This window comes from Melanotaenia boesemani, chromosome 12 (genome assembly GCF_017639745.1).
Source record: "Melanotaenia boesemani isolate fMelBoe1 chromosome 12, fMelBoe1.pri, whole genome shotgun sequence".
NCBI lineage: Eukaryota > Metazoa > Chordata > Actinopteri > Atheriniformes > Melanotaeniidae > Melanotaenia > Melanotaenia boesemani.
In genome coordinates this window covers 18767113-18911291 of record NC_055693.1, presented here as the reverse complement: position 1 = coordinate 18911291, position 144179 = coordinate 18767113, and the positions used below count along the sequence as shown (strand labels likewise).

The following is a 144179-nucleotide window of genomic DNA, read 5'->3' as shown; positions in this document are numbered from 1 at the left end:
ACTGTCCAAGAACAGTGTAAATTCAGAATATATTTATTTTACACCCACAGTAAATGCTGTTTATTAATGTAACATTTGCACATTTAGAGCTATTAAACTTTAAACTTTTAAAAATAATCTTCAGTCTAATCATCTTAAAGAGAGGGAATGTGTGGAAGACTGAACAACGTTCTAATCTGCTCACGATGAACTTACTATCAACCCTTACAAATACCAACAGTTCTTTATGTCACCAAAAGAATAAGTATTATTTGGCTAGTGTGTTTGGACTCATTTTTGTGCTTCTATCAGTGGTGTAAATGTACTATATGCTGCAACTTATCTGTTGTACTTTCAGAGTCTCTAACGGAGCATTCAGTCCATTTTCCTTTGGCTGCACTGTTTGTGCTGCTTTAACTACACAACTTTTTTAGGTGACACATAAAACCTACACTGTACAGACTTTTGCTAATGTTAATGTCAGAAAATACCCATAAGTTACTATTATTTTACAGGATCTATTCTAATTTCTTTCATTAGCAGACAACTGTAAATTTGATGACAGTATATAACCATAGCACAACTTTGCTCTAATTAAATTGCCCTAAGTTCAGTTCATGTAAGTGAAAAGAAAGTCTTCACAAAACCAGTTTGATTTGAATGTCAGCTAATTTAACATGAAGGCAGGACACACTGCTTTATGCTGATACACTGTCATTAGTTAAGCCACTGCATAGAGTCTGAATTTACTTGCAAAAAAGAAGAAGAAAAAAAAACAAACTTAGAAACTTTATTTACAACTAATTTAGATTTAAAAATTCTGTTTCGTTATTAATTCACAGCATAGTTAAAACAGTCCTATACAGTAAATTCACATCCCTGAACATCCCTACCAAATAGAGTGCGATAGCCTACATCTGGTCTCTTTAATCTTCTTGCTGTTGGACTGTCATAACTTGCAGGTTACTGGCTCTGTAGATCTGTGCTTTGCTTCTACAGTCTGCATGTAGGTTCAGGGCAGGAAGGCACATTTTATATGGTTTGTGATCCTGTCCATGACTTTACTATCTTTACTGCTTTTACAGCACTGTTCATCGCCCTCTTAGGCTGTGGTTTACAGGGTGTTTTGCCTCTTCTGTCTAACATAGGTTGAATCAAGTCAACTGGACTGGGTTTCGTTACTTGAAAATGTTTTGTATCATTCAGAAGAGCTTCTTCAGTGCTGATGGAGATAGTGGGAGATTTCACCTGAGTTGCTTGTTTATGCTATTGTAGGCGGGAAACAGATGATGTCTCAGTCTCCTCCTCTGTTAAGTGAAGGTTTCGGTTTCTCTGCTTTGACATTAATGGCCTCTTTCACTTCCTGCTCAAACCACTTCTTCTCTGCCCAAGATTTTAACATTAACAAAGTTGACTCAACCTATGTTGCATATCATGACTTGGATAAATGAGAAGTTTTACATACATCTAGCCTCTTTTGCTTTTTCTTTCTGGAGGTTTGTTAGAGTTGACTGCATATCAGCTACACCACCTGTTTTGTCAACAGGTTATATTACTGGCTAGCTACACGTTCCCATTGTGTTTTGCAAATGATCCATAATTCTCCCCTTGGTTTAGCAGTGTGCCTCTGGAAATAACAAGCAATTTTTGCTTGAAGACACACATTAGTTCAGTCGCTGGAAGTTTTGTTTGCATTTAGTACTCACTGTTCTGGCTTCCATTGCTGCGTTTTTTTTTTCTGTTTTGTAAAATTCTCCAATGTTTTAGGTTTTGTTTTACAACTCAGAACAACACTAATATGTCTACAAATACAAAGATGGACACAGTAAATACTAATAAAACAAAGAGAAGTCTACTTACGAGTTCTCTCTGTTATAGATAGAATATGAGGCTGTGTATGAATGTCTCCATTTCTGTAAGATTTTAAACATAAAATTGACATATCATGATTTTTATGATCACTTTTAACGTTTTAAAAAAAACTGCATAAACAAGAATATAAAATGATAAGAGATCAATCACTGGAGACGTATCACCTTTGTGTAATTGCTTTCAAAAGCAACGTATTTATGATCACCTGACAACAAGTAATCAGTGGCATCCACTTTGGCCTGAAATGGAAATATAAAAAATCTGTATAGAATTTATCACCTTTCATATTGTCATAAACAAAACTGTGTTTGTTGGTGAAAGTTAGAAGACGCAGATATATTACAAAGGTTGAACTGCTCAAATATAGTGACTTCTCCTGTGTTTCAGGATTGTGGAGAAAGACATCCCCATCTCCTGTTTTGTGCAGATACTCCTTATCTGCAGACACAAGAGATGATAAATCACATTGTAAAAACATTTGAACACTTCATGCAAGATTGATATGTTGCTCAGAAAGCTCAATCACTGCAGCGGACGTGATACCTGATATCCAGTACAAATTGTAGGATTTCTTCCTAATGGTGTCATTGAAGTAATCTTGGAGTGTGAAAGGCCTTTTGGTTCCTCCAGATTCTGAACATATGCAGAGTTTTGTTTTACTACAAGCTACTGCTGGCAATATGACAAACTTGTAGCTGTAGAGGCATACAGGATCATTCACATTTCTTTTCTTAAATGACAAAATGTAAATAGATGCATTATAGTATTTGCCAGACACAACTATGAAAGAAGCCTGCTTGGTTTGAATTCAGGTTTTACATTCAACTTGATCAGGACAAGAGTGACAGGCTGGACTTATAACTTACTGCTGTAATAAACTGATGGGATTGTTATTAATGTGATGACGACAGCCGCCCCTACCACTCCCCACATCACCTTGCTGCAGCCCTGGGAAGAGAAAAACTTCAAAAATCTTCAGAAATCACACAGCAAGCTGACGCTGCAGCTTCAAGTTTGTCAGCTTCTTTTATCCCAACGCGGAGCGCCACACTGACTATCCACAGCTTTCTAAACATACCTTTTCTACTGTTACCAGATTTTTAGTAGGCTATTAAAACTAGTGGAAAATCGATTACTGACCATGTTGAAGTCTCCGCGAAGCTTTCAGTCTAATAATCCTTAAAAGTCGCTGACGTGTTTAAAGTCTCCGGCAGCCCGGTGAACATACTCTCGGTGCGCAACACCCGGAACAATACAAGATAAAAACTGAGCTCCGTCCTACTTCAAGCGAAGCTTCCTACATTTGTCGCTGCATTCCTACAGCGGGCGGAGATGCCTCCCTGAAGTTCACCGCGCAACTTTCCAGGAGCGCACAATTTAGTGGCATTAGGATGTATGGCCGTTTTTCTTATGTTTTAAAGCACTAATAAAACTGCTTTATCCTTCAGTTAAATCATTTTCTTGCTTATGGAGCACTGTGAAGTATTTTTTTTTATCAAATCTTAATTGAACTTGAACTGTATTATTATATTAACTTAGGATCCATACAACTTGCAGTGTTGCTCAATCGATCAGGTGATCAATAAGAAGTTGAACACAAAGATGGAAAAGCCCACATCTATAAATAGCAGCGCCAAATTGTCTCAACAGTGACTCATTGCCAGAAAACCAAGAGCACCTGTTTGCATGCGTGCGAGTTGACAGGTGGGCTCTGAGGAGGCTATCACTGGCTCACTGGCTCCCATCTCATGAGACAACACGGGTTTGAGAAGAAAACACAACTTTTCAATCATTTATTTTTATTGTTCAAGTAATTCTAATATCTTATACTATCCATTTCACCAATAATCTCTTAAGTGCATTCATAATTTGACAATCTTGCAAAATAATACTTTTACCAAGATAGGGATGAGAGAAAATAGGGGGAAAACACAAACACAAATAATTCATCACCATCAGCTGTCTCACATTTCGGGAGTGAAAGGAAGTATTACATGTGACAGTGTAGCTAATGGGTATCTGTGTGCCACTTTATGAAGAGTAGGACACAACAGGAAATAGTGCTTTAATTTTTCATTTTGACATTCACACACTTTCTTCATCATCCATGTTCTGCACCATCAGGCTGGCGTGTTCGATGTAGTCAAATGCAGGGAACTTGATGGGGAGCTCATTCCATTTGGTGAAATTGCTGTACTTTTTTCCGCTGATGTTCACCACAAAGTTTTTTACATTGAGGCAGGGGCATTCAATCCCACGGTACATCATCATTGAGCCCCATAGCTACAACAGAACATAAGAAGCTTTACACATAACAGTACAGATACGGCACACACAGCAGGTCTAATCAATGAAGCAAGGCAAGCTGAGTGACTGCAACATGAAGTTATTAAGGCCTAAATGTATGATGTTTTGCTTATTGGCAACTAGACAGTAAATAAGTGGTGGAAAAATTAGCTTAATTTAAGTACATAACCATAAAACTATTCTTGTAAGATTCATAAAATAATATCTCTCCTCTTAATTAATCATTGCTAAGAAGACTTTGATAAAGAACTGAACACACAAGTACCTGACCGCAGTCTTTGCAAGCTATCGAGCCATTGGTCTCATAATCCAGAAGTCTTTCCTGAAGAGCCGTGTTTTCTTTTTGAATAAAAAGTTTACTGTACAAAACATGGTGTAGTTAATAATCAGAGCACAAGCGCACATACTATATATATGTATATGTATATATATATATATGGAGAAAGACAAAGAGAGGGAGAGAAAGAGAGAGAGAGAGAGAGTAAGGTCAGAATCATAATCTGTACCGAAACTGTGGGGTAACGTTGACCCTGTGCATTTTTTCAATGATGTGGATTTCGTCACCGGTGCAGACAGCTTTGGTGCAGTGTCGACAGCTAAACTTCACAGCAGATGGGCTCTCATCTTTGAAGGCCTTCTGATTCTGCTTTGTCTGTCTGACCTTCTCCTCCATTATAGCCTGAATCTGAAACTCAGTGATCTAAGGCAGGAAATAAAAAGTTATACTGCAATGTGGGTTACAGATGGAAAGACAAAAATGTTTACATGCCCTTGTATACCTGTTTGTCATAGTCTGCTTGTTTTAAGGCTCTGATTTTTTTAATGGCTTTGATCATCATGCCCTCACGGTACTCATTGACACACTCCTTTTCAGCCACTCCAGAGTTCTTGACATCAACCACGATGTAAGTGCTATCCTCAGCTCTTCCTCTGCCTTGAGACTGCAGAAGAGAATGGTAGCAGTTTAGTGTACAGCATGAATCTAATCATTTATGTGGCTCCATTTTACAGATGTTCTGTTATTAGGGCCCTCCAAATGAACAGCTTACATCTGTAGTGTTGTTAGTGAAGAAAGGAAAGGTAAGTAAGTGACAGAAACAGCAAATAAAGCAAAGTATTTGCTCAACAATCAAACAGAGAAAGGCCCTCAATACTTGCTTTCACAGAAATCTGCTAACATTTCTGGACAATATTGCAATGCAGCGCCCACAGCTTTTAGACAACTTCATCCAAATAGCTTTCAACTTGGCCATTTACTTTTTGGATTCTTTAGAAATGCTTCCAGCCAAGTTTAACGTATATAAGAAACTGGTTGTTGAAAGATCAAAGAACACATATGTATTCAAGGATTTCTATATGTAAGCTCTGCTTTAACATCTGTTTCTTTAAGGCCAACCCACCAAACGGCCAGTCTGCACTGATCTGTAACTGACTGGACAATCTGATTGGACAAGGGTACCAAAATAACCACTTAGCATATTTTTCCTTTTCCTTGTGTTACACAGTAATGCTGAAGAGTACTGGGAGGGAAGACTGCACGCCTTTTAAATGTACTTAAAAGCTGAGTGGGGATCACACAGACTTTAATCTATGAACATGGAAGTGATAGTCATCACATTTCACTCGACTGACCTGAATCATAGCGATCTCGTTGGTCACAAGACCATATCGGATAACAAAGTTGCAGGCTGGGATGTCCAAACCTTCCTCTGCCACTGTAGTAGCGATCAGCAGATTGACTTCACCCGTGCTAAATTTTTTCAGCACATCCTTTTGCTCTGCCTGAGGAACAAAAATAAAACTTTTAGTCTAAGCCCTATAAGATGTGCTTAGGAAACAAGCTTATGTAACGTGCGCTCACAGCTGTCATTGGTTTAACATCACTCTGGTCTCCTCCTCCAATCACATGGGAAGGTTTCACTCCAATGTCGGCAAACTTGGGGTTTTCCTGAATCCACTGACTTAAAGTAATTGCGCTGTGACGTGTTTTGGTGAAAATGATCCCTCTTGCCTCGTCCCGGGTGCTGAACTCCTGCAGAATTCTCATTCTCAGCTTGGACAGGCTGTCGTTTTCATACTCTGGAATCTTTGCCAGCCTCTCCAGCTCCTCCTTGTTTTCTGCAGGACATAGATTTCAAAGGACTGAGATGAATCATTGTGTCAATGTTTCAGTCAGTAAATTTACAACTACAAGTAGCACCTTTAAACAAATTGAAGAGGAATCTCTCTGTAGCAGTTATTTGTATCTTCTCCTCTTCTGGGGCTGTTTTCTTCTTTATTTGCTCCTTGTAGTGGTTGTTCAGGTAAGTGAGGGCATCACACATGCGAATGGTGTTGCTGAGAAGCAGACTATCATTGTACTGGCGAAGGTACTCTGCACAAACTCGCACCACCTGATCTTCCTCTTTTGCAGCTAATGGATGGAGAAAAGTTCTATTAGGCTTATACAAATGACCCATTTGTCATCAGTAAGACAGAAAACATGGGAGACCTAACGAAGCGTATGGTAAGACCTAACAGAGGGTTAGTAACAGCACATAAGGGAGATTGTATGTTTTTTTTAATCTTAAGGCTGAGAGTTTCACAAACACATGTTCATCATGGCTACCTGTGGTCTTTTGCGAGTGTTTAAAGTGCAGTTTGTGCACGTTCTTGGAAGTTATCGCTACACGTTTGCAAGCTTTTACAAAGTTCACAGGTGGGGCTACGTTGGCATCGGTTTAAATAATGATGCGTATCAGTTGTAAACATGGAAACAAAATGACAGCATTTTCAGATTTATTTAAACCCAGTTTAAAAAAATATATATAGATTTTGTGCTTAAAAAAAAGCAGGTTCTATGTGAAAGAAATGCCCAAAAATTAAAAAAAAAACTTTGTAGATACATCTAAGGTCGTTAAATCCTTCAGTAGTACACAAGCAATTATGTGCACAATTCCAATCATGACAGAGCTGGTTTCCTATGTGAATGTGAGGTTAAGAAGCAAGTACACTCGCAAACAGTGTAACACATCGATGCCACTGAAGATGCGCAGAAATCTCTGTGCTCACCCTGCCGCTCCTTCTGAACAACCCACTGTTCATAATTCTGGGAGCCCAGGTCACAAGTGGGGCTCAACTGGGCGTGTTGATGTATAACACTCATGATTTTCTTGATCACATCACCAAAGGGATCCTGAAAAGGACATTTGTACACAAACAAAAAGAAAAACACTATTAAAAACCAACTACACATCCCAATTACAAACGAATCCAGAGTTAAGTTTGCTGTGTGACAAATCTACCTGCTTTCTGTCTTCAACCGTCAGAATAGTTTTTCTCGGGTCCTTTTTGAAATCGCCAAGGCTCATGATTTTAGAAGCATCCAAATTTGCACAAATCTATAAAAGAGATTCAGACGTTTGCAGAGTTACAAGTGATGCAGATGGTAACTCCCCACTTTCTATTAGACCAACACAGTTAAAGAAATATTGCTGTTATGTGATATGTCAGTCAAGGAGTTTTCCATAGTCTCTGTTGTTGCTGCATCAGATTCCATCAGGAAATGTTTGTGACTACATGGTTGCACAAAGAGAGCTGAGGAGAGTATTTACACGCAGGATGTGCTCTTCTGCTTTTTCCATTTTTGTGGCCTTCCCAACCCCCGGTGAGGCAGTCAGGCCCAGGATTTGAGGGAGGGACACAGGCTGCTTCTGCTCCTTGATCAGCCGTTTGTTCCTATGCTTCTGTTTCAGATATCGCATCATTATGTGATTGTAGACGCCTCCTTTCTGAGTGTGGTGGCATTCATCTATGACGATCAGTGTCAGATCTACAAAAGCAGATGACATAGCACCACAAGTGTAAATGGACATTCTTTAAATTTACAATAACAAATAAGAACAATGAATACAGATTTCACTGAGCCTGTTTACCTGTTTTGATCAAATGAAAACGTTCTTACTGAACTTTATTGTTCTGGTCAGATTCTTAGTTTTCTAAACAAAGCACTGCTAATTACTTGTTTGATCATGGTGGTTTCCCTTCACAAATGACAGCAGCTCTCTGTGACACGAAATCTTTCCAAACAAATCCACATTTTTCCAGGAATGTTTGACACAGCAGTTTAAACCACACAGTAACATCTGGTGGGCTGAAATCTCTGCCTCCAAATGAACTTCAGATGATTTGTATTCTACAAAAGTGTTAGCAGAGGGAACTGCGATTATTCAAGTTTAACCTGTGTGATTCAAACTTGTCCCTGGAGGGAAGCAGAATGTGGAGTGGCAGCTTGATGTATTGAGGGTGATAGAAACTCCCATGTGAATTTGATCAGCCACACACTGATGGCTTGAACAGACGTGTGGCCTGAAAACCAGAATGAAAAAAAAAAAAAAAGAAAAACATGCTTTGAGGCGTTTCAACAAACAGCATATGTTCCTCTGAGGTGGCTATTCCACCTTGGACTGGTAAGTGCCAAGAGGAGTGAACAGCAGAGTCGGAAGACTGACAAGATCCTGTCGGGGGAAATGCTGCTCTGAATCCTCCGGGTGGCTTTTTATTCCAGAATGTGTCAGTGTCTGCAGCGAAGTCCAGGACAGATTTTAGCTTAAAGGTTTATTTTAAAAAAAATGCAGGGATGTGACAATAATTTTTACTTCTGAATGGATATTTGTTTTCCCAGAGAGGCATCTGAACATTTCAGAGCTCTTTGCCATTCTCTTAGCTTACAAAAAAACATGGCTGCAGCAATAATGTGTAATAAAGCACATTTTCAAAGGGAAGATGTTATTAAACAGTATATTATCCTGCACTGAGGGGCTAAATTATGTCCACACAAAGTGGCATATCAATGCATTCTAACACTTTTATGTAAAATGTCATAAATTTGAGGCTATGAAAACTGTTTAATGCTTGACTGCTGGTTTCCTAACGGTAGAACGTCAATCATCTTGTGAAGCATCTCAATGTTGGAAATTATATCATGTATATTATCCGAGGAGGCTAAATTAAGAGGTGTTACTGTCTTTATCCTTTTTGTTAATTATTTTTAAACCCACCTCAATAGGATTTGATGTAAATGTTAAATATTTGTGCAACATCTTAAAGCATTTGTTGAAAAAAGTTGTCACTTTTCAACCAATTCTGACTTTATTTTGTGTGAAGACCATAGTTGTTTCCAGTGAAAAATGGCTTGTGTGTATGAATAAGTCAACTGAAATCTAATGCCTGTGGTAAGACTTTTTTCTTTCAAAGTCATGTTAGAAAAAAAAAACCATACCGCTCAAGTTCACTCCTTCATCGTCTCCATCGTTAGCCCTCTCCAAGTAGTTTTCCAGAATCTGGGCTGTGCAAATGATGATGTCATTTTTCTTCACAATCTTGGCAAAGGAGATTTTAAGCTGGGAGTCTCCGCTGACTCTTTCCACTTTATAAGTGGGCTTCAGAAAGGGCAGGAACTCTTTGGAGTAATGTTGCTCAACAAGAGGAATCTGCAGGGCACCAGAGCACATTATGCTTTCAGGATTATTTAAGGCAAAAGAAAAGGCTGCATTGTTTCTATTACTACACAGCTCCTGATGATTTAAGGTTTTTTTTTGTTTGCCACCATGTGAACAACCAACAAAGCTAAATAGTCTCAGGACTTTATTTACTTTAAGACAGGGAGCTTCAAATTAGCTGTGCAATGACGTGGAGCATTTTCTTGCTCCTTGTTTACAGAAGGAGTAGACAACTTTTTTTAGTAGACACACATAACCATGTTATTGTTCTGTTTTCCTCAGGGATGAAAAATGCCCCACTACTGTGGTTTTAAGTCATATGTGCTCAGTTTCAAAAGGAAGTTTTTTTTTATTTTTTTCCCCCCGGTTCAGAGCAGATCTAATTTGCCCCAAACAGCAGACAGTGCAGGGGAATATCTAAACCCTGTGTCATGGAATTTGTGGTGGGCTGACCTACATGTGCAAATTAACTGGGTGTTTTCTTTGGATCTGAAATGAACAGAAGAGGGTTAGCATAATAGTAAAAGCTCATAAGTCAGATACACCAGACACAATTGTTGTACCTTGTTCACCAGGATGACCACCTTTCCCGGTTTTCCCTCCTCTCTCCTGCTATCCAGATGTTTCTTGGTAATATAAACTGCAACTCTGGTTTTACCGCTTCCTGTCGGGAGGCATATGATGATGTTTTTCCCCTCCAAGGCAGGTCTGGCGACATCCATCTGATATTCCCGAAGAACAATTTCAGCCAGTTCCGGATCTCTGGCTGCTGCTGCCATGTCGCTTCCAGCTGCAGAGTGAAGCAGAGGTTTAGAGACTAAACTTGTCTCCATGTCAGCAAACCACAGTTACACACTGCCAAGAAGACGGTTTGTCTTTGTTTGTGGGTCTAATATAGTAAGAGAATGCCAGGCTGCTTTAAAAAAAGCAAAAATGAAACCTACAGTACAAAAATTTACTGTATAATGAAATGTATTAAGTCAAGTTTAAACACATTTTTCTACTACTGATTTGTATCCATGATAAAATGAGCACCACAGGAAACATATGGGCTTTTCTTTTTACAGGCTGCATGTTTATAAATGATTAAGAGTCCATCATGTTATAGCGAGTCACTTTACTAATGCTTTCCTTATGTCTTTTAAGCAGCAGAACTGTGTCTCGCTTCCTTATTTGCAAGCACACCCGACTTGATATGATCAATGTTACTCAGATCTGACGTTGCAGGAAGGATGGGACTCTTTCACTCTTTCTAGGCTGAGGAAATATTAAAGACTAGGATGCAATGCAATCCAAATGCAGTCCCCTGCAACTCCTTCCACGCTCAGATCCACATTTCCTCTTAGTTATGAGTTCAAAACCCCTTGAAAGTGTTGTTTTTTTGTGCAGACATCATTTAATTTTCCTCCCAGACTTGATGTGCCAGAGGTTAAACTGCAAAATCAAGTAAGGCATTTAAGTATACAAGTCTGTACTGATGAAGAGATAGGGCTGTAACAACAGTTAGGAAAGTGGGGCCCCATGAACTTTTACCAGCAGACTGTAGTATAATTGGGAAGGCAAACAGTTCATTTAAATACGACTCCATTTTGTACAAGCCTCACTTTGTAGGCTTATATATAAAATCCACTCTGTTTTGCAACAAAGTCCTGCAATATTTGAACTGATCAAATTACTTAAATTAATTTTTCAACATTCAAACATTCAAATGAACGTGATCAATAATTTTTAAACATGTGAATGTGTTTCTACAGATTGTTTTCAAATATGTACAGTATTCAAATATGCTGTTAAGTAAAAAAACACTTAATATGTTAGATATTCAGCTTTTTGTATGTCAGAATGTACCTAAAACGCACTATAACCTTCATAGGTGATCTTAATTTGACTTTCTCTAAACTTTTAAATGCACATGTACAACTGTACAAATGTTTAAGGACTTATTGCATGGCATGCTGTTCTCTAACAAAGTCACAAACAACAACAGAACAAAAGAAGTGTCTTAACCAGTGAATGTTCTGGTTCAATAACAGCTTGTATTCAAACAGTCCTCTTTATCATGCCATAGCAGCAGATTGTCTGGTCGGTTTGACACTTTAAGTCTAATCTTATGGGGATAATACAGTAATTCTGTTGACGTTAAGACAGTGATCTTGCAAAGACAGATGAGGTTGATGCATGCCCGTATAAATGTCAAGAGTGAGTTTCTAAATGTTTCAGCTTTGGAAAAAAAATCTACAACAGTATAAGCCCGGGGGTGTGGAGGGAGGCTACCTGAGTGAAAATATTCGGTTACAGTTGGCTAATACAGAGTCAGCATGTGGTTTTCATTAGAAGCACCACAATGCTCCGTCCTCTACAACAGCTCAGCGATTCCACACGCTTCACATATGGAAGCTATTTATTTGTGTGAAGCCACCGGGATGGGAAAAGTTCCACCTAGTCTCATGCTACCTTTAGGATACTGAGGGAGCGAATTGCAGATCAAATATGCATTTTTGTATTTATGGCTTGATGTTTGTGCATGGTCTAATGTGACAGAGCAAGAGCACAGTACTTAAAGTCACTGGCATACTTGAAATAACAGCATCAGCAGGGTGAGTCAGTGAGAATGAGTCCCACCTGGCTTTGAGGGCTCCGTGCTGTGTGACTGCTCAGGGCTTCCATACAGGTCTAAAAAGATATCAAAGTTCATACTCATAAAGGACAAGAGAGACAACTTTCTTTCTTTTTCTTTCTTTCGGGAAAAATACTTCAATGCAAAACAAAGTTTCATATAACTAAACAAAAGCAAAAAGCTTTTTTCGTGACATTTTGTTGTGTTGCTTTTTATGGTTGCTTTTATTTTAAGATGTTTTGTTTTCTAATGTTATTTTTAAATTAACCCTTTTCACTGACAAATTATTAGGAAACAGTGCCAGATGTTTTTACATACAATACTTTACTTTTAAGTGATTTTTTTATTTCTTGATCATATTTTAATATTTTCAATAAAATATGGGATCTACTTATAATTATACTCCTTATTTTACATATTGTCTTAAAAATATTTATAAAATACTATTTTCACATTTCTATAATATGTATAATATGAATACTGCATAAAATATTGCTGTTTCATTTTCTGTTTTAGCTTAGGTAAAAGGAAATTTGATCATTACAATGTCTGTGTTCACACACACACACGTGCACACACACAGACTATAAATATATATATATATGTATATATGTGTGTGTGTGTGTGTGTGTATTTATGCTGCAGTGAGTGGCAATGTGGTTGACTTACATAGACACCATCTATTACAGGCAGGTTTGTGCAAATTTTCATGTTTTTGATCTAATTAGCTCCAATGCATTAAACCAGAATTCTCTTCACACTTGTTGCTGCATCAGCATTAATACACTTGTATGTTTTTGGTAAATATTGAATAGATTTGCTCTGTTAAACCTGTTGATTCATCCTGAGGCTCCTCTGTGTCAGTGATTTCCATAGACTTCAGGCTCTCACATATTTCAGCCGCTGCTTCTGGTTGTTTGTCACCTGGCTCTAAAAGGAAATAAAAAAAACAACATTACTATAGAAAAATAATGAGCTACAGTAAACTAATAAGACAGGTGCTTTGAAGGTATTAAAGACAATTATAAATAAAAGCTAATAATTACGAACAGGTTCTGAGATACAAATCAGAGCAGGACCATTTTCTAACTAAGTAGTTAAAGGGTTGTGGAAGGGATTTATACTTCAGATATGTAGGGTCTAGAAATAAATATATTATATATATATAACTGATTATAACAACTAAATTGATCGTGATTCATTTATAAGCTTTAATTAAACTGATTTAAATTGTGAATAATTTGACAGTCCTGATTTTTTCCTGAGCATTTGCATGGGTTTTGATAGACAAAGAGAAATGTTGGTTCTTTTTCTTCTTTCTTTAGTGCCAGTCAGAAAACGTCTCTTCATTTTAATAAACTTGCTCTCTTCTGTTTACATGAAACGCACCACTGCAGCAGGACAAGGCATGGAGGAAGAGGCAATGGGCTACAAGCCTCTGCATGTGGTTTCTCTGTGTTCAGAGCCAGTTAGCAAGAACTTTGGAAAAAATATGTATACGTATGTGTGTGTGTATTTATGCTGCAGTGAGTGGCAATGTGAATGACTTACATATAGACACCACCTATTACAGGCAGGTTTGACAATGTGCAAATTTTTCTGTTTTTGATCTAATTAACTCCAATGCATTAAACCAGAATTCTCTTCACACTTGTTGCTGCATCAGCATCAATACACTTGTATGTTTTTGGTAAATATTGAATAGATTTGCTCTGTTAAACCTGTTGATTCATCCTGAGGCTCCTCTGTTGCAGTGATTTCCATAGACTTCAGGCTCTCACATATTTCAGCCGCTGCTTCTGGTTGTTTGTCACCTGGCTCTAAAAGGAAATAAAAAAAACAACATTATTATAGAAAAATAATGAGCTACAGTAAACTAATAAGACAGGGGATTTAAGGGAATTAAAGACAATTATAAATAATTGCTAATAAAGTTGGATTAAAGGTGCTGGAAGCCAACTGATGTGCAAATGCTTTGTACAATCTCTCTTAACCACGCTGACACATCTCTGCACATATCATAGCTTTTCCTGTAATGGGTGTGTGTGTGTATGTGTGTGCTTCAGTAGCATCAGAAGTTATAGTCACCTACCCTGTGTCTCAGTAGGTGATCCTCCAGTTAGCTCATACAGATCTTTGTGTTCAGTGTCTCTCAGAACTTCGAGAAATGTCGAAAACCATCCTGGTGGACGCTTCACGATTCTGCTGAGAAGTTCAACTGCCCCAATTCCGTTTCCATTGTTTTTCGTTTTAGCTAAAATCTAAAATGTGAATACAATAGCTGCTATTCAATCTGTTACATAATCAGACTGAGGCGCAGTCACCGAAACTGCACCCAGATCATTGAATTTAGTCTGCCATCTTGTGGTCCAACAGCCCTGTACTAGAATCTGGAAAAGTTGTACATTAAAGGTTACACCATTACAAAGCTAAATAAATAGCATTTGATCCCTTATATTATATGTTTTAACAATACTTTAACTCATTGAGGTCTGTGTTAAACATTCAGGTTATATGTCTGACAGGATACTCTTTCACATTATGTGACAGCCCAGCCCCACATCTGTGCAGGTAGGGTACTTACTTGCTCTTTGTCGTCAGTAGTGAGGAGCTCCTTAGAGTAGCACTCGATACACACTTCCTTTGTCTTCATATTCGCAAGACTGGGAGCCAATAAATCAATAAGCCGGACACAGTAGTCATTCTCTGCCTCCACTTCGGGGCTTGGAGCGTTTACTAAGTAGTCCGCTGCATGTTCACTGCCACCATGTATCAAGGCATCCACGAAGGCCCTAAACCAGCCTACAGTATGTTGTTCATTTATGACTATGTCTAAAAGGAAATTTGCAGCTATTACGTTCCCATCGGTTCCCACTTTCTGTCTGATCTGCTCCTTCTTTGCTGGTTCAATAAAGTGTAAATAGTTCACAACCTGCTCCACAGTAATAAATTCTTGCAGCCGCGGCCTTAAGCAATCAATGAGGTTTTTGTGTATTTCGTCGGTATTGGACGCCATTTGGACTCACCGAACCGATAATAAAACTCAGCTGTAACCACCCTCGCCCTTAAATGACGATTCACTGCGACCAGGACGATATCATAGAAAGAAAACTCTTTCACTTTCGTTTCTCCCAAAACAAGCTGCAATACTTACAATGGCCACTAGATGTAGCTATTGGAACGATGAAATGCAGCACCTTCCTCTTCAAACATGTATTGCACGCTCCTATTTGATTAACAGTATAGTAACAATAGATTAAGTTTAGTTTAAGTTTCTTTTAAAAGGTTTATGATATATAAAACAGTAGCTAGTGAATGAATCAGTTTTTATATCGATATAATACAGTAGGATTATTTTGGACCTGGATTTAAATAGGCCCAATTCAAACAGAAATCATGCATCATCTTTGATACTGTACTTACTTTTAAGCATGTTTCGAAGCAAATTGTGTTGGTTTCTTTTCCCAATAAAAGAAAATATTTTATCTACCAAATATATATTCCTGCTTAATTTAATGTCAACAACATGGACATATCGAAGTTGGGGGTTGGACTAAACTCAAGGTAATGTCTCTCTGTCTATCTATATGTAATTTTGAAAAATGTGAAGTGAGTGACACAACTGCAGCTTTGCATTTTCATTTATTGCTTCTACAGCTTCAAAACAATCATATTCACTACTCTGTTTTACCATAGAATTTCTCAAATAGCTCTTTCAGTAAAAAAACAAAAAACAAACAAAAAACAGTTATATTTACATCTTGAATTAAGATGTATTTACTACAACCATCTAACATTATGTTGCTTTTATTTACATTGCCCAGAACTATATGGGGATTAACATGATTTTCTAATGTGTGTTTAGTTCAATATAAAGATGCTGCCTTAGCATTTGGATTGGTTTTATAGGCACACGACCCTCTTTGGGCCTGCTTATGCACAAGCACTACCATAAATCTCCTCTCCCAACGTAACTCTTTACATGCCCTGTAAAAAAACAAGTATGCTGACATCATTTGATATATTAATGTGCTACTTTGGGCTCATAAACAGTGCAAGACAGTAAATATATAGATATTAAAAGACACACAAAAAACAAAACAAACAAAAAAAACCCTCATGCATTGATGTGTAGTAATGCCTACATCATACTTGCGTGTCAGAGGCCAAGCTCTGGGATAACAGCAGAAAATCCTCAAATCTGCATGTCATATTTGCCCACACAAGCATGTATGGTGTGTTCTGTTGGCTTAGTGCTGTACAGTAGGTGCATATCAGTGACTGCAATAATAATGCACATTATTTAAAGAAAAAAAACAAAAACAAACAAGCAAAAACAAAACAAAAAAACATTGTATACTTTGTTTTATATATTGCAGTGCAATTGTCCAAAAACCCCTGAGTCATACTTCAGAGAAGACAGGCATACAACTAAGAATAATAAAACTGTTCTCATAGCTTTGTGATAATTTTGGATTAAACTAATAGCTGTGGTCTACAGTAGTAGCGGTTTAAAAGTTCCCATCCAAGCTGAAAGCCAGCCGAATACCTGCCGGCTTCCAGCCCAGTTCCATTCCAGTTCCAGCCAGCTGCCTTCCAACTTCCAGCCGCCAGAGAGGCCCCCTCCTTCTCCTGGGAGTGTCGATGTTTTAATCAAACTCCACCCATTCCTTGTAATATAGGGTAGACCCAGAAGATGGCGCTTCTCTCACAGACTTCTCATCGCCCGTAGTCTGTCAGATTTTATCTGAATTTACACTGACCGGCAGAGGCGCCACTCAAAGCACCTCTGATGGCCAGTCACAATTCATAAAAATGCATAAAACTTAATACATAATCATCGTTTGACGTGGAATGTGAAATTGTAACATGCTTGTGCGCTGCCAATTGTTTTATTCAGAAATGAATGCTAGTAGGTTAATAAAACCTTTCAAATACTGGATCACAGCCCCTAGCTCTATTCTCAATAGGATGTATTTATCATACTGATTAATCTTTTAATATTAGCATTATTAACATAGACAAATCAGATTTGGATCAAGCAACACAGAATCTGTTTGAGGTAGCTAGGAAGGGTTATTTTATTCTCATATTATTTATTTCACCTCCATAAGAAGACAGGGCGACAGATAAAAGCCCCACGCAGGATCGGAGATAATTTCTTCCACTTCAATGTGTCTAATCGCGGGGGGACATCCAACACTCGCTGTGCTGCGACTTCCTGCTCGCCGGGAATCCCGATTACGTCACCCCTCCAGGTGGGCTATTCCCCGACACGCTCTGATTACCATTCCAAAAGGTACTGTATGCAGCCCCCAACTTGAACATGCGCCTTCTTCAACATTCGCACTTGCTCCAGAAAATTACCATCTCTTAGGCTCCTCCACCACCACTTTGACTGTGGATTGATACGTAAATGAGCCGCAATGAGGCAGCTGAACAAGTGACCCAGTTTTGTGATTGTTGCACATTGGGTAAGAGTGGTCAAACGAGTCCAGTTTGTGTTGTCATGCTACCAGAAATTCAGTAGGCTAGTCGGTCCTAATGCAGTGAATTTCCATGTTAATGTTGCCAAATTCAATAGCATAGCAAGAGATGAAAAAAGAAACAACGATATTTCTTCAACATGTTAACCAAAATATTTACCTCTTAAAGCATAAACCAAGTATTTACAACAAGCAGTGTGCTTTTTAACGTTAACGTGTGCCATAGCCTACTGCACCGCTGTTCCTCCTTTCGAGTCTTCTTTTTTATTATATTGTTGTTTTATCATCTGAATATACTACAACAACACAGAGAAAATATATGAAAGTTTATTTTACGCTGGTATTTGCGCAGCAGAGTTTTCTGCCACCGGATTTGTAGTCCAGGAACGGAGAACACAGCTGCTGCCAGGAAAGGTGGATTACATTTTGTTAAAGCACAGCAATCTCCGAGTAGCCTATTATAAATACCCTCTCAGTGGCAAAATAAAACACACTGGTCTGGTTTAGTCTTCACTCTGAAATGGTTCAGTCAGAGGAATATAAAGCTGTTTTAAAAATGTTGAGCAAGCTTAAAATAAACATTCATAGGCTATCTATGTGTTTTAGATTAACACAATGATAAAACAACAATAGTGTAGAATTAGTACAAACAATGTTTATGTTCTTATATTGCTTAGTATTTGGGTTGTCAGTTATATTTCATAGTACAGAAAGACCGTTTGTGTTTTAGTAGTACAGCTTTACCTGTAAGCGGAACTTTGTAGGAGTTGTTTAGTGTTCCGGGGGGAATTGTTTGTGTGTGATCGCTCGCTGGCCCTGGTGTGGACGTAAAACGTTCGTCTGCACTGGTGCTAGAGCGTTCAACAGTCTGTGATTGTCCCGCAGATTGTAAAGTGTTGTCATCTCCAGTACAAGGAAGCTAAACGTTATATTCCTGGTCCGGAGTGTCTTTCATCTACACACAGCATCCAAAATATATCCTGTTAGCAAAAGCTAACAATTGGTGTCAGAAGTGGCTTCACAGTCAGGATTCAAGACGGAAAAGAACAGCCTCTTCACGTCGGACTAATCACTGGAGCAAATCCAAGGTAGTGAATCGCAATCAAACTGCAGTTAAGAAGAAAAAAATAAATAATCAAAAAGGTGCAGCCTTAGTCCTGTGGGCTACCCTCAGCGGCTAGCAACAAGTGCAAGCTACAGGACGGATGAACAGCTACACGCTGTGCAAGTGGCAAGCTGCCAAGCAAATCTACACTGCAAAAAGTGAGGAGCATGAGAAGATTTGACTGCACTGTAAAAGAAAGAAAAAAGGACTAACAAATAAACTTAATCAAAGACCATTTCAAGACAGTACATTTTGCCACAGCGGCTGGACAGTAAATAAAGTAAAAAAAAAAAAAAAAAAAAAAAGGAAAAATGGATGAGAATGAGGAATTACTGGGAGCTACAGCCGCATCCTTAGATCCAGGGCCTCCACCTTGGCTGCAGATGTTATTGGACCATCAGACCCAGCAGTTTAAACAGCTGCTGACACCAGTTCTCCAACATGTAACAACAGAGCAAGTAGGAGCAAATAAAGCCACATCCGCTCACCCAAGCAGCCAAGCCCCAGATGCTGCTGTTCTCCCCCACCCAACTCCTCAAGAACTGACAGAACAAACGAGCAACAGGTCAGATCCACCATTTGCAGCAGAATTAGAAGTAATTCGACAGAGGTCACGTAATTCAGGTCCTTATGCTTCAGCTACACACAACCCAGCTGTACGTCGCAGAGATGAACAAGTGCCCCAGCGCTCTGTCCCAGCCCGCACAGTTTCACATGACACTTATGACACTCATAACTACATTGGAAACCATCCTGACAGAGTGCAGCAACCTCCCTGCGAAGTCTCCAAAATCAAGCTTGCAACTTATGATGGCAAAGAGGACTGGGACTCATTTCTACTGCCCTTTGAGCGTCAGGCACGGAAGTGTGGTTGGACGGGGTTGCAGCGGGTGGATAAACTTCATGAGTGCCTACGGGGAGTTGCCATCCGTTATGTTTGCTCCCTACCCGAACACATTCGTGAAGACTACACTCTCCTTAAGGAGCAGCTCACTCAACGGTTTGGAGTAAAAGAACCACCCACAACTGTTCGCAGGAAACTGGGAGAGGTGCGCCAGGGGAAAGAGTCACCAGCAGAATTTGCAGAGGAAGTGCGACGACTAGTGAGTCTGGCATATCCTGGAACAGATTTGGCGCTACAGGATCAGCTTGCCACTGATGCCTTCTTAAAAGGACTAAAGAACCAAAAAGTAGCCTATGAGGTTATGAATCGAGACCCACAATCCCTGGCGGAGGCACAAAAGCTAGCAGAAGCTCATGAGCACAATTTCAAAGCAACTTTGGGCCGAGAGACTGAAACAAGAGCAGGAAGGGCAAGACGTATTTCCTGGGCAGATGAAGAAGAAAGCTTAACTGAGGACTTTTGTCCTGTTTCCCGACGCTTACAAGGCCCAAAGTATGTAACAGAGGAGCAGTTTAAAGTGCTCATCGACAGAGTGGAGCAGTTACATCTGAAGCTGGAACGTCTCCAGCCTGTGGTGAGGGACTGTGGAGGTGTGGCATCTGCATATGCTGGCAGAACGCAGGAACAAGAGCCTGATAGGAGATTGTCACTCCACCTACCTGCTCAAAATCCCAAAGTGCGACCACCTAGCCCAAGTCAGCTAGCCAAAATCACCTGTTTCCGCTGTGGAGAAGCAGGTCACATCGTCAGAGAGTGTTCAAGGTCGCCTAGTCCAACTCGCCAGAGGGCCATTCCCCGAACTACATCTGAAGCTGTCAAGAAGCCAGCAAACAAGGAGGAAAATCCTTTAAGCCCTCAGCTTGGACGCACTTCCAAAAGAGGTCCTAGTTTACAAATCGAAATGACAGTGAATGGCCTACCTGTTCAGGCAGTTGTTGACACTGGCGCAGAAGCCACAGTGATATCTGAAGAGGTTTACAACATGCTTCCAATGGAGGCACGGAAACCTCTTAATGAGACGTCTCTCCGTAATGCCGGAGTTGGGAGTACAATGTCTGCTTTGGGTGAACTGGAAGTGACACTGGAAATTGGGAGCCGCAAGTTCAAATGGAAAGTCTTTGTTGGTCAAATACATGACTCTCTCCTCCTTGGCCTCGATGCAATGCAAGCAGCTGAGATGACAGTTTTTGCTGGTCGCCAGGTGTTTGTAGGCAAAGAGCCAGTGCCCGCTCGTGTCGTTAAAGGAGGTGGTGAGGATTACTCTGTGGCACGTGTGCTTTTGGAAAGCAACATTACCCTGCCCCCTGAAAGTGAGTGTCTTGTGTGGGGTAGAGTTGATAAACCAAAACCCGGTCTCCCAGCTGTCCTGGAGCCATTAAACATAACTGAGGAGGTCTCATCAGGAAGTGTTGCCACCTACATGAACTCCAGAGTGCCAGTGAGGCTCTGTAATCTTTCAAGCACCAAAGCGTCCCTGCCCTGTGGGGTATGTGTTGGCATTTTGGTTGAGACTTTCCCAGATGATCTCTTTGTCATGTATTCCTCTGAAAACAACGAGCAAAAAAGCATGACAGATGAGGAAAGCAATAAAACAGCTGCTACAAAAATTGGGCGCGTGACAAGAAATGCAGTAGATTTACCAAACCACCTGCAAGCCCTGTACACATCAGCTAGCGAGGCTCTTAATGAAGATCAGCAAGCAGGACTGATCGAGTTGCTTATAAAGTACCAATCTCTTTTTGCAGCCAATGATACAGACCTGGGCCACCTCTCTGCTATTAGTCACAAGATTGACACTGGAGATGCTAGGCCAGTACGTCAGCCGGTCCGACGGACACCTCTTGGGTTTCAAGATGAGGATGAAAAGCACCTTAAAGAAATGCTGGAATCAGGAGTTGTTGTGCCGTCATCCTCTGAGTGGGCGTCACCGGTCGTTCTCGTTCGTAAAAAAGATGGTGGTGTGCGATGGTGCGTGGACTATCGGCGTCTGAATGCTATTACACTAAAGGATGCATATCCGCTGCCCAAAATAGATGAGTGTCTTGACGTCTTGGGGGAGTCCACTGTCTTCTCCACTTTGGATCTCCAGTGTGGATACTGGCAGATTGCTGTGGACCCTAAAGATCGCAGCAAAACAGCATTCATCACCCGCTATGGCCTCTATGAATACACCAGGATGCCATTTGGCCTCTGCAACGCACCTGGTACATTCCAGAGAGCCATGGAACTGGTCCTTCGAGGTTTTCAGTGGAAGACACTTCTCATCTACTTGGATGACATTATCATCCTGGGAAGAGGGGTCGAGCAGAATCTGCAGCACCTGGCTGAGGTTTTTGAACGTCTCCACAGTTATGGGCTGAAGCTGAAGCCAAAAAAATGTCAGCTGTTGAAAGACAAGGTCCTTTTTCTGGGACATGTGGTCAGTGGAGAGGGGATAAGCCCTAATCCAGAACTGATAAGAGATGTACAGGAGTGGCAGCCCCCCACAAATAAACAACAGCTGCAGGCTTTCCTGGGACTATGCAATTACTATCGCCGCTTTGTACCAGCCTTTGCTGAGCTTGCTGCTCCTCCTAACGGCCTCCTTAAGAAGACAGCAGAATTCTTTTGGGGCGAACCACAACAGGCAGCTTTTGTGAAACTCAAAGAGAGACTGGTTACTGCCCCTATTCTTGCTTACCCAGCAGCTGCAGGCAAATACATCCTGGACACTGATGCTTCCAGTCACAGCATTGGCGCAGTACTGTCACAAGTCCAATGGGGGGAGGAAAGAGTTATCTCTTTTGCTAGTAATCACCTCACTCCTGCACAGCAGAGATACTGTGTAACGAGACGAGAACTGCTGGCCATTGTCAGATACACAAGACAGTTTCGTCACTTTCTCCTTGGAAAAAAGTTCCTCCTCCGAACAGACCACTGCAGTCTTGCTTGGCTCTTCCGTTTCAAACATCCAGAGGGCCAGTTAGCTCGTTGGCTTGAAGAATTGAGCCAATATGACTTTGATATTGAGCATCGCTCAGGCCAAAGGCATTTAAATGCAGATGCACTGTCAAGGAGAGATGTTGAAGGCCTAGGACGCTGTGACTGCTACCAAGCAGGCAAGCAAGTAACAGATCTCCCATGCAAAGGGTGCTCACATTGTCAAAACCTGCATGAGCGATGGGCCCGATTCGAAGAAGATGTGGATGATGTTGTGCCACTGGTCATCAGACAGATCTCTGTGCAGGAGGTTGAAAACAATGGGGAGGGACAGCAGCAAATGGAAGTTGATCCTCCCAGTTGCAAAATAAACTGGTTGCAACCCCTGAGTCACCAACAGTTGGTGACAGCCCAAAAGGAGGACCCAGTACTCTCTATTTTACATGGCTGGAAAGAATCGGGAAATCTTCCAAGCAAAGAGCAAGTTGCAATCGAATGTCCAGCAGTGAGGAAGTACTGGCTCTGCTGGCCCCAAATAGAGCTTCATGAAGGGGTTCTATATTACCGCTGGGAGAGTGTTGACGGCTGCGGTCCTTCCTTGTTGTTGATGGTTCCTGCTTCGCTGCAGGAAGAGGTCATGCAAGCTTGTCATGACCCCCCACACTCTGGGCATTTTGGAGAAGCAAAGACCCTTCAACGTCTACGACAAGCTTATCACTGGTACAGCATGGGAAGTGATCTTCATAGGTACATTTTAAAATGTCCCCCATGCAAAGCCCGGAAATCAAGCAGTCCCATGCAAAGGGCCAAACTTCAAACTTACCAGGCTGGAGCACCAATGGACCGGTTGCACTTGGATGTATTGGGCCCTTTTCCCACCTCATCTACTGGAAACAAGTACATCTTGGTCATCATGGACCAGTTTACTAGGTGGGTGGAGGCATTTCCAGTCCAAGACCAAAGTGCAGAAACAACGGCCAAAACACTGGTCAACGACTTCATCTCACGTTTTGGAGCCCCCTTGGAGCTTCACACAGACCAAGGTCGTAACTTCGAAAGTGCACTGTTCAAAGAGGTCTGTCGGCTGTTTCAGATCTCCAAGACCCGCACTACACCATACCATCCTGCTTCAAATGGACAGGCGGAGCGATTTAATCGCACACTTCTTCAGATGATCCGCTGCTATGTCGACCAAGATCAGAAGAACTGGGATGAACATCTACCCCTACTAACAGCAGCGTATCGTAGTGCCCAAAATTCTAGTACTGGTTTCTCACCCAACATGTTAATGCTGGGAAGAGAGGCGCATCAGCCACAGGATATTTGGCTTGGAGTGGCAGAACAGAAACACAGTGGGAAAGAGCCTCCAGAGTATGTGCACAATCTTGAAGAGAACCTATGTAAGGTCCATGAGGTGGCTCGACAGCATCTCCGTACTGCTCTACTCAGGCAGAAGAAGACTCACGACTTAAGAGCTCAACAGCACAACTACAATGTAGGAGACCTTGTGTACATAAGAGACAACACAAAAAAGAAGGGGTTTAGTCCTAAGTTGCAAGCCCCCTGGAAAGGGCCATGTATAGTGAAGGCCCGTTGTGGACCTGTACTGTATGAGCTCTTGACTCAACGTGGAAAGAAAGTCATGCACCACGATCAGATAAAACCTTACACCAGTGATGTGATCCCCACATGGATAAGGCGACAAAGACATCTAGCTCTGCCAGAGAACCAGGATGCAGTCTTTGAGCCCGAGGAAACTATGGTTGTCCATAAGACATTGTCTGCTGACGATATCAGTGACAATGGATCAAAGTTACCAGGATTTGTGCAACGGGACAGAAAAAACAAACGTCAAGTTGCAGCACGTAGACGGAGACTCTCCACTCGGCATCAGCAGCAGATGGAACCACATACTTCATCTGATGAGGAGATGCGACGATCAACGGTGCGAAAAACTCTTCGAGGACGGAAGATACGAACCCCAGCTCGATATCAGGATGGTTGGACTGAATGACTCTTTAAAATAATTAGGACAACTAAATAGTAATGTCAAGTTGTAGGCAGTTAAGTTCAGGTAGTTCCTGTTAGGTTATTGTGGGTAAACTTTGACCCTTCATTTGGTATGACGCCGAAGAGACTCGGTGTGGTTTAAAAGGGGGGGTAGTGTAGAATTAGTACAAACAATGTTTATGTTCTTATATTGCTTAGTATTTGGGTTGTCAGTTATATTTCATAGTACAGAAAGACCGTTTGTGTTTTAGTAGTACAGCTTTACCTGTAAGCGGAACTTTGTAGGAGTTGTTTAGTGTTCCGGGGGGAATTGTTTGTGTGTGATCGCTCGCTGGCCCTGGTGTGGACGTAAAACGTTCGTCTGCACTGGTGCTAGAGCGTTCAACAGTCTGTGATTGTCCCGCAGATTGTAAAGTGTTGTCATCTCCAGTAAAAGGAAGCTAAACGTTATATTCCTGGTCCGGAGTGTCTTTCATCTACACACAGCATCCAAAATATATCCTGTTAGCAAAAGCTAACAATAGGCTATAATAATGGAAAAGAAGCGGTGCAGCATGGCAATGATGCGTTAATGGCTCGGGTCGCGGGTTAAACATCAGTCTGGTTCGGATTTAAATGGAATAAATACATTGGTGACGAGTCGGGTTCGGGAGTCATTCTAACGGGTTAGAGCAGGTATGCGTAGCAAAACGGAACCGTGCAGGACTCTGCTCTAAGCAGTTCGGACTTGGTTGACCTGGAACCATTTGACAATAAAATCTGGAGCCATCCTGCAACGCGCTCGCTTAGGCGTCCAGTTAAACCGTGTTTATTCAACCAGTCCCTACTTCATTGCATTCATTCTTTCCTCATAGCCTACGTGCACATTTTTTTCAAGATTGTTTATGTCAGTTTTGTTTTGGAAAATGAAAAAGGAGTCTTTGCGCAGAACTTATAACATTATTCTAATCTTGCCACTTGCCTATTTTATTATTGTGTATTTTTGTAATAACATGTAAATTCACTGCATAGGAACCAACTAGTCTACTGAATTTTGTGTGACAACACTAACAGAACTGTTTTGACAATGCAACAATTACAAAACTGCGGCTCATTTACTTATCAATCCATAGTCAAAGTGGTGGTGGAGGAGCCTTGGAGATGGTAATTTTATGGAGCAAGTGCGAATGTTGAGGAATTTAGCCTTTGTTCAAGTTGTGGGCTGCATATATGCAGCCCACAACTTGGTATACCTTTCAGAATGATAATAAACAGAACAAGACACACCAAACCAGGAGCTAAGACCACGAAGTTCAGCATCATGCTCATCTATCTTTGGCGTTTTTACACCAACATTTTTATACACTGGATAATGATAATAATTATCGATTAAAGTCACGGATAAAACTGCTGTTGTTAAAACACACCCATCTCTTACAAAATCTAAAATGTAAAACAAAAAAAACAACAAACAAAAAATCTGGATCACTGTAGAAATATCTTTATTCATTGCTGATCATCTGGCCATGGAAGCGTTTTTATTTGGAATTGGGAACAAATATTTTCCACCCTGTTATATTCTGTTCCACTCTGTTATGTTCCATTCCACCCTGTTAGTAAGGTGTTTTTTAATTTTTTTTTTTTTTTACTAAAAACATTGAGGACTGTGAACCTTGTTGCACCATATTAGGAAGTGAGGAACATTAAATTGATTTTGCTTTTCTGTTCCCAGGTCAAAAGGAATGTAATTATCTCTCATTTGAAATACTTGATTATGCTTTCCTTCTTGCCTTTGTGGAAACAGAAACGTGATAATCTCTCACTTGAAAGCAAGCTGGGCGTACAATAGTGTGATGACGATGAAAACTCACATGACCAATGCTCAATAAAGGGTACATGAAAATGTGAGAAATGGTCAAAAGCACAAATACCGTTTGTGGTGAGTGAAACTATACAGCACAGTCCCTAGCTCTTTTCAAGCACACTCCTCCCCCCAAGGAGTATGCTTGAACAGCTAACGGCAGGTAATGGCTGTGTTTACAAATGTAAAGGTGCTAATTGTTGGCCATTGAATTGTTAATTTCAAACCGGGCAGCCTTTTGGTTGTACTCTGGGCATGGTAGAGGGATAAGAAATCTCTGGGTTTTCTAGTGTTAAACACTGGAAGCGCCGCCAGCGGTCTTTTGATGACCGCCAGTCATGCTATCATGCTTATAGTGTATTAAAAACTAAACGGCTGAACCTGGTATTTTAGGACTTTTATTATATAGTTGTTGTCTATAGTTTTACCTGCTTACTTGTTTGGAAAAGTAAACACATCAATATTTACGAGCAGTTTAGCACGTCTAAACTTCCACAGAGCCGCTCAGGGAGACTCTTTCTCAGCCAAACTGTCGTATATCACGGCTATGGAGTTGTAATAAATGGCCGCCCTACTCTGCTTCTGATTGGCTGTAAGATCACAAACCCTGTGTGCTGATAGGCTGCTGGTTCCTGTCATTCCTACCAGCCTTTGCGCATGTGCCTGCTTCAGACAGCGGGCAGGCAGCTGTCCCACCGCTGAGACAAAGTTGTATGACGTTTTATCACGTTTTATCACTAGATCGCTATGAATAAAATCCAGGGACACTTCATTTCACAGTATAAACCATTTATTTACTTATCTACTTAGGATAATAGCACTTTGAGGCCTAATTCAGAATATAGGTTGGGCTGGGTCCGGACTTTTGTGATCCCTGCTTTACACATTATCAGTATTATGTTATTTTTACCTGCCGATATTACGTTATGATTTTGTCAATATTCAGTTATGCAGCAGCTGTATCAACCCCCACTGTGAATAACTTACGTTGCAGTCAAATGACCGCTGGCGGCGCTCCTCGGGATGTTTAGAAAGCTCGCTGCTAGTGACATTCACCACTTACCCGACTTGAGGAGGTTGTGCTTTGCCTCATAACACCATTAGCTACACATGTCGGCTTTTTTGATACATTTATTTGACGCCATTTTCAAATCAAATCATTTTTTAAATGTTGGCAAAAATGCAACAAATGAGCGACACAGCTCATTATAAACTGTTTAGAGAGCAGCAAGATCAAATCACTGCTCCTCCCCGTGGACAAAAGAGGGATTGCAGCTGTTTTTTTACTTGGGCTGCTTAGGGGCAGAGCCTCGCTGATGACGTCATTGCGGGGGATTACATTACCCCCACAGACCTGTGAAGGATCGGCCAAGGATCAGTCAAGGACCAGTCAAGGACCAGTCAAGAACCAGTCAAGGACCCATCATGGAAACAGGGGAACTTTTAAACCGCTACTACTGTATGTGTATGTTACCCACGCAGGCTTTAGAATTTTAACAGAGTTCATCAGTGATCCATGTTGACAAAATCATGCAAGCTCTTCTGCCACCAGGAGAGAAAATTCACACCAGGCCTTTCTACAGCCTTGTCAGTGTTTGTCAGGTGTTATGCAACATTTTGAGGAACTGGATGAAGAATAGCTGTGTCATCGTTTCCTTGATTTAACAAAGTCACCTCCTCATACTTCAGGTACTTCTGTATGATGCCACTGAGGACACAAAGCAGTGCAGGGCCCTAGTTTTGGCTCACATCTTTCTTGTAAAATCTCAGATGGTACAGGTCAACAGCCTGAACAAACTTCTGTTCGCACCAGTTGCTGTCCAGCTGCACCTTAAAAACAGTGACAGGGTGTGAGCATCCTACACTTAAAATTTCGAGTCAAAGCTTCCATTTCACCTTCCTTGTTGCTCTGGAGTATAGCAAACTGACCGATCAACTGTGTTGCACTTTGGCAGTGAGTAATGCAGTAGCCGCTCCTTATTGACACTCAGCAGCAGGAGGGATAACCTTTCTGTCGTTTTTATACTACAGGCACAAATTGATGGTGGTGTATGGGTAAAATATGTCTGCAGTCATGTGGTACCCCCCTTTTATTACATTTTGTACACAAACATCATATGGGGTAAAAAAATTGGACTAAGCAGTATGAATAAAAATGTTTATATAGTGGTGGTTTGATGGTCAACACCCGTTCCCTTGTTCATCAGCAGACTTTTGTATTTCCTTTGGGTCTGACTCTGTACTTAAATGAGGTTATGTGACTACTCGTGTGGTGCTGCCACTACACTTACTTTCCCCATCTACTAGACCTGAAAGGATTGATTTTTTCAGTCTACTTTGACTGTAAGATCTTGTATTTTGGGTAACATGGTGGACACTTGCCAAATACCCCCTTTCTACCATATCCCTTAACTAGGGAGTCATTTTTGGGATCTCCTGGCTTGTCCAGCCACATTACATCTGTTGTGTAGACTATTGTGTTGTGGTGTTCAGGGCCTGGTAGTTGGAGAGTCAAGTGACACACACACACACACAAATATAAGAAAAGAAAAAATTTGCTGTGATGCACTGATGTCTGAAGTGTTGTTCAATAAGACCTGTTCTAAGTGAGGTAGGTCAGTCAGCTCTTTCTGTTTAGGAAGGGAAGGTTGAGACATGTCTGATTGTCAAGGTAACGTCTTCTTTCCTGGGTTGGTGACTGAAGTTGTCAATGGAGACATATGGATGCACTGGTGGGAGGATCACATTTCATGACAGGTTATGTGGGCAGGTTCTTCTGGCTGACTCTAATCTATTCCAGTGTGATCGACTGAGTGGGAACATAAAAAGCTGAAGTACAAGTGGCCGATGGTGAAGCATAAAGCTGCTCTGTTGTTGTGGTGTTAATTCTGTTAGAACCAAAACCAGCCCTCAAACCAGCATCCTTTGCTTACAAACTGTACACATGCTGGCTAAGGGAGAGCTGTCCTCATTCAGCAATGATCTTCACTGAGTTGAATAGGTTTAGAGTGATTTAGCTGGGTATCTGCATGTAAATCCATAGGCTGAAAATGACTGATAATATTAATAAATTTAATCTGTTTCTTATTTGCACAAAGCACAATTAATGAAAATCTCAATTCTATTAAAAAGCCACTGTAAATTAACTATACAGATGGCTGCACCAGCATGCTGATAAAAACAAGAAAGTGCTACTTTGTAATTACAGCATTATAACCCTGATATTTGATTACATTGCTGTTGAGAGGTTTACAGCCTTGGAAACTCTGGGTCTGAGACAGGTCTGTGGTGTCCAGTGGTGTTGTGGTTGGGCTCAGAAAGTGACGTAGAAGCAGAAGAGATTTCAGGTTGAAGCGGGATCAGTGATGCCTGCTGATGTGTTGTAATCTGTTGTCGATGTTGCTGCGGCTCCGTGTGTCTCTGTTCAAAAAATCTTGTAAGGCTGTCTTCCATGGGAGCATTCACAATTGCCAAGCTAGACACAGAGTCTTTGGATTCCTGAATGCTGCTTTCCAATTTCCGCCTGGGTTCCTGAGAAGTAAAATGTTACAATAAATATAAACTACTACATGTAAAATTAAGTCTAACAGTTAAAAAAGGTGTCACAATGCCACACAATCATTTGTACACATTACATATGTAGAAATGTTGTTCGTACTTGAGTTCCTGTGTGGCGTAAAAAATGGCTTGCAGTCAGAGCAACTGGCTGAACCTTCACAGCAGGCCTGTGATAGTCTGGACTGGCAGTCACAGTGCTGTAGGCAGGGGGTCCTGGAGTTGGCTGTCTCTGCAGCATCCGCAGGATGGTCTGAATATCTGATGTCAACTGCGACTCCAGCCTCAAAAGGATCAAAACACTAAGTTAAAAAGACAGTCAGGCAGTGTTTAATCCCAGACAGGAGGAGATGAATGCTTAATTCTGATGAGCACAACCCTGGCTGAGTCTGATAATGGCTGAAAAAATAATCGGCTGTACTTCACGGAGCAGTAGGTGGAGCTTCTGCTCCTTAGTGGAGCACAAATGAAGAGACAGCGAGGGTGTGGAAACACATTCTGCAAGAGCAATAGACAGAAGACACTGCTCTAACCAGCAGTGATAATTAGGTCTGTGTGGGAGGTGTGAGCTCAGCATTTACTGTGGAAATTACTTTTCATACTTGTTTAATCAATCTAATTATAACCAGATATCACCCAAAGTCTGTATTTAGGGTGTCAGGCAAAATTTGTTAATGGAAAAAAAAACAAAAAACAAAATACAAACTATTAATCTTTTGACTAATGTACCTTCACCAAAGCAGTCATATTTTTACTTTAAGTGTAAAACAAACAAACAAATAAAAAAGACAAAAGCAAAAACAAAACAAAAACCACCAAAACAACAACAGAAAGGTCAAGTATAGCGCAGTGGAAAAAAATATTTTGTCTTACTTGTGCTTAATAAAATGACCTATCCTAATTTTTAGGCCCTCTGATGCTCTTTTATTCTATGTCTGAATTCCAGTGAGAATAAAAAGTTTGTATGTAAAACAATGCTTTAAACATATTTTTTCCATTGGTGCCAATTTTCAAAGAAGCATTTTAGTACTTAGTTTTTGTTCCATCTCATTCTCTTTGATATGCTGTGGTTACACAGAGGTACTGTATATCCTTTGTCCAGTAGATCCAGCCTCCCACTCAGAGTCCCACAACAGCTTCTGCCAGCTAGTTCCCTTCATCCACCTACTTGTGAACATTCGGTGTCGCTTTTGTGTACTTTTAACTGCGTGGGAGGTGAGAACTTTAAGAAATGAAACACCATTAAGAGAAAATATGCATAACAAGTGACTGAAAACCTGAAGATAAATATGTAAAATTAATCATAAATTTAACAGGAGACTTTTCCTCTGCTTTTTGTTCCTCCTCCCTGTACTAGATTCAAGTATGTATCATTGTTACTGTTTGAGTAAACGCTTTGTTTTTACTGTTTGGTTGACAATATTTTTTTTTCATTTTTGTTCTGAATTTCTTGAAAATATATTTTTGAAATTTGATCAAATGCAAAGCAGCTGGATCAGTTCTATCAAAGTGGATTCAGGGTCATGTAGTGGCTCAGTTATCTTTTTATGTGTCTTTATATACTGCCTTGCTAAGAAAAAAAGGTTGCCACCTGGATTTAACTAAGCCAATAGGTCGGAGCCTCTTATTGGATAATTACTGCATAGGTGATTATCTTTCAGCTGGCAACAAGGTATTTAACCCCAACTGATGAAATGTGTAGCTTCTCATTTCTTCAGCAACTATTTAGAAAGACACATCCTGTGGTCATGGAGAAGATGTTAGTATGTTTGATAAGAATCACATCATAATTGCAAGGATAGTGGGAAAACAACAGTAGAATTCAAGGCTATGTTTAATCGTGAAAGTAAGAGCATTTCCACATGCACAATGTGAAGGTAACTAAAGAGCTGTGTAGCCATAAGAAACCATTAATCAATGAGGCTAACTGGAGGATAAGGTTTCAGTTTGCTAGGGAACATAAAGATTGGACTCTGGAACAATGGAGGAAGGTCATGTGGTCTGATGAGCCCAGATCCACCCTGATCCAGTGATTGGAGAATCAGAGTAAGAAAAGAGGCAGACGAAGTGATACAGCCATCTTGCCTAGTGCCTACATTACAAGTCAGTGGGGGCAGTCTACAATCTGGGGTTGCTGCAGTTGGTCAGGTCTATGTTCAGCAAAATTATGTGTTCAAAGAATGAGGTCAGCAGATACCTGAATATACTGAATGACCAAGGGCCTTATTTATAAAACTGCGTAGCAAAGCAAACTACAGGTGGCGTCTGCTGCGCAAAAAGGAAGTGCTGTGCACTTCTACTTTCAGATTTATCAAAGCATGCCTACGCACGTCCTACACCTGTTTCCGTCTATAAATCAGAATCAACTCTAAAGAGGGTGCGCGTGAGGGAACATCTTCCCACGCCCACATGGTGGCTATAAATGGTCAGGTGGACGCCTATAATACATATTCATCACATTATTTGCATGATGGCTTAGAAGAGAAAAAGAGTTAAGAAGTAGAATTTTTTCAGGGTGTGAGACTGAGATCCTGATGGACAACGCTGACAAATGTAAAAATGTTTAGTTGGTGCGCACGGCGTGGGCATCATTTGTGTCAGAAAGGCAGAATAGTGATAGCAGGAGGCTGATCCTGTCATCATAGTGTCAGAAGGCAAGACATGCCTGAGGTGTCGCAACATACGGCTGGACGGTAAAGCATCTGTCTGCCATGCGGGAGACTGAAGTTCGATTCCTCGAGTGGTGAATCGATTTGGAGAGAAGTATCTGCCAAATGACAGTAAGGATGTTGGTAATTTGTTTTAATGTATAAAATAAATGTGTACAGATATATCTGAGATTGGTAGCAGTTTATTTAGTGTTAAATAATATTTCTTTCTAGTTGCTGGGTGCTCCAGCTGATTGGTCAGTGCAGAGGGACACAATCACCGCTATTAACCACGTGGACAAGGAGTTGCGCGAAATAAAGACCGTCTTGACAGAAATTGGGACAACAATTAAAAAAAAAGTTGCTCTGGAGGTAGGAACATTTTCCTGTCAAGTTTGGTTTTTATAAATCCCAAAAGTTGACTATATTTGGCATACGCCGGTTTTTGTACCTAGGCCAGCTTTATAAATGAGGACCCAGGTTATTCCAGCAATGGATTTATTCTTCCCTGATGGCAAGGGCATATTCCAAGGTGATAATGCCAGGATTCATCGGACTCAGATTGTGAAAAGGATAATTCAGGGAGCATGAGACATCATTTTCACACATGGATTGGGCACCACAGAGTCCAGACCTGAACCCATTGAGAATCTTTGGGACTTCGCTGGACAAGGCTTTGCGTAGTGGCCAGACTCTCACATCATCAACACAAGAGCTTAGTGAAAAATGAATGCAACACCGGATGTAAAAAATCATGCGACATTGCAGAAGCTTATTGAAACAATGCCACAGCAAATGTGTGCCATTATCAAAGCTAAAGGTGGTCCAACGAAATATTAGTGTGACCTTTTTGTTTTGTGGTGACTTTTAATTTTTTTGGTCAGGCAGTATATAAAAACAACATGAATATTTATGATTACAGGTGAATCATAAGTTTTATATATACTTAATGCGTTTAGATGTATTCTCAAAGTTGTCAAAATCTGATGAGTTTACTGTGTATATATATATATATATATATATATACTAAAAAACGTTTAACTTCAAATGCTAAAGTTTAGCTCCTACAACTGGTTGAGTGGATTTGCATTTAATTGGAATCATAGAGTCTAGAAACATCACTGTATATTCATAATAACTGACAAATTTAAGTAGGTCTATATTGTTACTACAAATCTAAATTTCTTGACATCCTGTCTTCTGAATAAATAAGTGAATGAATACATAAATTAATCTTAAAAAAAATCCAATATGCTCTACAGAGCTGATTTATTTTCAGCACATCCACTGACTGGTGACTCATACAAGCTTCCTTGCAACCTACAACTGATTGATAGGTTCAGCCTCCTATTTTTTAAGAATGTTGAAAGTCATTTAAAATCTACCAGCCCACAGCTTTAAAATAACATCAACCAAAGGTGCCACAGGTACAAGATATAACAAGTTTCAGACAAGTCAGGTGAGTTTCATCTGAGAATGTGTAACAACGACATTGGTCCGCGGTAACATGATGGCAGACAGGCAGACACCAATAATATATTTCTACATTTTTAATCCTAACAATATGATTTAAATACCTAAACCTAACTAATGAAGTTTAACATCAAACTTGAAAAGCGTCAGACGACCAGATAACACCCTATCGATCGGACTGAAACTCCAGCTGAGTGAAATTCCATGAATGCTACTAACCTTCCAGTCCAACCTCCAACTAGTGTTTTCGGAAATCTTTAGAGTGGTAAACATTCATTTTGTGTCAGTTTCATATAATGGAAAAAGTGGCCATGCCACAATTTTTTAACTTTTGGAATTTGTAATTGGAAGTTATAAAGAGAGCCTGCAATACAAATTAAAGGCTGAATAAAAATAATTTTAAATGTTCTCATTTGCTGCGAGGGATAAAAGAAAGCTTCCCTATAAACAATCTGTCTCCTACATCAACAATGTCTTTGTCAAGTTTTTCTCCTTCAAAATAAGAGTTCCATGCAGGAATAACTTGGGTGCACTGTGTAGCTCTTTCTATCTTCCTGGTTCCTTATCCAATCATATGCGACTCCCCACGGTTGCCTAACAACAACAAGGCAGCGTTTGGTATTTTATGTCGGCAACAGCGTGCAGGTATGGAAGCCAGTAAAAGAAGCGGACCAGAAATAGTTTCAGAAAAACCTAAAAAGCCTCGATGTCAATGCTACTTATTTTGCCTTTAAGTGTTTTTATATGTTAAACAAGTAGTCTGGAATTAAATCTGTTGTCTAGCTCTAAATAAAGTGTTTTTTTTTACCAAATGTTTGATTAAAATTCACCAACATATTTGACAGTAAAAGTGAAACTGGAATGATTAACACATTTCCTTTATTTTTCAAGTTCAAATGGACAAAATTCCCTAGTTTTATGCAGATGACACCACTTCCTCAGATCAGCAGTTTAGAAGAAAAATTTAGAAGCCAGGGAGTAATTATAATTATTTTTAAGTTATGAAGGTGTTCCTAGAAGGTACATGTTAACATTTAGCATGTTTCCACTAAGACTTTAAATATTATTCCATACCATCCGGCAGTATTATCTTCACACACTATATCTGCCTAATAATAACTCCCCAATAACTGAAAACACTACAGATATAAAAGTGTAAATTACTGGTTAATTAAAGTTAATTAAAGAAATCTTCCTGTTGGCTCTTGCTACTGAAGTTTACATAATTCTAGGTGCATGTACTAGTGTACAACCAAGCCTACACAGGTAAAGACAACAGTGGCACCATCCACTTCTGTAAAAGAATTACCACACAGTATGATTTCAGTCCTATGACTATTTTCTTTAGAACAAGAGGAGTTTTAATAATCATGTCAAGGTTTTTGCTAGGATATGACCTTATCAGCAGTAAGCTACTGCCTAACAGTGAAAAAAAAGATGTAGTTAAATAATTCTAGTGTATTATACTGAAAAAAAAACATAGTATTTCTTCACTAAATATCTTTTTTATGTGATTGGGTATTTGCTATTATGAATTTAAAAAGCAATGTGAATTTTAGTCATCTCTTTGAGATAGACTTATAATACAAGTTTAATTATATGAGATAATAAGATAGATAATTATATGTATTATATTATTTATATACTTTCTAAATTAAGTATGGCAAACTGCTATATTAAGTCACTGACTGTTAATATCACATGAGCAATGTCATTAGGATCATAAAAAATATCTTACATGGAAACAAAGTCTCACTGGTACATAAACTGGTAAAGTTCAGATTCAGGAGTAAATCAAACTTCTGGATGGTAAAATTCAGACCAGCCTTCTCTTTGCTGACTAAAAATATCTACCTGTTTAAGTGCTCTTGCAGCTGACCTAAGCGTTGTTCCACCTCTCCATATGTGATTTCGCTGGCAGAATTATCGTCCTCTCTCAGGTCCTGGAACTGTGCTGACTCATCCGGGTAGTCCGTAGGCTTATTACAGGCCCATTTATCACAACGCAGATCTGGGAAACCAAACCAACACACATGATTTACATTCTCACATGTGGGTCAGAGCAACGTCATCACTACACACAAAGAAAACTAAAATAGAATGTGATTAATCTCTGCCCGAAAGCTGTGTGTAGATTCCTTGTTGTAATTTATCAAGCTTTTGTAGAAGGAGAATTATTATGGTTGTCTTTTATGTTATCTCTGTTGGGCACATGCTGGTTTTCCTCCTGCTGTTCAGTGATACAGTACATGTTGTGCCCCTTTTGTGGTCTTAAGCAGAAGTGGTTAGTTCTCCAATTTAACTATCAGATTTGGTGGTCTGTGCAGGTGCCTTTGTACTGACATGATATATTAATGAGTCTGACAGATCTTTTTTCCTACATATCTGCATATGTCCAAAACCCTGTGATTTTCCAAGTCAGGTGTTTAAGTATGGCAAGTAGACGAGGTTTTGCATTTATGCCAGGCTAGACTGCACAGTGCTTTAAGAACTATTATTCCTTGAACAAACTAAAACTACAAATAAACATTGATTTTATGGTAAGACATATTGTTTACTTGTTGCATATTTGTCTTTAAAGGTGGCTCATTCATAAAAAGGTCAGACTCATAAAACCTTCATACCTTCTGCAGCACGTGCATGAATTGTAGTTAGGTTGGAAAAAGTAGTAAAATGTGAACCATTCAATAAAAACTATGAAGTTTGCAACATTTAACTGTTACTTCCTTTATTATTTGGGAGGTTAAAAAAAATTAAAGCCTGGCCTTATGTTTTGATCCCTGCTACTTGTTCAGATAAACATTACAGGTGAAGAAGTAGCCTTTAATTATTTAATTTACATTATTACACTGGCAGAACATGTAAATAGCAATTACTGAATCATCATGCATCATTTATGAAAGAAAAGTGCCAGCATGACGACATGAACTGTGGCAAACATGAAGGTCTAATGTGAAAAATAATATGACGCTGCTTGCTCATATGTAACATATTCAGTTCCACATTTGACAAACCCAGAGTCCGGACTTGGAGACTGGAAGAACGGGTTTGTCTGATGGAGTTACAAACATGCCTATAAAGTTGAGGACCTGTCACGCAAACACCTAAATGCTACACAAAAGGTACTGCACACACACCACTTTTCCTACTGAAATGGCTTTGGGGGTATTTCCGTTTTTAATCCAGAGCATAACTATTTGATTCGAAAGCAAAATTTCTTGTTTTCACTCTCACATATCATATTGCTCTCTCTCAAAATTCTGCTCTCACACTCAAGCTTTGTCTCTTTCCCTCTCACACAGACACATTCTCTGCTCTCAAAACTTCGGCTCTTGGATATTTTTTCCTCTCTTGGGTTGCTCAATGTACTGTCTGTCAAATGTCCTTCTGCCAGTAGAGTACTAGATAAATACTGACAGCAAATTGTCACAGCCTTCTTCAGGGTGCACTTTGTTTATATTATGCTTTTCTTTGGATATATACATTTTTTTTCATTGAAAGAAAAACACAGTGACTGGCTAACTCACAGTAAAAGTTCTCATTTAAAGTAACTGTACCTATACAAACATACAGTATGCTGAATATAAAGCAAAGGAAATCATAAATTGAGACATAGATATTCTGCTTTTATTGTACTATAGAATTAACCTAAGAGAAATTAGCATGAATAAGGAGCTGATCATCATTACTATAGATTTGTTAAATAAGTATCAGAATCACAGTGTACTACTCATAGTGTAGAGTAATTGAGATGCAGTACCATGATGATGTCAGCCTCTCTCTTGGGTTGCTCTCAAACCAAAGAATTACGCTCTTGAAAAAAGAAATACTCCCAAACAGCATGAATTCAAAGCTTCTTGTTGTGTGACTGTTTCTGTTTTGTTTATAATTTGATCACAATAAAAATTAATTAAAAAAATTATTCTTATTTACAAGTGATCTGATACAACTGAATACAGTTAACCATAACCTTCTGGACTCGTCACAGGATTTATATACACTAATGGTTTTCACTTAAATCTACAGACTACATTCTTGAATCAAGACATTCTCCTCCTTTTTAACCACCAACTACTATATGTATTGAAATGACATAAATGCCATAAACATAAAAACCCACGTTGTGCAAGATTGTTGATCAAAAAGCAGTTTCAAGCCATTTGTTCTGTTTTCTAAAATGTCCCCTCTGCCAGTCACAGGCATTATTATTTTAGGATTATTCTGTGTTTTAGTAACATCTAATACAAGTTAATCTGATGTTCAAGTGTCAAAAAACTTAAAAAAAGAATTTGGGGCTAAAAAAACAGAAGTACCAATGTTAATAAATCAAATTCAAAAGATGTCCTCAAAATACAAAACAGTTTTTTAATATAACATTTCAAGTTCATTAACAGAAAAAGGTTGTTCACCTTCAAGAGATGTTCTTCTGTTCAAGCTGTCTCTGACAATAAGATCAGAATCCAGGACTGGAACACAGAGTGAGGAGGAACCTAGGACTACTGAACTTCTCTTTAGGCACGAGTTAGACCCTTTCTCTTTTTGACTGTCTTTAACTGCTTCCTTGTCTTCCCCTGGAGAATAACAATGAGCAGGAGTCAGTGAAATAACACTATACCATAGTCCATAGAGAGTACATATTCTCTGCAAGCACCACTCAGCAAACAATAACAGAGAATGTGTTTGCAACCACAAAGCATGCTGGACAATGCTGCACTGTTAATTTGTCTCTACTGACCTTTGGTTAGATCTGGTGTGAAAGAGATTCTCCTTTTCATGCTTTTTTTGCCCTCACCATCTGAATCGCATCCTTGGGTATCAGGAGGCTGTGAAAGTTTTAAAAAATGGTTAATTGCTTTGTTAATAATTGCTAAATAATTTCAGGACCTTGAATGGAAAGGCCAGCACAAATTGAAAATATAGGTTTCATTAGACTATTTTAATAATATCTACCTTGACAGACTCATCTCTAAGGTTGAAAGTAAGCTCCAGGTTGTTGAAGAAAAAGTCAGCAAACTCTGGGTACATATCAAGCACCTCAAGCAGATCTTCTCTCTGAATGGTGCTCAAGTCACAGTAACTCAGAGCTCGCACGTCAGCATTGGACTTCCCTGGCTTGGCAAAAAGATGGATCATTTCTCCAAAGATGTCATTTTTTCCTGGTAGCAAAACAAACACAAAGTCAATAAGTTTAATCATGTCAACAAGTTAATTAGCAGGAGGAAAGAATGCTGACCTTGCCTGCTTTGACTTCTACAATTAACCACGTGTATTTATGGATAAGAATTTGTGTTACATTTTCCATGGGGATATCAATCTACTCCTCAGTCTTCACTAAAGGGCAACAGACGTGTTTGTCTTTGTGGATAATGAAAATCAAACAGCTTTCCCTCTCTGTGAAGATGTTCTCCTAAGGCTTGTGCATCAGCTGCCTTTCTATCTTTGATCCATTATTTATCCTGAGGAATAACCACTAACACAAAGCAACTTTGATGTGAGGCCAGAGGAGGGTTGATAGGAACTGACACACTTTACTTGTTGTGCACTTCAAAGGAAATGTTTGTGTTGATAATGGCTATCACATAACTAAGCCCTTTATTCAGCAAACTTACATCACGTTATAAAAAATATTTTAACATTAGCTTAGTCATCATGCTGAATAAAACAGTTTCCTCTACAAGGATGATTTTGATGAGGTCTTGTTTAAAGGTCATCATAAAAAAAAACTCTTTGTTGGTGTGTGGGGTTCACGTAATGTGAACAGTGTAAGCAGGGGTTCAGAAAAAAGGGATACGATCCGTTGGCTGCCAGTGAGGCTTTCACAGCATGCACAGGACACCTTCTACCTCAGAAAAAAGCTTTACACAGAGTAATGTATCCCTCCCCCGCATTTAGCTCTCACCACAAGGATTTAGATTATCGTTAGTGTAGCAGACTCATTCCTAACCTGTGGAACAATGCAACTTGCTTTGCATGTCAGCATTATCATATGTGGGAAAAGGATTCAGCAACATAAGCTGACCACTGCCACCATGTTAGACGTGGAAGGAACAGTTTGGAAGGAAACAGCAGAAGAAACATACAAACTGTGCAAACTAAAGCAAAATGTTGCTGATTGAGCATTATGTATGTTAGTATAAATGTGTGGGCCTGCGGGGATGGCAACTTTTCAGGCATGTTTGTTAAAACGCTGTTTTGTGTGATGCAGCAACTTTTGCTATGCTTGAACCTCATTCTGTCAGGTGCAGCTCTAGAGAGCATTCATCTCATAAATTATAGCAATTTTAACCCAGGCTCTGCCTGTAGCACCTGGTTACAGTTCAACAATGAAAAAAAGGGTAAATTTACATTATTCTTTCAGGATAAATGAACTGGAGCTTACCTCACATTACTTGTGAAATGGCACTATTTGAAATATCAGCAACAGACAACCACCTTTTAACGGCCTTTGCCACTTAACAGAAATATCTCAGAAAGACAGAGCACCTCAAACCTGTCACACAAACACCCTAATTCCCTCACAGACAATAGAGGATAGAAGTCAGTGTAAAAACAATTTGTATTTTCAAGCAAAATCACATATTAATTCTTCACAGTCTCTGGATCTATACAGAATTTACATGTGAGTATTGGCATGTCTTTCTGTAAGTGCTATACGTACATCTTCACTGAGCAAGCTTACTATTTGGTTGTGCAAACTCAAACTTTATATTAAAAAGAAAAAAAAATGTAAGGACACAACTGATTGCAATTTATCACTTATTCAAGAGGCAATTATTTATTCAGGAGGCAATGGAGGTCCTACATGCAACTGAGGTTGTCACTACATCCATGAATAATTGCAGACTGTGGAAAAGGATCGAAGAAATAAACAAACAAAAAATGTAGATGTTTGAAAGTTTACTCGAACTACAACAATTTCATCTTTCATAAGAGGCTTACATCATAGTCTTTTAATCTAAGGAATTGTACCTCTGGATGTTTCAACACATCTGTAACATAATCAACAGAAGATTATATTTACCCAAGATAGCTACCACAATGTCATCTTTAAGGATCTCAATGGAGCCACGGGACAGGAAGTAGAGAGCAGTAAGAACATCCCCACCGTGGACCAGGGTATCTCCAGGAGGTGCATGAGTGGTTTTGAAGCGCATAGCCAAAGCTCTCAAGCAGCCTTTAGTAGCTCCTTGGAAAGCATTGCAGTTGTGCAGAAGATTTCTGTTGAGGTGAAGGCAAATATCTGCCTGCAGACACTCAGGAAAACCTTTCAACACCTGTGATGCAGAGAAAATATGTGAGTAAAACTGTCATAATGTTGGTTTGATGCCCTCAAAGATAGTTAGTGATTACGTTACCCACTGGATGCTGTGTCCAGCTAAGTGTTAAATCAATACACTTTTAATAAAACAAGTTGTAATTAGGCTTAACAACAGCACAGTTATCTGGATACAGAATGAAATCAAGCAAACTGTTAATATATTGACCTATTTAACTCAGTCAAAAGAAATAGTTGTACGACAGCCTGTATGTGTAACATGGGGGATGATGAGAAACCAAGTGCAAAAAATGTTTCTGTTTCTTGATTCATTAAAAATACATTAGTTCTAAGGTAAAAAAAAAAAAAAAAATATGATAAATAATTTTGGAACGTACATCAAAATTTCATGAGGGGCAAAAACACAGGTACATACAAAATACAGAAAACACAACAACAGAAAAACATGATATTTTACAAAACACAACAAAATGCAAAGCAATCGTTCAGAAAATACATCAGCTGTTTTGTAGCTAATTTTTGCTCTTTGGGCTTTTGTGTTTTTGTTGTAATGTTTTCTTATATGTCTGTGTTTCCCTACATGGCGTTTTCTGATGTGGTTTGCTTTTGGTTTTGATGTTGCCCTGTTGATTTGCTACTTTATACCTTTATGTTTTTTCTTCTAGTTGTAAATGTATTTTTTGCTTTATTGTATTTTTGTTGTCATTTTCTTTCCAAGGTTCCTGATTTTTGCATATCAAGATCACAATGCATTAACAGTGTTATGAATGATCCGATGCATTTTTAAATGTAACTATGGTCAGTTTGCAATTATCTCCAGAAAGCTCCAGATCTCAATTATTTTTCACCTGTTATAAAGGTGGCTATGCCTAAAGCTTCCAGCAGGACATCACTTTGAGTAGTGATAGTGGGAAACATGAATCGTTACTAAATTTACATTTCAGGAGACAATTTGTTATTCTAAGCAGAAAGTGTCTCTTTAAAGATATTGCTAAATTGAAAGTTTTTATTGGGGTGTGGCAATATACAGCATTTTAGAGAGAGGATGAGTTCTATCAACACCCAAAAGGTGAACCAAAAGTAACTGTGACAAAATATAAATAAATCAAGATTTGTGCACATAGAAATGAAATTTTAGAAAGCAAAGATGTTGTTCAAAAGGGCCACGGCGAATGACTTCTTAAAGAAGAGGTAACAAAGGCCAAAAACCTGGAGCAGGCCAAGATATATAAACACTTCTTAGCAGATGATGAATTCAAGTTAGAGATTTGTGGCAATAGTAGAAGAGTATGTGTAAAAACACAAACAAGAGAGAGAATGATACAACCCTGGAACAAACCCACAGTGAAACAGTGGTGGGGATATTTAAATCTGAAACTGTTTTGCATACACAGCAGTTCAACACCTGCACAAAACTGACTTTACCCTGATCATTCTTCAGAGATGTGATCTTGTTTGCATGTTTGTGAGGGAAGGATTTGTAGTGCAGCAGGAGAATGAGCCCAGAGTTCTGTAAAGAAATATTGAGAAACTAAAGAAGACCATGTGCTGGTTGTCATAGACTTTATCAATACACTTGACCTCAACAACATTAATGTTTGATGGAAGGCCAAACATTCTGGAAATCATCAAATCCTTTCCTGTAGTTGGAACACTGTGTTCCATGGGAGTCTGCCCAACCTGTCTACATGTGTTTTATGGACCTGGAGAAGACATTTGACTGTTTCCCCCGGGGTTCCTGTGCAGGATTCTCCAGGAGCGTGGAGTACCGCTCCCCCTTAGTAGAAGCTGTTCAGTCCCTGTATGCCAGAGCTTGGTCCGCATTGCTGGCAGTAAGTCGGTATTGTTTCCAGTCAGGATTGGACTCTGCAAAGGCTGCCCTTTGTCACCAATTCTGTTCATAACTTTTATGGACAGAGTTTCTAGGTGCAGCTGAGGTGTTGAGGTGATCCAGTCTGGTAGCCTCAGGATTGGTCTCTGCTTTTTTGCAGATGATGTGGTTCTGTTGGCTTCATCAGGCCAAGATCTTCAACTTTCACTGAACCGATTCACAGTTGAGTGTAAAGCGGCTGGGATGACGATCAGCTCCTCCAAACCCGAGGCCATAGTCCTCAGCTGGAAAAGGGTGGAGTGTTCTCTTCAGGTCGCAAATGGGGTCCTGCCTCAAGTGGAGGAGTTCAAGTGATTTGGGTCTGTTTTCACAAGTGAGGGAAGAATGGGGAAGGAGATTGACAGACAGGAGTGCAGATGCTACGGTGGTCTGTTGTGGTGAAAAAGGAGCTGAGCCAAAAGCCAAAGCTCTCAATTTATTGGTTGATCTATGTATGTGAATACAAGCAGCCGAACTGAGAAATAAGGGCGGCTGAGCTCTCCCTTAGAGTTATGGTAAGAAGCATGGTCATCTGGGAGGGGCTCAGAGTAGAGCTGCTGCTCCTCCACATCGAGAGGAGCCAGATGAGGTGGTTCAGACATCTGGTTGGGATGCCTCCTGGATGCATCACTAGTGAGGTATTCCAGGCATATCCTAGTGGGAGGAGACCCAGGGAAGACCCAGGACATGTTGGAGGGACTTTGACTCTCAACTGGCCTCAGAATGACTAGCCACAATTAGAATGAGGATATTATTTGTTTTAAATGACTTCTTAGATTTGTTAGACTTTCCTGTAAACATAATATTTGACTTTAATCATTTTTTGCTTTATGTATAGGACATATTTTGGGGTTTTAACACTTCAATACTATAGAAATGGGAAAAATGTGATTTTACATGACAGCTGCACAGTGAGCATAAAGAAAATGTATAGAGACAAATTAATGGTAAAGTAATGATTAATTAACTATATAAACTTAGAATTTTGGCTTAACAACATACTCTGCTGTTTCTTGAACTGAATGAAAAACAAAAATCATACATTTTAAGAATTATTCTCTGCTTAATGACCTGTACTGTTGCCTTGTCTAAGTACATGGCTACATGGCAATATTTAGTTTATTTACCTAAAGATCAGTTTGTATAGCCCAATTTGTAAATGTTAATAATTTATTTACATTTTATCTATTTTATTTTATTTGATCTGCTCTGAAATATGCATTCTGTGATGTATGACATATTTACACAGAAATCATACAGGTGTGAAAAGGTTTACTGTGTTTTCTACAATGCACTCTGGATAATGCAGTTATCTAAAATAGAGCTGAAAGAGAAGCAATAAAAAACATGTACCTCCTGTTCTTACCAATGAGTGAATGTCGGTCCATGTGAAAAGCAAACGAAAGACAGAAAGCTATTTTTAGAGTTTTACATATAAATCATTTTAATGATCATTCAGTGAAATCAGTTGTTATGTTGTTCCTAGTTACAGTGACAGATGGATGTGTTGATTTCTGTTATTTACCGTGTTCATATCAATTCCATTAGTGTAGGTCCACGAGTGCTGGAAGTACTCCTCTAGCCTTTGCCTCAGTGGATTGGGAATCTGGTGAAAGCGGATGAACTCCTTGACCCGTAACATTTGAGCATGATAGCGGGCTGTCCCTGAGTACAACCTCTGGATGATGGCAGAGACGTTTCCAAAAATACTGGCATACATGAGGGCTGAAATAAATAATAGTGAATATGAACAAATGCTGCAACAAACTGACAGTCTTTTGTGAAGAATAACCCCCTCCCATAAATAAACAAAACAAAACAAAAAAGTCTTTCAGTGAGGTGCCAAAGTAGAAAGTAATACCAAATGAAAATGCATATTATAAACAGATAAAATACTCACAGCCAATTAACATTACACATATGGAAAAGATCTTCTCTGAGTTGGTGTTTGGAGAAACATTTCCAAAGCCCACACTTGTCAGACTGCTGAAGGTGAAGTAAAGTGCTGTGACATATTTGTCCTTGATCGAGGGACCAGAGTTAGGATCACTGTAGTTGTATCGCTTTCCAATGGACACACCCAGATTGTCTAGCCAGCCAATCCTGTGCTCCAAGTAGGGCTTCTCCACATTGCCAATGGCGTACCATATACAGGCTAACCAGTGGGCAATTAGGGCAAAGATGCACATGAGCAACATCAGGACTGCAGCTCCGTACTCTGAGTAACGATCCAGCTTCCTGGCTACGCGCACCAATCGCAGCAGCCTTGCTGTCTTCAACAGGCCAATCAGAGTAGTTGTCTAAACAAAATATGCAATAAGTATATTTGTTAGTATTTGCATATATTAAACAAAATCAGGCAACACATGGTTGGACATTTCTTTACTGACCATTGAAGGCTGAACTGTAACGATACAGTTTAATATATTCAAATGTGATCGGCTGCCACTTGTTTCAACTACAGAGACGGTCGGTTTATCCTCAGCTGTAGTGGCACAAGCAGAAGTCTGCACCACTGCATGTAAAAAGAGAACTTTTAAAGTTTTTTTTTTATTTTTTTATTTATTCTGACGACACTATATGGCAAGTTACACAGTAGTAACAGCCAGACAATCCTCAGTACCATGGACTCAGAAACGTCAGTGTCAAAAGTCTTCACAATAAACATATCCACCCAAACCTTCACAGTCACAGCCAGGCAGAACAGCTGCAGCTGTGCTTAAAGCGAACAGCTGTCTGAGCCTCTTAATATGAGTAATGACCAATTAAAAATGAATAATTATGCAAAGTGTGACATCACTTTACTTTTCTGTTGTTTTAGTGGAGTTTTTTTCTCTTGGCTGGCAGGAGTAGAGGGAATGTACAAAAGATTCCATAAAAATAAATGTAAATTGCAGTTTTTATTTAGAAGCCACTCTTTAGTTGTACATGTATAAATGTGTAGCACAAACTAGCGTTCATAACCCAGTGGTGTACACCCCAGGAAGCTCGCCTCATCTTAATAAGACGTGAGCGCCCCTGAAAACATGATTTAAGTATCTTTGTAGGGTCTCCAAAATATTGACAATGAGCAGTGAAATGAAAGTTGGGATAGGCTTCAACCCTCTCATGATCTTACACTGGATAAAGTGGCTATAGAAACACTGGCTGGCTGGCTGGATGGATGAAAATAGGAAAAATACTGACCACTGATTTGCCTTTATGTGAAGTAACCACATTAATGCAAAAGCAATACTTTGTGATGTACGTAATGAATATGAACCTAATACAACTTGTATGTCTTATCAGAACATTAACATTGACTATACAGATGTTTAAAATGTATTTTTAGGATAATAAAAATCATTCTACTCATAGTCTGCATTGTGCTTATATTGCATGTAAATGTAAATTACTGTAAAAAAAGACAATTTTCTTTTTTTTTGTAAAAAAAATACAATGTAAACAACCTACAATAAAAAGTAGCAAAAACCATCACAATAAAATTCTAACAGTGTAGCATACTGTGTCCTTTATCAATAAATATCAATATTTTATTCCTCAAAAATAACTATTAAATTGAGCTAATGTCCTATTATAATATCCCAAGACTTTTCAGGTGGCGGTATTGTATCGACTTTTTAAGCAGTCACTATTACATGCAGGCAAATGAACTCAAGCATACCTACAAAATAATGAAAGACATGTGATCAAAATAATTGAAATGATAAAAAAGTATCTCTTGTATGTAAAAAAAGCTAAATAACTATAAATACATGCATATATATATATATATATATATATATATATATATATATATATATATATATATATATATATGTGTGTGTGTGTGTGTGTGTGTGTGTGTGTGTTTTGTGGTTTGCTTTGTTTTTCTCTTTGGTTGCTCCTCATCAGACTTGCAACTCTATATCCCGATCATCCTGTAACTTGGACAGTCCATGGCGTACCTAAATTCTCTCACATGACTTATATTTGCTGCTTGGTTGATTACTACAATCAGAATAAACCAGAAACTGAGCAGTTTGTTTTGTGGTAAACTGAGAAGGAAAAAATTAACATAATATGTGCAAGACCTCTCACTGATCCCCCAAACCCAGCTGAGAGTCATGGTTGTTTCTTTCATGCTTCTGTTTTTTGTATTTTGTTTTTTATTTTTTTTTAAAGGAAAATATCACGGGACATCTTTAAGCTATTTTGAAGCTCAGCCATAGTGTGGCTATTTTAAGAAAATACCTGCTCGGCCGCTTGTGTTCGTGATCCTGTTCTTTCGGTCACTACCCACAGCTCATGACCATTGGTGAGGGTAGGAATGTAGATCGACCGATAAATCGAGTCCTTTGCCTTTTGGCTCAGCTCCTTGTTCACCACGACAGACCGATGCAGAGTCCGCATCACTGCAGACGCCGCACCGATCCGCCTGTCGATCTCCCACTCTGTCCTTCCCTCACTCATGAACAAGACCCCGAGATATGTGAACTCCTCCACTTGGGGCAGGACCCTATTGCAGACCCGGAGAGAGCGCTCCACCCTTTTCCGGCTGATGACCATGGTCTCGGATTTGGTGGTGCTGATTCTCATCCCAGCCACTTCACACTCTGCTGCGAATCGCTCCAGTGAGAGCTGAAGCTCACGGCCCGACAAAGCCAACAGAACCACATCATCCGCAAAAAACAGAGACCCAATCCTGAGGCCACCGAACCAGATCCCCTCAACACCTTGGCTGCGCTTAGAAATTCTGTCCATAAAAGTTATGAACAGAATTGGTGACAAAGGGCAGCCTTGGCGGAGTCCAACCCGCACTGGTAAGGATTCTGATTTACTGCCGGAAATGCGGCCCAAACTCTGACACCGGTCGTACAGGGACCGGACAGCTCGTACAAGCGGATCCAGCACTCCATATTCCCAGAGTACCCCCCACAGGAGTCCCTGGGGGACATGGTCGAATGCCTCCTCCAAGTCCACAAAGCACATGTAGATTGGTTGGGCAAACTCCCACATCCCAACCGCACTGCTCCTCCTCAATCCGAGGTACTATCCGACGAACCCTCCTCTCCGGCACCCCTGAATAGACCTTACCGGGGAGGCTGAGGACTGTGATCCCCCTGTAATTGGAGCACACCCTCCGGTCCCCCTTTTTGAAGAGGTGGACCACCACCCCAGTCTGCCAGTGCAGGGGAACTGTCCACGAGATGCTGCACAGGCGTGTCAGCCAAGACAGCCCTACAGCATCCAGAGCCTTAAGGAACTCTGAGCAGACCTCATCCACCCTCGGGGCCTGGCCACCGAGGAGCTTTTTAACCACCTTAGCGACCTCAGCCCTAGAGATGGGAGAGCCAGCACCAGCTACCCCAGACCCTGCTTTCTCATCGGAAGACGTGTTGGTGGGATTGAGAAGGTCTTCGGAGTATTCCCTCCACCACCTCACAACGTCCCGAGTCGAGATCAGCAGCCCCCCATCCACACTGTACACAGTGTTGACGGAGCACTGCTTTCCCCTCCTGAGCCGCCGGATGGTGGACCAGAATCTCCTTGAAGCTGTCTGGAAGTCATTCTCCATGGCCTCTCCAAACTCCTCCCATGCCTGAGTTTTTGGCTTAGCAACCGCCGAAGCTGCGCTCCGTTTAGTCTGCCGATACCCATCAGCTGCCTCACGAGTCCCACAGGCCAAAAAGGTCCGATAGGACTGCTTCTTCAGCTTGACGGCATCCCTTACTGCCGGTGTCCACCAATGAGTTCGGGGGATACCGCCACAACAGGCACCGACAACCTTACGGCCATAGCTGTGGATGGCCGCCTCAACAACAGAGGCATGAAACACAGCCCACTTGGACTCAATGTCCCCGCCTTACCCGAGACATGGTTGAAGCTCTGCCAGAGATGGGAGTTGAAACTCTTTCTGACAGGGGACTCCGCCAGACATTCCCAGCAGACCCTCACAACACGCTTGGGTCTGCTAGGCCTGACCGGCATCCTCCCTCACCATCTGAGCCAACTCACCACTTGGTGGTGATCAGTTGACAACTCCAACCCTTTCTTCACTCGAGTGTCCAGAACATGTGGCCGCAAGTCCGACGATACAACTACAAAGTCAATCATTGAACTGCGGCCTAGAGTGTCCTGAAGCCAAGTGCACATGTTGGCACTCTTATGTCTGAACAAGGTGTTTGTTATGGACAGTCCATGACGAGCACAGAAATCCAGCAACAAAACACCACTCGGATTCAGGTCAGGGGGGCCGTTCCTCCCAATCACGCCCCTCCAGGTCTCGCTGTCATTGCCCACGTGAGCATTGAAGTCCCCCAGCAGAATGCGGGAGTCCCCGGAAGGGGTACTCTCCAACACCCCCTCCAAGGACTCCAAAAAGGGTGGGTACTCTGAACTGCTGTTTGTTGCATAAGCACAAACAACAGTCAGGACCTGTCCCCCCACCTGAAGGCGGAGGGAGGCTACTCTTTCATCCACTGGGGTAAACCCCAACCCCAAGGCACCAAGTCGGAGGGCAATGAGCATGCCCACACCTGCTCGGCACTTCTCAAGGACAGTGGTTCCAGAGCCCAAGCCGTGCGCCGAGTCCAACTATATCTAGCCGGAACCGCTCAACCTCGCGCACCAGCTCAGGCTCCTTCCCCACCAGAGAGGTGACATTCCACGTCCCTAGAGCTAGCTTTTGCAGGATCAGACCGCCAGGGTCCCTGCCTCCGGCAGCCGCCCAGCTCACACTGCACTCAACCCCTATGGCCCCTCCTGCAGGAGGTGAGCCCACGGGAGGGGAGGCCCATGTCACCTTTCAGGCTGAGCCTGACCAGGCCCAGTGTGCAAAGGCCCGGCCACCAAGCGCTCGCCTCCATGCCCCACCTCCACACCTGGCTCCAGAGGGGGGCCCCGGTGGCCCACGTCCGGGCCGGGAAACCCTGGTCCTTGCTTTGTCATTATCATAGGGGTGATTTGAGCCGCACTTCATCTGGTCCCTCCCCTAGACACCTGTTTGCCATGGGTGACCCTACCAGGGGCATGAGCCCCCGACAACATAGCCGCTAGGATCGTCAGGACGCACAAACTCCTCCACCACGATAAGGTGGCGGCTCAGGGATTTTAAATAATATAACATCCAATATGAATTTTAAATATGGAGCTACAACATGGGTTGTGTGTTGAAAACAAGATGTCTTGGATGTTGTAAAGGTGGCAGTTGAATGCATAAATTGAAAAATAAAAATGGTAATGATATGGCATGATTTAAAACTAACAACTCCAACAACCCTAAAAACAGGCTGGAAAGATGTTAGCCCTGGTAGCCCCATGGCTACTACATAGCGCTCTGTACAGCCCAACAGGTTATAAAATGGGTTAAAAAAAATTGGAGATTCTAGGTATGAATCCTGCATGATGGAGTGTTAATCAAGTTATTGATCATGGTGAAATCTTGGATAAATGTTAATGCTGAATAAATGTCTTTGGGTAGAATTAGACATCTACAAAACATTCATATGATGAGCTGTTGAAGAGAGCCATTTAATTTGAATCAGGTAACCTGGAGCAGGGAAACATCTAAAACCTGCAGGCTCTTGAGGACTGAAGCTGGGCACCCGGCCTTAGCCTGCAGTAGAAATTTAAAAGACCAGGAAGTATCATATCAGGGATGCACCGAAACCATATTTTTTAAAACCTGTTACAAGTACTTACATTTGAGTACTGATATGAGTACTAATAAATCCCATTAAAGTTCACTGGTAAGGAGTTTGGACCAGAATGTCAGATGCCATGACTGAGTGATTAATTGTGTGATATATGAAAAGGGTCATCCTGCGGCCATCCTCTAAATACAAGGCTGTAATGTAAATGTCACAGTCCTCATAAATAAGGAGGATAAAGTGGTTTTTGGTAAATTCGGTTCCCTGCAATGTCAAAGCACCTATATGCCAAAAATCAGCTTTTCTCACCAAAGATAATGGCAATGTTGGATTTTTAAAATGGCACGAGTAATAACTGTTTATGCATTCAAAAAAAGTAACGTGTTAATTCCACAGATTAATCTCTTTGCATTAATGAGTTCATTTTGACAGCCCTAGCTTTTTTCACATTGGTACTGGGTTTTGTAGAAACCAAGTAAGAGTACAAGCACATAGACCGATACAGGTATTGTTGTATCCCCATAAGATACTCTTTTTTTTCTCCTCCATGCTTGAGGTAATTATGCTGCTCGTTAAAATGCATCTCAAGCTTGTTTTTTAGCTGCTGAAGGTCACCAGTGAAACGTTCTCTGTTGCTTCCAGAGACAGATGTATTTATTTAGAATCATTATTTAGAATTATTAAGATTTATGTTTAATAATAGATGCTGATCATCTAACAAATTTAAATTAAAACAGGAGAATCCAACCATAACTATAATAATTTTTTAAATGCTTTAAACATTTGCTTCATATTGACATTTTATGGCTGCATTAGTTCCATTAGTGCCTCATTCCTCTCTGCTCATCTTTCATGGGAATAAGATTCCAAGGTTTAAATTTGAACAAGAAAATCACTTCTTTTGAAATAACAAGGTTGTGAATTCAAGCGGCCGAAATTAGTTTCCTCGGCAGAGTGGCTGGGCTCTCTCTTAGAGACAGGGTGAGAAACTTGGTCATCTGAGCCACTGCTCCTCTGTATTGATAAGGGCCAGATGAAGTGGCTCTGGCATCTGGTTAGGATGCCTCCTAGATGCTTCCCTGGTGGGGTATTCCAGGCATGTTCCACTGGGGGGAGGTCCTGTGGAAGACCCAGGACATGCTGGAGGGATTATGTCACTCAGCTGGCCAGGGAACACCTTGGGTTCCCCCTGGATGAGCTGGAAGAAGTGGATGGAAAAAGGGAAGTTTGAGCTTCCCTGCTAAGGCTGCTGCCCTCATAGTCTGCCCCCAGATAAGCAGGAGAGAACAGATGTATGGAAGGATACTAGAACAGTTCTTTCATGTTTCTGTTTTTGTCCCAATTATTTCTCAGAACATGATGACAGGTTTTCCCAGTATTTTTGACAATATACTGAATCTTATGGCAGGACACTAAAATCTATTTCAATGAGATCCTCTGCCCTAATCAAAGGGTTTGCTTAAGCTGTTGTAGGTTAAAACCATCTTATTAAGCTGCTAAATTAAAACCTTGTGAAACCATCTGTCACTGACTCAGTTGCTTTCATTTTCTGAATGAGAACACTGAGTGGGACTTTGCATGATATGTATGAAAGATCTAAATACCAAGTTAAGAAGCTATAAATAGAAGTTACTGATCAACATGTCTTTGCAACATATGGTAACCTATTTAAAGATGTGGAAAACAAAAGACAAAATTAAATTACTTTGTGAATTTGTCACCTTTTTCAGAGAGAGAGAAAAAAAAACAGATGTTCATTCTCTTTTTGATTTGTTGTGATTCAGTGAAGTGACTCAGCAGTGACAGCAGCAACAGGGATGGAAAAGATGATTATGGTCCATAATCAGGAGCTTTTCTGGTGTAATGGAGTGCCTACAAAGCACGATAAAGCCCTGAAGTAGACCCAGAGCCTTAGGGGATATATCCTAACACACAAACAAGCCAGCAGGCCTGGCAGCCAGCCTACCAATGGCCATCTCACATCTGCATGTAAGCTGCGCACATGTTGGTTTGCTTCTCACCAAATGCATCATTGATTGCCATTTGGTAAGCCATTAATCCGTGGAAATGGATTCTAGAATGAGGACCATTCAAAAAAAAAAAAAAAAAAAAAAAAGAAGGAAAGAGAGAAAGAAAGAAAAAAAGTAGTCCTTTCAGAGCTGACATAAAAATTCAGGCTCTAAGTAAGGGCCCTAGGGTGCAAGTCCGGTTAAGAGTGCAAGTATGCCGAAGGTAATGCACAGTAAAGCCGCAGAGGGAGAAAAGAAGAAAGAAAAAGGTTAAAAAAAACATACAGTATATGCATTAAGAACATCCTACCTCATCAGATCCTGAGCCAAAGATAAGAAGGTCAAACGGGATTGCTGCCACCATGTCAATGAGGAACCAGCCTTTGAAGTAATGGATTGCTATTTTGCCTGGATGGCTGACCACTTCCTCATTCTGGTTCACATAGGTGGTTCTGAAGTTTATGAGGATGTCAATAATGAACATAATATCCACCATTAAATCCACTACATTAAGAGGGCTGCAGGAGTATCCACATTCTCGCCTCCTCTGCTCCTCTTGGTCATTCAAAAGAAAAGCAGCAGAGTAAGGAGTGAGGATAGCGGTGTAGATAACTAGTAGCAGAATCAGCCAGTCCCAGACAGCTTTAAAAGGGCTGTAGTGGAGGATGGTGAACTTGTCAATGCGGGGTGTCTGGAGTTTGTACTCTGGCAGCACATCAGCTCCAAGTGACAGGACCTGGAAAATAAATAAATAAGTAAGTAAGTAAAACACAGAATTACAGTAGTCCACTTTGATCACATATAACTAAATTTACTCTGGGGTCAACCACCTGTTTTGGATTAATAATAAAGATTTGATTTTTGTCATCTGTTTTGATCAGTGCCAACAGTGCCTTTTTTGGTAGTGTTAAAACAATCCATTTAATGATTGGCTGTCTGAGAATTTGGTCAGAGGCAGGTTTCAAACAAGGTAACTCAGATATAAGGTGATTCAGATAGCTTGCATACTTGAAGAATTGACATGACAAATGACACCCAAAGTGTCCCCTGCAGTCAAACTGTGTTAGGTGATGGCAGCCATTCAAGTATAACATGTGAAGTGCTTATGTCCCAGCACTGAGGTTAATGCGACTGCCACTGATTTGTTCTACAGTTGCAAAAGGCACACTGCACTGCTGGAATAGAAAAAGAAAAAAACAAAAAATAACTTTAGTGGGCTGATGATAATGCAGAAATTCATGCTTCTTTTGGTGAGCAAACAAATATTTGGATTTCTCCAGGTGAATAAGCTCTGCCTGGATGATAAATTATTCAGTGTGCTCAAGAAGGCCAAACCTTCCCCTCTTTTTGGCTTAAAGGTCCCATATTATACACTTTATTCCCAATCTGAGACCATTCATTAATATCTAAATGAAATATTTCCGCCATGGTATGGACAAATCGACCCTCAGTTTGAGTGCAGCGGCTTCTCTTCACCTCCCTCTTTTTAGCAGCTTCAGAAATGTGCCGTTTATGGTGGGCGGAACCCTGGTGGAGCAGCTCAGCTGTTGGCTCCGCCCATCGCATCGCCCGTCATGAGGTGATTGACAGGTTAATATATTTTCAAGCTATCAGACTAATAAGGCCGAAACGATAAAATAACTGCCAGCTCTTACCTCTCCAGCTGTGTCACGGACAGTTGGTATTGAACCTGGCTTCAGCTTCAAACGGTTGGCGAAGCCTGCTTTCCATGCCCCCATGTTGTGGAAACAGTCCTCTTTGAAATGCTGGCCACAGACATGCAAAACCTTTGGAAGTTTTCCGGGTACATTTCCTCCAAAAATAAAATTAATCCACTCAGTCCTCGTGGGTTCAGTGGATGGAAGTAAAAAAACGTTTTCGTGTTCATTTATGCAGCCACAAACAGAACAGTGCTTCTGTCGCTTAGCCATGTCCGCTAACGAGGGTTGCCGAAGAGGGAAAAACACTGGGCGCTAGGTGATTTTTAGAGGGCGGGCTTTGAGAGCCGGTAGACGGGTCCATCGCTCTGTGGGGAGTGGTTATTGTCCCTTATGACGTCATAACGTACACGCTTTCAAACAAGCTCATTTCAGCGCTTACTTCCCTAGAGGTGGAGCAGGGGGGAGAGAGAGCGCCTGAAAGAGTTTCACACTTACGGGCAGGGCCGGTTCTAGGAATGCATACATGAGGGGGCAGGCATAAATTTGAAGGGGGCATTATGAGTACATACTTCAGCATTTTCTTGTTGTTGTTTTTTAAGTGTTTCTTTAACGGAACTGTGCTGTTAGTGGAGTCCAACTTCAAAGAAATGGATTGCACTTTGTCAGGCCTCTACTCTAAGACCTGTCCAGCTTGGGTGTCCCACCTGAAACCAAAGCTCCTGCTGGTATAGCTCTTAGAGTCACTGAGGCACGCAAACCCCCTGACCACAATAAGGTGGCAATCCCTCAGGGGGGGAACAGAAAATATCAATAACAAAATGAAGTAAGAAAAAAGAAAAGAATGATCCATTATCAAAGCTTTAACAACCAACAAAATAACAATTGCCCTATTGGACAGCCATTAGATGTCTAAGCATTTTGAATAAATTTGAAACTAATAACAATAAACTCAACTATCTGTGTGTTTGTTTCTGTCTGTATATAGACCATAATGATTAAAGAATCATAACTATCAAACACAACAATAACAGAGCAAAAAATTAAACCCCCTACCAAAATAAGGCAGTGAACCTTCAGGGGGAAATAATGATAATAATAAATGAAAATGAGTAAAAACTAAATGATCCTTCATCAAAATTTTAAGAACCAACAACATAACAATTTTCTTACCGTACAGCCATTAATGCATCTAAAATAACTTTGTTACAATAACCTCATATATGTATACAAATGTAAATAACCTACAGTATAAAAGAGGTATCCCAAACGAACAAACCCATCAAACAACCAAAACAGAGCAGAACATTAGATATCTTTATTTTTATCTATATTTTTATTTTATTTTATTACCCTTTTTTTCCAACGTGGGTTTTGTGGCCGGAGTTTTTTTTTTTTCTAACTACAACTCTCCAAGATCGGAAATGCACATTGTCGTCTGTTTAAGCTGAGGCATACATGAAGCTCTGAGCTGAACTGCTGAAAGCAGCGGGAATGTAGAGTGAAACTTTCTGTTATTTTTTTCTTCAAACTAGCATGCTGAACTAAAGGCTGGGCGGAGCTTGAGGGGTCTCATATGCGCAGCTCGTTTTCCCTCCCGAGGAGGCAGTCACATCTATGGCCCGTGCGTGATTGATCACTGCTCCTACTAACAGGCGTAGACACGTTTAAATAGAACAGAAACAAACCCCAGTTGACAGAATAGATGCAATAAATACATCTGTTCTTATAAGTATTTATTCAGTATCGCTACAACACATTTAACAGAGCTTTACTCTATAAGTTTTACCGCTGGAGCTCAGCAGCCGCTCTCTCTACGAGGGGGAGAAATATGACACCGCAAGATCAGGCTGTATGTCAACTCATTTGCATACTAAACACTGATTGGTTGTTTTCTGTGGTGGTGGGAAGGACTTGTTGAAGACAGTACAATGGATCCTGTGAAGCTCCGACACACAGAGTTCAGTACAGAGGGGAGAGAGCGTTTGGAGAGATTTGCCCATTTCGGCGCATTTGATTGAGGGGGCAGAATGTTTGTTTGAGGGGGCACTGCCCCCTCTTGCCCCTGCGTAAAGCCGGCCTTGCTTACGGGTCTCCTACACATGCGGGGGGACCAGTATGACTGTTCCAAAACCATTAAAAAGTGAATTTTGCATAATATGGGACCTTTAATAACCTGTGGCAGACAAAGACAGGACTCTCTCAGTGCAGAAAAAAAAGTATAGGAGTGAGGATGAGGGCAATGGGTTTTTCTTTTCTTTTCAGCACATTCCCCATCTTCAATGCATGAATTATAGATTTTGCCATGCCAACAGTCAGGAAGTAGATGCAGCGTTCATATGTCAGCTGCGTCTCCAAACTTCAAACCAAAGTCTGAAGGATGGGAGAGCATTTAATCAAGAAGACACTTCTTCATTTATGAATGAGAAAGCTGCTGTATCTTCAATGAAGCATAAAAATAAGATTTCTGTTCTTCCCTTTGCTTGGGCTGCTGCTCACATTGCCTGGATGGCTAGCACCTTGACTTCTGTAGTCCAGTGTCTTGATTTATTTATAGTTTATATCATACTTTTTACACATTGACATAATCGTCCACATTGTCAAGCTTTAGAATCAAGTGTTATCACAGCACATTCATTTCTTTCATATGGGCCAGTACATACTAGGCTGCTATCATCGTTCACATCCATGAAGCTAGCACTATTATGAAGCCTTTACCCTAACAGGAGAAGCAATGTAGTTGCAGAAAATGTAGTTTACGTACAAAAAAAAACATAAACAGGTACAAAAAACAGTTGAATGGAGAAATATAGAACATCTATCAGTTTATGACACCATCCCCACAACCCTTTATTGGGAAGGATGTAGCAGAAGTTATTTTCTGCAGCTTGAATTAACAGATATTCTTTAACATGTAAAACACAGACTGTAGACTATCAATCTTCAGTCTCATGCAGGTTTCTATTTCCCTGCTTCAACTAACCTGGCCCAAATTAATGGGTTATTAACAGGCTTGTGTGGAACTTGATGACAAGCTATTGAGTCGATCAATTTCAGTTAAATCAGGCATTACTTTCGGAGTAAATTTTCAAACTGTTGTGTTTTCTGCAGTTTGAGAATTTACTCATGGTGGTGGGAAGCAGTGCTGCAAGTTGCCCATTTTTTCTCATATGCCTTCTATACAGGCAATCAATAGCTGTTGAAGTGTAACAGAAACCACTAAGGAGAACTGGTTTTCCAAAATAAATAATAATTTGGCTGTGTTTTTTTTTAACTATCCAAAAAACACACCAGCCAAATATAAAGTACAGTGGGTGAATGGCTGTAGAAAGGAGCAATGAACACACTAACAAACACATGCAGATACTCCTGGATATATTATTGAGATTGATGCAGTGATAAAAGCATGATCCCTTTGCCAGCTTTCCCCATACAAACACTGCCAATTTGTGCTCTTTGAAATACAGAACCAAGGATTATTAGTAATCAGTCTCCAGTTGAGTTAAAGGTGGCTGAGGAAATTGGCACTTTGCCACAGTATAGCCCATAATATACTATAATATCAAACAAAGATGAACTTTGTGACTCACCTGTGTAACCTTTTCTGTGACATTGTGAGTTCTGTCTTTGACCTTTGGTGCTATGATGGTTTTCTCAGATGTTGGGGGAGAATGAGTCTTGTTATCGGTCCTGTCTGAGAAGTTGAGTGCAATCAGAGGGATCTTGTTGATGGTACTATACTTGTTGATGTTTGAATCAGAGGTAGAGCCAAGCAGACTTGACTTCACATGGTTAAAAGGGCCTGGTGGTCCAGAACAAATAGCACTGATGTTAGTACCCTGCTCAACTTATCTTAATTAACATAATCAATCTAAGGAGCAATATCAGAACAGCATGGCAATGTTTGCTAATAAATAAATAAATCTTTGTTGAGAAAAACTTAATCTGTTGCCATATGTTAATGTTTTCATAACATAATGAAGAGTCACTTTCAGTTTTGCAAGCATGGACTTAACTCAGATTAAAGAAAATGGCGATTTTAAACCTTATCTCCATCATTTGGTCATTAAAGTGACATAACAGTAAGACATAGAGATCTCTGTGCTGTAGATTTATTTATAGCATGCAATAGTAGCAGATTTTCATACTAACATGGAACCACTGACTAATGTGGTCTGGCATCGGTGGATAGTGCTGGAACTACAGGACGTTTACAGGACAGCTTTTTTTCAGCAAATAAAAACTACAGCTTTGCTGACTTGTGCTGTAGGTAACAGTCTTTGATTGCAAACTGCTAAAATTACATCCTTAGAGGAAGTTGTCATTTATCTAAACCATGCTCAATTTCCATTTTTACTTGCTATTCTGTTTACACTAGTGACACATGCATCAACACAAGTGTAATATGTTAAAACAGGATGGTGGATGGGAGGAGGAGGCATATCTTTCATGCAAGGCAACCATACAGTCAGCTAAGTTGTTCAGGGTTTCAATAGGCAGTTGACAAGAGCTATTTTGGTGTCAAATGCTACAAGAAAACAATCATGCAAGTTAATTTAACAGCAATTTTTCCATTATGACAACAAATATGATGTACATATGATCCTGATATGACCCTGTGATAAAATGATGACAATGATCAAACTATGCAATTTTTTTTCTTCTAACAGCCCAATTTCACTTTAGTGGCATCATACAGTATACCAAAGTTTTGTCCCTTGTGTCATCCCTGTCTAAACAAGCACCCAGTAGTTTGCTATATGTTCCTACAACTAAGCAGAACACTGTTCTGCCCAAACTCAACCAAATATTTTACTATCTAAAAATAACCAGCTGGTTTTGATCATGACCTCCACCCCACAGCCACCCTTTGCTGTTGTATTTTTTAAGTTAATACTCTAAAATGACTAAATCAATGTCTCAAAACCTAACATTTTCTTGAGACAACTCTCTGTGCCAGATTCTGTTGCTAATCAACACCCCTTGCATTTAGATTACACAGGCTTCAACAAAACTGCAGTATTTGATGCCCTGGGAATGAGATTGGCCTGCTCACTTAAGTGTAATAAGCTCACTCAAGCTATCCAATATAAGTGAATCTCTGAGGAGCATTAAAGCTCATTGCATTGTTTGAAAGTCATGCTTCAGAGCAGCACAGAGCAATAGCATCGTAGGCAGAAATTCAAGATTACCTCTGACATGGCTACCATTGTCTAAAGGCAGCAATCAGTGCATAATGGACACACAGAAGAAAAATGTTTATACATGTATGAACATTTATAAGTATGTTATGAAAGAGTTAGATAAAAGACAGAAGACTAAACCTGTCTATTATTTTATATTAAGATATACTATATAGTGGTCAGCTTTGTCTTATCATTACTTATTACCCTGGTTCATTTAGACAAAGCCTGTCATCTTGGCCAATATAGAAATGCTTCTAGATTTAACATACTGCTGAATGGTACTGGTATCATTGCATCTAGTGAGTCCCACAAGTTTTCAACATATCTGAATTTCGAATGTGTTTATCTGAAGTCATTTTAAATATAATCTGGAAAGGTTTTAGCTTAATAGTGGATTATATTTATCCAGTTGTCAATCATTCACACCAAACATTGGTTTATAAATTTTCATTGACTGTGCAGAAAAGAAAGAAACAGCCCCTAGTGTTATCAAGCAATGGTTTGTGGACAAGGAGTAGCCTTGACAGGGAATATGGGGGCACTATACGCACTTCAGTGCTTAATCATCTAATTTCTAAAGTAGACCATCATTTACAAAATAAGCATATGCTGAGTTGTACTGCAGAAGAGCAGAAAATAGCAACTGAGGCTAAAACCATAAAATTATTTAGAAGATACTAACAGCAAGTTAGAAATAGGTTCATGTTCTAAAAGGGCTAAATATAATCAGAGTTCTTTTTTTTTATAAAACAGACTTCGTGTTTGGTAGAACTATGTTAGACATTTACTGATTTATTGTCATGCATAGTTTTAATAATCTATTAACTTCTCTACTCAAATGTCTGCAGGTCAATTTTCTAATTAGCTAAATTTATCTTTCCACATGGAGCATTGCTATAGTGCATACCTTCACTTGTATGACGATCCCTGAATATGCTTTTGGAATTAGAGCTATAGCCCTCAATTTCATGGATGGACGAGGCTCTCCTCATGCTGCTGGTGCTGCCTCTGGGGAAGGTGTTTGACAGAGAGGTAGAGGACTGGTGTATATCTGTCTGGTACAGCTTCTCCCAAGGGAGCTTAAGGGATGAATGGTCAAGGGGTTCAGGGCCGATGCTGGCCTTGGAAGAGTGGTGACTTGAGCCTATGAGGGCACGTGTATCATTGGCCTCAGCGGGACTGCAAATACTCTTGGTGGGTGATGGGAAGCTCTCCAGGGGCACCGAGTCCTCATCCTCTTTGGGAGAGTCCACCATCACAGCATCTGGGTCCTCTTGCGGAAGAGATTGCTTGTTGGTATTCATTAGGCTCAAAGCAGCCTGGCGGAAGCGGAAGAATCTACTTCTCCCTAAAAATTGAAAACAAACACTTTTAATATTATTTTCATGCACAGTCTGATATATTACAATTTTCTTCCCAAAAACATTTAGTCATGTTCTTATGATGAGAATAAATTCATGGTTGATTGGGAGCTTTCATTAAGCTTATACAACATGAAAAAGACGAACCACCTTTAGTTTAAGGTCTGTCATGAAGACGAGATGACATACTAATATCACAGAATTTCTTAACAGTATGTTAGTAGATTTTCTGGTTCTGTTTGTTAAGTCTTTATTTTGGTGTTGTGTTTGTTATTATTTTTTAAAGCTCCTGCTTCCATGTTTAGTTAGCCTTTATCTGTTTCTCAGTTGTTAATGCCCCAGCTTGCGTCCCCATCTTCATTGTTTCCACCTGTGCCGTGTCAGCCCCCGTATGTGTGTATATATGGTCGTGTCCCTCCCTCTCGCTTTGTTAGTTTGTCATTGTACCTTCTCTGTTCACCCATTCTGCTCCTTGTTTTTCCTTTTGTCAACACTTCACCTGTTTTCCTGTTTTATTATTTTTAATTCCGGATTTGGATGTTGTTTTCCTGGACTCTTCAGCTGCCTTTAGTTGGAATTTTGTTACAGCTTGTGGTTTTCTGTTCATCGGTAAGCTTTGGGTTTAAGTTTTTTGTTCCTTTCACTTGCAAAATGAGATTCGCGTTATTTTCCTGACTGTACAACATCTTTTTCTTGCATGTGCAGCCCAAACTGTCCAGACTATGTAACAGTTATTTTCATCCATAGCACAAATAATGTAGCAAGAAGTGCAAATGCTCGAACAATTCTGCTATTAATTATGAAGGTAACTAATTTGGGCCTTTTGTCTGAAAGAGACCATGTGAGCATTTGTTAAATTAATATTTTATAGAATCTATGTTGTTGTTTTTTTTCTACAGGTAAGCAGGGCACAGAGTAGCAATGAGCTCTGGTATTCTTTTGTTTTAAAAGATTTAGTTTGACTACATTGAACAGATCTTTTTTCATGCTTGTACACACAATAAAAAAACCAGAAAAAATAGATCTCATGGATTCAACATTAGGAGGATAAATATTTTTGTACATATCCACATTACAAAAAAAAGTAACAAATGAACATGACATTTTGTGGGAGAGTAAAAGTAATGACTCATAAACAATACAGAGTGAAAGAGAGCCCTGCCTCATCCATCCTTCATTACTCTCCTTACATAACACCACCACCATCTGTTTCCATTGCCTGGCAAAATGTGCTGATATTACAACTGCAGCTGCTTATAATAGAGGCATGACACTCAACTATTTTCCTGGAGATGGACCTAATTATAATATGAGCCAGGAGATATGACCACCCTTGCTGTCTCCTTTCTACTTTAAGACCTTGCCACACTATAAAATCCTCATGACTATTTCTGAACCCGAATGATTCTGCAACACCTACAATATTTAACTCTTTTTTATGAGTTAAATATTAACACAGTTTTGTTTGTCTTTTCTCACTCCCATGTACTTGTCTCTGCTGGCATTCACATTCATTTTCTATTATTTATTTATTTCTTTTACTTGTTTTTGCTTACAGAATTTCACACTTTTCTCAGACTTGCATTCATATAAACATCACTGAAGCTACTTACAGGCACTCTATAATTTGCATTTATTCCTTTATTAGTTTAATTTATTACAATAAATGTGGTAATTCATTAATTGGTTCCGTGTCCATTTTTTATATTGATGTGGTCTGGGAGCTGCATGATGATGTACTTTTAGCCATAGCAGCATGTCTCTATGGAAATTAATCCTGAACAAAAAAAAAAAAAAAAATCTGCTAATATTTGGCTTCAGTCCAGTCTTGTATCTGTGCTACAAGAAGTTGTTTTTGGCATTAACTATAATTTTAGTCAGTCAGTTTCTTATTATTTACACAAATATGTAAGTTAAAAAATATAAGAAAAATAATATACCCTTTCAATTACGGCATAGTTAGTTGAAAATGTAAGAAAAGCACTTGAAATATGTAAAAACAGTTATCTAAGAGTCTGGATTAATACTATAGTGACATATAGTATAAGTGCTAACATAGCTATATTTTTATTTTTAACTAGTATTTAACACTAGAATAAACCAATGATTATAATTCTGCTGCTGTCCACACAGTTTCCAACTCAATACACAATTGTGTCAGCTTGTCAGTTTGGTATAAAACCAGCCTGATTATAATTTATTAATTTGATCAGTTAGGCAAATGGAAGTAATGGAAACATCTGAAACATGTGAGGTAGTGAATAAGGATTAGAAAGTGCTATTAACATTGTACAAATCCAACCAAAACAGATTTTTCAGGAAGCTGTAAACAAACTATTTTTTGCCATAATGACAGAGGTATAGAACAATATCACCTTCTGGCTACAGTCCAATACAGTGTTGTTTAAGAATGATTAGATCTGCCAATATTTTCTCTCATTAAATACAACTTAACCTGTTGGGTTTCTTCTCACAGAAAGATGAAAAGGGCTCCGATTTTAGTCATTTACTGCCAACCAAGTCATAAATATTTTTTTTCAGAGCTTTGAACCTTCTTATGCATGGCATCCACTACAGTGGAGACCTATTTAAATTAAATGGACCTTAGTGACCACTCTATCACTTCGCTGGAAAGATAGATTCTAGGCAATATGGGTCTGAAGTTGATTTCACCCACAGGGCATAACCAACCGCCTAGTTGAATGGACAAGTCCCCACCAACTCTTGGTAAATGACTATAGTGTATATAGGAAAAAAAAATGATACAGCTATATAGACTAGAATATATATATATATATATATATATATATATATTACTGTATATGAAAATATGGCAGTGTTTTTAATCATGCATCCGTGTAAAGATTTGGATGTTATAAATTCATCCTACTATAACTTTATAAATATCCCAAGTCTTAAAGGGATTCATATCTTATTGGGATTTTAAGCAATTTTTTACAGGTCTCTCTAAGAAGTCTAAAAGACAGTCACTATTGACTAAGTCTTCACTAAAACCAGAAAAAGGTCATTCCAATACCTAGATTTTAGCACTGGTTTCCTGTCAGTGTGCTGATTTTAAACGTCTAGTGGTTCCTGTCAGTTTGCATGTGACATGTTTGCTTACTTTTCCACAGAGTCAAAACAAAGCACAGAGAAATAGCATCTATTTCATATCTGCGAAAACATGCCAGAGAAACTAATTTCTGTTCCAACTCTCAGTTCTGTGAAGCATATTCATCTTGCACTTGCACTGTCATTTTATTGTAATCTAATTTTAAATTTAGAAAAAGTATGTAGCATCTTATTATGGCCTTCTTTATACCATATATTTAATTTTACAGTTTAGAAATACGTCTTTTTTATCTTTAAATTTCTTTGCATCTAGATGCCCCTTTCCTGTCATTAAGAGACTTTGTTCATGTGCAAGCTTTTTGGTTTGCTGCAGAGTAAGTAGGAAAATGTAATGTTACTATTTCTGGCAGAATGCTGGAACAAATAAAGGAAGCTCTTTCTGTAGCAAAGTTAACACTGAAACACTGAGATCAGCAAAAGCAAGACAAATTACATTTGGACTGACTATTTAGGGAATCACATTCACACTTCACTGCACCATATATGTCAGCATGTTTCTGACATGAACTGTTAGCCAAAAACTGATGACACTTGTCTTTTTCTGTCTCAATCTGAGTTACTTGCTTGTATTAAAGTGTCTTAGTTTAAGACTGTATGAATCTCATTAAATGCCTAAAGGTGACTGGGAGTTTATAATGGAGGAACTGTAGCTTCTGAACACTGAGAATTTTTCTATATTTTTTATTTAATGACCTAAAATGTCCAATTTTCACACATCCTTAATATAAATAAAAACAACTCTATTAACTCAAATGGGGCAAAAAAATGTATTTTTTAATACTGAGGAAAACAATACTTTACATATCGGAGAGTTACTAAGGTATGTGACCCTTTGCTTTCAGCATCTGCTGCCACTCTTGGTTGTTTGTCAGCACCACACACCAGCTTGGAGGCGTTTGAGTCCATTTAGATCTTGTGAAACAGCTTTAACTTTGGGCATTTTGGGGAATTTGTTGGTGAATTTCCTCACATGAATACTTTACATTTGATCATGTCACATAATTATGTTCTTTTATTTAATTTATAAAAATTTTATTTGATTCTTTACTAAATGAAACAATACAAATCTTAAATTAAATCTTAAATCTTAAATCTTAAACACTTGAATGGATAGGAGCAGAAACATCATACACACTCTGCCCTTCTCACACTAATAATTAACTAAACCAAGCATATAACACAATTTAACATAACACAGCTGCAGGACAACATGCCACCTATTTTCCACAAAAACTTAATTTATTACACTTCATTTACTATGTTCACATCATCACGGAGCAAACAAATGAACCTTTTTCATCATATTTTTGTATCATAGTGTCTTTAATAATATTTAAACACAACATCTGATTTAGCTTCTTTAGTCGCTTTATCTATATTGTTCCATAAACTAGCTCCATACACAGAAACACATCACTCCAGCACTTTTGTTCTTGGTTTTATAAATATCTTATTTTAAATTAAAATTCATTTGTCTTTTTAATTTTTTTAAAATGTTTCTTTAGAACTTCAGAAAAAAATTGGGAAAGTTACTGCACATCACTCTTCTTCTAATAAAATAGTTCGATATTATCATAGAGTAACGGAAAAAATCACAGAGATTATGGTATTCAGTTTTATTCACAACTATGTGGTTATCCCCATAGGGACCAATGGTTCTGCTCAGGTTTCCTGGACGCTCAACTGTTTTGTTGTTTCACAGGTTTTTGTGTTGCTTTGTTTTTTTTTTTTTAACAAGATATTGCTACAATAGATGCTCTTAAAACCCTACAAAAGAAGCTTATCAGCAGCTCACAGCACAGTCTTGACATCTCTGCAGAGGTGGTTTCAAACTAATTCACATAATTCATGCATAACTGTCATGTGATCCTGACAACTCATGTAGCATTAATATTTCTCATGTGACTCTCAAGTCAAAAGAGGCTTAGCTAGCAGAGACTGCCTAAGAGCCTAAATAAATGGTCTTTTATCTCTTTACCTTGACGATGGGGAATGTGTGGAAAAAACAGACAGATTTCCTAAAATGTTAAAGCAAATAAAATATGTAGAAATTAATGCTAAAATCTATATTCCGTCCTGGATTCTTTTCTGTTGGGCCATGATGGATCATATTCCTTTAGCTCTGGGTATGTTGCTGCTTCACGAGAAGAAGCATCTCAAGGTCATCATCAGTGAGTGTAACATATAAAGCATGAGGTTGTAAGGTACAATAATGCAGCATTAACAGCTATTTAACTAAGCAGGAATTCATATGTTTGATGTTCCAATACTCATTTGTGTTCGTGACTTGGAGAAATTTTTCCATAGGATGAGACTGTTGCTCCTTGGCAGGGTGTTGGAATAAGGCGAGGAGTTTTAACATCAAAAGCTTAGAACAGAAATGCTGCTCGTTTTTGTTGAAGCTGCCAGCTAAGAGGGGTTTTTATTTGAAAGTACCAACTAGCTTTAAGGAAATCCCTGATAAAGCAGCAAGCGTCAGATGTGTGTGTATGTGTGTGTGAAGATGGATGAGTTGTTTACCAGTGGGATGAACTGATGAAGCTCTCCAAAATCAAGATAATCAGTAAAATGACACACCAAATCCCAAATGAGTTGAAAAAGCAGTGAAAAGTAGGAGCAAGGCAGAGAGAAAAACAGTGGAAATTCAAATAATCTTTTCCAACCATTCTGATGGGAAACGTGAGATTGCTACCTTACAAAATGGATTTAAAAAGAATACAGTGAATGCAGTATTACTGTACGACATGCTGCATAAACACATTTCGAACTCTAATGTGTCTGTACACTGCTTTAATACTATGCCAGCAGACCATGATAAGAAAATCAATAGAAAGCTAAAGGGAGGCGGAAATGCCGTGGTTTTTTAAGCATCGTTGGTGCCACCCTGGACATCCTGGTCACTGTAAAGGTCAAGATCTGCACGAGCAACATCAAACTGTTGGTTTTTGTTCATATTATTTACCCATAGAGTTTACCTGTGTTATTCTGGTAGCAGTTTATATCATACCTAAAGGCCATTTTTTACTGCATGAGTGCCACATTCCAGCTGGGCCGCGGCCTCTGCAGCTATTCGCAGCCATTTTAGTCAATTGTTTGGTTGACACCGTGTGTACCGCAGTGCGTGTCACTTACTCACAGAGTCTGTTTTTGAAGGATCACGCGTCCAGGAAATCAGACACGGGAGCAGTGTAAAAGCTTCAGGTAATTTTTCAAAATAAAAGCCCTTTTTGCCCTTTTTGCATTGGCTGAATTATGTAAACATTACGTCATTAACCTGTCATGGAGCCTCATTGTTTTTTTGTTGTTGTTTTTTCATCATGGACGACAAGACGTTTATCCTGCGATTTTGTGATTTCACGGATCCAGCAATGCAGACTGCACTCATGGGTGCTCCACATCTGACACGCTCCTGGTGTGAATTGACCTGCTGCAAAGGTTGGAATGAAACTGCTCTGCAGCCCCAATGCAGCACACATGGACCCGGTGGAAATTGGGATTAATACTCCTGCAGACACAGCCTGTGATGTTATATGCTCTGTCGTCGCTAGGTTACAAACACATATCCTAACGCAGTCATTGCGATATCTGGAGGCTTCATTGTCTCTCTCTCTCTAAAATATTACAAAAATTCCAACAATTTGTCAGCTGCTCCACCGGAGAAAATAAGATGTTTGACTTTTTTATGCAGATGTTAAAAATGCATACAGCTTCTCTGCCCTTCCTCCTTTAGGAAGATCAGTCTGATGGAGGTCTACACAAAGCTAATGAGCCGAACATGAACCTATCATCATCATTTTTATACAGATGTATGTGGATGATATCATTCTGTGCACCTCTAGTCCATCCTTAAACACTGTTCTGACTTCATTACACACACTTCATTACACACACAGTTACACATACACAGTGTACACATACACAGTGTATACAATATCAATTGTCACTTTATTAAATTTGGTGATATTATCCATAGAACTGCTGCTAAGAGTCTCCTCATTCAGCTGGACGTTATCTACCACGCTGTCATCTGCTTTGTTACTCGCGCTCCCTTCAGCATGCATCACTGTGATTTGTATTCTCGTGTCAACTGGCCATCACTTCACTCCTAGAGGCTGATTTATTGGTATCAGTTTATTTATAAAACCTTAATCGGCAAAACCCCTGCTTACCTCCGCTCTTTACTCATTATACATAACAGTGATCCCAAGTTACGCTCCACTAACCACATTAACTTAGTTATCTCAAAAGCCTGCACAGCCTTTGGCCATTTCACATTCCAATTTGCAGCTTCTAATGACAGGAACCATTTACAACAGAATCTAAAACTTGGCTCATTCATTCTATTTTTGTTCTTTTACAAACAAATTGTAAAAAACTGCGATCGTGGAAAAGTGGTAGAAAATGGATGGATGGATGTCTGTGATCACTGCTCCTATTATTAACTGCTCCATAATGTTTGGAACTGGTGCTTTAATGATGTTTTTATAATTTTATAATACAGTGTAAATTGTATTTAATATTTTGTAATTTGACTCACTGCATTTTGTAAGATCAAGCACAAGTTTTATTGTTGCCTATGGCCCAGACCATCATTGTAAATGAGAATTGGTTCTCAAAAGACTTATCTTGTTAATTAATTAAATTTATTAATTAATTATGTGAAATACATTTTGTATTAATAATTTGATTGTGTTTGACAATGAGTATTTCAATTATATTACAACCCTGGTAGCCAAAAGGCAAGATTGGAAGTAAAGTTTATCTTCACAGCTTTCCTACCATTAAAAAAAAGGACGCGGGCGGTTCCATAAAGACCCATGGCTGTTTGCTCTTGCAACATGTCCTCTTTTGGATTTGATCATTTAAGCTAACAGAAAAGAACTCCAGGTATTATTTGTTAAACACAAGTCAGCAAAATTTCAGGTAATGAATGCAAGCTGGACATTCTTGGACCACCAAGAGATCTGATGTGACTCCAGACAACCAATGAGTGACCACCAGAAATATTTTTCACTCAAAACAAAACAAAACAAAAAAAAACGCATTATCTATTGAACAGCATCAAAATTTCAAATGAAAATACACCAGCAACCTGTGGGAATATGCTGAAAAAGGCTTTTGTTTCTTTTCAGGATATCATTTCAGATTGGATCAGGACGCAGGTTCACACCAAATGAAAGACGCTCTTGTAATGAATTTTGGTAGGACGAAGTGTCCAGCAAGAAATGACACACCAAAAACTGCTTTAGGAATTTTATTTATCAAATTTCATAGTTGGGTTTTAAACAGACGACCAGAGGATTAGCTCTTCCTGAACACTCCTCACCCACAAACTGGTGGAGCCTTTCAGAAGCCATCAACTTAAAACAAACTGCATCTTATCACCTAAGGAATCTGCTATGCTCTGAGATATATTGGAGGTCGCAAACGAACTGGGAGATTCTCAGACCCCCTCTTAACATTAGATCCGCATTTCACCAAATGGGTTGACAGTGATGTTTGCCAGAACACTCCGTGCATTCCTGGTCCTACAGTCTTTTAAAAACGGGTCTCAACTATTATTTCAGAGGTGCTTTAAAACACTGTAAAAATGTGTTTTATGTTAATCTGATTAGGTTCATGCTGTTTTATATTCTTCTGAATGTGAGCTAATATTAATCTTTTGAATCAGACCTTTCTTTTGATATGATTAATTAAGTTCTCAGATCAATCAAGATTAAATTGGAAAATTAGATTCTACCTAAAATTACATTGCAGTCTGTGGATGAGATCTGATGAAGATCTGCACATTAGATATAAGAAAAGACAGACATCTTACTTTGCTATTTACCTACTTTTATGTGAACATGTTTGTTTCTTATATCAAATTATGTCCAAACAACATGTACCCTTTCTAATGGCGATTAATGTGTAGGAAGCACAGACATGTCAAATCATCACGATTTACATAACATCTAATCAATTTAATTGATGTGTTTATTTAAAGCATTTCTTCCTTTTTTTAAATCATACTTTATAGCTTTGCTTTGTACATTGTTGTTGTTCATCTTATTTTATCCTTTTTCAATAATCATCTTTGCCAAGGTGGAAGTAATGTTTTCGATAGCATTGTTTGTCTGTTTGTTAGCAACATAACTCAAAAGTTATGAACGAATTTTCATAAAATTTTCAGGAAATGTCAGAAATGAAATCAGATGGTGATCCAGATCACCATCTTGATCCAGGATTCTTTACTACTGGGAGACAGGGATTATTTTGACATTACAGCTTCTAAATCAACAGATAATACTGTAACTTTGTAACGATTTAAGGAACACGCATATGCTCCAAATCATTAAACTTACAGTAACCGCGCAGGTTTATTAATAGTGAAGATTTCTGTTTCTATTTCTGTAATCCAAAAAACTCACAAGAGTTCTTTTATTTTTTCAGACCTTTGCAGCTAAAAGAATTTTTTTACTTTTAAATGACTCGTGAATATTTGCTGGTAGTTTTTGCTATTCTCTGTCTGGTGACATCAATCCTTAAGCTGCGTATCTGGGTGAGACATAAAAGAGAGGACGGACAACAGCAGACTCGACATACTGAGCTGACGGCCCACAAAGAGTCACGAACGAACTTCCAGTAGATTGGGAAGCATTGTAGGGATTCCTCCACCTGCCTTTGCTTCCTTTGGATTAAGGAACAACAGAACAACTCATGAGCGAAGAAACCTTAGTCAAACATTAGTGAATTAATCTTCTTTTATTAGTCCTTAATCTAGGCCTCCCCCTTAAACAACCAATCATATTTTCTTTAGTTGGATTTAGATTTAATTTCTTTGTTCTGTTGAAAACCGCAGTTTAATTAATTCATGCTTCATTTTCTCACATTTTAACACTTCTTCACACTACAAATTTTGGGTTGAACATCATATATACATATTTAAGTTTAATGTTTTAAATGTTCATATTGTTATCTTAGGTTATTTGTAGAATAGTTAAATATATCATATTATTTTATTTGGTTGTTGTCTGTGGTTTTCTTGGGTGGTCTGAAGGTCAGTTTAAATGAGAACTACAAGTAGTGTGTGAGACTGATTTATTTGAATTTATATCTAGACTATTGGCTGGCCAAAGATCAAACATTATTGCAGAATGCAGCAAGATCATCAACCCAGAATACATTGCACATATAAATGCATTCCCAGGTCACATTGTGTTCAGACTCCATTAATGTAGACGAATGTGTCTCGGACCACCTCCGAATGTGGCTTGAGTGATCGCATTTGTGTTCTCAGTTGATCCTGAATGAGTTCACATCTCTATTTCATGCTGTTCTCTTGTGACTGGATCACCCAGGGTGCTTCTTAACACCAGATCTAAACAGCCTCTGTAATTTACATTAAAAAAACATCCACATGTTGTGAAAAATTCAGTTCATCTACAACTTACGTTTATCATGAGACACAATTCTAGTGGCGAATACTGGCTGTGTCTTTACAGTTGTCTCAGAAACCTCATTCAGTCTGATTATTATTTGTATTCTAATAAATAATACTTTCTTAAACTTAATGTTAATCCCAGCCATCCAACCGTAATGTAATGGTAACTAAAGTTAAAATATAACCCATCTGAACCATAATAGTGCTGTAAATAATCAACTTTGAATTAAACTTAACAGTCCCAGAACTCTTTAGCTTAATTAATAATTTTTTAATGATTCAGAATCAATTAGGAACTTCAATTCCTAAAATTGTTTTGTCTATTTGGCTAATTTTCCCCGTGTTTTCTGACTTGAGCCCAGATTATTCATTTACCTGCTCACTGCTAAAGTTAACTCTAAGAAGACATCGTTTAATTAATGGAAGAGCAAGAAAATTAGCAGGAAATACAAATACAGTCTGTATTTAATTCAAGCTTTGGGTGCATTTTAAATTTCACATTATTCCACAGCAGAAGAAGCTAGAATCATTTAATATGCAAAATTTAAGAAGTTGAAGTACTTTGGGATAGAGAGAAATTATTAGGGCTTCTCTGTTTATTGCTATTGGTTGATTTGACTTGTTCAGCACTTCTCTGTGGAGACGTAGAGGTAAGACCCTTAACTGCACACAACAATACTTTTGTTGAGCGGAAGAAAAAAAACAAAAAACAGTCACGCATAAATCTCATAAATCATTTATGAAGCTATTGGTTTGGTCTGGTTTATAAACAAACTCAATAATTCATTATTCATGAAAGTGGAAATGCAACCCTTGTGCACAGATGGGATATCAGTGTCTTTTGTTTTGCTTTCCTTTCACACAGATTTGCAAATTACCGGTAATTCTTTCTTCAAAAGACGATCAAGTATGGCTGTGTGTAGGACTTCAGCCATGATAAAGAGAAGATGCTTACTCCCACATCTGCAGCATTTTCATATCAGCATCTAGTATTAGCTTAGCTACCTTGGAGCTACGGTTGGAGTAGAGAACCTACTTATTAATGGAAATTAAAAAATCAATATCATACAAGGCTACTAATTTAAACAGTATTTGTAATTATTTGGTACAACTTTTTAAATGTACTTTTTAAATATAACTGTAAACTCCATAAGCTTATATACAATAGTGTGGCTTCATTAGTTTGAAATTGGTTTTGAATTGAGAATGTATTTTCAGTCGACCCTAAGAAGTTTGTCACCCTAACAATTTGAATAAGATCAACCTCTGTGATACTTCAAGATTCCTACAATTGAAGTGAATTTTTTTCTGATGGCTAATAGCCACTCAAAGACAAATACAATACTAAGGCCATATTGTAAGTGTGATGTGTGCATGTAGTCAAGTTTCTGACTCTTCTAATCTGAAGTCACATCAAATGTTCATCTTTCTCATTTACCCACAGGTTCTCTTGATGAAACACCATCACATGTCATCAACTCAGATTAGCAACTTTAGCAACAGACACGAGGGCAGTTATGCACGCGCAAGCATACAAAAAATAACATGCATACACACAGTTTAATTTCACACACACAATATAGTGCAAGCTGGATGTCAGAGCCTTGGAGGAATTCATACTGAGGGAAGCAGATAACTGAGCTCTGGTCAGAGATGTGCTGAGCGCCTCAAATCCAAGAGAAACTAAGAGGAATGTCTTATTGACATTAAAACCACTTGACAGTAGGGATGGGCGTATCAATACTCTAGAGTCAATACTTTGATATCAGCCAGTAAAAATATTAGATTTGATGCCTTTTTGAGAATCAAGATACCACTTACAAACATGCCATTTGTTTAACTTCTGAGGGTTTTTTACTAAAAAAATAGCATAGTGTGTAGTGTATTTCTTTTATGTCACATGATAATGGTAGCCTATAGGATGTCATGATGCGGCTACTGTTAGTTATGATTAGGTCTTGTTTGATATTTACTGGTTTGATGCAGGTTATTACGCATTATGTTTTATTATATTCATCATATTACTTGTACATATTATATTTTTTTATTTTCCATTTAATAAATGTGAAAAATCTTAAAGTGTAGTTTAATATTCAATTATTTTAAAAATATTTCTTTTATCTTATTTTTGTTTAATTTATTTATCAGTATAATTTCTCATTGTTTTTAAAGCTTTTCTTGCAAATATTGATGTTCTTGAGTTTTATTCATATTACCCTTGCAATAAAGATATTAATGCACACTGTACAATCAAGATTTTCCTTAGAGGGGCAAGAAGTGTCGATATCAGTATCAGTATTCATGAAAAAGTAGTACTAGTAGTATCATATCAACAGAAAAATATTTGGTAATGCCCATCCATATCTGACACCCATTCACATAAAGTTAAATGCTTCTAACCCCCAAAAAACACAAACAAACAAAAAATAAATAAAACAGATACAAATAACTACACATTACCAAGACAATTATGTAACTATTACCACATGCACAAGGTGCTTGTTATTGCTTTACATGTCAACTGTATTGTACTTTCTAACTAAATAATGCACAACTTTTAGAATAACGAGGCAACATGTTTAAAGTTCGAACTTTATGTACATAGTTCTGTCTAGCATGAAGGGATATTTGCTCATTTTGAGTCATGATAAGGCACTTTGTGAAGAAGAAAGAATATCTTTGTTTCACAAAGGATACCTTCTCATACAATGTGTACAGGTTAAAAAAAAAAAAAAAAAAAAAACAAATATATAAAAGCAACAAATTCATATATTAGATGCGGTGTCATGCAGAATCTTTTGGTACAAATTATTAAGAGGCTTTGATGGTGAACTTCTTTTGGTGCCAGATAGATAAATGAAACTCGGATGAATGAGTTGTTTCTATGCACAAATTTGTACAAATTGTAAAGAAAGACTGTGCAGTGAGTGTGTGTGCATTGAATGGTAGCGAAAATCAGCTTCATGCGCATGTGTATATGACTGATATTTATGAGAGGATTGGATGTGTGCACATCTTTATAAATCTGGCAAAAAGATTTCTGCTTTTGTGAGCACACTCTGCTTCAGTCACAAAATTGCACACAGTTTAATGCATTTGGCCCGTGGCGTAGAGAAGCTTATTTGAAAAATTAGGAAAATGAGATGTCAACCAATAAAAATACCCTGGCAACAAAGAAAAATACAGTCCTAAAGCTGTTTCCTTTTTTAGAAACTAGTAAATCAAGGAAAATATATCAAGATATATACAGTTCCTTTTTGATTAACTGGTATTTTAAATACTTACTTTGGTCTGATTTGGTAGGGGATGTGGGGCTTATATTTTCGGTGGAGTGATCACTTCCCTCATCCACGACGTAATCAAAATTCAAGATGAACATCATCACCGTGCCTTCTTCATTCTTCACTGGGATTATGTGAATGTTACACTGAAAATCAGTCCCTGAAAGAGAGATTCAGTGTCAGTACCATGCACTTAATTATAATTTCAGCTCTACAATTACTAATAGTCTATTTAAGAATAAAACCAAAATAATTTGTGATAGAGGCATTGCAAGCTTTTGCAATATTAACTACACAGAAATGCAACAATGACTAATACCTTCCTCTGATTTCACAACAACTTTGGGGAAACTGAGAAGTTACCCTGATTTAAAGGTCAGTGCCTGCATGTCAGAACAAATAACACAGTAGAATAAGTATGCCTAGAGGTTTTAAAAGTGTACATATACAGTATGCAAGCTCATGTGTGTTGGATGCCTAGTCCTGATACTTTCCATGTGTATTTCAAAAGAGTAGCATATAAAAAAATGACTACGCTGGCACAGGTTGGATCAGCACAGGAAAGGAACAATGAGGTGTGGACAGCATGATTAGGTATAACAGATCAAATATAAAGGATAGATAAAAGCCAATTTAAGGGTAATAGAAATCTGAAAAATACCAGCTTTTTCAGTGAATGTGGATATAAATGTGTTAGAAAACTATGGATGCTTGCAGGCACAACAGTAAACTTTCTAATGAGTGAACTCTATACTGCAACATATTGTACTATTGTATAATGATGCTATAAGCTGACATAGTGGGTGACTGAAAGAATAAGACATGTTTCCTTTTATCTCTGAAACTGCTATAATTTTCACCACACAATAGAAAATATGCAAAACACATTAAAATGAAGGCTAATTGAATATTTTTAGACGATATGTTAATAATAGTGGTATATAACATGTGGGACTGGGCTATAAACACAATGTCCAACAGTAATATTGTTCTTTTGTCCCTCCACACTGTCTGGGTTGTTGTGTTGCTCATATTCACAGAGGACACATATTACTAGTGTTCCCTGTAATCTCCTCCGGGCTCACAGACACCCTGCCAGCAGCACTCATTAGCAGCAGACTTGCTGTCTGACTAAATATAACAAGCTTGCTCTGCTTCAACATGCCAGAGCTCTGTTGGAAGGATTTCTGCATCAAAATTCCAGGAAGTAATGATGCATTGTCAATATAGAAAATGTGATAATTTCATTTTAATGAAATGGAAAATATCAAAAATGGAGAAATTATTATACAAGAAAAGGCAGAGTTGAATGCTTTGACTACAGCAAGTGAACCGATGGCAACATACAGCTGCATATGCTGCATGAGGATAATAAGACTAGCAGGTGTGAACTACATCCTGCCTGGTGTCAGGGGTGCTTGGCTATGTTTCATCATAAAACAGGAGAATACTGCTAACAGAGCGGGGTATCAGTATGTTCTTCCTCACAACATTCCCTTTTTATGAAGCAAACAGTTATAAAGCTTCAAATTGGTTCCTGAAAATATGAACACATGATGATGGGGTTTTTTTATGACTAGGAGAAAATAAAGGAAAAATCGGCGGCAAAGACCTCCAGCTTAAATAAAAATAGGAACATTGTGATCAGGGAACAAGTATTGTTGAGCCTCACCAGGAAGGAAATCCCTGCGTTTGTTAAAACCTCACAGCCCACAACATATTCATCACAAACAACACAATATATTAATCAAATTGACATATTTCTAACCACACATTCTTTTTTCTCTATTTTATCATATTATGAATATACAAAATAGAGTGAAAAGAATGGACAACTGCAGTGTTAGAAATAAAGACCTTATTTAATGTTGAGCAGCTCTCTTGTAGATAAGATCACCAATTAAGTCTGATATTTTTACATGCTAACTGATAAAAAAATATAAGGTATTTCAAGCTGTAACCATGTAGGAGATGCTTTTTTTTAAATAAATGTAAATAAAATAAATTCAAAAGTGACACTTCTATGTTTCTCTTCTTTAAGCAGTGAAACATGCAGATGTTCCCTTCACTCCACTGGTCAAGCATGAATGCACTTCATTTGAATTTCAGCTCACGGTCAGGCTTTTTCTAAAGTTTTCTTTGTTTTTATTTCTCCACTTTTTCTGGAATTTTGCCTTAAAAACACAACTGAAGTTAAGATTGACAAGATGTGTGGGAAGAGAGCATGGAGAATGACATGCTGCAGAGGTCAAGCTGAATGGAAGCTGAACTCAGCCTCAGGGCAGTTTGGCCCGTCTGGTATGCACCCTAATTACTCAGCTATCAGTTTTCTATGATTTTGAGTGGATTTACGAACTTTGCATCAAATATAAATAGCTTTATTCAGTATTTTTTTTTTTTTTTTTTACTCAAGAATGTAAAGATGAAATGCTGACATGATTTCATGCAGATGTGCTTTTTTATCTTTTATATTTCATTGTTTCATTTTATTTATATTATTCTAATTTCTTCCCGTTTTTTTTATCTGTTTTATTTGATACAAGAAGGAAAGAAAAAAAAAAGAAACATGCCAGGTATGTTGAAAGAGTGTGGAAAAAATGCAATGTCAAGTGAAATGCTGTAAAAAGTCATCTATATTAATATTTACATTAGCTGGTGCTTAACAACAGAGATTAAGTAATGCTACAGAGAATTAAAGCTATGTGCAAAGCCGAGATAATAAATTCAGCAGAAATATTTCTGGGCTGGGATTTACCTTAACAGATGGGGAAACAATGGTCATTCTTAAAGACTAAGCTATAGGGGTCCCTTCTCGACTGGCCTCCTGCTGAATGTCACCTCTACCAAAATGGATCAAAGGAAAGCTTTTAACAATGACAGTGAAGTTCTAAATAAAAGATCAAAATGCAGCGTAATCATCACTGTCATGTGTTATCTCATCATTAAATATTAATATATGGGCAAATATTGTATAAATAAATAATATAAAAATAATGTAATAAATATTGTTGTCTTGTTGTTTCCTTTACTAGAAACAAAACACAACAATAATTAATTAATTACTTCCAGTTGAAAGATTCACTGTGAGATGGAATAGGGTATAATAATCACTTTACCTTGATTATAATATTATCATAATAATTACAATTCAAGCTCATAATTGAAAGTAAAATTTGATTAAATGCTTTGCTCCACATTCAAGAAATCATTAATCATTAATTGGTGATTTATTTTTCTCAGATTTAGATAAGACCTTGTAAAAATCATGAGAGCCGGAACTAAATGTTATTGTCTTACATTGTACAAGGGATAACAAATGAACTAGAGATTACAAATTAAACTCAAGGCACAGAATATGTGAATAAAAATGGAACTCATATGAAAGGATCCCATTATCCAGATGTGTTGTGCTACCCCCCGTTGAGCAACAAATGATATTGGAAGGCGTAATTTCTCAGCTGGTATGAAGCTGTCAGACAATTTCATGTAAAGCTTCAGGCATTTTTCAGAATCCCTTAATTTTATACATTTTATTATTATTATTATTATTATTTCTAAAATGACCTGTTTACAAGTTATTGTGATATTATGTGTCCTACATTTGCAACAGTAAGATGCAATCTGAAGACATGTTTTGTAGAAAAATATTTTAGTAAATGAATTTCTTTATTTACTGCATGAAAAACAAAAAAAGAAAAACACTGAATCTAATATTGGAGAGAATCTTTATAATGCATTGACCCTTCGGTAAAAAACATGCTTAGAATTGTTAACTAGTTTAACTTTATTGTTTAAAATAATATTATTTTTTCATGTTTTCTCAATTAATTAAAAAAAAATGAACCAAACAAGAAAAAAAGGGTCTGTAACTACAGAGCTTGTGTTTTGTTTTCATGTTGTCTGCTTTACCAAGTGTAGCCTCAGTTATAAATAAAAAAAGAGAATCCGTTTTCTGTTTTTTACCTTTCTAGACAGGAATCTACTTTAGTATTGATAAGTGACCTGATCTTACAGTAAAAACATTCCTATTCCAAATCTCAGCTTGGATGTTCTGCATGAAGTTAGGATGTTGTCTCTATGCCTACACAGTTTTGTTTTTTTTCCCCTCTGCACTCCCGGGATCTGAAAATATGCGTGGTAGGTTAACTAGTGATGTTGCCTTGTTGATCCTGTGACAAACTGATGACCTGCTTTCACCCTGTGACAGATGGGATAGGCTCCAGTCCATAAAGTGGATATGGAAAATAAATAAATTAACACATGGGAGGCATTGTATTAGGGCTTTCCTTCACAAAGGTCTGTGCAGTATTTCACATTTTTATATTAATATAAATCATATTAACACCAGAATTCTTCTGCAGTCATGAAAGCGATCACATCCCTTTACTTGGGGTCTTGACTTGATAAAGAAAAGTCTTTTTTTGACTGTCTTTGTTATTGCTTCATGAGTCACCTATTTTTTTTTTTTTTTTTACTCAGCTATGTTAGATTTTTTGTTTACTCTAACAGTCCTGTACTATGTGAGTGATGAAATTGCCTTAGGTAAAATTCACAAGCAACATTGCGTCATTGTAGTTTCAGCTATTCTCCTTGCTTCCCACTGATGCAAAAATATATTTATCTGTGATTATTAATGAATGCACGTTACTTTAGTGATTAAGTAAATTCACATAATAAGGGCTTGAATTTTAAATCCAAGTGCACTGTGCTTCAGTAGAAATATTGATGGAAGAGGTCAGGAGGAGGATTTTTGTGACTTGCGGTGCATTAGCAATCCTTTCAAAAATTAGGTCCAGTATTTTCTGATCAGGCTAAGATAAAGAGGGTTTTATTGCTTTTAATATCACAAAATGGATGATAAAGGAATTAAATGCAGACTGGATGACTGGATAAACTAATGAAATATTAATAAGATCATAGTGATCAGCCATTTCAAACAGGTGTGTTCTGAACCGTACTAATGTGATTAAAACCAGCACGGTCGGCATTATTAACATCAGTTTGGTGTTTATTACATGGTGTTCATTACAACATCTTGCTGCACACTGTGCTTCCCAACCTCAAAGGGGTAGTGCACCCAAAAATGTGGTTTTGAAACTGTAAACAACACATTATTACTTAATTGTGATGAAAATTACATATACTGTTGATAAAATGAGTATTTTTTTTGTTTATTTAAAAAAAAAAAAACAGGATTGTGTGGGTAAAAATGACTCATAACGCCGTCTATAGGGTAAAACCAGGTTATAATTTTCATGACATGGAGAGTTTATCTACGCCACGAGAAATTTTTAAAAACCCCACAGCCCCTCCCTCCAGATACAAACAGACAGTCCTCACCTTGCAGGCATAGAAAACCACGCCTACCAACGCATATGAAGGGATATGAACTTATACCCTTGCAGTTTCAGGCAATTTTCAAATTTGGCAGTGGGTGGAGTTACGCAAACAGTAAGGGGTGTAGTTACACTTTAAGACTTAAAAAGCTTTAATGACTGGTCATCTGAAGTTTCAGGAACTTTTTAATATTTTCTAATAAGGTTCAAGAGTCTGAGAAACTATACCACTTTGTAGGAGTATGTTGCACTCCTGCATTGGCTAATTAGGGACATTGCAGGTAAAAAGAAAGAAAAAACAAGAAAAAGAAACTTCATCACAACTCATTTACTTTTGTTTTATGTTTTGCCTTCAGATGATATTTGTGATGTGAGTTGGCATCATGACTATGTGTAATTTTATCTTATAATTATTATTTTTTGTGAGAGACTGGACTTTGAAGAGATACTACTGAGAACTGGGCTGATTTTAAGAGAAATCTGGAACTACAAAGCAATGGATTAATCCAAAGATGTCCCTGCTTAAATCAATGGACAAAAGTGAAGTGGGAGTTTACAAACTGAAACAATGTGGTTTATTTATAGAGAAATTGTGTTATTTTTCTAAATAGTTTGAGGATCTGCAAAATGCACCCTTCCATTTAGTTTCTCAACTTTTTTTAATAAAGTAATTTCAGAATTCTTTTATTTTTGGAATCCTAAAATTCAATTAATCTTGATTCAGCTTCGTTTGCATAGAGCTGATTCACAACAAAGCTATCTCAAGGCATTTTTGCAGAAACAGTCCAATTTAATCTTTTTTTATTGCAGTCTAATTATAATCCAATTAAAACAAATCCATTACATGATCTACATTAGTTAAATTTTTAATAACTCCCTCGAATACAATTTCTAAATATCCCCCTTAACAGGAAGGAAAAACCTCCAGCAGAACAGAGACTCAGGAAGGGAGCCCATCTGCCTCGACCAGCTGGGGGTGGAGAGGGCCGGGAAGAGGGGTCAACAAGCATTATAACTCCAAGCCAGAGATACGATCTTCATAAAAATTTATTTATTTAATCTTTCATTCCTAAACCTTCCAATGGAAGATGTCACTGTATATCCCTGCATACAATATGACTGTGGGTTTGTTGCCAAACCCGCAACTGTGGCCTCTTGAAACAGTTATTTATATGATATATTTAGATAGGGTCCAATGAAAGCTCATTTGAAGTATAAAACCTTTTTGAAGATACTGATTTTTCCAATCTTTCTACAAAAACATATGCACTTTTCCATGGTTTTTCAAAGAGACACAAATCAAATGTAAAAAAAAACAAAAACAAACAAAAAAAAAAAAACTTAAGCTACTACAAAATGCTGTGTGCAATCAGAAAATGTTAACAGCTTTAACTGAGCAAAATGTAGCAGTTTCATAAAACTTAAAGGTTTTAAAAGAACTGCAAATTCAAGGCTTCAAAATAGTGACATATGCTTGCCTTTAACACTAAAACTGCCAAGGGGGTAAATTTTTACAACTTGTATCTCTGTTAAAATAAAATCCCTACTTCTCTCAATTCGTGACTTTTCCTGAAATGGGTCCAGTAAACATACAGTGAATTTTGGTGAGTGTGTGATCACAAGAAAAGAGCATATATACCTAGAACCGCCAAGGAGGTAATTTCTACCGTCTAATTTAATGCACTGTGTTCAGCTGTCAGAGGTTTTCTCGCCACGCCCATTTGCGCCACTCCTGGTTGATTAGTAACGCACGTGAGTTTGACAGCTGTCATAGAGTGAGTCATAGGGTTTTATAATCATTTAGGGGAAATCTAGTGCTAAATTTGACAAACTGATAAATACAAGAGATGGATGAATGCCAAAGAAATTTGGTTATTATTCCAAGACCTGAGTGACGGACAGTCGGAGAGAGGAGAAGTAACTCTGGATGTGGGTGAGATGGATTAGGTGGTGGAATCGGTGGGAGAAAGTGATGATCCGTCATTTTTATCCGGTAACGGGTCATCTACTGAGGATGAGCTGATGAAAGATCGCAGACCAAAGAAAAGGTCCCGGCTTTTGGTCACAACTGAGGAATCACCCACCACACATACTCAGCCCTGGTAACATTCTCTGCTCTAGCTGAGCTAACTCTACATTAGTTGCACCCGGCGCAACTGTCGACCGGGGTGGACTGTCGGTGCACCCCAACCGCATCGCTCCACCAGGGCGGGGATCAGCCCGCGCAAAGGGCGCAAGGGGTCTGCAACGATGTCGGCCACCCGATCCGTCTTGACACATAACCAAGTAGTCTGACGCACGCGCAAGTTAGAGGGCTCGCACCAACGTTTATTTATATTATCTTCCTCTAAAATTAATTAAAATATTGAAATCTGTTATTTTGTTATTTACTATATGTTGTTTTGACTGTGTAGCTAGTTTTTTTTAAGTCTCCATTATAACTATTAAAATAATAAATGTAAACCAACAACTTCAATGCATCTTTGCGTTATTTGCGCTGTAGCATCAGGGGGTGGTAAAAATGACCCTTCTCAGCGGTTCTAGGAGTATTGGAATATTGGCGGTTCTAGTGTTAAATGACTCAACATATCTATGTTATGCATTAATGAAACTCACAAAGCAGCACATGAAATCATTGGCAGCCCCCGGCCCTACCTGGAAGACACTGCTGACACTCAGAAGGTACAGGGTTCTGAGGCAATGCACAAACAGACTCAGATACAATTTTACCCTTCAGCTCCTAAACAAAAAGAGACTACAAAGTGCAATGCGGGAATGATGCGTGGATGAGAGATTGTTTTTAGTATCGTTTTAGCATGTTGTATATTCATTTATTTATTGATTACCTTATTGCATTGTAACATTCTGTGCAATGACAATATAGCCTAAATTCTGTTATCCTCTTTTAGCAAGCAAAAAACATGTCTAAGTAGGAGAGAACAACCAGAGCTGTCAATACTTGGCTAGGCTATTATTTTTTATGAATTGGCTGAAATGGATCACACTGAAATGGCTTGAATAGATTTTGTCTGTAATATTATATGGGTCTAGATTTTAGGAAATAATGACTTGATTATTAAAACTTAAGTGATCCCCCCCGTACGCAGTCGCTGTGGCATCATGTCAAGCTTCTGCAATGTCACAAGATTTGTTTCCATCCAGTGTTGCAATAATTTTTCACCAAGATCTTGTATTGATGATGGGAGAGTCTGACCACTGCACGAAGCCTTCTCTAGCAAATCCCAAAGATTCTCAATGGGGTTCAAGTCTGGACTCTGTGGTGGCCAATCCATGAGTGAAAATGATGTTTCATGCTCCCTGAACCAGTCTTTCACAATTTGAGCCCGATGAATCCTGGCATTGTCATTTTGGAATATGTCCGTTTCATCAGGGAAGAAAAAAAAAAAGCCATTGTTTGTACAGTACAGTAGGCACTAGGTATGCTGGCTGCATCACTTCATCTGTCTCTCTTTTTACCCTGATGCTCCCATCACTCTGGAACAGGGTGAACCTGGAGTCATCAGACCACATGACCTTCTTCCATTGCTCCAGAGTCCAATCTTTATGCTTCCTAGCAAATTGAAGCCTTTTGTTCTCCAGTTATCCTCACTGATTATTGACTTTCTTATGGCAACACAGCTGTTCAGTCACAATCCCTTGAGTTCCCTTCACATTGTGTGTGTGGAAATGCTCTTACTTTCACTATTAAACATCGCCCTGAGTGCTACTGTTTTTTTCTTTGATTTGATTTCAACAAACATTTAAGTTGAGCACATTCATACAGTATTGTCTTTTTTTAACTAGGGCTGTGTTTAAAAAATCTATTGATTTGAAAAGATTCAAATTAAATAAATCCAATTTCAATTCATAAAACTTGGAGATGAATTTTTTAAATGTCCTCTTTTCTGGTAATGTGACCCTCACATGACTTACCGAGGCTCACCGAGATCTTAGCATATATACACATGCAACTGGTTTCCTGTGTTGCCTCTATGGGCTCAAAAGTCATAAAGTTTTTGCAGCTGGAAATGAATGTCTGTGAATAATTTTAGAGTTTTCATCTGTAAATCCAGCTTGTCACCCTGTAAAAACAACCTGCCTGAAAAATTCAAGTCTACAAATGTGCAAAAAGGGTTTACATGGTTGTAAAAAAGATTTGTATTAGTGAAAATAAAAATGAAGTCCTTTTGCAAAAACCCTGTTTGCACATGCAAAGCACAAAACTGCTTCTGAGATTCTTAAGTTGCGGTTGCAGATTATGTCCATATCTTCTACTTATCTGGTTGGATAGTAACAAATCAAACTATCCAATCAGAAAACAGACAGCTTCCCATCCTTCTGCACTGCTGCAGACTCTTAAAGGTAAGGAGAAGTGGTAAAGAGAAAACTTGTTTTGAGCCAAATTACTAGTTTTATTAGTGTTCATTCAGAATTCTTGGCTGTTTAACTTTGCACTGTCATCACATCTGGTGGTTTTATGACTTTTACATTGTCTTCATAAAATGTAAATGGTTTGAACACACTAATATTATTGCCCATGTAGGGAGTTGGCACAATAAAGCTGTATCAGTGCTGCATTATGATCAAAAACATGGCAGTGTTGGTGTAGTCCAGCATGTAAAAGTACATTACATGCTGCATTCACTTGCACTTGAGCATTTGAATTTTTGATTGCCAATTCTTGGGGTGGCAACTGAGGGGCCAGTCAGATTTTAGGGATGGCCAAAATCCCCCAAAGCGATCTCCAGCCTTTTCACAAACAAGCTGGATATCGATGTAATCATATCAATATATTAAAATTATGCATGAGATGGTATTAATTGGTGCTCACATCACCTATTTCTGAGACATGGCTGGTGTTTGCACACATAGTGGTGGGTATGTGCTTAATTTTCTTCTCAGTATTTTTAACAGGTGAAAGTGTATATCTTTTATACAATTAATTTTCCTAAATGTAGCATATCTGTCAGTAAAAAAAGATGAAAATTAGTTTCATTTAAATTTTTGTCCATTTGTGTGTTGAGATGATTTTGCTTCTGGAACTGTGTCAAGGTATTTTATTGACTCACTCAGGTTAGCTTGTGGTTTACATTTCAAATGATTAACCCGTGGCACAGAAAAATTACACATGTAAGTTGTATCATCAGGTGAGCCATATTTTTAGTGTATGTGCCAGTGTTGTTTTTGTCAATGATGACAATGAAGAATTTATTTCGTTGATAAGATGGTGACAAGCTAAAATTGCTCTCTGATGACGGAAATATGAAGAGACGTTTGTGAGATTTTGTTGACGAGACGAGATGAAAATGTTCAAGGGCTGATTGTCCGGCATTAAAAATGCACAACATTTCTGCCTGTTGTGAGCGCAATCTGTCAGTCAGCAATGCTGCTGCACCTCGGCCACGCCCACCACCTGACATGCAGCGCGCACAGACAAGCAGTTTATTCATTCTTAGATAAATCATAAAAGCGGCAGTGTGGACGAAGGGGTTTGGTAGTCGGAAGTGACGCAACAATATACTGACATATTTTAACTATAATCCACCATAATTTCACAGGCAAACTAGGTCAACTTGAGCATGTGTTCCTCATCCATGTTCATATTTTGGGCATGTGTATGTTCAGGGTGTAGTATTGCACTTCAGAAAATTCTTAGAAATAAAGCCACAGTTACCAAAGTAAGGATGTTGTTGCTATTTGCTCTTTTGGATTCCACAGATTTCACAGTTAGCACTTTATCTGTGCATTGCATAACCTTAAGTAGATCAGAAGAATTTGCTGTTGGTTGGAAACCTTCTAAATCTAAAACCATTCCTTTTAATTTAGTAATTATTGATTAAAATAACCAAACAACAAGCTCACAGTGTGTTGCTATATTTTAGAAACGATAGATCTGCTATTTTCTTGCGTGACATGTTTGTATGATGAAGTAGGACATCAATTCATTCACTAAAACTGGACTAAAACTATCAAACTTAAAAATGACTAAAACTTGACTAAAACTAATAAACATTTTCATCCTGAAGACTAGAACTAAGACTAAAACTGAGATTCCTGCCAAAAACAACACTGGTATGTGCACACTGTTTAGATTTAAGGCTTAAATCCTCCTGAACCTTCCCAAAACTGACCTCAGAAGTGCATAATGATATCTAGTCATGGTAACAGGTGTTAGATATAGTTAACAGTCTTGACAGTACAGCAGCTTGTATCAGTAAGGGAGTGAATGCCTATTCATTCCTGACATTTATGGAGTTGCCTTATGAGCCAAGAAATGTTAGTTACACCTGCTTGAATGAATGGATGTCATATTAAGACGAGCTCTCTTTTCATTATGGAAATTTCATTACTGCAGATTCCATTTCCATAATAAATTATTAAAAGATTGTTGCTTAATCAAGTGATCTGCTGGACTCTATTACAGTGATGACTCACAGGTCAAACAGAGTTATGGTGAAACAGTGAGATGTCATAGAGGAACAAAGGTACTGATGTAATTAGGTTTATATCTGTGTCATAGAACACTTTTAAATCTTTTGGTTTTAAATGTAGTGGGTCCTCATATGAATCTACAAAAGCTGCTTAGAGTAATATTATTGAACACTAATCTTTGTTTCCTTCTCCCAACACACTATCCACTGCTGCAGCTTTTAAAACACAGCCCCACAGCTACTGCCTGGTGGCAGGGCTTGTCTAATGAAATCTGGCATGTTTCTGTTTAAGGGTTATTTTGCTAAAGCCAATACACAACATTACTGGGGCATTGCCCGTCAGGACTAAGGCATATAGGAAGAGGACATGCAAGCTAACCCTTTGTTTAGAGGCCTTGGGGCTTGTGGCAATATCTTGCCTCAGCGACACTGCTGTGAGCTACGGAGCCTGGCCTATTTTCATCTTCAATCAGTGTCTTAAGAATCATCAGGGATAACTAGCAACTCTAGCTCAGACAGTGTTTCACTTGTATTTTTATTTATCAGGGCATCATTCTCTGCTTTATGATCTTTAATTCTGTTTAATATAGCACAAATGTTGGCAGAACTAATACACTTGACAGTCAAGAGTAAAGTGACAAACAGTAACTAATGAGGAAAAAGCAGATGGCACACTATGGAGAAAAAAAAACATAGTATATAGCCAGCATAAGTGCAAGGAGCTTGTGAGATGAATATAGTCCATGGATTTTTTTCTTTATTATAAACAGTGATCTTTTTAAGTCTAAAAATGATCTAAATGAGAGCCATGGAGTCACTGACATGAGAAAAACCCTAAAAGGCCCAACAGTCCACCCAGTACCCCTATATTTTGAACCTTCTAGATGACCATATCTGGAATAGCAACATGATCCTGGCCAATCTGATAAGGTAGAAGCGGTAATGGCAAAATTATCTCTATCTCCCGATAGTAAAGAATCCTTAAACAAATTCCTGGATCAAGACGGTGACCCGGATCACCCTCAAAATGTAATCACTTGTTCCTTTATTCCATTTCTGGCATTTCCTGAGAATTTAATCAAAACCTGTCCATAACTTTTTGAGTCATGTTGCTAACAGACAGACAAACAGACAAACTAACGCCATAGAAAGCACTATAATAAAATAAATAACAGAAGAAGAATAATGAATGCAGAATAAGCTTTGGCTATGCTCCAACAAATGAATGAAGACTCAGATGGGAGAGAAATGACCAGCTCCTCCTATTACAGGACCAAGCTAGGAGTAGATATCCTTGAAAAGATGTTGAGGCAGTTTTCATCTTGAGCTGCAACTAGAAGATGAAATGTTATGGTGTTTTATAACGTTTTGGACATTACTGCACTGAATGCATGAGTCCTTTACATTGATGCCAATGTGCGTTTATAATTTAGCTGTCAAAGTGCGAAAAAATCAGCTAACATTTAGTGCTCTGTTTTGTTACTTTAGCATTTATTTTGCTTTTTTTTTCTTAATTGTTCCCCCTCAAATTATTGATAAAAAATATAAACACAAAAAAAATTATTTCATTTTGTTATATGTTAGCTGATAACGTTGTAAGCTAGTAAGTGTGACATTTTGTATTTATAATACAAGCCCAAAGTAATCCCACATGCTAATCATTAATTATTTATCTACTGAAGCTTGGTCTACTTCCAAATGATAAAAAAGATTTAAAGGGAAAAAAGTTGGCCTCTGTAAAAGCCACCTTTATCATTTTTATGCTGCATCGGCATGGTGTGCCAAAATGACCCCCTCTGGTGGTTAAAGAAGGTATTGGAATTTTTGGCGGTTCTAGTGTTAAAACAATTTCCTGGATCCAGGCGGTGATTCAGATCACCCCCAAAATCTAATCAGTTGTTCCTTATTCCATTTTGGAGATTTCCTGAAAATCTGATCAAAATCTGTCCTTTACTTTTTGAGTTATGTTGCTAACAGACAGACAGACAAACTTACACACCGAAAACATCTGCCTTGGCGGAGGGAAAAATTGGCCTCACATCCTAACATCCTAAATTACCAGTAGTGAAGCTGACATTCATTGTCTATTAAAAATTAGCTCAGGTTACAGCATGCTGTCCAAATTTTTCATCATACATAGTTCAATGTACAATCTGATACATCTCCTTGCATAGCTGATTTCATGAAAGACACCAAAGAAGGCTGAGCATGACGAAAAATGGACGTGTTCTTTTAGAGTGCAGTCATCCAAGTGTCTTGCAGCACACCTTATGTACTCTGTGTCCCTTTCCCCTCACTCCCCTGCGACTAAACCCTCAGCAGGGGCACATGACCCTCCAGTTCCCTTGGTGGGGAGTCACCTATGAAACCCTGCACCCACGCACACCACATGTCCCAGATCATTCAGCATGGTTAGCTAAGCTGATGCTGTTATGTAGCCATTATCCATTTAGCTTCCCCCTGCTCCACGGTGTCAGCTTCCTTTTGTTAAGACTCATTCAGGTACAAAGTATTATTACACCCTGTGGAATAGGATAGCTTTACAAAGCCATCAAGAGAAAGCATTTATCTCATTGATTATGTATCCCCGCTGGTGGAATACTGCATGTGTGGTATCTTCTCTCACAACCTGTCTTGGTTGTTCACATAGAGGGAAACACATGAATTAAAAGAAAATGTCATTGTGCTAACGGTCTTTGCTGTGATCCCACAGTCGCCATTGTTCCATTACTTTTAATTTCTAAGCGTACACATAAGCAGCTTAACTTTTTGCCTTTTCAGTAAAAAAACAAAACAAACAAAACAAAAAAAAAAAACAAAGCTTTGTTGCTCTTGATGTCACATGCCTTCACCAAATCCAAATCTCACTTTTTAAGATTTTTTTCAATGTACTTTTTTATGGGAAACGAAAACAACCTATGTAAAGCCCTTTTTCAATTCCACTAAAATTTTGGACTATAGGGTATATAAAGAGATAATTATTCAACCAATATCTAAAATGAGCAAATCTCGCATGTGTTGAATGAGAAATATACAACCCTGGTAACCTGTCTGAGCTAAAGCCGGTTTATGATATGATTTGACACATACAGTTTGGAAAACGAAGAGCTTTAATATAAAGGATTAACTGATTTGCATTAGAACTGATCACCTGAAATACAGTCAGAGGGGTAGACACGAAATACATCTTCTTTCCACCTATCAACTTCAATTTGTAGAAAGTCCTAAATCAATAGGGCTATTGCTCTCAAGGATGCCATGCATCTTTCATTCCCCTACAGCAGGAGCACATCAATTGTGTCCTCCATACCAGTTTAATGCATTTACTCTGTAAGCTGCTCATTCCTAGTCACTGCACTGTCAGTCCTGACATCTTTATTCATGAGCACACACACACTCACTGTAAATTCCTCTGAGGAGTATTAAGAGTTGTGTCTTGAAGTCGTGATGCACACCAGGGATGATTGTCAAGCCACTTACAGCAGCTATAATGTTAGAAGGTTTCTGTAGCTTGTATCCGTCATATTACAGACAAATCAAGCAGATGAGATGCAGTACAGGGAAAACATATGTAATAAAAGGATGAGAAACAAAGCAAATTTGTTTAGAAATGCTTCATCATATTAAAACCATGTTATTTGTGTTCACACGAGAAGACCCTATCGTGTGCTGTGTAATTATCTTGCAGGTTTTTGCAACAATCTGTTTTAGTCGTGTAGCAGATGTCTCCCAGTTTGTTCATGATTAGCAAAAAAAAAAAAAAAAAAAAGTTAAGGCTGATGGCGGCTGATGGTAGATTAAACATGTATCCATGGCCTAGAATCCAGTCAAACTCACAATTAAAAATTAAAAGCCCAGCTCCTTGTGATTAAATAAAATATTGCTTCTTTTCGTCTGACTCCTTAAATACAATTTGTTTGTTTGTGCATGCCTTAGAAGCTTCCACAAACTGGAGAACATCAGTTCAAAGCTATTGCACAGCAAAAAGAAGTGGCCATTCTTGGCACAGTAAAAGTGTAAAAGGGAGTAAAAGTGTAGTGTTGATGCAAAGATGAGCCTTCAGCTATAGTCTCTGTGCAGCGATGTCATGCTGACCATTAAAAGGCTGTTGTGAGAGGATGGCAGGAGGTGGTCAATCTGGGGATTTATACCACTGAGTGGTAACATCATATTAATTCTCTCTGACTCAGGATTGCTGTCTCTGCAGTACATCATTCATAACAGGACTGGGATTTACAAAATATGAATGGTAAACACCAGTTTACCATTAAAGAGGGAGCATTTGAACATTCTCAGGCAAATCTAGCAAAGATGAAACCTATCATGATTAGTGTGTCCCCTAAAGAAACACTGCACCTTTGCAATGAATAATAACATTCATAAATGCTTTGCATAACATTATATACAAGATGAATGGATTATATTTCAAATAAATCTGTGAAGCAAAAGAAGTGCTTACTGTATGTTGGGGTTTGAAAATTTCACAGGGTAGAAGCAGGTTGTTTTATTAAGCAAATAATAATTATATTAACAAGCTGTGATTGGCTGCTTTCTTCACAAACATTTTTCTTCCTTTTATGCAGGGTGCTTCCGTTTTCATAACCCTTTTCTGTTCAAGTTGTGCGGTAATTCTGGCTTGCATTGTGTTTTATTGATTGGTTACAAAGTTCTAGCAAGAATTTATTTACAATGTTTGCTGGGGTTGAATTTGAGCACATTTGGTGTACCAAAAACTCTCACACATTTTTTGGATGTATTCTAGGTGCTTGGCATCCCCTGCAGTAATTATGATTGGTTTAAAGAAATATCAGCCAGCCAGATTTTTCTTTTCCTTATAACAGAAATGACAAGAGGTGTAGCCTGAACATACAGGCAGAGACAGACCTAAGCCATACAAAAATAGTAATCTGATGAATATAAAAGATGGATGCAGCCTTCCATTTGAAAAATTAAGTTGATATGAAAATGCCTAAATGTGCATTCTTTCCAATGGCCAGTGGAGGGCAACTTTTAATGTGGCAAACAGAAGTCGGGACTTTGAGGTGACAAAAAACACCGTCTTCAAGTCAACTCTTTCATCTTTCATCTAAAGCATGATGCCTAAATTATGACACCACTTATAGTGACATAGGAAGTAAAGATGTATGCTTTAAGGCCGGACTACATAGCTTGGGCAGACTTTGTTTCCACTGCACTCAGTCAGATCCACCATCTACTTATGCATTTCTGCACATTTTACGATTAAGAAGGAAGCCACTGAAATGTTGAACAAAAAGCTTTAAAATGGAAGTCCACAGAACAGTGGGTGATGTCACAATGGCTATGTTAATATTTTTTAAAAATATAATGTAATCGTATTTTCAGAGGGAATAAGTGGAAAGTCTCCATTTGGTTGAAATATGCAGCTTCACCACTAGATGTCACTAAATTCTAAACATAAAACCTACCATAAACTTAAAAGGCCAGATTTCAAGCTTGCTTTCCTAGTAAACAGCAAACTTTTATCAACGTGTAATATGAGTGTTTGTGTTAAACTAATAATTGAATTAACATTGAATCTGAAATAGGTTTTTAATTAAATAGTGACCTTAAAAAATCTATTTATTCGTATGATCTTTGAAGATTCAAATCGCTATTGTGTATTATTGTTACACAAAGTGCAGATTATTCTCATACACTAGTCTGATTAAACAAAATATATATCCAAAATAATATTCAGATGTGTTATCAGTTTTTGTGCATATTATGAACAACCATTTTATATCATGATAATTTTTCCTTCATAAGAATTATTCTTAAATCTTTGTCCAGAACTCTCCAGATAGAGTTTTTTACTATTTTACTTTCACATAGTAGCTTAAAGGAACAACTCCAGCATGAACTTACAGGATGGAGTTATTTTAAAGCTGACTCCCATCACTGTATTCCTTTATCTGAGATAATGTGGGCTGCACATCTTATGACTGACTGTGGATTGTTAGGAACCAGCTGACAGGCCACATCATGGAGTGGATGCAGACAGAAGCTGCAGCAGCTATAGGCTATTCTCTCAGCAGCAGCAGCAGCACATCACAAAAGGACACGTCTCAGCTTACAAGCATGGTGTGGCAGTCACACTGTGGTGCCAGGCCAGGTACTCACCATCCTTACGGTGGTAGGTGATCTCCACCTTGCGCTCCTCAGACCCAAGAACTGCCTGCGACACCTGGTCGATGGCCTCTTTGTCAGTCAGATCCCCATGGAGGAAGTCACAGGTGCATGGCTTCTGCATAATGTCTGGTCTTGAGAAGCCTGTCATCTCACAGAAGCCATCATTGCAGTATATAATTGCACAGTTCTCCACCCTGGCATTTGCTATCACAAATTTCCGGTCTGTATGAAGAGAAGAAATATGAATATCTAATTATGTGGTTTATCTAACCTCACAGCATATGAAAATTTATACTATATAAATATACTCACTGACACCTCTTAACTGCTTCAATACTATTCTTAAGAAAAAAAAGCAGCATGGAAATAATTAAAATATATTTTCTTTGCCTACCTCCTCAAGATAGCCCCACACGAAGTGTTTTTAAAGAAAAGAACTTAAGATAAACCTACAGTATATAGTATTGTTTACTTGTGTACTTAACTCCAGCGTTAATGTGTCAGAACACATCCCTGGAAGAATTTCTTTATCAGAAAGATACTTACTCTGACCCTCGAATTTCCGAATAATTAATCCAAGGAATGTGTTTTGTGGCGCAACGTGACCTCTTCTTATAGGCATGTTTACACACAGATAATTCCACGACCTCGAGTGAAAGCGCCTTTACAAGTAAATCCCGAACTTGCAAATGTTGGCTCTTTGTGGTGCTTCCTTTACCATGCTCGACGCGAGCGCACTCTCCACTTTCAACGACCTTCCTACTTCGTCGTGGAGTTATTTATCCCGCTTGTATGCCCGAGCATGCAAATGCCTCCTCACCGAAACGCACGGAGTCGGGGAGGATAGCGTGAGTTAGATTCAGTTCGCCAAGCATTTCGTGTTGAGGATGGGTGCGATCCTGACGTGCTGTGTCGTGGTGTGTTGGGCGCCTACAGTGGACAGCGGTTAATATGCCAGGGGGAGTGACGTCGCTCCCAGCGGGCTTAGTTCGTTCTACCTCCGGTCCTCTGCCAGTGCCACAGCCTTATGCAGCAACATATCATTGGAATAGACTTTGCGCTTCCAATATGCTGCCCTGCTTGAAAGAAAAAACAAATTTCTCCTCCTTACTGACAAAACACTTTAAGGGGAGAAAGAAACAGCACTATTATTAGAATGTGCGACACTAAAAAAAAAAAAAAAAAAAAAAACATTGCTCAAGGTTTGTTTTCTTAGCACATGGAGCAGAGTGGTCTGCACATTAAAGTCTAATATTAACAGTTGTAGTTGACATTTAAAATATTGTAGTGTTAAACTGATACCTTTCAATGAGACCAAATTATCAGGGATAACAGTTTTAATCATGGTTTTGTAGTATAGAGTACACTGCTTTTAACATTATATGTTAGGCTACTGTCTCCAGAGACAAGGGTGATGGTTGGTGGATGAATTCTCTGAAGCCTTTGAGCAAGCCAAGCCATTATTATTATTATTATTATTATTATTATTATTATTATTATTATTATTATAATTATTATTATCATAGTTGTTTTAAAAGGGTTGAGCATTCTATGGTAAATATACTTATACTTATATACTTATTTGCATTAGCAGCTCCGCAATTAATATATCTCATTAAGTCTGTATTTCAAACTGCTGCGTGATCTGTAGTAGCACAAACAGAAAATACACTACTTTAAAGTCAAGACTGGGTCACCTTATAAATGAGTGTATTAAACCGTGCTGCTTAACCGAGGAAGCAAATCTGTTGTCTTTATATATTGATCTTTTGGGCAAGGAAAAAATTGTTTAATGAAAAACTTACAAAGCTTTGAAAGTATTTAAAGTTCCCCAAAAAACATTAACTTAAAATATGTCAATATTTTCATCTTTTTATAAATTTGTCACAGAACAGTGCTGACCTCAGGTCTCACAGACTGTCTGTGGCACCATACACAGAATTTATTGACATCACTTTATTCTCAGCATAACTTTATCCTGCTCAAACTGGAGAGGATGTAGCTTTGTCTAGAGATGCCGAAAACACTTGAATGTACCAGACCTTTAATAGCCCTTTCAGGCACTTGATGGCCATTAACTTCATGAACTCACTGTCGACGATGCTGATGACAATAATTAAATCAGGAAGTGACTGGGATTGAAGATGAGATGCATGTTCTTCAAATTGGAGTGGGAGCGTTCAAAAGCATGTTAACAGTGTGATAGAATAATGAATTAAAAATAATAATAAATACATTGTTGTAACTTTGTCATGAGCCACTCGTTTCCACAGAGAAAATGAATGGAGGTGATTGTTGGTTTTATATACAATCAACCAAATTTGTGTGTTTCAAATGCTGGTTATAAAAATAAAATAAAAAAGAAGCTATTTTAGATTGTGAGTATTTGTTGTATAGCAGTGAAAGTGACTAAGCTTTTTTTTTATACATTTTTTTCAATTTACTACAATTTCTGCCAGATTTTTGTACTGAAAATTCAAATCATGAAGCAGTCTATTAATAAAAGATCTGTTTCACTAAACTATAAACGTCACAACTTTCTAATTGTCAAAAGATTCCAACATGATTAATCTTTAGTGCAATATTGACTGCTTGGGCAATCAGTATTGCACTAAGCACACATTACCCAAGTGGAAACATTAAGAGTCAGCGTTTTTCCACACACCAATTAAAACCTTCAACAGAAAGATAAAAGTACCTTTGGTCGGTTCCCTTAGCTTTGGAACAATAAATCCAGAAAGATGTGAAGGAAGAAACAACCCAGAGGAGGATGAAAGAACGTTTGGACTGGCTAAAGAAACAGTGTCAGATTAAATTTGTGCCACTCTTGTCAACCATGTCCTTGTCTGTATCAGTGAGGGAAACTGGGCAACTACAGCAGCCAAACCTGAACCACTTTGCAAAATGGTACATGCTATGAGAAATCCATTGAACTGTCTCATATGCAGTCACAGAAATATAAAGCTATTGTGTACTTACATAAAAACAATGGGTGTGTAGTTACAGTATCCCGTTAGTACTTCTTTGAGTGTAGGACTGAGAAATTACCTGGCAGAGGTTGATGAAGGTTGTTTTCAAAGAAATATGTGACAAAGTTTATGAATATAATATAATATATGAATATGAATATACAATGTAGTCTAAGACAATGGATAATGATCGAAATCAAGACATATTAAGAAGAGTGAACAGACCTTTGTTTCCCCAAAACAAAGTTTTAGGATGCGATAGGCCTAAACTATTTAACAGAAATGATGACTCTGTCAAGAACCAGCACCAAGAATGCACAAGAAGGAGTTTTGAAAATATATTAAATATTTGCTTCTCCTCTTCTTGAACTGTACTCACAGTGAAATCTGGGGCTAATTTGTTCTTCATGAACTTTAATCATGAGAAAGGATTCAGCAAAAGGAAATCATCATTATTGGTCACTAGGCTATTGTAAATGTCCCTGTCCAATGTGCATGGCCCTATTTATGTGGCCATAAGCTATCAAGGTGTCCTTGCACTCTTAAACACTTATATGTTCATTCTTGGTTTCCTTGATGGTCAAAGAGACCATGGCTGTCACCTAAAGAAGAAAGAGCCATTACAATCAGAGCTGCCTTGCTACATTCTCATTCTACATTCCCAACAAATGAGAACACAGCTTTCATGGGGCTGCTCTGGTTCTGGTTTGGGGTGCAGACCACTCTGTTAAGTTGTGGAAGAGGATTTAATTTAGGACAAGACATAATAAATTACACCATTATAGTTTAAAATGAGGTTTTAAATACATAGTGATAATAAAATGTTAATAATCAGAATACTTCATTGTTGGTACTATAGCTACTCTCAGGAATCCAAAAGAGAAATTACAAATCCTTGCAGACAGGGCTGTAAAATAAAAACTTGTCTAGTTAGTATTGTCATAACCTGTGATATCAATTCAACTATTTGGCCTTACCTGAAATCAGATTATTTGTTGTTTTCAGTATACACCATTCTCATTTTGTTTTCCATTGTTTATTCTAACAGCACCTTGGTTTCCTGTGTGGTGAACTACATCAAGGTGTAAAAAAGTGTGCATGTAAACTTATTATATGAAGTTTTTTACAGTAGTTAAAGTGATCTTACCAATGTACAGTATTAGATTATAGTGCAGTTTGTGTGTTTTTGAAGTGTTTTATGTTACATCTGAAGGCAAAGATTTTTTTTCTGTCTTTTGTTAACAAAATGAATGGTTTTTAGTGGATAATTTAGGTTTCGTGTAAGTTTGAGGAATTAGGTGTGCAGCAATATATTTGTGTCAAGAATTATATGCAACTGACACAAACACTTAAAAAACGTGTTTTGAAAAAAATAGGTGCATAGTGAAATGCTGACAGAGTCGCTGTCCATGGTGCTGTAATTTCAGCCACACTGTCTACATTCTTTGGCTGTTGGAAAAAAAAGGCATTTATTTTCACATTGCACTGTAGCATCTGCTTCATTGTCATCTCATTCTTCCTGACACAGTGATATACACACACAGAGATACACAGAAGCACATTCTCATCCCGATTTTCATGAATGGATGCATGAAAAGCAATAGTGTGCCTTTCATGCATTCATTCAAGTGCATCTAATCTGTGCAGGCTGAAGCCATGTGGTGAACAAATGAAAATGTATGCATAATGGAAAACCTCACTAGCAGTCTTGAAACATCTGCCCCAGTATTTCAGCTTTAGCTCATTGAACATCTGGTCAATTGGGAATGAGAGAGCACAATTAATGCACATAAATATAACATGATCACATTGTGAGATTATAGCATTTCATCAATATAAAGAATTACTACTTATTTATATCCACATCTCCTCTTTCCTTCACCCCAGTCTATCTGAAACAGAATGAAAGAATAAGAAAAACAAACACACAAACATGTGGTTATTGGTTGAACTGGCATTGCACATCACCTTTATAGTAGTTTGGGTGCACTGACATACTTCGCAGCAAAGGGTAACATAGTGGGTAAGGCTAGGCCACCATTAACCTTCACTTCAAAAAGTCCACAACAAAATCCAACCAACAATCTCAAATAAATAGACTACGTCCTCATGGACTGGGAGTGATTTAGAATAGGATTAAACCCACACTGGGCCAACCCCCTCCTTTACTGTTCTGAAGGGGGTTAACCCAAAGTAAAACCAATATCAGACACATTGAATTACTATCTCCATAAAGGTAGGAACAACATAGAAAACACAGAGATAAGATTCAAAATAATATCCTTAAAATGTATTAGTCATAAAAAAGCATTGTGGCATAGTCTGTCTGACCCTGCTAGCCCTCAAGATGTTCCCCACTACCTCTATCAGAGCCTGTGGTTATCAAAACATTGTTTTTAGTATCAATAATATCAATGCTGGTATCAACATCAACAGTAGCATTATTTAGAAAAGATGTGGAGGGGTGCTAATAAGTCCTTGTCATTCTGTCATAGAATTGTTGTTTCGTTCATGTTTTTCATTAATTGCTTAGTGAATGTACTGACTTTTATCAGTTAATAAAATAAGACATACTCATGAGCCTTAGTTGGTTGTTTAATAGCTTTATGCTGTACATCGTGTGAAACTGCAGGTGTGAGTCTGTGTGGAAAAATGAGATTTTTCTTCCTCCAGCTTTATTGGCCTACATTTTGAGGATTGAGGCAAATACTTGTTTTGGCTTGCTTTGTGAAATGAGCTTACTTTAAAAGTCGGCTTGGGAACCTTTTTTTTTTCTTTGAAAGTACAGACAAAGATAATCTTGCAGTGCTTTTCCTCGGGTATCCATAGAGTAAGCCTCCTCAGGCCAAAGTGCTTTTTCTGCTATATTTGATCAAATAAAAATTGCATTAAGGCAGCCTGTAGCTGGTATTCATTACTCACAACACAGCCACAATAAAACCTTTCAGAGGACACTCATTAGTTTAAATCATGATATGTTCTTTTTTCTATTTGTTTTGCTTTGCGTCTTAGGATACATTTGATTCAGTTCAGGGATTCTTACTAAATCATGATTAATCTCAGAAATATCATTGCTGTGCTCATCTCACTTAAAAAAACACAAATGATTAATACTGGCACATGTGCTGACTAGTAAAAGCAAAGGGTAGCGATGGGGGGGTAGGGAGTGGGGGCTGGTATGATCTGAGCTCTCCAAACATGGGAAACAATGTTCCCACTGCAGAGCCCTGGGTAAAGACAAACTGTAGTATAACACTTGTGTCATTGTTCACTTTAGATTACACTAACATCATGCATCTGGAATTGTATTTGTACTCTCAAAGTAGAATACACTGACCACATTTTTTAGTGCATGTATTATGTATTATTTAAAAAATATTGATATATAGGTCTGATATGAAAAGGCTTTTTTGGGGGGTGCTTTTAGACGGCATATGTTCTTTTATCTTAAAATTTGGCAAGTTTATCATGCTGGAAGGAACTAAATCTTAGATCAGTGTCAAACAGTACTGTTGCAAATTTAAAAAGATGATGGTATTGGCCATTTCTTAGCTAATAATTGGTTTACTGGTCTGTATAAAAAGTGCCTGACATCCTTATAGAAATGATCAAATTTATTACTTTTATAGCCTTAAACAGTTCTAACATGTGTGCATACTGTGCTGCAGTGTTTTGAAGATCTTCCTGCCATTCATTCATCCAGTCTGTCATTCATTCATAGCACATAATCTCTGAAAATCTAGAGCAATCTGCAAAACAGCAGCCGCCACAGTAGAATGCAGTGTCCAGAGCCTAATCCAGGTCTCACGACAGAAGTGCTCCCTCTCTGTCTCTCAGTCAGTCTTTCTCTCTCTCTCCTTCCACTCTCTCTGTCTCTGTGTCCTGCATGCTCACACCCATGGAGCACAGTCGCAGGGCTTACTCATCGTTCATATAAACCATTACAGCCCCATCTCTGAGAATAATCCACCACTGCAAAACACTGCTGTCTCTGCTGCTGTGCCTTAGCCTATATACCACTGCACACATTCCACACCATCTGCTCCCAATGAGAAAAAAAGGCCACCCTGCACTCGTGGCTTAGTGTGAGACTTCACAATATCATTTAATCTGCTGGAGGTCAGTGCTCTGTCCCTTTTTGGCCCTGTTGCAAATGCTGGACCTGTCACACATGCTGGAAAACGTGCTTTGACAAATTTTTCCCAAATTTATGTGAAACATTAAATCATGAACTTTGTTTCCTGCTACTTTATTTCCTTGCAACAAATGTTGTTTTGATCCATCTTGTATCACATGATTCCATTAATTTGCAGGGTCAGAAATACTGCAGCATCTGTCCCTGGTGTCCTCGCTGCCTGGGCCTGTGTGAATGCAGCTGGAGTCTCTAGGCACAAGCACCATATGTTGCCACCCACAAACAGGATACAAAGTCATTTAACAGTGAACCACTGCCTGCATCCATTGCCTTTTTGCCTTTATCCAGGCTATGACTGCTGATTCATCACAAGGCTGGACATTGTCTGTAGGTCAGCTATCCATTGTTTTATTCCTTTTTTGTTCCTTTTGATATAACAGAAGAAGAAACATGTGAAATATATTAGTAATAAATGAATAGGTATTTATAAGGTCACAAAAAATACGCAGGGGCAAAATAACATATCTAAATTTAATTAAACAATATTACTGATGAAGATGATTCAATTGTTACTGGAATTAATATAAGTCATCTCTTGTGTTTTGAAATTATTAAGATGGTTTGAAACAGCTTAAAATTACATTAAAGCTTTTTATCTTTTCTTAATAATAAGCTTTTCTGGTGAGATCGTCAGTGTCAGTAGTATAGCTTTCTTTTTAGGCTTTGGTAATGGCTCTCCAGAGGTATATGAGCAAACATTATACAACAGAGATCATTTATACAGTGAAAGTCTATGGCCTGATGACATAGAAGGCCACCATCACTGAACCTTTTTCCCCACTAAGAAACAATTTACCTTTATGAATAATTCAAATGTTGCCAATTAAAATCTGATGCTGACAAAAAAACACTGTTCCAAAACACTTTGATTTGAGTGCAGATTAATCATTTAACAGGAAGTAAATAGCTGCTGTGTGTCTCCTGCTGCTATGCTCCCACTGAGTTCAGTGGGAATGATACCCAACCATTTTTATTTGAAATACTCCATTAGGCCTTTCAATACCACCACCCATCTTTAAATTTTCATTTCAAGTCACTTTAAAGTGGAGTCTGGACTATATGTAGCATACAACTTATAAATATTGGTTAGCTAACTGGTTTACCTTTTTAAAATTTTATTATTTTCTGTTTAGCTTAGTATTTTAATCAACTACTTTTTAACCATACAGCTAATCATCTTTAGTGACTGCCTGGTTTGTCCAGATAAGAGTGAGCTTTCTGAAGCAGGTAGATAATGATGTCTTCAGTCCCAAGCCCAATACGATAAGCAAACTGTAATGGGTTTTGAAAGGTATTTGCTTACTTGCTTATTGGGGTGAGCCAATAATAGTCTTTGCAGGACTTTCATGATGAGAGATATTAGGTTAGCTGGTCTGTAATTTGATTCAGATGGTTGGGATTTTCTAGGCTCTGGAATAAGACAGGATGTGTTCCACAGCACAGGAACTGTTGTCTGACTTAGGCAGGTGCTGATCTGAGCAGGTTTTCAGAACCCTGGGGCTGAAACCATTTGGACCTGCAGCCTTGTTCCAGTTCAGTTTCTCCAGCTGTTTCCTCACCTGATCGCAAGAGACAAAAAGCTAGAGGTGGGGGCAGAAGGGAGATGAGACTTTGCTGAGGTCCATGGCTAAGCTGCAGGGTGATAGAGTGGAGGTGTGAAAGTACAGCTGTGGGCTCATGGAGGGTGTATGGTCTGTTGGGGTGGACGAAGGAAAGGGTGAGGGTTGGGGGGGAGGGGCTTTAACTTAAAGCCAGTGTTCGTTTCCATTCCTGACCACACATCCCCATATTGTTCTGCTGGAGCAGACTTTATAACTTTTTCCTATAGTCCTTCTTGCAATTTTTGATTTTTGTTCATAAGTTGTTTTTGTGTTGCCTTCAATAACTCCCCATCTTCACCCCTGAAAGAATTCCTTTTGCTGTTTGCTGCCAAGGTCTGCCCAGCGTGAGGTGAGAGACTGTTGCTGTTTTTACAGAAACGTGGCTGAATGACAACATCCAAGACTCCGCCGTGCAGCTAGAGTGGCTAACATGCTACTGAGCCGACAGAGCCTTCGGGAGAAAATCCTGCAGCGGCAGAGTATGTGTTTACATCGACTACATTTGGACTCAAGACTCTATGGTGATATGTAGACACTGTTCACCCAATTGAGGTTATGATCATAAAGTGCTGTCCTTTCTACCTGGCAAGGTTATGTACAACGATTCTGCTGACCGCGATTTATGTTCCCCCCACCACTAACAACGCTGATAGAAAGAAAGCACTCAGTGAACTATTTCAGGCCATCAGTGAGCAGCAGATAGCCCACCCAGATGCCTTTCTTATCCTTGCTGGTGATTTTAATCATGCAGACTTTAAAACTGTCCTTCCACATCTACACTAGCATGTTAATTCCCAACCAGAGGAGACAACGTCTTGGACTTAGTCTACACAACTCAGAAAGGAGCATACAAGGCTTCTCCCCTTCCCCACATTGGACTCTCTGACCACATCACTATTCAGCTATGACCAGAAACAGGCTCAGGGTGAAGATCACCAAACCCTCCTGAAGCTGGTATGTGTGGTCAGTGCTTCTTCTGCACTTCAAGACTGCTTTGACTGCACAAAAAAAAAAAAAAAAAAAAAAAAAAAAGACTGCTTTGACACTACAGACTTGAAAGTGTTTATGCAAGCAGCCACACATAAAAGCCATACAGACATTGAGGAGTATACAGAAAGTGTCCCTTCCTACATCAGGCAATGGACCATCATCACCAGAGCTAATCAGAAGCCTTGGCTGACAGGAGGCTGCTGAGGGCCAGGAATGTTGCCCTCAGAGCTTGGGATGCAGAGGCCCGAGAACAGCAAAAGCCAGCCTGTCAAAACAGCTAAAGCTAAAGCTAAAAAGGACTACACAATGAGTCAATCACAAACTACAAACCCTCAACACAGGTCTGTGACAGTAACATCTCTCTGTTGAACAACTCAGCAACCTCTTTGCCTGGTTTAAAGCACAGAACAGCACACACTCACTGAAGACCCCACCCCCACCTGACGACCAGGCTTGGTGTCTGTCTGCAGCCAATGTGAGGAGAGCACTCTCCATCGTCAACACCCACAAGACTGCAGGTCCGGACAACAATCCTGGACGTGTGCTGAAGAACTGCGCAGAGGAGCTCAAAGATGTCTTCACAGACATCTTTAACACTTCCCTGAGCCAGGCTGTTGTTCCAGCATGCTTCAAAATCACCACCATCATACCAGTGCCAAAGAAGTCTACTCCCACCTCCTTCAATGACTACCACCCTGTCGTACTCACCCCCATCATTATGAAATGCTTTGAATGGCTAGTCATGTCTCATATCAAATCCATGCTCCTCTCCACCCTGGACCCATTCCAGTTTGCATAGCGAGCCAACCAGTCGACCAAAGATGCAATCTGAGCTGCTCTCCACCCTACTCTCACCAACCTGGGCACTAAGGACTCATATGTATGACTGCTGTTCATAGACTTCAATTCAGCATTCAACACTATCATTTAAAAACAGCTCATTATCAAACTGGACCAGCTGGGACTCAACACTTCACTGTGCAACTGGTTGCTGGACTTCCTCAGTGAGAAGCCACAAGCAGTATGGGTTGGCAATAACATCTCAAGCACCATTACACTGAGCACAGGAGCCCCACAGGGATGTGTGTTCAGGCCCCTGCTCTTCATCCTACTGACCCATGACTGCTCACCAACATTCAGCACCTACCACATAGAGACGTTTGCAGATGATACAACTGTGGTGGGTTTCGTCTCTAACAACGATGAGACAAACTATAAGGAAGAGGTCAGACATCTGTCCATGGGGTGTAGCAATAACAATCTCCTTTTAAACGTGGACAAGAAAGAAATTGTTCTGGACTTGGCCACATTGAACACTCCCCACTGACCATCAATGGCGCTGCTGTGGAGGGAGTGAGCAGCACCAAGTTCCTGGGTGTGCACATATTTGAGGACCTGTCCTGGACAGCCAACACCATTTGGCTGTTCATCACAGGCAAAGAAAGCCAAGAAAGATCATTGGTGTCTCACTTCCCCCTCTCCTAGACATTTATAACACCTGCCTCACTCACAAAGCAGTCGGCATTGCGTGGTACTCCAGCCACCCCTTGCACAACCTGTTCAGCCTCTCGCCTTCTGGGAGAAGGTACCGGGCTTGTTATTGGGGAAGCATCTCACTGTTCTTGCAAAGACAATGCTTTCCACACCGAAGTTGATGTGGAGGTGGAGGTGACAAGAACCAGATTCTGGTCTGATCTTCCTAAATAAGGCAGGGCAGAGGAGATGTATGCATTTTTAACATGTGCATAAAATAAACCCAACATCTTATTTTCTCTGGCGGAGCGTCTGACAAATTGTTAGAATGTTGGTGATGTTGCAGAGAGGAAAACTTTATTGAAGTCTTCAGAGATTGCAATGAATGCATTAGGATGCTTTGTTGATAGCCTACCAACAACTGAGTTGATGATGTCACAGGCTGTGTCTGCAGCGGTACTAGGTGCAAACCACTATTAGAATTCCACAGGTAAACTCTCCGGGTAAATAATATGTGCAGATCTTCTTTTTTACAGTGAGATGTCCAGAATAGCACCGATGGTGGTTAAAAAACACTACCATTCCACCTCCCTTTATCTTTCTGTTGCTTTTCTTCTTGCAGTCTGCTCACACAGTCTTAAAGCAGTATACAGAAACATTAGAGTCTGGGATTTGTTCATGCAGCATGTTTTGGTGAGGCACATAATACTGCATTCCCTGTATTCTTCTTGAGATCTTGTTAGCTCGTCCATGTTATGAGCTAGCGAGCTTTTGTTACCCATCAGAACTTGCTTGGGATTTGGTGTGTTGTTTTGCTGATTATCTTGATTTTGGAGAGCTTCATCAGTTCTTTCCACTGGTAAACAGCTCTTCCGTTGCCATGGAAACTCATCATAAAATATCTTGAAAGAGTCCAAAGTACACAGACAAATCACTTGAACAGCATAACCTGTGAACAGTGTAAAAAGAACCTTGAAAAATTAACTTGACAGTCATAGTCATCTAAAAAAGTCAACTGTATTTTAAAAGTCATGGCAGTATGGTCAGATCTACTACAATTTGCTGCCATCTCGCACCACTTTCTGTTAGCTCTTCTGCCCATATCGTTGCACATCATGAACTGAGAAGCTAGTACAGCCTGTGGGGAGAGGTTTGCTGGGGCATCCTGTCTAGGTGGCTTGCAGCTAATGCCTAATGAAAGACCACAGTCTTAATGGAAAGTGGCGATTGGGTGAGTGGCTGATTGTAGCATGGACTCATTCTGAAAGCTTCTGGCTACTTTTGTTTGCTTCCTTGGTTGGCCTGATCCAGGTGGATGGGGGTGAGCATCCATTCAGCAGGAACCAGTTCTGGCAATTCCTGCTGAATGGATGGGACCTGCTAATTTAACCTAAGAAGTGAATCCCAGCTGATGTTTCTGGCGGCTTTTGCTAGCTTCTCATTATATCCATTCCTAGAGCTTACAAAATAGCTGTACCATCTTGCAACAGTTAGAGTTGCTCCTGGCAGAGCAAAAACTACCACTTTAAAATGGTTGCAATAGATAATTTGAACATACTCTAGCTTGGTCACAAACTTGGTCAGAATTTATCCTTATAAGAAAATTTAGGAATTATGATCTACATTAAAGTGCCTATGACGCTTAAAAAAAAAAAAAAAAAAAAAAAAGACAACTTCACTGGGCAAATTCAAGATCACTGAATAAATCTAAATAGATTCCTTCTACAGACCAATATTAAAACATACAAATGCCACTTTTTAAAATTTTAGATGATGTGTTAAAGGTATTAAAACCAGAAAATGTAGAAAACAAGGATAAAACACTGAAATGCCATTCTCAATCTATTTAAAGGAGAAACTTGTACAACAAATGTCATCAAGATGTGAAAAAGCTATCTCTGTTGCCTTCTTTTTGCTAAATTTTAAATTAAGCAGTTCATAACCACTGTATTTAAAATTGCTGGCAGAGCTCAATGGGGTGATTACTCCAATTTCTGTTATCCCCTCTGTGATAAAAAGGTTACCATGGAAACTGGTTTGCCCCGGTAGATATATAACTGCATTGCTCCCCCTGGCGATGTCGGCCACGTTCCTTGATGTTGATGTGTATGTACTTTATCAGAACGGTTTTTGTAACTTTCTCCTTTTACTGTGACTTGAGTCCTCCTAAACTAACTTTTGACTTGAAATCTGATGGGATGGAAACATGATAATCTTTACAGGCCTTAAGAGCTATTCATATAAAGTGTCACTTCAAACATTTTGAGGATCAGTTATGCTTGAGAAAAGTCCCATCTCTTAATGCACTGTCTGGTCGGCAACCGATCATAAGGGACTTACTTGCTGGCTCACTGCTGTGTTTCTAGAGGTGAACCTGTAACAAAGCCTCTCCACATTTGAACTAACTGACAGAATTGTCGTCATGCCTCATATATGGTGGCCAACTCACACCATGCAGAGATGATCTTTGAGTATTTTGTCTCTTGTTCATTAAAGCCGGACATATTTTACAAATTTAAATGTACGAATGGTCCTTATTATAATGAGGATGACTAATTAACTGCAGATCTACTGAGGAGCTATGCATCCAAGGAGGATATTTTTGACACTTATGTAAAAATATGCGTTAGCACTTGCCTAATGCACTGAATTGTATTTCATAGTATTGCTTGTTTGCAACCACTTCCTGTTTAATTTAGGTGGTGCAAATTAGAATAATACACAATCTTACGTACTGGACATATGGAAAACAAACCTTTATCAGCAACATAAAAATATTAACAGCTATTGCAAAAGTTGCAGTATTACAATAACTCTCGCGTTCTCTCAATATTACAATAACTATATAAATTGAGCAGGTGTTTGAGTTCATCTGTCTGCAAGGCAGGCAAGGCAAGTTTATTTGTATAGCACATTTTATGTACAACATAATTCAAAGTGCTTTACATACAACATTAAAAGCATTATAGTGAGGTGGAAGAAGCAATAAAAAAAGCATTAAAACAAATTTTAAAAAGAAAACAGAAAAAAACTGAAACACACACATGGGGAATATCACAGAAGCACCTTTTTAACTTGAGAAAAAACAGCAGCTCAAGAGAGTTGTTTAAAAATGCAGTAATGGCTCTGTGCTGACATCATGTGGTTACTACAACAGGTTGCATGCCAGAGTTTGTATGGGAAGCCCACAGAAATGTGCTGGAAATGTAATTTCTCTGTCAAAAAGTGATGCTCATTTCATGCAGGACTGCATTTTACACACATGCACGCATGCGCGCGCACACACACACACACACACACACACACACACACACACACACACACACACACACACACACACACACAGGAGAAGTCAACCTTTAATAATGTGTTGGACTTGTCATCTTGAAATATGATTGTGCCATCAAGGGAAAAAAATGCTATTAATGGAAAAAACCCGGTTATTCTCTGCATTCAGGTTGTCACCTGACCTTGGTTGGAGTAAATAATGTTGCTGAACCAAAAAGAACAATCTTACATCATAATGCTACTCCAACAGGCTTGTACAATCGACACTAGACATGATGGTTGCAACACTTTATCACAGTGCTTCTTACTTTACTTCACTTCAATTTAGCTTTATTAGTATAGTGGCAATTAGTCATCTCAATGCACTTTTACGGATAGTCTAGTTCAATACAATATGTTGTTGTCAAATTATATTCCAGATGTATATAATCTAGAGAAAAAGATAAATGTGGACTCATTACATAACTGACTGAAAAGACTGAAAACAAATGTTTGGTTGAAAGTGGTTTGTGAAAATGCATTTAACCTAACTAGGAATGAGGTTTCTTTTATAAACCTTTATTTTTGCTAAAAAAAACATTGATTATTGCTACACTCAGATAATGGTGCAAATATATTTAGGAGTGTAGTTATTTTTTTGGGAGAGTACAACATAAACCCATGCTATATTTCTCAGAAACATAGTTATTTTGTAATAGCACTGCCTCTACACCTGCTAAACAGGAGAGGGCAGTGTTGAACAAGACACGAATATGAAGTCCAAAAATAAAATTGCTCTGCTGTTGTATTTGTTTGTGTGTCATTCTCCATGAACTGTTGGTTTTTTGACCTGCAAATTTTTCTTCAAACAGCTCTCACACTCTTTTTTGTTTTTTTTTTTAGTTGTAAAGGTTAGACTTTTCTCAATAAAAATTCACTATTTCACTGCTGACAGCTGTATTTACAGACACGCAGCTTAGGGGAACAATTTATCAAAAATCCATAATATACACACATGCAACAAAAACATGATTTTATTATATAGTTATATTATTCCGTAGCTTCAGAACAGGACAACAGGTCATTTGCTTAATAAAGCTGGTACTGTCATTTGTTACAGAAGGCCTAAAACCCATCTGCGCCAAGTAATTGAGAAGTCATAAATCTATTAGACAAAAAGAAAAAAAAATCTTAATCTCAACAAAAAACTGTATATTTCTTGCATGTATTGCCCCTACTTATAAGGATATGTATTTGAGGTATAAAAACAACATATAATATGTAGTTCCACAAAACATAATGTTACTCATTACAGATTTTTAAAATAGTCTTTAAACAGCTGCAGATGAAATTGCAACAGCAGAGTTTCGAGTGTGTAAATGTAGCAGCTGTTATTGAATGCATTTTGCGTAAAGGGGTGAGAAGAGTTTACCTGTTTAAGTTTGCAAGAAAACATGATTGATTGATTGATTGATTAAAGGCTTTCAAATTTAAAAAAAAAGGTGTTAAAAGTCCTTCTAAAGTTGTGGCAGTGATGATAGAAAGTTGTTCTTGTAGGAGGATAAATGGTGCCATACCTATATAACATTTATATCATTTGAATTATGAATCAGAGTAAGGAGAGCTCAAAGTTCTAAGATGATGAATATTTAAAGGATTGAGTATACAGATCATCATATTGACAAAGGAAGAATACTAATGTCTTCTTTTCAGAGTCTGATTAGAGGTTAAGCAGAATGCAAACTGCATAATTTATTTTCTTTCTTGCATTTTTGAACCCTTTGATTTGGCCTTTCTAAGGTTTGATAACTTCTTTGTCTATCCCAAAAATTCTGGTTAGGTGTGGAATGCAAATGAGAGTGTTTTCAAAGCCCTGCTAGAGTTGGAATTTTGTCTTTCTTTTTCTCTTTTTCTTTTATTCTTTATTTATTTATTTATTTTTTTGTTTTTTTTGTTTTTGCTCTTTGGCTTCCCCTACAGTTGTAGAATGGAACACCATTGTTGTAATGATCCCAGCATGACCCCTGCCCATGGACAGCCATACATGTGAAACATGTATTTATTAACATGGTGAATAGACCGACAAAAACTCAGACGGCAACTACCAAAAAATGAAGTGACAAGGAGAGGAAATGTTACAGGATCTTTTTATTTTGATGAACCAGTACACAAAACCAAACATATTAAAATGTTCTATCTCTTCTCAGTATGGTTTCCTTTGTATTATTAACATTACTGAAGAATTTAAACGTTGCCAAATATCTGAAAACAGTACATGTGCAGTGTAATCAATATTGTATATATTAGAGGGTCATGTACTGCAAACAAGCAAAACAGTACAAACATTTAAGACTTTGGTGTGAAATTTACACAAACTGGCCAAACCTTTAGAGAGGAACGTAATTGTGTGTTAGTCTGAAACAAGATGGAAGTGGCTAACTTTGTTTGTGAGGAGGCAGTAATAAAAATAAGGATATACCTCATACTTGAAACACCAATAAAACTACAGACAAACATTTTCTTGTTGTAATGTGCTATTTCCCTTTAGACCATGATACAGAGTGAACATGTTTCAGCAATTTTAATACAGGGATCAATCACAGCTTTACTTTGCTGATAGATCTCAGTAAAGCAAATGTGACACAATGAAAGAGCCTATAAGGTACTTACTGATAGACAACAACAACAGAGCTGTTGTTGTGCTATATGGTACAGAAAAGCCAAACAGTGCCATGCCAGGCTGGAAACCAAAGTTTTGATCTGTGATATCTAAGCTACTTTCCAGTCCAGGAATGTGCATACCAAAGGTCAGATGTACTTCAAGATTAGAAAGGAGCACAAATTTTTAAGGTCCAAAATCTTTTATAGTGTGGCTTTAAGATGTCAGAGTTAAGAATATATTTTAACTGTCACTGTAAAAATATTATATGTGCAAAAGTGCATTTCTGTAACAAATCTTCCTCCCCCTTTTCAAGGACCATGATCCCATAGCTGACATACTTAGATTTCCTGCTGTCCCTACTGACACAGACATTGTCTGCAAGCTATTAAATTGAATGTTGTATTTAACTGCTTTGGAGCCAGGGCACAGTTACATGCTTTTGTATCTCTAAAACTCCTCTCTCTGGTGGAATGTGCTTATTTCAGAGAGAGGGAGGCAGATAGAAAGTAAGAGTTGGAGCCCATGCAGGTGAGAGTATCTAACAGTGAGGAAATCAATATGATGTAAATTATTAAGAGCTCAGGAATGCGTCTGACCCCTACTGTCTTGCAGCAGGCTGGGTTCTGAAGGCTGGCAGGTGGACGCGAGCTTGGACTCTCCCTCTAACACTCATTAGTGGCTGGAAGCTGGGGCTCCTTGTGAGTAGGAAGGCAGGGATCACAGCAGGGAAGTGATGGCCCAGGCCTCTCACATCCCAGCTCAGCCTTCGCTCTGGCTTTGCCAGCCTCTCCCTGGAAGCTCATTAGTAAGTGCACTGATGCATAAGAGCTAGTCATTAGCTGGGCTTTTTTTCCATCTTCATCTCTCTTTCCCCCGACACCATGTCTGATCCTGAAGACCGGTGGCAGTGCTGGTTTTAAAAGACAAGTGAAGTCCACATTACCGCAGGTGCTCTAGATTTATGGATATGAGACAGTGGTAGCCATCTTTTTTTTTTTTCTTCTTCTTAGAGGGTGGAGGGTGGGGGCTGGGGGTGTCAATTTTGAGTTTTTCAAATGGAGTCCATCTACAGCCCTTCAAACCAAAGAGTAAACATTAGCACTTGACCAAGGCTTTGGATGCGCTCCCCTTTCTTCCTCCATGGTTGGTTTTGATCTAGGGTATTTGCTTTTGCTGCTGGCCAGATCCCCTCAGCACCTGATGGTTGCCCAGGCTCTGAGTAAATAAGATCTGGGGCCCAGGCCTCTTCTGGGCTGATGGGTAAATAAGGTCTCTGGTGTGTGTAGCGTGCCTGGCAGCAGGGTGAGCACTGGCGTGGAGGCCCCTAGAGATCTGACATCCCCCCTTTTTTATATCTGGCTGCTTAATTCTGTTTTCCTCTCTCCCTTAAACTTACTCCATTCCACCTCCCAAGCCAACACACAAACACACACAAACAGCCTTCTGTCTCAGCAGGGGTTCTGATTAATGTGCATTAATATTATACAGGAACATTTATGGCTTCTGAAGCGTAGGCAACAGGACCCATGGAAAAACCTGGATAATCTGGCAAGTCAGGCAAGTCAATTAAAAATATTGGGGGAAAAATATTTCAAATGCACTTTGAAATGCTCTTGTCAGCACAATACTGACAAGAGCATTTGATGTGATTCACATATTCATAAGTCTTTGCTAACCTGGAAGTTTGCAGACAGATCTCATTAGAATTTAAAGATTTTGTAATTAAAAGTGTTTGGAGATCATGCAGGATCAAACTCTTGTCTCAGAGGAGCAGTTTGGTATTTAGTAAGTCTTTAAATGTCAGAGAGATAAATGATGATGATAGCATCTGTAATAATGTAATTACTTTTTCAGTGGTAATCTTCCAAGCCCACAAACAAATGGATTTCATATACTACTGAAAGATTAAACAATTTAACACCTGATGTCTCCATGATTTATTAAAAAAATGGGCCATAGGGGAGCAGCAAAATAAAACTGTGTTTATACTGCTCAACCTACATATTGTTTGCCTTGGTGCTTTCAACTCAGCATGGGGTAATGGTGGTCTATAAAAATATGAAGTGTTTTGTCCCAGTTTCCCATGTCCAGCAGCTGATGTAACAAATGAATGCTTTGTCAGAGGTAGATTAAAAGATACATACATGCTATAGTGTCATTCAGTAAGCATAACGACTGGTTTGCCTTTGTGAAAGTTTACTGAGTCAAATCTCTCCAGCTTAATGTGATCTGGCACTAGCCATGCTACATCCCCCTTTGCCAATTAATCCAGGTTGTAACTCACAGTCTCCTGCTGACCAATTCACATCCATTGTTGATAGTTTTTGGCTGCAGGAAACCTAAAACCTCCTTGTTAGAGCCAAAAACCGCAAGAATCCCACCACCTCTTTTAGCCCCATCATATTGTCTCTTGATTGCCAGCAATTAGTAAAGCCAGGCAGGCTGAGAAATGACAAGATGGGGCAAGGCTATTGCAATGCATGGGCGTTGTTGGCTCACACGCCAGCTGAAAGCCTCAACAAGTTTGTTAACCCCAAGGGTCACCACTGACTCACTAGCTCAGACAGAAAACAAGATTTATGTAGCACAAATCAATAAACATTAAGACATTTTCCATTGCACAACACCAATCTAAGCACTTTGCTTTGTCAGTCTAACATGACACTAATGTGTTTTTATTCCTGTTTAACTGAGCCAGTGATGAATCTGTTGGCAGGCTAAGAAGGAGAGAGTGAGAAACAGGTTGCCCTTGATTAGTTGAGGAACACACGGCAACATGCAGAGGCTGAAGCAGTGGCATGTCACCAAGGCAATGACCCATCAGTCTTGAGGTTCCCCCCTGGGGATTGTTTATCTGCTGTTTATTCATTGTGAGAGAAATCAGCAATTTACATCCCAGTGCTTAACAGTGTATCAAATAGAGTAATGATAGTCTCTAGTTGAGTGTTGATCCCACTCACTACTATCTTAAGTGAATTAGAACAAATTCTCTTCCTCCAGTTCACCTCAGTGGGAGTACTCACCAGCCAGCCTAACTGCTTTTCTTGATCCTTTATGCAATCCGCTTTTATTTTATTGACATTTCTTGTCAAGCAAACACAAAAGGACACACACCTGGCATAACACTCACTGCAAACAACTCAACAGTAAATTATTGTAGAGTAGTAATCCTCTCATTACACGCTGGCAGGCCAGTAATGTAAAATTTGTTTAATGTCTTCCCCACTTACCATGTTAAAGAGGTAAATTGGAAAGTGACATGAGTGACGGGCAGTATTCTCTGAGTACTGACCAGCAGGCACAATAGAAAAGCAGAGTCCGGTGCCAAGTTCTATTTCAGGGGCTGCATTCCAATTGATTAGGAGGCTTGTGAAACAAACGCTGGTGACAGAAACAAGAGGATGGCCCTGGCAACTGTTGGGCAAAGTGCCAGGTGTGCACTCTTTCCTTGCAGCATCTCTCTCACCAGCTCTGTCTCTCTCATGCACACATTAGCAACACATTAACAACACCCACAATGTGACCACTGGGATAACTTAGCAGCATTATCTCTCTGCATGTCATTACCTACTGGGCTAGCTTTGTCTTGTTTTCTTCTAATTCCACTTATACAAAGCTTGTGAGCCAGGATTTTTCAGAACTCCTGAAATACAGAATATTCCCAAAATAACATCTAACTTGGAAATGAGTCCTGAGATGTGCTTCAGTCAAGGATAGTTTGAAGTACTTTAAGTGCTTTTGTGCTGAGTTTTAAATTGCATGAATTTACGTATTTTAAATGTGCTGGGGTGGTAAAATTGTGTGTGACTATGTGTGTGCTGGTCCAGAAAGTGGTTGCATGTGTCTGTTCATATGCCTGGTCTTAGCAGCAGCACCCCGTAAACCCTGCTTGTCTTGATGGTGAGGCCGATGACTGGCTAAATAGTCCGGATTATTGTACTGGAAAATGAAAGCATATGCACAATTTGCATTTTAATGAGCAAATGAGCATCATAAAACAAACTGTCACATCCAAAAGCAACTCCTACAATGAAGCTCTGGCTTAATGTAGTAATTAAATACATTATAAACATATTTCTAGATTAGTTTTCATCACAATTCAATTTTAGACTGAAATGAAAGTGCATTTAAAATAAATATGAGTATATTGGACTTGAAGATTGTTATCTAGTTTTGGTTTATTGTATGTTTATCATACACTCAGCTATGTGTTGCATGTTGCTCTCTGCAAATCTGCTTTGACTGGGACACGTATGAGGAAGCCATGCATAAAATTTATGCATGACTGATGCAAAGTTCAGTAGGCCTGCACAAAACAAAACGCTGTTCAATTAAAACGGAAGTAATGGCATCCTTTATAATAAGGGAATATCTGTGCGTACATAAACTGACAGAAAAGCATGATGGCTCATTTATGTCATGCTATGTAATTTAGTTAATGCATTTCCCCTTGCTCTTTAAAACACTTGCACATTCAGATTTGCCATCATAATCTCTATGACAGAGGACATTAATTATGTTCGCTGGCTGATCTCTGTTTCTTCGTAACATCTCTGATTAAAATTTCACACATAGTAATGATGTGCTTCAGAGCTAGAAGTTGTGAAGCAGTCTGTGGGCTTGAATTCCTATTCTTGGGAGGTTTCCCCTCCTCCCCAAAAAATGGACACATGTAATCCAAATGAAAACTGTTAAGTGCTTGAGGAGAAGCTTTATTTACATGCAAATGGAAATATATCTCAGTAACTTGTTCATTAAAATGTTGTGCAAATGAGGGAACAACAAAGAAGCAACTTCTCCCCGGATATGTGGGTTCAAATTTCATATTTGGGAAGTTTAATTAAGCAATAGATTATATTTTGAAGGAAACGTTCACTTTAATGAATCCCCAGAGGCCCCAGATAAACACTGCAATACTATCAAAGCATTCATCTATTTAATGGATGTGAAAATTAGGGATGTAAATGGCTTTGAGCCTTTATTTTCATTGCTCGTGGGAATATTTACCTGATAAAGCAGACCCTTATGTAACCTACATTGTATTTATACTTTCATTTTTCAGAAAGTACACAAATGGTAGTCTGCCATTTTCAAGGACATTTATTTAAAGCATGCTTTTAACAGCACAACCCCACCAAATCGCTTAAAAAAAGACTTCTTCGCTGTGTTTCCAACCTAATTTCATATAAATTTAAATATTTTTGTTGCATGATTATAACATGGTATCTAGTTTTGACTCTTCCTGAGTGAATTTTTTCTCAACCAAAGAGAAAACTGTTTGGCTCATTTCAGCTTTCTCAATAAGATGTTTGCTGAGTGTGGCTCTATATTCTGCAATCCCGAAACAGTGCAAAGTCAGTGAACCCTGCTACATTCTGTGATGGAGGAGCGCTACGTGCCCAACATTCACCTCCGTGAGGCCGGCTGTTGTTTATCCCTGTAATGTCCATTTTATTGGGAATCTCAGCGAGCCTTCACACTACCTGCTGTGCTCAGCAGTGTGGAGAAGCTGGGGCTAGTGGAGTGGTGGTCAGTGTCTGTCAATCACAATCACAAGGATCAGTTAGCAGCCATCAGTCTGAGAAGCCATGCCCAGATGTTGCCTGTCTTCCATCTCCACAGACTGACCTTTTTTTCATTATTTGTTGTTTGATCTTTCTGCCTTTATACATCTTATGTCGACTGACACTTTTGATTAGTTCATTGTGTTTGTTTGGCGTTATTCATCGTTTAGAAATATAGAAAGAAATGGTTGGGAAAAAAAAGGGTAGAAGAAAATGCGTTTATTTCCAACCTCAAGGGAGGGTTTGTTTTTGTGTTTGTGTTGGAGTCTATAAGGGGGAGGGCTGATGTTTGGGAAGAAAGCAGTCAGAGGTGATAAGAAGGGAACACCACAATATACTCTAGCAGTTGGAAAACAAACACAAAACATTGATTTTATCATCTTTACAGACACCCAAAGCTTGCCATGGTTGATGTTTACCTGACACAAGATAAACAGTATATTGGACTGTAGACTTCTGCTCTGCATTTCATTTGCTGCCATGCCCTCCGTATATGTATGTCTTTGACCTGTTCCCGCCCCTAATTTTCCACATCACATTCAGAGCAGACCTGCCAACGGTCAGCTTCATTACATCCAATATCTTAAATCACTTCTCATGTGCTACCCACCAGTTTGAACCTCGGTCTCCTCTGAATCGCAGTCATTTAAATGTTCCTGTGCTGATTGTGGGTGCAGGTGGTAATACATTAAGGGACTGAGACAGCCAGTGGCACAGTGCTGAAAGACCTTTATCCATTTGCACTAAGTTTCCCCTCACATTCGGAGGCATGTCGGTCTAATTAGGCCAATGGTTTTGACTGTGGCCATATTCATTTGGGACAGCTCACTTTAAGTTGTACAACAAGGTGATTCTACATCATGTATACTCCACCAGGCCAATAGATTATGACATGGTCTAGGGAATTTCAAGAAAAAATTGTACATTAATGAAAGCAGAGAATGGCTGCGGAGAGGAATTGCGACAGGGTTATTGCTCTTTTACGTTCCATCCTTTAAGTAAAGCAGCCTCCGATCTCTTGAGAGGTAGAGATTTCTGGCTGCAAAACAGAGCTTTCTTTATTTGTGTCATGGAACAAATAAAATAAAATAAAATTGCAACAGAGTCAATTTGCAGTTCAGAACACATGATTTCTGTCAGATAAAGACACAGATGTTTTACACTGCTGCATGTCAAATCAATGTATTTGATTCCGTTTTTATAAAAACAGCTTGTCTATGTGTTTGAACCACAGTTCTCAGTATGTCTCTGTCTCTCAATGATGAGCTCTTCAAGCAGGTAAAACCTTCAGAAAGCCCTTGGTCCATTTCCATTCTAGCTTCCAGCCGTGTGAGTGGTGTGACAGCCTCTTGGGGCAAAGGGATTATTGAGATCAGGCCTCCCCCAGCTCTATGCCTCTGGCCCAGCCAGCTGCACTAGTCCAGTCAGTTCCTCTAGGCCCCCCCTGGTGCCTTACAGAGCAGCCCACCAGGCGCACAGAGAGCAAAGAGGCACCAGGGACCCCTCTAATTGTCCATGCTTTGGGCAGCTCTCTGGCAAGCCAGCATGAAGAAGGCCCCCAGTGCCAAGGCTATCCCACTGCTCCCCACTCAACCCTCACTCACAGATTCTGAGGACGATATAATATCTGCTTTGAGGCTTTACATTTCTGTCCCACAGTACAGCTGGAAATTATGAATGCTTTTGAAACTCTTGCACCTAATGGTGTACAGAACATGCATAATGTAGCTATGTAGCTAGGCAAGTAGGTTTCTAAATAGTCTTTCTTTCTTTCTTTCTTTCTTGCATATATATATATATATATATATATTACTTGCTAAGTATAGCGCTACAGTTGATAAGTTGTTAGCCAAGCTGTGACGTACACCAGTCTAATTGGTATATATATATATGTTAATATTCTTAACGTGTAAATTTTTTGTAAATAATTAATTGTAATTAATGCATTAAAGACCCAAACCTAATTTCTCTCTCTCTCTCTCTCTCTCTCTCTCTCTCTCTCGCTCTCTCTCGCTCTCTCTCTCTCTCTCTCTCTCTCTCTATATATATATATATATATATAAACATGCAGTCACAATCAACAAGATATATACTTTTTCAGCTTAATGCATTCTGTGTTGATTCTTGGAGGACATGTTATCAAAAGAAGCTGATGTTAACCCAATAATGAGAACAGGAGAAATAGTGGAGGCCATGGCTGCTTGGAACTGGATGAGGACTGACAAGGCCACCTATACAAAGGAAGGGGCAGTCTCTCATCAACCAACCGGGGGAGGGGAGGCACATGAATGTGTACAGCCACAGTCATAAAAGCATTATTACTTTGATACATGTTTAGTGTTGGTGTTTATTTACCATTCAAATATGCAGTCTTTTATCCATGTTAGACTGTATTTACACATTTTCTTTTTTAAATAACATTTATGCCCCAGAGATATCACTTCACCATGATGTGCTGAGAGGAGCATATGATGAAGGATCGACAAAATATAACTCAAGATAATTAACACTAAGGCAAGCATATCATTCTCAAAACTGACCAAACAAGACAATTATTTTGTTTGTATTAACAGTTCATTAGCAACATTGCAGAATATCCTCTGCCACTTCATTGAAGTGATTTCAGCATCTGCAGCTCCTTTGCCCCTTTTAATTCATGAGCTAAAAATCTTCTTGCAGCTAAAAGTTTCTGCCTTAAAAAATCTGGATCTAGGTGTTGTTGAAGCTTATCTGCAATAGATTACTACTCAGAGTTAAATTTCAGTTTGTAATCCATACCTAATCATTCAGTCCATATATTTTCCACAAACACTGTTTAAAGAAATGAGTGGATAGCCTATGTTTTTGACATAATCTTCCTGACGTCCTCTAAAAAATACAATGCAAAACTTAGAGCTTAACATAACCAAATGTGCTTGTGTTATATTGTCCGACTACTGAAAAAGTTATGAGCTCCGTAAATAGGTAGTTAAGCATGCTGGTCATGCCAGTAATCGCCATGCAAAGGATGGCTAGACAAAGGCCCCTAACTGGACTGTGACAGTGTAATTACCGTGTGCACATAATAAAATTCTCTTTACATAGGTCACTTAGAAAGTGTAATTTAAAAAGCGTTATAGATTATTTTTATTGAAGCAATTAAACCAAAAAGCAAAAAGTAATTAAGTGTGGAGGTAATAATAGTGTTGGTCAACAGGACTTGTTTTGAGAGGGGGATTTGTCAGCCTTACCTCTTTAATGCACCCTTTATAGAGTAGACACACAGTTTTATTTACAGTACCCAATTTTATTACATTAAACAGTTTTTCTTTTTTCCTCTTTTCTGCAGTAAAAAAAAAATTTATAGTGCCAAAAACTGAGCAGTATTTATTGAAATCATTATCATAAGTGATAACTTGGAGTGAATATTAGATCTGAATTATCATCTTCTATTATGTACAGAATTTATGATTCGTTACTATTCATACTAGTGGTTTATAATTATGTTAAATTGGCTGTCTTATCAGCAGTCAAAGACTTGGGATTATCAGCGTCTTGACTGTGTGGACTGTGCCAAATTCCTTGTGGATATACGACTGTTCCTTCCACAAAGAAAGACAGAGAGATAATATTGGGAGGTTAAACTCCACAATTTTCTCTTAAAAGATGTAAGGAGAGCTTTTGCGCAAATGCACTCCTGCTTTATGAGGGAAATCAGACTGACGGGTCTGTGGGGCATTAACATCCACTTGACTCCCAGTGCAACTGATTTTACGAGCCAACACATACATGGAGCTGACACATCAACACTGTTGATCTCTGCAATTGTGTCAGGTGACTGAATTCAGATGATATGTTAATGGGAAGGGGAAATACATTGCCCTCATTAGAATATGGGCCGCTTGAATTTCAAAAACTTATTACCATTCAGCTTGCATATTTCTGAGAATAACAGTAATAATCTAATTGTCAGGCAGGATAAAATGCTTCATTTTAATGCAGTGAGGTCAAAGATAAATTAGTTTGAAAAAAGGGAAGATAGGTTTCTTTGTTAATCAAATAGATGTAAATGAAGTTGATAGTCATTCATGTGTAATTCACATGCTGTTCTTTTTTAGGTTTACCATTAAAAAAAAAACTAAAAAGAATCGAAGAAATAACCATTTATAGAAAAGCTGCATGCATTGAACTCTGTTGTATTACACTATAAACCTCTGTTTATCTTGGCTAGGAAGCAGATCAGTAGACACTGCATACCGCTACAACTCATCCCTTTTCATCCACCTCTACTAAGGTTAACATGGGCATCCAATGTGTCATTTATATAAAAAAAAACTATAGTAACCTATCACATAAGCCCTTTGATGGTCTATAGTTATCTTGTAGCAGAGAGATGATTTTGAAGAATGCAAAATGTTTAAAGATGAAGTAACTGAAAAAAAGTAAAGTATTGCTAGTCAAAACTCAACAAGGATTTTTAAGCTGCAAAATCAAACAAACAAACTAAGTGGAGAATTGTTACTGACTTAACATGTTACACTTTGGACTCTTTGTGATTTGATGCAAAACATTGTGATATCCTTTTGTTCCATCGCTTGTCATTGGGAATGCGAACAGCAGAGGGCAGCTTGAATACATAAATACAAACTAGAAGGGCACATCCCTCAGTCGTCAAAGGCACACACTCGTTTACATCCTGAGTTCCCAGCACACACCTCAGCTCCTGTCTGATAGCTGAATAGACAGACTGATCAGCATCAACCGTATCACAGCTCCACACTGGGGACATGGGTGGAAGTGGGGAATGAAAGAACCAACATTGGCCAAGTAGCAGGTAATGTTTTGAAAGTCTCTTGTCAATTTGCGAGCCTCATAAAATCTTGAGTTTTCTGAGTGTTCACCTATCTCTGCTTCACGCTTACCTGCAGGTTGCAGAGTTTCAGTACTTGCTGATGGAGAGCAAACCTCAAAAAAAAAAAAACAAAAAAAAACAAACAAACAAAAAGAAAACACTATACAGTTCTGCTTTTATTGTTAAACTTGTGTTCAACCATTGTCTGCCCTCCCTCCTGAGCATCATCTCTCCCCCTTTCTCTTTCTGTCTAACCTCCTTCTCTCTCACTGTGGCTCAAGATGAATCTGCCAGCATGTGCCCATGCTCTTCATCACTGTCAGGTGCCCCATGGTGGTCCTCCTCCTCTTTCTCAAACTGGGCACCAACCGCTGGCTAGAATTATTCCTCACCTCCAAAACTCTCCCCACTGTTTCTAAATAAATGTGGCTGTAGTAACCGAGGAATGTTGCTCATCCATCTTTACCATGCGGTGTGTGGAGTGTGCAGCGTTTACTGATGTAGACAGAGTGTCTAATAAGCCACCTGGTACAGTAAGTATAAAGAAATAAAGTGTGGACTTTGTGTTGGTTTTCTTTAATTGGTTTAGAGTGAAAATGTTTTTTTTTTTTTTTACCTCACAACATAAGAAAAGCTGTTTGTGTATTAGTGTCAGTAGCTGATTTTGTGTTAATTTCCTTAAAAATCTCACAGAATCATGCACCACGGATGCCAAGTTTGCAAACCAGTTTTTCCACTCTGTTGCAGCTCATTAGCAGATGTTTGGCCAGTTATCTGGGACTCACCAAAAGGGCAGAAACAATGATAATCAATGACATTACATTTTTTATTAAAACACAAAAGATTAAAGCCATTATAATACCTGACTGCTGTATGGTTTAAATACTTCTTTATGCAGAAGACACCTACACATGCTGTATCACGCTGCATGCATGCATGTTGTTGAAAAAGGTGTTGAATTTCTTTCCTTTGTGTTGGTTATCAGCAGATAATTAAAGTGGATACGTTAATGTGTTTTCTTTGAGGTAATTAAGCTCTTCCACATGACAGATGTTGTCCTTACTGTCCCCTGTTTCATGCAGATAGGATTTCACTTCCAATCTACTGCACTTGAATGCCTTTGTGAAAATACAATTAAGTTTTTAGTGAATATAAAAGAAAGTTAAACTGTTTATATATATATATATATATATATATATATATATATATATACAGATTGCAAGTTGCTCAAATAAGGAAAGCATTTGCAATTCATATTTAAAAACAGTTCAATCAAATGACCTGCAATGCTAGACCCTCAGTTGATCTCTCGTGGAACACATTCGCCAGGATTCTTTCCTTTTCCCAAATGAATCTTATTCCTCAACACAAATGCACATTTTAAGTTCCCCTCAAGTTCAAGTTTAAATGGTTTTGTAATTAACAAGTAAGCCAAGCTTTAAAATGTCACATTTATTGTATTTTCATATCTCTGAAATTCAGTCCTGAAACAGAATGATGTGTGTTTTATAGCAGTTATGATAAGAGGCTTACACAGTCAAAATCTCAATATAGATCATTTGACAAACGTCTTTGGTGGCCACTCGTTAAATTGGTTTCACCCTCATATTTGGGCCTTATTTAAAAGATATCTTTGAATAATGGTAAGCTGTTTAGCTCCTCTGAAAAGAGGAGGGTGAAGCAAATGAACTCCATTTCAGTCTGTTTTGTTTAATCTACAACGTTGTAGGTTTTCTGCAGTCTTTTCTCACAGAGTTTATACTGCTATATTCCAGGACAGATTAATTCAGCTTAGGCACACCTATCTAGAATTTAAGGCGGTCTAATACTCTGTGTTGCATATCAAGGACACAAGAACATATTATCTGATCATTCCTTGCATTCATTACATTAATGAATCAAATATGAATAAGTGTTCCTCTTCACAAAAGTTCATTACCATAAACATTAATATTAATGCCATTATGTGGCAATGCTGAACTAAAATGTCTAATGACATGTTTAAATATGCCAGTGTTGCAAGAGGCAAGCTAAAACATTATTTCTAATTTTTTTTACTGAAAATATATACATGTTTTAATTTAAGGTGTTTTGATAATTGTAGAAAGCTATTATTTTGTGCTTGTAACTAATTACATTTAAACATCTGCAGGTTACTGTCCATCACTGAGATGAAGACAGTCAAGATTAAAAAATTCATTACCAGCTCTGTAAAATTACATGTGTTTGAAATAATGCAGCTGAAAATGTCTGATAGCAACAAACAAACACACACACACACACACACACACACACACACACATACACATGTATGGCAACATAATAGTCAGAGTGATCACATATTCTTTATCCTTAGCTTTTCCATTGGAGAGAAAAGGAAACATGGAGTGCCTTATGAAGAAAACAAAATATTATGGCATACATCTAAAAAATATGCCTCAAATGTTTTGAAAAGCTGCTCTGTGGCCACTTCTTTTTTTTTCTTTTTTTGCATCAAATGCACCAACAAGCTGGTTGTATTTTACCCCCGCTGAAATGTTGGCTGTCAACAGCGTTCCCATCAAAAGTAGCGGTACCATCCAGTGCCTAGAGCGTCTGGCTCTGTCCTCTTTTTTTTCAACCAGACCGTGTCTCTGGCAGCTGCACGCATGCACACTGGCCGAGGTCAAAGCTGTCACTTCAGAGGGCACTGTCGAATCTCAGCCAACGCAGGATGATGCGGGAGCGCTCCCTACAATCACCCAGATGTTTCCAATCAGCTGGACTTCTCCTATCCTCCATACCCACTTTCTGTGCTGAGTGTGGAGTGTCACAATCTACCAATGGAAAATATAAATGAATTTAGTCATTTGCATTCCCCCTGATTCCACCCGATCCCCCCCCCCCCAACTTGTCACTTTATTTCTTTGCATGATTTTTAAAGTAAACAGAAAGAAATTTCAACATAGAAAAGGGGATTTTTGGGACAGTTTTTAGCTGTTTTCATCAAGGAAATAAATAGAAATAACATACTGATAGTATGGACTTGTATGTTTGTTGTTAGTGCAGATGCACATAAAAGTTGTGTTTTTTTATCCTAGCCTTTTTCATTTATTAAACCCACATTTATTTTCCAAGCATGTTTTTGTATAAATCTTCGACAGGAGATTTGCTTTCCTTATTGTCAGCCAGACTAATAACAAATTCGCTGAAATAATTTAATTGTTATGTGGCTCAAATTATCTATTATCTATTCACAGCATGAAATTTGTGGAAAGTGATCCAAAATAGTGTTAAAACAGCTTGTGAAAAACAATAGGAAGGACCTGTCTGCGATTGTAATATTTGAACCATTAATAAACAATACATGAAAAAAGCTAATAAAAAATGTTCTTCTATATCCTCAATGAACAAGTCAGAAATCAAAAAGTTTAGTCTTTTGGGCCACTGTCCTGCAGGTTTATATGCTTCCCTGATTCAATACACTTGATTCAAATCGGTCATTGTGAAGAACTTGACAAGCTGCTTTATTTGAATCCGGTGTGCTAGAGCAGAGAAACATATAAAACCTGCAAGTCATTGGTCTATGAGGACCAGAGTTTGATATCCTTTTATTATACATTTTTGCATACAGGTTTAACTAACTGAGATATGTAGTCTCATTTCCAAGGTGACCTGACCTTGTTTCAGGTGATCAAAGGGGTGACCATCTATCCATCCATTGTCTATACCCGCTTATTTCACTGCAGGGTCACGGGGGTCTGGAGGCCCTTTCAGCATCTCAAAGCAACAACTTAAACCTTATAGATATATAAAAAAAAGTGTCATCAGGTTGATTGTTCATTATCTTAACTTGTTGCTCTGTTTTTGAGAGGAATCCTTTGTATATTTTGATCTTGCATTGTAAATATTGCAAGTTAAATTTTTACAATAAACACTGCAAACTAAAATGGACTAAAAAAAAATGCTTCCAAAGTATTACTTTCAGGAAAAGAAAGCTTTATGAAGAAACAACCATAAGGAGTACTGTGTGTAATGTAACTGATGACACTTTGGAGATTACAGGGAAAAAAACTTGCTCAATATAAGTAGAGGGCCCAGTGGCTTGGCTCTAACAGGTTTATTTAACCATGCATGCATATACTAAAGAAAATAAACTATTCCTGTAGATTAAATGGTTGGTAACAATGAAATTTAAATATGAAACTTTTTGCACCTTAAATGACCCCTTTCATTTTACATTTGTCTGTACTGGTGTTCTGCAAAAAGCAGTTGTATTAAATGTGATGGATAGTATTATTTAATTCCAGGTTCTTGTACCTCAAGGAGCTAAAATGAATCATTCTTGACTTCACACCAGCCCAACAGTGAGGTGAGGCATGCCTCAGCCATCCAATGCAAATTATCACAATTTGGAATGTTATATTCAGCGGAGGACCATTGCTAAATGGTCAGACAAGCTAGTCACAGATATTAAAATAAATGATGTCTAATTTGAATTTTAGTCATGCTACATTAACTAATAGAAAGTTATTAACATTTCAAAAGACAAAAAAAAAGCTATTTCCTGCAAAATTAACAGTGGCTGAGCTGACCTGTAAGCCATGCAGTCTGGTCACTGTAATGACAGTGTAATGGCATATTTACATTAAAATCTTGGCTGCTAATATGGGATTGAAAATGGGAAGCTCAGTCAAGGATTATTTAGTCTGGCCTGCTGGCCTCTCGCTGAACGTTTCTTTCTTAACTTCATACAAAGCAGAAAGTTCTCATTTCATGACTATTTATGGGGCCGGTCTCTATGGTTTGCTTTCCCGCTCATCACCCTAATATTCTTTTTAGTCCCAACCTTTTATCTTTCATCTCCTCTCTCTTTTCCCTCCTTGGTCTTTAAAAGCAATTATCATTTCACTTCAGAGATGTCAAAATCCTGCACTTCAGTTGTATCTCGAGGAGCTTCGTTAGGATGAGTGGAATTCTTCACTGACAAAGATGAGTAGCCCCTCTCCCACCATCCGTGAACCTCTGATATTGCAGTCTTTGAAACAAGAGAAATTCTTTGCATTTTAAATATTCGTAATTCATTTCCTCCAACTTTGATATCCCTCAAGAAACTGCTGTGCTATTTCAAGATAGAGGATGTGAGCACAGAAGCGATAGGATCAGAGTGGTGGAGAGGTTTTAGGTTTAAGGTTTAATTGGTGTGAAAGCAGTAATGGAATGAATTTCTTGTAATGTTGAATATATTTTGGCTGAGAATTATCTTCACTCTGCTTCACTGGCTGAATTTGAACTGTAACAACTAAAGTATCAGTGTATTGTCACCAATTGTCAAACTGCATATATATATATATATATATATATATATATATATATATATATATATATATATATATATTCTTGTTGCTGGGGAATCTTTTTGAAACTGCCATGCTTTGCACTGTAAGCAAACAAAGCCATTATGTTCTGACATATAAGCAAATTTGTATGTATGATATATTCTATTGGTTTGAATTTTTTTTTAATTAGTTGTCTACGAACACTCACAAAGATTTAGTCATTACTGTAAACCAGTAGTTTTTAAGGGTTAGAATAAAATGTTATTAAAAAGGTTTTTAGGCTGAGGTGTTCTTATACCACCTTGCTGCTTTTTAGAAACAAAACTATCATTACAACAAAGACTCCACATGGTTGTTGGCTGTAGTTATTGGACTCTGACATCTTGCTGGTGGGAGGAGGTGATATGTATTTAAAAATGCAAAATGACATCTAATGTTTAACGTTACTGTTTTTCTCCCAGACCCGGGGTGGACCTGACCATCTGCTCCCCTGGTCAGATGGTACTATGCTTTTGCTAGAGCTCATAGCAATTTTATTGGCCTGCATCTCAAAGGACACCCAGTATTATCAGATTTCTTTTTCCTAGAAAAACTGAGACAGTGGCACTGTAAGAATAACAATATGCTTAGAGGGAAGGGAAAGGGATGGGGGATAAAATAAGTAGAATGCAGGGAGTGGGAAAACAATAACAACAAGTTGTCTTGCTAGCAGCCAGAAACTGTCACATTACAGATGGAATCATTTCAGAAATGTGTGGAATTAATACCCTAATGAAGCTTCCAGTGGCCATTAGGTGTGTGTAATGTGGCTCCAGGGGTCTAGGATAGATGTCCAGAAGCTTTAGGTCCTTATTTGTGCACAGTCACCTCAGCGGTTGCTTTTATTAGGGTAACATTAGAGGAAAAGAGAGAATGTCAGGGAAAGATAACGCTTTATTACACTGGTTTCCAGGGAGCCATGCTCTACCTGTCACAAGTGAACAAAGCATGCTGTTTTAGTTCATTTTACAGCTAAATATCTCTGTTACAAATGTTTCTGTCTGTGGAACAACATTTGGGCTATTATCACCAAAATGTTTCAGTGCTGCCTGGAGATGAGTTATTTGGTGTAACGTCTCACACAGTGAGAAAGGATTTCTGCGGGGACAGCTCTGAATATGAATTTCATTCACATTTTTCATTCACATTAATATACTCAATTTCTCTCTTTTCCCCACTTCTCTCCACTCTCCTGTTCTTTTGACAGGCCAATTGCATGCCTTTGCTTTTTTTTTTTTTTTATCTTCTTACATTTTCAGGGAGTGGATTGCTTGCCACTGTGACTGGGAGCTGGTCAAGAATTCATTTTTAGTGGGTCAAATGTTTCAGAATGTCATCTTTGACAGGAACCAACCAGCACAATGAACACAAGGAAAGACACGGCCTGCTGATTTCTTTTCTTTTCTCTTTTTTTTTCAATCACTGCATACACTTAAAGCAAAGCAACCATGCAGTACACAAAGCACAGACACAAACTGTCTATGTCGAGATCAATATTGAATTAAAATACTCCCCACTCATGAATAAAAAAAAAAAAAAAGAAAAAGAAAAAGAAAAAAATTTAATAATGGTAAGGGGCTACTGGAGCTGCAGGACTCTACAGTCAGCTAATGAAGGTTATGTTGCATGGCAGAATTCAGTAATTGCAACGTACAAGTGAGGTATTAGACAGGATGTAGCTAATGGAAAACAATCACATTTAACATGGCTCCTTGGTTCTAGCTGTTCAATAAGTGAGCAGCAGGCTGGCTCTCAGCAAACAGGAGGCGGCGGCAGGGGGAGGTGGGTTCACACAGCACAGGGTTTTAATGTGATCGGACTATAACAGACAATCTATTTACAGTGTGCTCTGGGGAGCTAATAAACAAATGTTGAGTAATTTCAGCCAGCAGTAATTACCCTTGCAGCTGACAAGGAGAGTGTGATACTCTCTCCTTCACCTCCGGCTCAGTCCAGGAGGCTCTTCGCCGCTCGGTCCTCCTCTGCTCATAGATGTGGCTCCAGGCCAGCAGTCAAACATACAGGATCATTTACAGTACAATGCTTCTCTCTGGGTACCAGGGTGTCAGATTCTACACTCCATTATTCTGTTTTGGTTGTGTGATTGCTACACAGTAAAAAGAAAAAAAAAAAAATTCAAAACTGAGAATAAATTTGGAGATTCAAAATCTCCACTTTAAAAAAGAAATACATACATGTGCAGTTGTTTCCATATAATCCACTTAAATACACACCAATGTTACCATCTTAGAAGCCAATTAATATTTTTACATGATTTCAGTAAAATACCTCACTTCCTTTAGCCACATATTTCTATGCAGTATAAATCAATTTCTTAAACAGCAGAGGAAAAGAGCAAATATTAGATTTAGGGAAGAAACAAATTACTTTTCAGTTTAAAAAGGCCAAATCTTTATCTTTATCCAATGAGTTCAGATGTTACCCCTCACCTACAATGAAATAGTTTTTATGCATAATATGTATTGATCAATGTACTCTTGTCTGATGGAGAAAACTACATGTAATCAGATAGAGATAATCATTATGGAATAATCATCAGTGAACCTTGTTTACATCAGCATTAAAAAGATAATTTTTGGTATGCAACTATCCAACAGTTTATAATTCTTGAGTCTTTTCACAGATAAATTATTGTGTGTTTTTAGTACATTGTCATTTGGGTTTAATGTGTAATTTTCATGTTGTAGTCTTATTACAGCTTTTTGTGAACAATGTGTGCCACTCACTAATATTTTCTTTTCAAATTACAGTGCATTAGCCCCAGCTGCCTGGTCTTCCTGACCAATATGGCACAAACAATGCCACATATCAGATTCCAGCATTCTCTTCAGAATAACAAGAAGGGAGTGGAGCGGTGACGTGCGAGGTCCAGTTTGAGGGACTGACAGACGGATAGTGAGCCAGCCTGTCCCTTATCCTCAGACAGGCAGATGTCCCCTCTCCCTGCGTTGCCGGCTGCTGACCAGGGGAGAGCCAGGCGGCTGCTGAAATGAAGAAACTTGAGAGCTCCTCAGGGGGTGAACTGGTCATTTGATGTCCAGCACAAGGGCAGGATGTGATGCTGAATGAGCTGAGGGAGAGAAGCAGCCTCTGCAGTCTGTTACAAAGGCCTGGTCTGAAGGGTAGGAAAGGAGGGAAAAATACTGAGCACAGACTATTACTATATTTCATCTATTTTGTTAGAGAAAGGTGCAAAGCACATTCAGAAATCTAGTGTGAATTAAAATGAACAGAATATTAGATCAATTATAATTCATGTCTGAAATGATCTTTTATATCTATTTATTTTTATAAAACTGTAGCTTTTATTGTTTTTTGTTAGCCCTTGCTAACTTGCTGCACAAAGGGGGAGTAATACTGACACAATCAAGTCCCATTGAAATATGTGAAGTGCGCTGTGGAACCATGGCATATTTCTTACCTGGCCTAGGTTCAGTCTTGCAGGCAGCAAAGAGCTCTTTGAAGGCTACAGAGAGGGGATGAGAGGAAGCACTACTAGCAGAGGGATCAGCTATGCTGAAGTGCCAGCACCACAGTGCTGTAATTAATCGCTAGCGATGGCACCCTCAGTCTTGCTGCCCTGCTCAACTTCTCCCTCATGACAAACCTGCGGTCAGGAGATGTTAGGCAACATTAACTGACTGTATCATTTCCATTTTCTGTTAGAAGGGGGGCGTATGGAGGTGTCTCCGGGTGGGTCTGTATGTAGGAATACTATGGGGGCTCAGGTTAAGAGAGCGACAGTGCATAAGCAGTGGCTATGCACCTTTCATCTTGGAAGAGATTTGGAGAGGTTTCAGACCACAGAGACTTCTTAATTCTCACTAATTCATTTGCGTTCCAGATTCACTGGGCCAGGGATAACCTGAGAATGATAATGAACTCGCAAGGGGAGTGCATGGTCCCTTGCCTTTGAATGTGCTCAGAATAGATTCAGATAATCTTTCCCTGTGAATCTTTCTGGAGGAGAAGAATCCTATTAAGAGTGATTGCTTGTCATGAGTTGTTCTCCAAGTTGGAATGTTTAGCTGGTTGACACACTGACCCATGAGAAAATATATTTCTGCTTTTCAATTTCAAAATCATACTTTAAAATGTAAAAATTATTTACAAGTTGAATGATGCACAATCAATAAATTCAACCCACCACCTTACATTAAAATGTGGTAGGCTATTTACATTTATGGATCACAGTGTCACATTTTCAATACCATCCACAAGCCACGTAGCCTGTGTGTTTAAGGGGGAAAAAAATGCTGTTTAAATGTAGTCAGTTTCAGCAGTGTTCACTAAAATATATTTACAGTCAGTTTGTTTAAAAGCAAAGAAAACTTTGATTAGAAATAAAACTCATTCTTGCACCTGCAGTCAACATTCACAACCAAACTGTTCTTGTCCTTTTTAGTCAGACTGCAATGAGAACTGAAACAATTTTCTATATGCTTCTTATAGCAGGCTGACAGTGAATAGAGAGATTTTCAAGAGATTTATAGGTCTGTGGAGTTCTGAGGGATAGATTGCAAACTCTTGTGAAAAAAGGGAGGGAAAGCTGCCTTACTTTAGGGCTGGTCTCATCTTTGGTCAAACAGAAGTGAGCTTAATTTGTGGGTCTGCCTGGGGAATATCAAAGGAAAAAAAGCTTTGAGTGACGCCAAGCTTGAGCTCCCTGATGTTAGTGAGATGAATGAAAGCAGGGTCTACAGGCTACAGGCCTTCTCACAGTCTCACATTAACAAAAGTCTTTTAAGTTCTCATCAGGGTGATTGTGTAGAATGCAGCGAAATGTGAGACAGTGTTTTAAGAGGGAGACTTTCTCTGGATTCTGATCAAGTTACATAGATATATGTGTAATAACTGTAACTATGAATGAAGCTATAGTTGTGGTTTAACACAGCGTGTAACTGCAGGTGTAAGTCAGTTAAATATTAATGATCAGTAAATAGATGTTCAATAAAAAAAATAATAAGGTAAATATATTTCATGTGAAATATTGCAGCAGGGTTTTTTCCAACAATTACAAATTTTCCCATAATAATGTATTTGTACCTTTTTATACACCAAACTTCACTTATGGCTGTCCCTGGGAAGAACTGTTGTAATTATATCAATTAACTGTTAGACTAAGTCTTTATGTTCACATAATGCGTTGTACTGAATAATGTTTATCGATCTAAAACAGGGGAACTTACTTTTCTTAAAGAATGAACGCAAACAATGCTTTTCCTAATTGAGAATTTTGCTGACAGGCCTTTTTGTAAATTAGCTATCGAATCTAAATTAGGCAAACCTAAGGTATTTGCTCACATCTAAGCTATAATAGAATCTGGCGAACAAAATGAAATGAAACTGCGTTCCAAGCTGATTCCCGTTGCAGAAAATACAAGCATTCACCCTTTTGCCTTTCAGTGTTTTTCAACAGAGGACTTTCTGTGCTATTGTATAGGACTGGCTGGCCCTGATAGAATGACCTAACATTTTGACAGGACAAAATATAAAGCTGCTCTTTATTCTGTGGACATTTCACCAGATGCAGGCATGGGAACTGCTTTAATCAATAGAAATGTGGGTGTACCGTATGATTTATTCTAGGCTTTGCTTTGTATACAAAAAAAAAAAAAAAAAACTCGAACATTGCCACACATGCAAGCTATAATGAGGCCCACTCAATTTTCCCTGAAAGCTTCTGTTGTGATGGTTGTTGCCCTGGAGTATTTACAAGTGCTATCTGATCAGCCTCAGAGGCTTGCCAACGAGACAGATGATTAGGTACGGCAAACAAGCCTCATCACCGGCTAAAATTGATGACTCAATGCTGGTTGACAGACAACTCCATTTGTATCAAGATAAGCCCCCAACAGCCTTACACCAATCAAAACTGAGCTATTATTGAGAATAAAAAAGGCATTTGTAATATCATTAAATCCAGTTATGCCTCTCTTCACATCTGGCAGGCAGCCATGCGTGTGAAGGAGGGGGGTTAAGGGACAGAAAGAGAGAGGCAAAGTAAGAAAAAACACTCGGGGCAATCATTCCTGGCAGTGTGCTGGCAGCTGCAGTGTTTTTTGTAATTTCAATATGTTTCTCTACACCTGAAGCTTGGGTGCAATAACACCTTACAGATTGCTTATGTCATCAAATTTTGACAAACTTCTCAATTGCTTTTGACCTTCATCTTTAGCCATCTGCTTTCTATTGCTATGCCTTATCTCTCCCTCAGTCTATATACAGGAGTTTCACCTGACAGTAATTGTATGTATTAAACACATGAATAAAAAGAAATCACGATAAAGAAAAGTTAGCTATTCTTTTCTTAGGGTATTACATATTGGATTTATTTAGTAAATAGAATGTTCATCTATGTTCATAATTATAGTTGCAACAAAAATATAGTTTTATTTTAAAATTTCATTATTTGAGTTTCACTTTCTGCAAAGAACAACAAATGTTATTGAATCTATACCAAAATCCATGCAAAATTGTGGTGGCTGGATGTGTTTTAAGGCTGGGCATGTTGACGCCATAATGCAATTAATTGATTAACGCTTTTTTTTCAAGCTTCTTGCTTACTGGCCACATTCAGGGGCTTGCAGTCCAGTCTGATGTAAACAGGAGAGAGCAGGTTTATTAAAATAAAGATACGTTTTCTGTCTGGAACTTAAGAAAGACAAAAAAAAAAATCTTTGTTGTCAAAACCCATGCAAATGGGCAGAAATTTGTAATTTTAGGACAGGAAACTGCTCTCAAAAGACAACTCAAAAGATTTTTTTCTTTTTCTTTTCTTCTTTTTTCAAAAAAAAAAGAAATGTGTTTTTTTACTGGTGGATATAAGTTCTGAGGCAAGACAGTAAAGGTAAGACATTTTATAACTGAAGTTTTACAACCGAGAAGCAGAAATTGGGCCTTCTTTTGCTTCTGGTTTGGTGAATCTTGGTCATAGTCATAAAACATATATATATATATATATACACATATATATACTATGATGTTAAAGTACTTTACACTGAAACCTTTAGGTAAATAGATTTCCTTTTCTGTGAAAAAAGTGAGACTACGAAGTCGTGAAAATGGATGGGGGCCCTTATGAAAAGATTGCTCCTATTAGAACACAAATGTTTTTTCATGGCATGAAGGTATGTGTAGTTTAAGTTTTTAAATAAATGCTCACCGTGCTGGAAGAAGCACTGAATGCTATGAGAGTGAATTTAATGGCTATTAAAACCCAGAAAAAATTAGCTAAAAAAACCCAAAGTCAGTCAGATGGATTTATTGTTATTTATTGTTGGTTTATCCCAAAAAATGACTCTTTCAAATGCACAAAGCTCTCGGACCTCTGTTAACTGAAATGTTTTGTTTATAACATGATCAAAGTCCTTTCAGTCCCCTTTTAGAAATGTTAGCCATATCAGACATCATCTGTTTTCTTGATTGCTGCTGCTGCATTACATTAATTATGTGTATTGCTGTTAGTCTTTGTTATTCTGATATGAGTACCCCTCTACCCTTGTACAGATCAAAAGCATAATAGAGACCTCTTGAATAATAAACTGACAATATGGCATTAAGAAGTATCTTGTTTCATGATCCAGCTATCAGAGTAAACAACACATTTTATATTATACAGCCAATCCACAGTTTGACATTTTCCTCTGATTTTCATATCTTTGGCTGAAATGACAGTCTGTGTTACATGTAGAGGCTTTAAAAATGCCATGGCTGATATGAAATCAATTTGCATTTCCCCAGTGCCTGGATAACATGGCCCTGTCAGAGGACCCTGAAGATCTGCTGGAGATAATGACGTTATAGAGGGCGACTTTCACAGTGGAAAGGATGAAATTGAGAGAGTGACGTTCTATGTTTCCCATGATTGCCTTGACAGGGGGAATGTGACTATTGGACATGTACTCTTCTGTCTTTGCTCCCCATTAGGTCCTCTTGTTTCCAGTCAGGGGTTAAGACAGACTAAAGAGATCCACCAGTCTCCCAATCTGACCAGTCAAAACCTTCTTGTACAAGTGACAGTATTTTAACAATATCAACTATTAAGGAAAGAAAGGGTGCAAGTGCAATAAATATCTCAAATTACTGAAATGACTTGCAATGAAATGGAATATGTGACTATTGGACATGTACTCTTCTGCCTTTTCTTCCCATTAGATCTCTGTGTTTCCAGTGAGGGGTAAAGACAATGTAAAGATGTCCACCAATCTCCAAATCTGACCAGCCAAAGCCATAAGTGACAGTATTGTTACAATAAAGACTTTTAAGATAAGAAAAATAAGTTAAACTTGACTCTAGGTGCACTAGAAACAGTTAAAAACATCTATATCTCTGTCACTGCTGCAACCGTAACATACATTGCTGTAAATAGTAGGTGCGTTTTTCCTCATTTTATTGCCAATTTAATGCCACTGAAACTAAAAATGTTGACTGCTACACCTCTAAGCTCAGATTTATGCTCTTGCTTTCTCTTTCATTGTAAAAGATGAGAAAAAAGGGGAGATCCAGTAATTTGTGGTGGACAGTAATCAACTGATGTTTGTCTTGATTGTCTCTGTGTTGAGCCTGCAGCTGAGGATAGAGACTACGCTCTAGCTGGGATAGCTTCAAACCTCTGTCGCAGGCCTTACAAGTCAGGCAGTTATAAAGACTTAATGAATTAAGAGCAAATCAACTGTAGCACAAAAACAATCTCTATAATTTTCTTCTTATTTGTATCGACATTAAAACAGTCATCTTCTTAGATCAACAAGAGAATATTTGAATTATTTTGCAGCTGAGCAAGGCTTTTTCACATCTGAATTTAAATTCAGTTTGGGGAGAATGTCATTGCTATGACTCCAGAGACAATTTGAGGTACTTTTACTCTACATCAGTTTTTGCTTTTCTAGTCTCTGAGAAATAGCTGAAATGAGTATGGCATCTTAAAATTGCCTCACCTGGTACCATACTGTGATACCAGCATATAATATGATAAAAATTCAGCTTACCTTGTTTGTGTGGTAACTGCTATATTGCAGAGCTAGTTACAACTCATATGTATAAACTCAGTGTATGACTTAAAAAAAAAAATTAAGCTGTTCCTCATTCTGATCAAGTGTGCGCCTAACCAACAAGCTAGCAAATTTAAATTTTTAAGTTCGCGGAGTGGAGGTGGAATTAATGACCAGACTTTGGCTGGGAGACATGAATTTAACCTCAAGCTGATGTCACTGACTTTTCTTTTAGTTTCACTTTAAGCCTTAAATGTTCTCACTAAGAAAAAAGCTATGGAAAATACATTTTTCAAGAGGCTAAAGGCTTAAACACTGTGATTGTGCAGGCGGCTTTCACAAATAGTTTGCATGATTTCTTACAAAAAATAATGCACAGAAATTAAAACATATCCAGTGAAAACGTGAATCCATCAGGGCAATGACAAATCAGAGGTGACGCTCTGTTGTGTTGTCTGCAGGACTTTTCTCGTTCCAAAACAACAACAACAAAAAAGGCACAAAATGAAGAAAAAACGTATTTAACATAATTTCACTGATTTAACTACAGATCACTATGAAAGTGTTCTATATGTGTTCATGTGTTCTAGCTTAAGTTTAGACAAGTTTAAATAAAGCATAGTATCCTCATGATGCTGCTCTAGCTGCGGGACTATATGTGGTTCTACAGGTAAATCTACTTTAGAGGCCTCTAGAACAGTTTTATCAACTTTTCCAAACTGGGGATCCCAAGACACTTCAGGGGGTCGCCAGATTATTGTTAAAGCCCCAGTGTGTAACTTATTTGGCTTTTTATTAGCAAAAATCAAGTAGCCTTTCATGAATATGTATTTTACCAAAGTGTAATCACAATCGCATTAAAATGAAAGCTTACAATGAGATGTTTATAAATACATAGATGGCGAAATACCCAACTGGAGGCTGCCATGTTGCATCACCATCTTTAAATATGGTAGCTGAAAGGGGAAAAAATTGTAAGCCTTATGTGTTTTACCTGCGAATGCCCCTTCCCCACAGACGACCATGGATCATTCAACTTGCCAGTTTACATTGAAATGGAGGACCATCCATACTCGTGGCCCTGTGAGACGGAGAAAAAAATAGCCAAGAAAAGAAAAATAAATAATAACCAGGAGAAAACGTGAGTGTACATCGGTGAAGCATTTACCAGATGGAGGCAACTGATGAAGGAGAGTGACTTCAAAACTGACAAGGAGGTTGCAGGCTTTCTGCTGGATAGGTAAGTTAATTCAATCTAAAAGTGAAGTTTATTTTGGCATCATGTTAGAACAGGGCAGGGTAATCCAGAAACTACTTTATCCTACTGTTTAAGTCAGATCATTTATGCTACTTGCTATATAAAACGGCAGAAGAAGCTAATATGTTAGTTAGCCTACAGTAGAAATGCTCTGTTGCATCAGTTTTCAGTTGTTGTTACTCTTCACTGAAGTCATACTGTTTTCCTCTTCCTGTCCCTCTTTCTCTCCCTCTTCCTCACCCTTCATCAGATGATCTCTTAGTCTGCAAGTCATGAAAAACTATTTCACATGATAAAAAAGAATTATGTATCGTTCTGTACCTGATCCCCTGAGGGGACACGCAAACTTGTGCGCAGCTTCCGTAGTTCCGTAGTAGTCACGTGCTTAAATGGTGAGGTTCCAGAGTGCACTACTCGGTTGCTTGCATTATATTAACGCACCACCAGATAGGAGCAATTCTTAAACACTGGAGCTTAAAAAAATAAAAAAATAATTACATAATTATATATATATATATATATATATATCAAATACATATACATATACATTCTCTAACCTCTTTCTGCAGTTCCATTTTGGTGAGGGGAGTAGGGTGCACTTGTCTCGTGCCTTATCCAGTTACTCCTGAGTAAAGACTGGAACTCCTGCCCAGTAAATTCTGTACCGTTATCTGACCTGATGCACTTTATTTTTCCATATGGAGCTACATCTACTATGAATTTTTCTGTAGCTTTTGTCGTGTCACTTTTTATTTTGATAAAGTATGGAAAAGTCATCCTGCTGTAATCATCAGTAAATGCTATTGCATATCTGTACCAATCTTTATCTGTCGGTTCAATAGGATCACATAAGTCTGTGTGTACTAGTTCTAGTTGAGTTGTAGCTTTAGCGTCTCACTGTCTGTTTCTACTTTGTGTGAACTTGTGTGCAGGTTTCACAGTTTCAATTTTCCTTGTCATATTTCCCTTTTGTTGACATCCCCTCAACCACCTTTTCTGATTTTGAAACATCGTCAAAATTGCAGTGACCGAGTATCTTATGCCATGTTTGAATATCATGAAAGCCATACACTTTATGAAGCTTTTCATCATCTATTGTGCTAAGGTAATACAGCCTACCATACACATCCAGTCTGAATTTGGTGCTTTGTGGAGCACCCAGACATTACAATCCTTGAAGTGGATCTTGGCTCCAATAGCTGTTGCTGCTTTGACTGAAATTATGTTCTGTAGAAATGATGGGATGTACAGGGCTTGCTTGAGCCTCGTTTTCACGTGTCGTCCCTCGCTGTCCAGCAAGTCCACTATTCCACTCACTTTTGATCCGTTGGCAAGCTCGATCATGTGGTCCTCGGGTTTGAAGCTCTTGTCAACTGTTTTGACCTTCGTAGGGTCGTTAATCATGTGTGTTGTAGCGCAGCAGTCAACCATGAGATCCTTCTTGCTTCCTCTTTGAGTAGGACAGTCATTCATCTTAAAGAAGCAGAAAGTTGTAGGCTCTGCCCCTGTTTCTCCATCAGCCCTTTTTACATGGTTACGGCCTCGTCCTCGACCATGCTCCCTTCTTCGCTGTGGTATGTCCCATTTTTGTACCTCTCTCCTCGCCTGGTATTCATCAGGGTATGTCCTGGCCATGTGTCCCTTTTTAACGCATGCGTGACACTTGACATCAGTCAGGTCAGTTTTCTTTCCTCTTCCCCGTGACTTCGCTGTCCCCCTAGTCTCACATTGTCTTCTTCAACATTCACATCACTTTTCCCATATTTTTCAGTACTCTCATATCTTCACAGTTTTGTTTAAAACTCGCCAAATGTTACAGTGTCATTGGTCTGGGTGATGTGCACGACGAATGGCTTGTAAGAATCAGGTAGCCCCTTAACCACCATGGCTATCTGAAGCCCGTTTCTAATATGTTGTCTGCTCTTCTCAATGACGTAAACATAGTCTCTGCTCGCATAATATATTCAGTGACGATTTCATTGCTAGCCTTATGAGGCAAGGAAAGTTCACAATATAAACTTACAATGCGAGGTTTGTCCTTTCCTGCATTATGCTCGCGAAGAATCTGCAGTGCTTTCCTTCCATTACTTTTCACATCCCTCATTATTAGTAACAAACTCTTGTTGTTTAGACAATGCACCAGCTCTGCATATGCCTCTCCGTTCTTTGCCTCATCTTCCAAGAGAGCTTCTTTGTTTTCTTTGGGTATCTGCGGGTCTTCCAAGATGATTTCTCTGAGGCCGCGTAATTCCATGAGTGCGAGGAACCTTGTTTCCCAGAGCTCATAGCTTTTCTCGTCCCTGTCGAATAAAAGCATGCATGACTGGGCCCATAAACCATAGTGTTAGACATTTCCGCAGCAGTCTTCTCGTTTGGCAGTCACCAATGTGGTTTACTAAGAATCCCTAGTGGCTGATAAGCGGAGGAGAAAAGGACAGACGTCCATTTTTCTTTCATCTGGAAACTCACATAGACCGTTTATTACTTTGCATATGCTCACAACAGCATCTCTGTGCTCGCAGGCACACGTGGTATAATGACATCACTACGTAGGCTATTTTACATGGCTTTGGTGATCATGTTCACTAAATATGCTTAACCCTCCGCCTGGCCTCCCTCACCTTGCACAGCCACCTCTCTGACATAAAGAGTTTCAACAGGGAGCACCTAATCAACAAGCACGTCAACTTCAGTCTGTGAAATTGTGTTTTCTAGTATTCTTGTCTGCCATGTTTCAGCTTAAAATGCCACAGGTCAGCTGGCTTATTTATAAACATAAGGTATTTTGCATTGGCCATTTATGGTAGAATGTGGGTGTGTAGGGGGTGGGATATCAGTTAATTTCACCTGCACAAATTTTCAGGAAGAGTGTGATTTATAAAGGGGAAATTGCTTCCCCCTCTGTGTACACCTGGTTTTATCTGAATATTTTTTGGCAAACTTTGGGTTTTGGGCCCATGTACACTTTTAATAAGGATTCTACGGACCGTTTTATAAATGAGGTTATTTCATATTTAACATGAAACTTCATTGATGGCAGGGCGGAGTTCTGTATGAGGCGGTGTCCTTGTCTTTAAATACCAAATGTAAAGTATAGATTTTTGTACTTTTTCAGCATCTTTATCAGCCGTTTATTTAGTGTAATAAGGAGAATAGTTCTCCTTCACATTTCCTGGCGGAAACCCTGGTGTTGCGTTAACATACTGGACACTTGTTGTTCAATGTGCTATTGTGTAGTTGAATAACTTGCCTTCCAAATTAAATGTTTGTTCTTGGATCCTTGGATTTTGTGATATAAATTTCTAAATAAATCTGAATTACAGTCCAGTGTGACTTATATATGTTTTTTTTGTTCCTCTTCATAATGTATTTTATGACTGATGCGACTTATACTCCAGAACGACTCATAGTCCAGAATCATCAGTAGTTGGTAATCTTCTCCAGGTTGTGCACTATTACGAGAAGAAAGGCACCTACTGTCACTGCTCAGTGTGAGACGGAAGAGGTTAAAACTGCTGTGGACACTGCAATGTTTTCAGTGTCAACATGTGTCACAAGAAATGCTTCTTCAGCTGTAAGGGATAGCTACATTTGTTAAAAATCCCAAAGGAATAGTTCAATAACAATGGATGAAGTTTATTTTTGGGAGCCAGCCAAAGAGTTGTGCCAACATTTAGATTTGTGACCAGCACTTTACCAAAGACTGTTAAATGAATAAGGGCCAGTACAATGGGGGATTTGGACCAGGCTTTTGCTGAAAGGAATGTCTGTTCCTATAATCAAGCGCGTTTCCGATCCTGAGCCACAAGCTGTAAGTAAAACCAAATAAGTTCTGTTTTGTTTTAGTTAGTGTGTGAGCAATGGTCAAACTAAAGGAATTAACCCACACTTACTTTACCTGACCGCTACCAGCAGGTAACACACATGTAATGATGACCACAAAGTTAGCGATCAACACTGTACATGGAAATGACTGTAATGCCTTTTATTGAAACTATGGCATTTGAGAAGTACTCTGCAGTGCATAGCATATTTAATCTCTATATGTTTTGTAACTTCTATGAAACAATAGATGTACATTGGGGATGCTACAAACGTAACGACCAGGCTAACAAAATAGAAATATAGCTAACTATATTGTAACAATGCATGAAAGTGTTAGAAAATAGCATCATTACCATATCTATTTCTTGGCAGCAGACGTTTTCCACCTCTGTTGGCATTGTGGTACATTTGCCACATGTACACCTATTAACAGGGGCATGTACAAATATATAAGGCAAGTGAAGGACGGTGAACATTATGTCAGACTATAACTGGTAAGCAGAGTATTTACCAAACAGATATGTCCTGCTGCATTCCTTGCTGCAGGTTGCTGCACTCTCGTTTTTGGGTTGTGATTCGGGCTCGAACATGTATGGCTTTATGTTATGTGTTGACATTGTTTACTGAGTATCTATATTACTTCGATTTGTTTACGAGTTCTGCCATTGTCTCTATGATGAAAACAGTTGATGTGCGTGGTCCCGACAACTACACCCAGCAGTTGACCGATCAGAGGCAGCCCGCATCAGGGGAGGCGAGGCTTAGAGCAAAAGAGTCTCACTCTGCTTGTTTCTGACAGAGGCTGATCTGAGGGCTCACGGAGAGGATCGATATAAAATAAATAAAGGCGTTTGTGAAAAATGCTTGATTAATTCCTGCCCTTGTGGACTCACATATTAAAATAAATTAGCCTGAAATGAGCACAACAGGGCCATTTTAAATCTGCTTTATTTCAAACCTAATTTTTTTCACTGAAAAATTAAACACAGTTTTTGGGAAGTCAACTGATATAAATCTTGATAATTAGAAGTGACAGTTTGCATAGCTTCGAAAATAAATGCACTGAGGATATACACACTAATTATATTTGTAGCTCACTGTTTAACTTGCGAATATGTTTTTTTTTCCATAGACCTCATTATTTTTTCATATCATGGCAGAATTGCTTTGAATGCCTGGGGATTAACAAGGTCATATCATACTAATCTAAGAGTATATGGTGAGTTTGATGATGCAGAGGGATCACTGAAGTACAAAATATGCTGTTTTCCATGTTACCTCAATAAGCGCAAACTGCCCACTATGTATGCATAAGTGGCCCATTGGGTGTAATGTCTACCTTTGGCAAGCAGTCTTCTATATTTGAAATAAACCACTGTATGCTGGGATGTCCCAGGCATAATAAGGAGTAGCCTCATGATGTTCAAATGAGGCAGAGTGATAATGAGACATTCTGGCTCTAATCAACCCCATAAAAGTCTGCAGAGGAAGAGAGATGCGTCTGTCACACCAATAACAGTTTTCAATTAATAAAAACATTATTTTGCCCAGTCTCTTAGGACTGAGGTAACTTGAGGGCCTTTCCCACATAGTGTGAACAAACCTTTTGGCTCTGCAGCTGTAAGACAAAAACACAGCATCTCAGTTGTACTTACAGACACATAAACACTCATGCAGACACATAAGGCACAAATTTATACTTGTCTGTATGGCTTGTTCGCACTCAAGAGATAAAACTTTACATGTTGCTCCCAATTAGCACAGCAGTGACCGTGTACCGTCTCCTGTGCTCAGCTTCCTTTCTGAAGAGGGTCTATTTATGTGAGGACTCATGAGAATGTGAGAATTGAGGCAAGGGAGTGGAGATATGGAGTGTGAGAGATAGTGTGTGTGCATGTTATGAAGGAAAATGGGTGAGAGAGGGGGGAAGTGAAAGAAAGAGATAGAAGGAAAAGGAGAATTGAAATGGCTTAAGCGCTCATTTTGAGTGGAGAGACAGTTCCTATTAACGTTTAACAGCATTTGTGCAACTTGGTGCCGAGGTTATGATGCAAATGAGGAGGAATTAAAACTGGCCAGAGGTTTGTCATTGATGGATTGCAGTCTGGCAGTGCTCACACTTCCTAGTGTCCATCAGAAGCGATTACTGTGTAATTAAACCTTATTTCTGGACTCTCTGCTGCATAATTACTTTGTGAATGTAACCATCATCTAAAAGCTACAAAAATGCTTTACCATTAGTCTAGCAGTCAGTTTCATGGGCTTGTGTCAGATATAGCCATCAGACAGAGCAAAAGAACTGTCACTTTTAATAAGAGGCAAAAAATTAAATGAAACAGTATGCTTATTACAGAAAAATTAGGCTTTCAAGAGTCCTTTCTGTTATTTGCATAATTTATCCCCCACCCTACCTACCACTCGTATGCACACTGCAAGCTTTAGGCAATTTTCCTCACATTTAAATAGATTGCACATTTAAGGCTACTTAAGGAAAATTATCACTTTGCATATTTTAATTGTTATGAAGGAAGTGATTTGAGAGAGGTCTGTGGCTCATCCTCTTGAGCCATGCGGTTGCGAAGCTGTCTGATTCGGCTGCTCAGTGCTGCAGCTCCACAGATAACCTCCAAGTTCACACACATCCACTCCAGTTTCATCAGAATGCAAATGAAGCACGGAACGCTGGGACAAGTGGATCTTTGATATTTACAAAATAGCCACTAATAACTTCAATGTAATTTGTTTGACTCAACTTTATGTTTTCTTTTTTCTTATCGGTTCTGATTGTGTTTAATTTTTTTCCCCCTCCTGGTCAAATGACTCTTGAAAATTCATTGCAAAAATAAAGATGTTTGCAGCAAGAACTGCAGACACATAGCGACAGGACTAAGGATGAATGTTCTGCTGAGACACAAGCCCAAGAGATGTGTAACAGAATGAGTGCATATGCATTCATGTGACGTAAGCTATTTTACTTTATGTTTACCAGCAATCAGCAAACATCCACAATGCTTAACACTGCAAAAGGAACAACTTGCAAAATAAACACTATGGACAGGCTTGATAAAAAGGCTCAGTTTAAATAAAGTTTATATCATTTTAATGTCAGGTGTGAATTGTGTATACACTTACCTCCCGTATTAGCCAATTAGCCACAATAAAAACATGATAAGAAACAGTTACTGTTTTGTTTTGTTTTTTTTTTTTCTCATCTTGAATGAGTCATAAAGGTGAGAAACTACAGGCAATGTCAAAGTTTTTCAGTTTAGAGTATTTTGGGGTTCTTTGCTTTCATAACCTGCCTTCTTTTTAGTCAAAAGAAAACAAAGATCAATTAGTTTCTTATTTCAGAAAAATCAGACATATTTGAAAATGTAGTACTTAATCTGCATGTTCAAACATATGCAATTCAATTTTTAGGGGGGGGGGGGGTTATAGGAAATAATTCTCTTTATTTATAAACTTATGCGATAAAGTTTCACTGGGATATTTGTTAAAAACATTATCCTATTATCCAACTACACGGATTTGTTGTCATAAAATATAAGTGTAATTTTATCAACCGCATGTTTTATAAGTTTATCCTTTATTGAGCACCAAGAGCAATTTTGCTTGAACCGTTTCAGTCGTCTAGTATTTTCCAGCAGAAAAGTTGGGTGTTTCTCCAAATTACTGGGAAATATAAGATAATAGTGCAAAAATACAATTATTTTCTTTGAAGCCTGTTATTCTCTTATATTTGGAATAATCGGATAATAGAAATATATTAACATTTGTGTCAAACTCCACCACAATAGTGCCGTACTCACAGCATAAAAATAGTAGTGTTAACACAGCATGCTCTCCCTATTCCCATTTATGTTAATTATACAGAAACATCCCACACATACACCACCTACAACTCATATAATCACATAAAGGTATAATGATAAAATGAAAGTAGATTGTTAAGCATAGCAATTAAATTCTAATTTAAAAAATGGTTTTATAAGTTGTTATATTCTTTATGCATGAAGAGTAATACAAAACTGTAAATTCTTGTTGTTTTTATTGCATCTTGGTTTAGATGTCACTTCTGTGTGTGGTTGCTGTTGAAAAGCAATAAAAGTTGAATTACAAACCTCATGCTAACTGGATTACTTTCACTGTATTAACACAAAATACCAGTGGGGGAATTGGTGATGGAGTGTAGTGATTCTAACTTTTAACTAATTTATCATAGTCTTTCAAAGAC

General features: G+C 38.6%; 3 protein-coding genes across 5 annotated transcripts in view; all 3 read right to left on the bottom strand.

The window, feature by feature from the left end:
- The window catches only part of LOC121649783 (fibroblast activation protein, alpha), an 8956-nt gene extending 5865 nt beyond the window's left edge, over positions 1–3091 (bottom strand). The window contains exons 1-6 of the mRNA XM_042000836.1: positions 2992–3091; positions 2718–2799; positions 2395–2484; positions 2195–2289; positions 2016–2090; positions 1840–1892 (exon numbers count right to left, since the gene is read on the bottom strand). Of these exons, the coding sequence (XP_041856770.1) occupies positions 1840–1892; positions 2016–2090; positions 2195–2289; positions 2395–2484; positions 2718–2799; positions 2992–2994 (398 nt within the window). The 5' untranslated portion in view covers positions 2995–3091. The remainder of the gene's footprint in view (positions 1–1839; positions 1893–2015; positions 2091–2194; positions 2290–2394; positions 2485–2717; positions 2800–2991) is intronic.
- Positions 3092–3639: 548 nt separating this feature from the next.
- ifih1 (interferon induced with helicase C domain 1) lies at positions 3640–15362 on the bottom strand. 3 transcript variants are annotated; one of them, XM_042002443.1, is made up of 17 exons: positions 14840–15362; positions 14348–14516; positions 13977–14075; positions 13087–13185; positions 12261–12311; positions 10202–10428; positions 9419–9629; positions 7752–7969; positions 7443–7538; positions 7210–7333; positions 6359–6571; positions 6020–6276; positions 5791–5940; positions 4938–5099; positions 4665–4858; positions 4424–4517; positions 3640–4134 (listed from the first exon to the last, which is right to left on the bottom strand). In XM_042002443.1, exons 1-17 carry the CDS (start codon positions 15269–15271, stop codon positions 3937–3939), a joined length of 2994 nt encoding a protein of 997 aa, XP_041858377.1. In that variant the 5' UTR covers positions 15272–15362; the 3' UTR covers positions 3640–3936. The 3 variants fall into 3 exon arrangements, with proteins under 3 accessions (XP_041858377.1, XP_041858379.1, XP_041858380.1); XM_042002445.1 differs by lacking the exon at positions 12261–12311; XM_042002446.1 differs by lacking the exon at positions 13087–13185.
- A 13292-nt stretch (positions 15363–28654) lies between these two features.
- LOC121650646 (potassium voltage-gated channel subfamily H member 7-like) lies at positions 28655–93837 on the bottom strand. Its single transcript, XM_042002235.1, has 16 exons — positions 93486–93837; positions 92931–93161; positions 75027–75182; positions 60733–61173; positions 59832–59852; positions 58230–58441; positions 53292–53717; positions 45242–45641; positions 44867–45066; positions 41217–41469; positions 39146–39351; positions 38931–39018; positions 38605–38766; positions 36050–36206; positions 30178–30358; positions 28655–30050 (listed from the first exon to the last, which is right to left on the bottom strand). Exons 1-16 carry the CDS (start codon positions 93559–93561, stop codon positions 29769–29771), a joined length of 3492 nt encoding a protein of 1163 aa, XP_041858169.1. The 5' UTR covers positions 93562–93837; the 3' UTR covers positions 28655–29768.
- Positions 93838–144179: the final 50342 nt, after the last annotated feature.

Excerpts from the sequence above, each read along its gene's own strand:
- LOC121650646 (XM_042002235.1), bottom strand. The coding sequence starts at position 93,561 with ATGCCTATAAGAAGAGGTCACGTTGCGCCACAAAACACATTCCTTGGA. Across the intron at positions 75,183-92,930 it reads CACCTACCACCGTAAGGATG|GGACTGATTTTCAGTGTAAC; the intron begins GTGAGTACCTGG and ends TCTCTCTTTCAG. Across the intron at positions 58,442-59,831 it reads CAATGGTAGCCATGTCAGAG|GCCCTTTTAACCATGTGAAG; the intron begins GTAATCTTGAAT and ends CTGGACCACCAG.
- ifih1 (XM_042002443.1), bottom strand. The coding sequence starts at position 15,271 with ATGGCGTCCAATACCGACGAAATACACAAAAACCTCATTGATTGCTTA. Across the intron at positions 6,572-7,209 it reads TGTTCAGAAGGAGCGGCAGG|CTGCAAAAGAGGAAGATCAG; the intron begins GTGAGCACAGAG and ends TCCATCCATTAG. Across the intron at positions 4,518-4,664 it reads AACGTTACCCCACAGTTTCG|TAAACTTTTTATTCAAAAAG; the intron begins GTACAGATTATG and ends TGTTTTGTACAG.